Source organism: Erigeron canadensis, chromosome 5 (assembly GCF_010389155.1).
Source record: "Erigeron canadensis isolate Cc75 chromosome 5, C_canadensis_v1, whole genome shotgun sequence".
Taxonomy (NCBI): Eukaryota; Viridiplantae; Streptophyta; class Magnoliopsida; order Asterales; family Asteraceae; genus Erigeron; species Erigeron canadensis.
Genome location: NC_057765.1, coordinates 43521121 through 43642645, shown reverse-complemented (window position 1 = coordinate 43642645; position 121525 = coordinate 43521121). Strand labels below are relative to the sequence as shown.

Here is a 121525-nt window from a genome sequence, read left to right as displayed (position 1 = left end):
GATCTAAATAATAGTACCATTACCCAATTTAATATTAAATAAACACAACATTAGTCCATCTACTTTGGATAATTTACACTTTTTTGTTTTTCATCACTAATTTACAGTTTTCATCATTAATATTTAATCACTAATATTAAGAAAACACAATATTAGTCCTTTTATTTAAAATAATTAAATTTTGTATATTTAATAAAGTATGTATATACTTAGGAAGCCATAGATCGATCGATCAATGTAATTTATAAACATAATGAACTAATATATATACTCATGCATGTATGAGTTTATATTGTAACCGTATTATTAAGTTATCAAATCGTTTTCAATTATATATATACATTAAAGGTCTTTTAGATTATCCGACTATTATTTAACTAATATAGATAACTATTAATTTATTAATAAAAGAAAAAGCATGTCATTCACTATATATACTAGATACTAGATTAAACTCGTATGTTGTGCGGGATAATTGAAAACATAAATATAAAAACAATAATTGATGGTTACATTATTATTCATAGTTATGGTAATTGTCACACCCCACCTTAGGCGGAATCGTAGGATATGACTAAAAGATATAGCAATAGCACATGGACTTTATAATAGAGTCATACTAAATGAAATTCAAATAAATGTAAATTCCATAAACGGAAAGTCTAGGCAACACGCCTCAAATAGCAAAGAAGTAATAATTGCAAATAGCGTTCAATGTTTCACATGCAATCTAGGAGTCCATGAAGGATCTCTTTATTGGTCTTCCTAAAGTCCATAAGCTCAATCTTCTTAAACATTGTTATTACCTGAAAATGAATGCTCGAAAATGTCAACATAATGTTGGTGAGTTCGTAGGTTTAAAGGAATACAAATGAGTTTGCTGTGCATGATATATCAAGTTTGGACAATAGTGTAAATATAAACATGTGGTAGCGTACTAAATACTGATCAATGCCATCATAGTTATCCAACAACACAATCCCCATCACTCCTGCCAACAACTCAATCATGCTTTAAATACCAACAACTACCAGCTGGAGTATAAAGTTGGTCGATAGTTTTCCAATAGTCTTCAATAGATATCAAAAGACATCTATTGCATCAAAGAAATCAATACAAGCAAGCTAGCATACACAATTTCATAATTACACGTATTTGTCCATGAAAACAAACAAGTTTTGGCACAACTAGTAAAGAAATGAAAAGTGTTTTGAGCATCATTTTCCCCCAAAGAAATAAAATAAAAAGGGGCCACGAAACTCACCTCGACAAGCAAGTAGTTATGCAAATCCAACAAGGTCGCTAGAATCTACACAACATATAAATATGAACAAGTTACAATTATGGACATGGTCAAGAACCGTCCATTGTAACTCGTATTTGATGAAATACACATATGGCTACTTTCAAAATATTCACAATTGATTTGTCATATATTATTAAGTTACAAGTCACATAACTTAATATATAATATTTGTTTTACTGATTTAAGATTAAATTCTACAAGTTCATATTAACTGAAATTTTTTGGTAACTTTATCTATTTTTTATTAGGATGAAACGAATGATTCAAGATTCCGAATCTTAACTACTGTTACCTTAGAGTGTTATATACTTACATGAATTTTTACATAATTTATTTGGCACGTTAACTATTTTTAAAAATTCAATGATTACAGACTAGTCAGAAAAATCACTGTTCGCGCACAGAAAAGTTTTATAAAAGTTAAGGGCCTTCGAAGATTCAAAAAAATCCAATTTTTTTACTGTACAATCTTAACATCTCAAAAACGTTTCTGGAGAAAAATAATTGTCCAGTTCATAAAATCGACCAAGATATGACTATTTGAAGTCGATCAAAATCTGTTCGGAAAACTCAGCTTTGCGCAGTTTTGTTATAAAATTCGTTTGACAACCTTAAACTTCATATTTTGATACGAAACCACTTCCACCAGAAAGTAGACTTCCTGAAATTAATTTTTGACACCGAAAACGTGACTTAACCATCTTCCATGACCAAGATACGACCTCTTAAAGTTAACAAACTGAATCTGTCCAGATTCTGAAATAACTCAACCTTGTTGTTTTAAAGACTACTACAATTACATACTTGTATAAAAACTTTCAAATCCTTCCAACACTTATGTAAGTCAGTAAATAACACATCTTCATAGCTATATTAATCTTTCAGATTTGTCTTTAAGATTTTGTCAATATTTAAATTTATAACAACACATAGCTTTGTAACATTATGAATTCTACCATGCTCCACCGATTCAAATTTTATTTAGTTATTAACCATACTTTTAATTTTTTTTTTTTTAAAAAAAAAAACTTATATTATCTTTCGAAATTGGCCATACGTATACACCTCATCAAATAGATTACAAAGATTATACATAAATATATACATATAATTTAATAAAAGATGGAGATTAAGAATTTTACCACCAAAGTTGATGATCACTCCTTAAGGTACCTTTACAAAATAATAAAGAAAATATAATCTATAAGAATCTAAACTATAAACTTATATAGGAGATCTTTATAATAATAATGCAAATAATTTAAACTCACCAAAATTCTTTGACAAAGTGATCAAGATTCTTTTGTGTTTTGTGATAGAGCTTTGTTGGTGTTGTTCGACGGCAGGAGAAATCAAAGAGTTTGTATATATATATTTTTTTTATTTTTATTTTTATTTTTAGGGTATAGTTATTATATATATATATGGAGATAAGTGTTTTAGTTAGTTTATGATTAGACTTAATGCATCATAAGAATTCTAATGGAATTAAAATTCTTTGTTCACCATAAATTGTTGTAATATATATATGACTAAAATTTTTTACTAAACATATGATATTTTACTATTACTATTACCATCTTACTATTTATACTAATTATATATTATTTTTATAATTATTGATTTCGTTCACTACTAAATAGCGTATACTAATTTATCAATGTCTAGAAATAAATATGACTAACAACTACAAGTCTAGAAATTACGGGGATAGTTATAGTCATCTACATTTAGGAAGATCAAATATCTCAATCCTAAACTATTGAAATTCAAGTAATAGAAATCCCATATTGGAAATGATCACCACATTTCTATGCTTGTTATACTATATAAGCATATTGACTAGTCAAGAAATTTGGAATGTAAGTTAGAGACTATAATAAATTACCAGTTTTGGTGACAGATGTCACAGTAATATAAAGAACTATCAGATTATGACTGATAAAAAAAATAAAATATAGTTTATGAATATATTATACACGCTAAGTATAAAAGCAAGACTAATGAAACATAAATATTTAAATCATAAAAATCTTTTTCATGATATATAATTATTAAATATAATATAATAAATACTTTTCAAAAAATAAACATAATATAATAAACAATCTTATTTGATAAAAGATAATTATCATTGAATTAATTTTTTTTAAAAAAAGTAGTATAATGTATATAATCTTTGTACTTATATATAAAATGAAAAATTAAATATTAATGATTAGGATTATGATTAATGATTATGATCAAAATTGATGATAAAGATTGTACATGGCAACATAGATATAACAATTTAAATGGAAAATATGGCACCTCATTAAAAATTTAATGTGACAAAAAAACTAAAAATGTCACCTATGAAACTATCATCTCTTAGTTACATAGAGAGATTAAATACATGATATATAATTAAAAAAACATAATGAGTTTGAATTTTTCATTACAAGCCTTAAATTTTTTATTAACTTAGTTGAATTTCATACGCATATTTAAATTTCAATGCAAGAACAATTACCTTTTATATTTTGACAAAATATTAAAAGAAAGAAAATTAAAAAAAGAGTTATAAAATACGAAAAAATACTAGAACAAAACACAAAAATATGGAAGTTAGATTGTCTGATTTATTATTGGAAGTTAGATTATTCGAACAAAACACATAAAATAAATATGTTATTTTATTAATAGATACATAATGTAGTTTAAGATTTATAATCGAGTATTTGATTTTATATAAATAAGAAGATAGTATGTTTTTTGAAATTTCATTTAAATCATAGGGTAGATTGAAGGGAATCCTTTGATCCCGTGTACCGAATTGGTACCTACGAAACCTCAATGTTGAGTTTTTTTGCATCGATGATTAGCTATCATTATCAGTCTTATCCACGACAAGAATTGAACATGCGTCCCTCACGACAACAGACTCTCAATGATGTCATGGTGGCCAACCCACCTAAATGAGTTGGTTTGAAATTTAATTATAGTAGATAAAGTGTTTTGTTTATATTTCTTTTATATCGTCATTATACAAATATAAAACAACCATATTATAGAAAACAGCTACACTAAAGAGCAATTTTGAATATTACTGTATTCACCAGTATTAGATGTATTAACATTACATTGTCATTATACAAAAATCTATATATCTTACTAGCCATTTTTGATACAAATAAAACTTTAAATAACAATATAATTGTATTTTAACATGTTTTTATCTATAATTAATAATTATGTTATTCTTAAAACTTATTGTGTTTATTTCGCGTATTTATATTGTCTCCCGTAATATACAGAAAATATAATTTTACTTTTATATATACAAAAATACGATATTCTTAAATAATTATTAACCAATTGAAATGTCTTATTTCATTTAATTAACATTTGCTTATGTTGTTGATCCTATCAAATTGAAAAACTTATTACTTGACACTTTTTAATAAGTTATTCATTATATGGTTTCCTTAATAAATCTAGAAGTTGAAATTTAGGGTCTCTTATAAGATTATATTATGAACTTTCAAATCTTAATTATTGTATTATAATTTGCTTTTACATAAGTTGTGTTAATTAAAGTAAATATTAAAAGTTTAAGATTTTAATTTCTTAAATATTTTAGTTTTTAAATTTGTTACATAAACCCAATATTTGTTTCAAATATTATTAATATTAATAATAAAATTCAACCATGATTTTAAAAAAATATTTTGAAAATTTCTAAAAATTTAACTATAATTACATAATCCGAAAACTCAATATATTGATGTGAAATTAATTTTAAAATTTCAAAAGCTTAACTATAAACATAAAAAGTAAACTTTCAAAAGGAAAGGTGAGCTACCGACAAGGTCTTAAACTTCAAGGAAATTCATCAGAGTATAAATCACACTTCCGAAGTTTGTATGAGTGGATAATTAAGAAAGTTTTCAATAATACTGGGTTTCATCTCAGACATGCGTGGTTCAAATGCTAACTACTTTTCTTTTGTTAAATTTTCTTTATATGTATATTTATATAAACATTAAACTACGTGAAAATTATAAAAAATGACTAACATAGTTACACTAATTAAAGATAAGTCAAATCCATATAGAGCTCTTATTTATATTCCGCTAAACAAATCTGTTTATATTGAATTTCAAACTATCACTTGACACAATAATTTGAAGTGTTACTAATTGTTTATACAAACATAAAATCATGAAATTTTATGTTTTTTTTTCTATATAAAGACATACATTAACAACAAGATATTAATTAATTTACAACTTTGGCACCATGATACTAATTAATCTATTTTCAACATCTTTTATATATGGTTGTCAATGTATGATATTGTGAAACGATAACTTGTCACTAATTAAATATGTTATCTCGCGTATTACGCGAGACAATAATCTAGTTTTGTATTATAATAACATTTATGGTTTGTTTGTAAATATAAATTTTTCTAAATATGTTAATGAATAAATATCTCCTTTTCTGTCTCTTGTCAGTTATCAGCCAACTTAATCGTCTATGTCATTGCACCCACCACCTACTACTCATGCAACCAACAATAAACGCCTCCATCAAGTATCACTAAAAGTGGGCGGAAATCGGGAAAAAAAAAAATGATATCGTCGAAACAAAATTTTTTTTTCTCATCGGCTAAATCATCATGTCAAAGTCTCCAAAACTATGTACAATATTGGATCTTAGATCCATATTTAAGTACTAACGGAGTTCATATTATATAAAAATCAAAAAATCATCTTCTGGATTATAGAAAATCCATTGCAATTATGTCTTTTGGGGACGCTAAGCACCACCCAACCCCTCTTGTTTCCACCTCTGGTTTTAATATTATTAGATTTACTATCAAAATTTAAGAAAGCTTTGGGATAATGAGGGAAACTAACACCATTTTCAAAAGACAAAGCTAACAACTTCTTTTCGGTTAAGTGTTAGATGGGGCGCGAAAACATCGTTGGAAAGTTAACGGGTCACAATCAATAAAAAGGAACGCGGATGACGAGATAGAAAGGATGAAATGTCAAGATTTAACCAAATATACTAGTGTAAGTCAAGTGTGACTCGAATGTCAACAAATCGGTGGTGAATTGAAAACTTCTATCAGTTTAAATTTTGAAAGTTAACTCCGCTGATTAATAGAAAGGATTTTTATGATTTGATAAATAAACTTTAAAAAAAAAATATAAGTATCTTGAAATATAACAAACTTTGAATGAATGTCTATAGTAGAAAATAACTAAAGTTGTGTGTATTGTATGTAAACAACTCAAAAATAATGTTTATTGTATGTAAGAAAATGTATTTTAACCAATTAAAATCAGACAAGTGGCACCTCTATATGGTTGTCACGTATGTTTTCTTTAATAAACATTTTTTAAAGTTGTTTAAATACAATACACACAACTTTAGTTATTTCTTATTATAGACATTCATCCAAAGTTTGTTAAATTTCAGGATACTTATCCAAAAAAACGTGGAGAATGAAATGGCGAATAAACAAATAATAAATAAAACTATCAAATATATGTAAGTCGGACTCCCCAACGCGAAGGGCTTCGCCTTACCTTACGCACGGACCATGCAACGGTGTTTAGTCAAAGTTCGACATGAAATATACCTTTCACCTTGGTATCACATTGACCACCGAAAGATGGTCTAATGAGTAGTTGGTAATATACTACTTATTTTTTTAAAAAAATTATGTTCATGGAGAGTGAGATTTTCACCAAAAATAAAATGTATAATAATTTAGGTGAGTTTCATATACTTATTATTTAAAGTAAAGTGATATTTGAATACATTTCCATCATTCTTAAAAATTGAAAGCATGTATGGATGCCACTTTTCAAGTTACATTGTATACTCCGTAATAAAACGAAGAACGATACAATAGCTCAACAAGTTGACATCTAAATATTTATTAATGTAGATCATATATATGCATACACTTCAAAAGCCTACAACTTTTTTTTTAATATAACTTATATAGATAGATGACGGCATAATCATCATTCGAGCATATGGTATGACTACTTTGATGGAAAAGATCATTTTCTTGAAACTTCATGTTGTTGCTTGGTTAGATTATTGTTTGGTGGCATGGGAGAAGACTTCACAATAGATGAGGAAGTTTTTGCAACATTTGATCTTTGAGACGACCAAACTATGATCGAATCATCATCCAAAAAGATCGAATGTTTTTCGGATAGAATTACTTGAATTTGATCAAATTCAGATGTGAAGTCTTCATCCTTAATGTATATGAATTTGCCACTCATCTCTATAGGTATGAGAAAGATTTGTGAAAATTATATAAAAGTGCAATTTATAGAAAAAACACAAGCATAATTATTGTGTAGGAAGAGTAAATGTTATAAATATTTGGCGGTGAGTCTTTTTTTATATATGGAACCTTATGAGATATTAATATTAGTTGTTTCTTTTAATAGTATATATTTCATGGTTAGTCAAGTAGTAATATCAAAGAACATCTTATCATCTGAGAGTAAAACCTTGTCAATTGCACCGCTTTCCATAAAGTTAAGAGAAAGGCAAACATTTCAGAGAAAAAACTCCAGAGATTTATCACATCAATGAGTCGAACTTAAGACTTATAAATAAACCAATGGAAAAATGTCAACACTTATTACTCACTAACACAATTCAAAGAGAGAAAAACATTAAAGATGGGTGACTAATTAAAATTTAACTAACATGACTAAATCCCCTTATCTTAATCATTGTTCTACAAAAAGAAAAAACTAAACTGATAATATTAAATAACAACTTAAAATAAGTATAAAAAAAAAATAAAGAATACTATCAAATACTAGCATGTACTCACGTAATGCATTAGGTCAAACATTTTATGTTTAGCAAGAAATGGTGGTTGTTAATCATCTTACTTCACATCATCACTGGTTTTATTTATAGAATTGAAATTATGAATATGTGATAAAAATAAAATAATATAATAGAATTTTAATATTAATAATTAATAATCAGGTATAAATGGTTGTGATTAAATGTGACGGGATATTAAGATTAATTATGTGGTTGAAATTAATTTAAGTATTTAACAAAATTTACATAATGTTATGTAAATAATGTTATGTAAGGGATGCATAAATTTATTAAACATAATAAAACCATGTCAGGCAATACATCAACCTTTTAAAACTCAAAGGAATAACTATACAAACTAAGTTAAACCAAAAATAAATACTTTTTAATTAATTACTAGCGGGGTATTCACGTAATGTTGCGTTAAAGGTGATGATGGCGAATAATATTGATAATTAATATAAAAAATGGTAGTGTATGTATCTTAAGAGTTTAGAGATAAATGAAATAAATAGATAAGAAAGATATATTGGTCATTTAATATATATTAAAATTGTAACTTTTCAAAATGAGGTTTAAATTCTTTTATTCTACTATAGAAATATAGGTGTATAGATAAAAAAAAAATAATCAAATTTCACATTACATTAAAAAAAAATATCATTTCTAGAAGATAACAACTAAACTTGTAACTTTACAAATTCATCTTTTTTAAAAGTTTTAATAATGCATTTATTTTAAAGTACTTTATGGTGACTTTACTCAAAATTTGATGACATAAATACAATGCGTAATAAAATTACGTTTACACCGACTATAATTTACGGTTAAAGTGTCAAAGATGATACCTGCACAATGCAATGACGATGTAGTGTTGTCCAGGGACGGAGCCAGAACTTTTTTTGTGAGGGGGCAAATTTAAAAGTCTCTTGTTATATTTATTAGAGTCATCTTTGAAGGAAAAATTTTTTTTAAACAAAAATTAACTCTAACCGGAGAATCAGAAAAAATGAACTTTTAAAATAATTTCGTCTGGATGTCAGTTATGAGAACATCTATCTTTAACTTACTATTGATCTTTGCAATTTTAGAGCATGTGATAACAGAGGAGTTACGTTATATTAAACAACATAAATAAGTACATCGAAATCAATGATTTACAATTTAGCCTCTACATAAATTTTGACCCGACTATTATGATTACTATTATATAATAACTTGAAAATAAATTACGAGTAACATTTTCACATACAACTATACTATTTATCAATGTATGATATAATTACCCAAACAAATAAAACACTTTCTTCAACTTCTCTTTTTCAACTTCGTATCAAAATATCTGGAGATTTTTACTTTACCAATAGAAGATTTTATCTCAAAACTAATGCTTCCAACATAAGTAATATACTTTCAAAGAAGAGGCTTATGACAACGATGGTGACATTTGTATGTATAATGTATTTTCTGTTTATTATTATTATTTAGGAACAAAACTACAAATATACCTCTAAAAAATTACATTGTACCAAAATTGGAATGGGGGCAGTTGCCCACACTACCCCCATTGTAGAGCCGTCCCTGGTGTTGTCGACGACTAGTGATGGTGGTGGCAATTGTTGCTAGTGGTGTCAGCGTGAGTGATGTATGTAATCGATGTAAAAAGGTCTTTGAAGATATTTTAAAAGATTTAGGGACTCATGATGTAATTTAATTATTAATAGTAGTTTAGTTAATTCATATGTCCTTAAAGTGTACGTAATACTCAACAAGGGGCATGTAATCTAAATATAGTATTATAGATAAGTTATAAGGTTAGACAAAGATTCCAACCAAGCTAGTCGAGTCATGTTTGCCTGACACATTCCGGTGAAGATTTTTCATGGAAATTCTTTATACAGTAACGCAAAGTAAAAAATATTTAGTTCACCCATGTGATAAGTTAAAGGTGATTAAATACACATTCTTTTAAAAATATATGGCTATGAGATTATGGATAATGTTTTTCTTCATAATTAAGTAATTTACTTATAATCAACTCAAATTATTGATTAATAACATTACATTATTTTATATTATATAAAATATATGAAAAAATAATTATTATAAATTCAATTCATTTTTTCCCCGTTCCATGTTCATGATTATGCCATCATTTGTCTTTCACATACATTCATCTATGAGATTTTAATTATAACAAATGAGAAGAAATTATCTTCATATTTCGACAAATAATGAAAATCTGCATCGACGCATTCAATTTGATAAATTTAAATAGCAAAAAACATTAATTTTAAATTTTTCCTATTGTTTTTATTTTCAGAATATTGTTGTTGAAAAATCATCTTAAAAATAAATATATTTATGAGGTAATAATATCAAATTATTTAAAGTTGAAAATGGTGAGTGTTGTTGTTCCTCATATTTATTTGTTGGTAGACTTTAATTACGTTTGAACGTTTTGATTCGTTCAACTTCATCAACTTTAAGTATTTTGATTGTATGAAATCTCAATTCATTATTCAACCATGCCGCTATTATTGCAAAATCGTATTTGATGACGTATATTAACTATGAAGTGTAATTTCTGTACGGCATAAGCCGTCAACTATTAATTATTTTGAAGATTTTCCGACAATTTTAAATGTGTCACCGGCTTAACACACATGATAAACGTGAGCAATGCTATGAATTGGGTTGAGCGACCATAGACCATTTTCAGCACTCGGGTACATGTGCTATTAATCTATACCCCATTATAAAGGAAACTGAACCCACATCCCTTAAATTTAAGAACATGATATGTTTAATATACCTTCCATTTTAATACATTCTTATTTTCATTTTATAGACTATGACTAAAATGCCCTTAAAATAATTTAACCTCCGTCTCTCCCTCACGCAGAAACACATAGCAAAAAACCCTATTTCACAATTCCTCCCCTTCTCCCCCTTTCATATACCAGCGCAAAAATTCATCACATCGCCGTCCGCAATAAAATTACTTTTACGTTAATAACCACACCGCCACCATCTCACGACACCAATCTAGTTTTCCAAATTGACAATACTTCGAGACAACTTTAAATTATTATACGATACTTGTGATAATATCAAACATGGAATAATCTTTGATGCTAGATTGCTAGATGTACAGATCTTGTGTACTTATAATGTACAATCATAGAATCTAGCTATAGTCGTAGTATTTTAATGTTCATAAATTTATAGTATTATTTTAGCTTGAAAAATGAAAACACGTAAGATCCATGCTACAAGGAAGCACCACTTCTCTGCTCGAAGGATGCATCACTTTGTTTAATTTGAAAAACAAGAGAGTTTCAGGTAAGCCGTTATATACACCATACGATGATACGAAGAACAAAGTTTAATATTACAATATCAAAATTCGACAAATTAAAGACACTTTCGTGTGCTGAACCTAAAAAAGTTACAGGCATTCTAAATGGATCATGTAGACATGTATTTATATTCCTAGTATTGGGCCCAGATAAAAATATTTTACTTAGGTTTCGGGCTCAACCCAACATTGGCTTATTTGGGTCCATACTTTTTTCTAAACAATTTAAGCTTGGGATTGGTGGAGCCAAAGCCCGGTCTTACCTGGCTCTGACAGATGGCTATCAACATGAAAACAAATCATTATGATACAGAGGCTACATGTATCAAATGAATTATTACATCGTAGATTAAGAGAAGAGCTCGTAGTCTTGTACCTATCTGTAAATAGTATTGTGATTTAACCATTGATAGCTTCTCATAAAACACTCTCTGAAAATAAATCAGCTTTGGTGACTTAAATTAAATTCTATACACTTACAAGATGGCAGGGCACAAAAGTGTGTATTTTCCAGGCTTAAAGTTTTACAACTTGGTAGGACGTAGTGCGAGTAGGGTCAAGTTCACTCGGTGTAACGCTCGGCAAGGAGCTGCTGATGTACCAAGGCCAAGACTCTCCGACTCTTCAGTTATGGGAATTGATCATAGCCTGACTGAGGATGACATAAACACTTTACATCAACCAAGGTTTAGAAAGATGATCATGTCTGCTTTCTTCTTTCATAGATTGTGGGTCTTCAACGCCCGCACTCTAAAGTCTAAAGTACCCGTTTATATAATGGACCCAATATGATAAAATAAAAGTTTCTTTTAGAGAAGCATGAACTGCAATTATTGAATAAACATGTGCAGCATCCATACTCTAAGAAGGGGTGAACCTATAACAAAAAACAATAATACTTGCTTAACTTTGTGGCTTTCTGAGACAAGTTTATCCAAGATTGAAATAAAATGCTAAGAAATCTCATCCCTTTACTTTGAAGCTTCAAAATTGCAAAATAAATTTGGAATATGTAAGACGGAAAACACCACCCAAAAGAACATAAAAGAAAACTCACAAAAGCTTAGAAATATAAACTTATTGAAATTGAAGCTTTATGAATATAATCTTACACATTTTAAAAATATTTATCAATGAGTTAAGTAACTGAAAAACTATTGATTTTATACTCACAAATGGGCTTTAAGAAAGTCTGCTCATGGCTCTAAGCACCCAAATTGTATATGTTCCATTTACGCACCAAAGTATATTCAATATAAGTCCAAGAAAAAAACGCAGAAGTTATTTATCACCGTATTCCGAGGGTTGCTAGTATTTTGATACGCATTTTGCCACACGAGTACACGACTTCAACATATCAGCTTTTTTTTAACAACACTCCCTTCTTGAATATGGATGACTAAATTTAGGCAAAGTTTTATTTATTTTTCCCTAAAACCAACCACCTAAAAGAAAACAAACTTACTGATAGCAACAGAAGAACCATACGATCCCATTGGAAACAGAAAGAGACCTGTATACATATCCGAAATTCAATTAGCTGTGTGATGAATACAAAACAACAGTTAAAGTATATTTAAAATAACGAATAACATACAACAATAAATTCCATACATATTAGGTCCCCATTGTCCCAACTAGAAAGTTCCTAAGGGGGGTACACCTAGGAGTGTATATTATAGAGTGATTATTGAGTTTGAAGTGAGCACCTATCCAGGTGCCTGAATATAATAACGCACTTTTCTCCCAAAGTAAGCTAAAAAGGAGAAGCAGAATTTTGTGTTCAAACATTTCGTAGAACATAGTGGTTTTCAATAACACATCAAGCCATGAACACTTTCAAATATGCAATTCAAAAGTCCGATACACCTCCTGCACCTTATTCTGATTTACATGGTCATCAATCAAATCAAAAGTAGACATGTTTCAGCCAAAAAACAAAGATGACTTCAATTCGGCATCTCCATGGGTATGTTGATAACTACCTAATAAAACTTCATATCAAGTACCAAGTATGTAATATGATATTTTAGCTATCAAAGCTTTTATCACATATTTCATGTCAAACTAATAGGTATAAATCAAAGTGATCATTTGGAACAAAGGAAAAATCCTTTGAGATATCTTATCAAACATTGGTTGATCAAAGAAAAGTTTGAGTCTTACATTTAGTTATATAATGCAAATCCAAAACGAAACTTGAAACACAAGAACAAGAAGTCTTAAGACCATTTCTAAACTCTGAAGTGCGAATTAGAAAACCAGGCAAGGAGGTCGGGGTTAGTGCAGGACAATAAGGGGATATATTCTTGAATAATTAATAATCAACAAATATATGGAATATCGACAAACGTATCACTGTTTGTTATGTTAGGAGTTGCAGTACTAAATCCTTTGGAAGCATGGACAGGGGCTAGTCTTAGCTACATAACAAGTCTGCTGGGAAACCCGTTAACTCAAGCAGTATATCATACGCAATTACGCATACAGCAGCAATTGGTCAAGTAAAACAACCTGAATCGTATCACTAACTGACAAGTCTAAACAGGTCCATGAGGATATTGAGGTTGCATCTGCTCAAGGGGAAACCAATAAATTTATGAACGAAGGTTAAAGTTTCAGATGCCGTTTTGTCTGGAGTGTGTTGGTAATCTCAGTTATAATCTGCTCGGCGTTAATTTGCATAGCTAAAATTTTGTCAAACATGATATCTTTGACTCAAAGAACTTGGACTATATCTCGATCGAGCGGGTTGGGTAAAATGGTGAAATGTGATAACAAAACGACATTTTCGTATAATTAGTCAATCCTTTGGGTGAGTTTTGACCCGGCGTTGCTTGTTCAACAATATGAAGAGGAAGAAGAAAACAGCCTCCTAAAACAATGACAGTCGAATATGGAGTTTTGTCCAAGGCCATTAACATGTTATTTACAAAAAGCTTCTCACCATACAGATTAAAAAAAATACTGTAACAATTTTCAACATATACTTTTAGAAGATGAACAACTTATACATAAAAGCAACTTCATTAAATCTACAATTCCAAGGTCCAAAACATAAAACCCTAATTAATTAATCAATGATAAACTAAATCTCCTAATGAGATTAAAACCCTAATTAAGTAATGATTGATAAACTGAGTATATAATTGGCACTATACCTTAACAAAATACACGATGAACTGCAGAAAAAATTAGGGTAAACAAATTAGATGATTAATTGCAAAAAAATTCGTAGGGAAAAAAAAATTTGGACCATTTCTCGATTTGTGCGTGTCATCCTTGCGCAGGGGCCATGCTAATCTTCTCTGTATCGTTCCAATTTTATCAGATGTCCCCGAAGGGACGATATATGCTCCCAGAGCGCCCTTTATAAACAAACCCATAGTTTCTTTTCTGGTCGATGTGGGACGAGCTACAGTTCTCTAACCAAACTATTACAGCTACAGTTCTTATAAACAAGTAGTTAACTTTAAAACAATATTTTCTTTTCAACTCTAACTAAGGTCTACTTATTTCATGTCAAAACGAGATGTCATCCGGGCGTTGCCCCGGGAGACATCACATTTTTTAACGATTTAGAAAAAATATTATTTAAGAGATAATGTGCCATAAATTTTTTGAAGAAAACATGTATTATTCAAATTATTAAAAACTGACATTTGTCAGTTAAAAAATGAACTGTAAAAGTTTTGTGTGAAAGTGAAATTCGTTCGCGTAAAAGTTTAGTGTTAAAAGTGTAAGAGACTTAAATGTTGTGGTGAAAATAAAAGAAAATCAAAAATTTTAAAAATTTAGTGTTAAAAGTATAAGAGGTTAAATCGTTGTGGTGAAAAGTGTAAAGATTGAAAGTTTTGTGGTGAAAATAAATAGAACAAAAAGTTTACTAAAAAGTATTATAGTTTAGTGCTAAAAATGTAAAGACTGAAACTTATTTACTAAAAAAATATTATAACTTAGTGCTAAAAGTGTAAAGATTGAAAGTTTTGTATTGAAAATAAAAAAAAATAAAAAGTTTACTAAAAAGTATTATAGTTTAGTGCTAAAAGTGTAAAGATTGAAACTTCTGTGGTGAAAGTAAAAAGAATAAAAAGTATACTATTACTAAAAAATATTTAGTTTAGTGTAAAAGTGTAAAGATTGAAAGTTTTGTGATGAAAATAAATATAACAAAAAGTTTACTAAAAATTATTATAGTTTAGTGCTAAAAATGTAAAGATTGAAACTTATGTGGTGAAAATAAAAAAAAAATGTTATTCTTTACACGCTTTTCGAGACTTGTAAAAAGAATAAAAAGTATACTATTACTAAAAAATATTTAGTTTAGTGCTAAAAGTGTAAAGATTGAAAGTTTTGTGGTGAAAATAAATAGAACAAAAAGTTTACTTAAAAGTATTATAGTTTAGTGCTAAAAATATAAAGATTGAAACTTATTTACTAAAAAAATATTATAGTTTAGTGCTAAAAGTGTAAAGATTGAAAGTTTTGTGTTGAAAATAAAAAAAAATTAAAAAGTTTACTAAAAAGTATTATAGTTTAGTGCTAAAAGTGTAAAGATTAAAACTTCTGTGGTGAAAGTAAAAAGAATAAAAAGTATTTAGTTTAGTGCTAAAAGTGTAAAGATTGAAAGTTTTGTGGTGAAAATAAATAGAACAAAAAGTTTACTAAAAAGTATTATAGTTTAGTGCTAAAAATGTAAAAATTGAAACTTATGTGGTGAAAATATAAAAAATAAAAAATATAACAATAAGTTGAGTTCCAATATACTTTCATAAAACAAAATTTGAATGTCAACAATAAGTTGTTTTTCAAGTATGGTCAATATCGAAAACATAACTTTCCAGTCCATTGATCAATAACCGCCCCTTGCTAATCTATTCTTAAAACAGAATAATGTATAATTTCTACTAGAACAGTTAAGTTTGCCAATTGCACATTCAACTAGAATCATAAACTTTACAGAAATCTTAGATACAAATCATACAATACATAACTTTGGGATTGTGCACTAAGTACCAAATGCATACAAGTGGCAGATTACGAACTTAGACATGTATAGTAACAAAGGTAATGTACGATTTATCTATGACTATGAGATATTAATGTAAATAATTGTTGATATAATATCATCTCCAATTCTAGGCTTGATGCTTTCGTTGTTAAAAGTTGATATCCATTCGTGATCAGAGAACATGTTAATTTCCTTGACTAATTGTGAAAATATCAGGTTGTTCATTGAAGTATTCAATTTGAACATATTTTTTCACTTTACTTTTTAACTTGATCGGTTCATTTTTTCTTAAACTTACCTCTTTCGTAAAGTGCCATTTATATATATGGTTCGTAGCTTATATAAAAGGGAACTTTAGATGTAGTTTAGGTCATTATAGATAGAGATCGAGAGATCTTGGTATCCCTCTTCGACTTCGGCTTCATCTTGCCGTCAGGAATTACTTTTACAAGGGTAAAGCAATAGGGCAAAAGTTATTTTGTTGCAGCCTCTTTACTTTTGAGACTTTTAGTATGAGTAAGGTTGTCTATATCATATCACATTATCCCATTTTTATCCGCGGATTCGTTTTTAGTTTAGGTCATAAAAATAGTATTCAGTATCAAAATATATGAGGGCTTATACTTTTAGTGCATCTTGGCTAAGTTTCATAGAAAAACTCAACTTACATTATTATAATTAGTATTTTTACTAACGGTAAAATATATGTATGACTATATAGTAGTAGATAATCACGCGATTCAGCAGCATGATGACGTTAACTTCAACAAACACTTCAGAAAATTATAGCATAGTGACAACACAAAGCATGAAAGATAATGCAACAATGAATTAAAAAAAATTATTATTATTTTTTTAATTAAAAATTAATAATATAAATAATTATAAATTAAATTGATAGTTAAATAAAAAACTGTATAATATATATATATATATATATATATATATATATATATATATATATATATATATATATATAAAGGGAAAAGGAAATATAAGGTTGTCCGACACTTAAGCTTAGGTGTGGAACCCCTCACATACTAATATTTTATTATTTCTTAATGAATAAATGCATGAGCCCCCATGATTTTTATGGTTTAAAAAATTAATATGTGAGTGTTCCACACCTAAGCTTAGATACCCGACAGCCTTATATTCCCATCCCTCATATATTAAATAGTTTATAATGTTGTCATTTTAAGGTTGTGAACTTAGGGGCAAGGGTGTACTCGGCTTGTTTATTGACAAAAAACATCGGCTAATCGGCTACACTATAGCATCTCCATCGGCTTGTATCGGCAAGTTTAATCGGCAAAAATTGGCAAGAACCATCGGCTAGTTTTGGCTAATGAAAGTGAACGTTGGGCAAGGCCACCTGGCCACTTTGGCATGTGAGAACGTGTACTTTTGTTTATTTTTGTTTTTTTTTTTTAAATTTAAGAGGACTGAATGTTTTATGGAGGTATCAAAATATCAACGACCAAATTAAGTAAGCAAAACAGATAAGTGAAATTTTAACTAGGATGTTTGTATTAGGGAGCCAAACTATAACTGAAATTTTAACTTCACAAAAATGACCCCAGGTTTCTTTTTATGTAAATGACAAAATAATCATAGAACGGGTATCAACTTTTCAATTTTCATACATAGAACGTACGTACACAATGTGGATAAAACTTGACCTTTTAATGCATTCATATCTCTGGCCATTATATCAGGAACCCACATATTTCAAAATTCGAAGGATCACTTTATACATTGCACAGTACTCCAAACGGAAAGTGGCCTACTAATTTCAACTTCAGTTTGTACCTTTCAATATCTTGAGGCATTCGACACACACATTCTAATTTCTTGGACCACTTTATCTTTCTTTAGACCATGGAAAACGATCCGGTCAACTCAAATCAGACCCAAATCGGATATGGAATTTGTGTAGCTGTCCATTGATTGAAAATTAAACGATCTATTTATATATGTATAAAAGTAAATATAGATCTGAAAACAATCATACTACTTCTGTCCCAAATAAGTGTTTTATTGAAAAAAGGATTTTCCTCCTAACTAATCAACCTAAAAATCATCATAATTATAAAATCATGACATGTGACATGATCAAAAGATGAGATAAAATAAGAAAATGAGTGGAACACACATATCAAGACTCAAGTTTTCAAGGTTTTAGGGGGGTTTTTAAAAAGATCTTTGAGATGATTAATCATTTTCCGATTTTTATTTTTATCTACACATTTCGCAACATTCATAAAAAGAGCTACATCCATTCTTCTCCTCTATATCCTATTTATGTTACGAGTACTACATACATGTAGTTATTCTGCTAGTAATGTGCCCGGCCATGCAGAGGAAGAGTTATGGGGTACATAGAACTAAGGGTGTTGAAAATAACCAAATTCAAATAACCCGATCCAACTCAAATGGGTTTGGGTGAAATGGGTTGGGTTATTCAGTTTACGGGTCGTCATTTGGATTAACCCGAATAACCCAAAGCTTAATCGGTTTGGGTTACGGGTAAAAATTCAATAATTTGGGTCAACCCAAATAACCCGAATAAGATGTTTGTTTCTTTTATATATACTAATATATAACACATCAAATTTGTTTAAAGTATATATTCTTGAATATTAATGATAAAACAAATATCTTTTCATTCAAGAATTCAAAAAACGCAAAATTATATGTGTTTCAACCGTTTTAGATATAAAAGTTTGTTAATCTAAATAAATATCAATATTATTTAAGTTTTTGAAATTGAATTTACATTGTTGCAATGTTGCATAACTAACAAATCTTTTTAAGTTGCACATAAATTCATTAATCACGTTTATATGGGTCACCCAAACCCGACCCAAAAAACCCAAACCCATATAACCCAAAGCTTATTTGGTTTGGGTTACGAGTTGATTTATAATTTTTCAAAACCCGAATAACCCAACCCAAATAACCCGACCCATCAACACCCCTACTGATAGAACTAAGGTCTCTCCCAACCCAATACACCTTCCTCTCTCTCTCTCTTTCCTAAATCACCTATTTCTCATTCACTAATAACCTTACCTCTTTTTTATCTCTTCCTCAACTTTTATTTATTCTTATTTTATATTTAGCAAAATTATATAATTACCAAATAAACCTTAAACTTTTATTATTATATTTGGTTTGCGGGGTCCGTTTTACTGATGATCGTTGCTCAATTAAAAAAAAAGTTAATTCAAATTGTTGAAAATAACGGCTAGGAGGCATTTTTGTTTTGTTTTTTTTAATACCCATTTTTATACTCAACTTAACATAGTCATTTCAACTCACAACAAAAGATGATGACGAGTACTCGTATCATTATTATGTATTTCGTGTTTTAATCATGTAATGTCTTTTTTAATTATGTATTGTCTTTTTTATTATAATGTGTTTGATTGTTATAAAAAAAATACAAATAATTTTTTTCACATACAGAAATATATACTATACATATATATACACTATAAAAAATAAAAATAAAAAGTCAAACCCCACACACAAGCCACCACACCCGTCCACAGGCTTCGATCCATCGATGGAGGGGTAGGACTTGCCCGTCGACGAGCTTCCTGCCAACGGTGTCCCCATCAACGAGCCTCACGAAGGAGGTGTCGACGGGCCGTTGTTACCGGCCTAAGAGTTTAAGAGATATGTTTAATGGGACCGGCATCCAACATGTTACAAATTAAATACGTATATAATAAATCACCAACACAATGTTACTTTGTTTTCATTTTTCATTCGTTATTATATTTCTTGTCTTAACCAAACAAAACTTGTGAGTTGTGATCATATTCTTATATATATAATGTTTCATGAATCATGATAAACCATAGATACTAAAGCATTGTGAAAAGTAAAAACTTCAAAATATTTGGATTTGTAAAGCAATACAATTGCAATTTGGAATGGACTTGCAACAACTCTAGCTGGGCAGCTGGCTACAAATTCAATGCCCAATGCGCGCAAGGTCCATTGGACCACTTCTCTTGACATACATTCCATCAAATTCATTCTTTAAAATTGGCCACACGTTATCAAATTCCTAGCTAGAACAAAACCACTTCGATTTAATTTAGTGACTTATATATCATGACATCTTGAAAATTCCCCACATCATAATGTTAACATAAATTCACAACTACTTTCTATCGATTTGTATACAATTAAGTGTTCAAAATTAGAGTAAACATCAATCCATCAATTAGTATTTATGATATATCGAACGAATGAGGCAACGTTACATATGGACCACATAATCTGGATTCCGATCGATAACCATAAGATGACAGAAGGGAAGTTATTCATGAATAATACACACGGGTATTGTGCAGTGACTTTCAATTATTGGATGTAAAAATATCAACATCTAGTAATTAATTAGTTGCCTGCAAATGAATTGAAAACCTACAATATTTTATCCATCGGTAGATCTAAATTTGATGTGGAAAACAGTCTATAAACAAAAGTCATTTAGGATAGCTAGTTATAATCTATGTGGGTGTTGGTTAAAGAAATAGAAATGATTATAGTAGATAACAGGGTTATAAAGACCTTGATGATCGGTGAACTATTCATGAACCATTAATGAAACACAAAGTTCATTCACGAAATGTAACGAAACTAAATCCTATTGTATGATTATTAAAATTAAATGTATATAATTATCGTACGTCTGTTCATTTATATGCAAGAATGTTCACTCACTTATGTTTGTTGTTAAAATTCTAATCGATTTGTGACAATTAGAGCTATTTTGAATTAATTACTAAAATTTCATGTATTTAACTCTGTCTCAATTAGTTAATTTCTCATGACCTCACCTGTAAATGGCTTCTTTAATGGCTTGATTGGCAATATAATCTAGAGTAGTTTAAACATATATATTTGGCAGTAGCGGCCCTGAAAATTCAAGTGTACGAGCCGTTAAAAAAAAAAGCCCCCAAACTTTTAGGATTCCAATTATATAAGCAATGTTTTTTTTTAATAATTGAGGCGTTATGATAATAACATAATGATAGTATGAGAAATACATACCACAGTAGTTAATTAATGATTCGAAAAGCTCGCCTAGCCTTTTGCATATCAAATTGGTGGATTAGCTATTCATAGTCTATATTCTATAAGGTTTATATTCTCAATGGTTATAATCGTCAATCCACTAAGTTTTTTGTGGGACATTATTGCAACGTCTAATACACATAGAAATTTTATTTCTTATATATTTATTGTTCTAATCTAATTAAACTTTATATATAAAAAAAAATTATAATCAAATGAAATTTCTAAATAATATCAAACAAAGTTCTAAATACAATAACCAAGATATGATCACAAAATAAAAAATAATAACATCTAATCAAGAAAAAATCAGTAACAAAATCATAATCATACTTTTAAGAACTAAGAGTAAAACTAAAATCTTTTTTGATGTTACTCTTTATGTTCTAAATTGCATTTGAACCTTTTGTGTGGATGAAAAGGTATTAAGAAGATTTACTTTTTTATCTTCTAAATTTCATTTAGATGGTTAATTATTAATTAAAGTAAATTGACATAAATGTCTTTTAAGCTGTTGTAGTACTTCTAGTGAAGTCTTTCATTCTATTGTTGTTATTTCGTTCCTTTGGATCTCGAGTCGTTGTAAGAAGGGCGAATTCTTGTGGCACTCTTGGTTTAATAGCCCAAACTACATGATGTAATTTTTCGGCATCTTGCCAATGTGTAAATATAATTTTGCTGTTCAAAAATTTTTTTTAGCATAAATTTATAATTTATTACTGAGAACATAACTTTGTATGTGTGTATATATATATGGATTGAGTATTGTAAAACAAGTATTAAAGTAAAACAAATAAGACAAAAATCTTGGCATTTAGATCATGGTAAAATTGATGCACGAAGATTCATGAAACAATAATGCACGATGATTTTAATGATGCACGTTGATTTTCAGTGAATAAAAACCTATTGTTTTATTTAACCTAAAACCTATATATATATATATAATTGAGTATGTGGCTATTAGATACTCAAGTTTGGATGTATAACCCCTCACATACTAATATTTTAATATATATATATAAATGCTTGGGCCCCATGCTTTTCATGGATTAAAAAAACAAGATGTGAAGGATTCTACACCCAAGTTGGGTATCTAACAGCCACATATTTCATACCTTTATATATATATATATATATATATATATATATATATATATATTACCTAAAACGATGTATATTTATAATTTAATCATTAACTTGCTATTAGAATCAAATATATCTATATAATATGAGATGTTAGACTTATATATATATATATATATATAATTTTTAAATTTTTTATGCCCCTCAGATATGTGCCCCGGTAGGAGGTCTTGCTCCCCCCCCCCCCCCCCCCCCGGGCCTCCCCTGATACTTGGCATGAAACGTAAAACAAATATACATTGATGTACGATAATTTTTATGATGCACAGTGATTTTCAATGAAATGAAATTTATTATTTTATTTGTTAGACTATAATACTTATTTTATTTTATCAAAAATCTATGTTAGAGTAATACTCGTAATTAGTGTTGACCTACGTGCAAAAGATTGAAAATAAACATGTCTCACATTTTGGGAAATCATTAAAGTATTTTGAAAGTATGTGAAGTTGTCTTGATATTCCAATTTAGAGACCACATAGAGTTTTTTATTCCCAAAGAACAACTATGTATAAACTATAAAAGTGAGTTTTAAACGAATTTAGTTACTGTAATAATTTAATATAATAACAGTAGTTTTTCTAAATGTTTAACAATGATAATTGGCACATGCTGGTGAATGATTAGTTCATATCATATAAATATAATTTCCTTTAGACTTATATTTTTTTAATTACTTTGATATATATCATCCAATAATCCAATAATAAAGCAAATAATTTTTCGAAGTGCCACATTATTTTTTGACCAACTTCGCTTCCGTTTAGGTAAGTTTTCAATTACTTCCCTACAAAAATAGTAAGTTTTTTAAATTAATTAGATCAAAAAAACAAAGTAGCTAAGCTGAATAATCATATTTTTATTAACACCCTGTATGTAGGCCCGTACTTTGATTTACTTTTCGTTACTCATATATTAATCATATTTAATTTAACTATAAAGAAATAATATATGCTTTTAAAGAACTACTCGGAGTAATTATCTTCATAATAATAGGATCATAACATTTGTATAAATCAATGGATATGATTAGAAAAGAGTATATATGAGTGGATTTTACATATTATATTTTAAGGTTATTAGTAAGATTATTAAACTATTTATTAGAAGAATGTATCATATTTCTTAGTTATAATATTCTATATTATTAGTATTCTTTGATTGGCACAAATGCTAAACCTCAAGTCTGTCTCCACTTACGTCATGCATGACTCAATTTGTTAATATGGATGAAAGTTGGTTTGGTTCTCGACTTCTTTTATTTTTTCTTTATTATTAGTGATTAGGTTGGATCCCTAATAGTAAGGAACCAATAGACTATTATATTCGATTAAATCATATCTTTTAAGACATTCACAATATTTAAGATATTCTTAGTTTTTGCAGAGGATTAATTATCAAACCAACTAATTTTACGAAAACTACCATGTAAGGTTTGTAATCTCGATCTAGCTGAATAAGAATAGCATAATATCATTGAAAATTTTCGCTGGTATGGTTTTTCAAGGGATTGGTGCAATGCAAAGCACGTTTGAACAACAATATAGGGAGGCTATTTGTTTATAATTCTAATTATGATTATTATTTGTACATATAAATTTGTTAACCATTACTAATTAAAGTGGCTTAGTGGTTAAATGCACGCAAGTATTGATATCTTCAAAACATACTTTAAGTTTGACATCTGATAGTATACATTTTGAGGATGGTCAAGGAATGTGTTTAAAAATTAATAGTCCCCAAGATATATCTATTGCTTAGTGGTTAAATGTACGTATGGAAATATTATGTTATCCTACCATTTCATTCTTAAATAAATGGAGTATGAAGAAACGTAACGCGTATGATAGGTAGGAGTTTTGGTTAATTCGGTAAGGTGTGGTAATTAATTAAATATGACAACAGCGACATTCCATGGGGGCTAGGTGCACTGGCCGGGCATTCCCCACAATGGCTTTCAATGTCGCCCTCTCTTCCAACATTTAGAATCCTATTCTAGCGGTGTGAAGATTCCTCTTTCTTTACTCCTTTTTTTTAAAATTTTTTTTTAAATGTAAGGGGATATATCCTCATCTCCACATCTTCTTCAAATTACCTAATCAAAATTTTTCATATCATTTTAATCCTTCAACTTTTTTTCTAACTATTTTTTAGAATAACCATCAATTCCAACATTTTTTTCATCTCTCTCAACTCTCCCCTCAACTTTTTCAACTTTTTCTTCCAATCTATCTTCATCTACAAGAATAATACTCCCCACCCAACCTTCTCTTCCATCTTCCTTGAGTGGCGGTCAAATCATTCCCCATCTCTCTCCCATCTCCCCCTCATCTCCCTCATTGACCCCTCACCCTAAAAAAGTTACAATATACTTAAAATGTTTGAGACCATTCAACACACTTACTATCGAATTACTAAAAATATCATTATATAATTAGTTTACAAGATATATCCTTCAATTCATAAAATAAATAAATTACCTTATTTTACATTAACGTTTTTTACATTAATAACCTAAACTACCCGTCATCGCTGCTACCACCATGAGTTGTCGCCTTCCCCACTAGCCATCGCCTTAACAACCAGAGGTGGTACCATAAAAAAACTCAGAGAGAGCAAAACTATAAAATTCATGAATATTTTTTTAAAAGGGGGCAAAAATTTTAAATACCTATAAAGATAATTTTAAAATCAATAAAAATTTAAAAATACTGACAACCCCCCCCCCTTTAATACCCCGTTACACTATTTCATCGTGCAGACATTAAATTAGTAGATATACATACACCAAAAATATTTTGGTGTTAATGTTTTGTTTATACATTCATAAGTGCGAAAAATATGTATGATTTTTTGAATTTATTCACATTTTAATGAGTGAATGATTTCTTATGATATTTTAAATGTAATTAATAATTTTTTTTTTATACTTTCTAAAAGTGCAATGAAATAATAAACTAATAACATTTTTATTGTGGGGACTAGAAATGTGACCGCGTGATGTGACGGTGGCGAAGGGCGGCGACGATGACAATAGCGGTGACGGCGAAGATGGATGGTGGCGGCGACGATGACGATGGCGGCAAAGTCGAAAACGGGTGGTTGTGGCGGTATGATTATTAATGTAAAAGCAATTGATGTAAGAGACTAATGTATTTATTTTAATAGTTGAAAAATGAATGTTGTAAAAAATTTTCTTTATGTTATTATAAGTATATTAGGTATAAATATTTAATTTACTGAATAAATGAGAGAGGTAATTTGGGTTTATTAACAAAAATTTTGAGAAATTTAAGTTGGAAAGAGTAAATGGTTTATATAATAGTACGGAAGATAGTGATGTTGATTGTTTGAATATTCCTTTGCTAGTGTTAATTAGTGAGTGGTAAAACAGTTTTACACGGAATAATATAAAGTTGTATTTATTAATGAATTGAAGGGTTTTATGTGATGCGATGGTGTAATGACGACGACGGTGGTAACGGTGACTGGTGGTGGTTGCATGCGGCGGTAACAGCAGTGGCGATGGCGGTGACAATGTAATGGCGACGACGGAAGAGGCAGTACTAGAATAAAATCCAAAGGGGATAAAATTAAAAAATCCATGAAAAGTAAATATAAAAGGGGTAAAAATGTTTAAAGCCTAATAGAAACTTTTAAAATCGATGACAAATTTAAAAGCAATGATAAAATCTAAATTTGGAGGGGCATTTGTCCCTTTGCTTCCCATGTGGTACCGCCATTGGACGATGGTATTAGTGGTGATAACGGGTGGTGGTGATGGTGGTGTGCGGCGGTAGCGGTAGCGTAATGTAGTTTGATATAACGTAGTTTTGATAAATTGTTGAATATTAAACTTTAAAATTTAACAAAAAAAAAATGCAATTTGTATCATATTATACTCTTAATATAGTATAGAAGTATAGATATGAATATGATAAAAAAAAAACTAAGCTATATATCTTTTGACAACCAATATCAATATACAAAAGCTACATATACTAATAGATATATAACCAAAAGTAGTAAGTATGGAGTATCTACGAAGAAAACATGTAGCGGTATTGAGTGCTGTGGTTGTCGGATCTTCGAGGAAAACAAAGGGGGATAGGGTTGGGCATGGAAGTTGACCATGCAACACAAATAGGGTTAGGGATGTTTCTTTCTCCAAGGGGATGTGACTTGCCTCTAAGCAACAACCATACCCTAAAACTCTTAATGTTTGTCCATGTTGAATCACACCAATTTATTGTTACACGTTCGTGTGTCTAGCTAGCTAGCTTTGCTTGCTTAATAGGCCATGCCCAAAGCTAATTTGCACTTGCCAACGTTTTCGTGAGTGATAATTACAATATGCTCATCCAATTGGTTCCAGTTAATATGATCGTGACAACAATTTGTGATCGATGACAAATCGTAACAAATGTGTGTTTGATTTTGTGAGATATAAATGTAAAACGTTAATTGAAATGCAGGGGTTTTGGTTAGTTAAGCGCGGTTCTATAGTTGAGTTACTAATTAACCAAACGGATATGATGGCATAAGATATGTGCTGTTTAGTGTAGATTTATACGAGCATCTTTTTTTTTTTATTTTTTCAAGTTCTCACAACTCACAAGTTGGTTAGTTGGACAACGAAAACTTATCTTTCTACAAGTTACACATTAAATAAATTACGTTAAGTTATATTTTGGTATACGTCCTTTATCTTTCGACTGTAATTTTGTTTCAATGTATTGGAAGACTTTTATCAACTTTTTGGTGAGTGTAGATTTGAGGGAGTGATAATCCACAACAATTTATATTAAATATAAATATAAATTTAATATAAATTGTTAAAGGTGTTTACAAGATCTTTAGGTGACACGTGTTTTTTACTCGGATGTCTGAAATGATGAATTAATTTTATGAAAGAGTCTATAACGTGTATCCTATTAAAACAACTTATAATATATATATCTTTCGTCATTCACAAGTATTTTTTTTTTTATCGAACACTCAATATTTTATTATTAACATAAACTAGCAAGATGTTAATGAATACAAGAAAAGAGAAATAGAAAAAATTACAACTAAAAATTGGTTAAAAATTAAAGCTACTCCATTTGGACAATTCAATTCGGTTTGATGTCATTCTTTTTGATAACCAAAGGAAGCCTAGAGGCTTAATCTCTCAGCAGGTAGCCTTGTGGATCGACAAGGTTTTGTTATTGAACAACATGTAATTCCGGATTTTTTAAATCGTTTCGTAAAATTTTTCTTTCTTAACTAATACTTTAAGAAAACTAAACTAGTGGTAAACATTAGGATTATGTCGACACTCGACATACTGGATCTGTAGTGTCCATTATGTGATGGTCAAACAGAATAACCGATTATTAAAGGTTCAAATGAAGCACAAACTAGCTAGAAAAAATACATAGACATAGATTTTTTTAGAATAATCATCTCACAGTTTATAATAAATATCATCCAATAAAAGAATAACACATTAGATTTCAGTAACCCACCACCAATTAGCTCAACCGCCACCTGTCAGTCTGACACTTCAACTAGATCTGTCCTTGAGCTTTAGCTCAATAGTTGAAATGTCATCTCCCCCTTACATGAGGTCTTGTGTATGTTTAAGCCTTGGAAATGATATAGGAATTAAGTCTCTTTATGAAGGCTTGACTTGGGTACCTAGGTTTCTGTCTGAGGGGGCAGGGTTTACCCCTATTAATCGTCGTGCTTTCGCGCAGATTACCAAGGGGTTTTCCCCATCGGATATTTGATATAGACATTTCTACTTCGAGAGAACTCTCTAGCGAAGACCTGGTTAAGACAACGTATGGTAGATTTCTCACTGTCGAATCGTGACACGAAATTTCAGCAAAATTCACCTTTCAAAAAAAAAAAAAATTTTAAAAGTTTCTATACGTATATTTAATACAAGAATTCTCTAAAGTTCTAATATTTACTTTATAGGTAATTAAAGTTAAAAACCTCTTTTAACTTTTGAATTGAAATCAAATATCAAAATTTAAAAATTAAATTTGAATATTGACTTTTAATATAATGGTTAAAATCTCTTTAACTTTACTTATCAAATTATTATATATTTAAAGGATCCTTATACATATTTATGAGAAAATTATATTTTTGGTCCCTAAAATTCGCAAGATTCACAGTATTTGTCTTTAAATAAATTAATTATAAAAAACCTCTAAAGTTGGTCAATTGTTTCATTTTACACTCTGCGGCCTAACGGAGTCCAATTTTGGTCGTTAAACCTTACACGTGCCAAACACGTGAGGACATTTTTGTCATTTTCACATTTAAGACAAAAAGTGAAAAACTATACAACTTCAGAGACCAAAACATAAAAAATCTTGATCTGGAAAAATAAACTTTTATATTATCCATGTTTTTTTCAACTCTCATCTTCTTCTTCCTTCATCATCTTCATTCATCCCCAAATCCAAAATTTACATCCCAGTACCCAAAATTTACAACTCCCATCTTCTTCAACCTTCATTATTCTCATTCATCCCAAAACCCAAAATTTATATCTGATCTTAATAAAACTTATTCACAACAACTATAATTTTTCAAATTCTAACCAATACCAACTATATAAATATGTATCTATTAGTATTATATATTTATAGGTTAATAAAAGTACAAAAACTCAAACATACACTACAACCACCCCCAAACTCCGGCCACCATGAGCACAACCGTCATCGTTCTATTCATTCCTCATTGCCACCGTATCCACCTATTACCACCCCCCTGTAAACAAAGACAAATGATAATTAACAGTGATTCATTTTGGGTTAGAATTTATAGGATTAAATGTGATTCATTTTGGGTTAAATATAATATAATACTAATAGATACGTGTTTATATAATTGATTTTTGTTAGAATATATGTAGAATTGTAGCTGTTATGAACGAGTTTTATTAAGATTGAATATAAATTTTGAGTTTTGTGATGAATGAGGATGATGAAAAAAGAAGATGATGAGAGTTGGAAAGGATATGAGTAACATAAAAGTTCATTTTTTCAGATCAGGATTTTTTACGTTTTTGGTCCATAAAGTTGTATATTTTTTCGCTTTTTGTTTTAAAGGTGAAAATGACAGAAATGTTGTCACGTTTAAGGGTTAACGGTCAAAATGGAACTCCGTTAGGTCGTAGAGTGTAAAATGAAAAAAAAAACAACAACAACAACTTTAGGGTTTTTTTTGTAATTAATTCACTTAAAGGCAAAAGTTGTTAATCTTGCCAAATTGAAGGACAAAAATGTAATTTTCTCTACAGTTATGATGAATGTTATTACTTCGTATTTGTTTTAATTAGACTACACGTAATTGTGTAAACTGTATTACTTAATGCATCGTGCAACTATTAAATGAGATATATAAATAATAAATATACTACAAATCTACGGTTATCATTATTATTGCATTGGTATCGAAATAGCGAAAATGCTTATAAGCACATCCGTATAAAAATTGATGCATACACAGTGAAATGTTCCCAACCGACCTCGTCTTTGATTACACAGACTGTCAGGGAGCTGAAGAAGTCCCCGTCACATGGCCTGTTACAATTTAAGGGTTCTTGAAGATATTAATTGTATCCGTTTGTTTATATATATCTATGCGAGATATAGACGATTATCTATAATTCTTTTTTTTTTTTTACAAAGTTAATAATAAGATGGGTCGAGTGGTTTCATATAGAGATGGATTTCTTTCTCACATATATCGATCTTTTCAAAAATCAAGTCGTTTAATTACATATTTAGTTCTACTCAAGATTTTGAGTTCGATTTTCAAGGATGACAAACCTTTGTCTTTTTCCTTAGAGTACTGTAACGACCCATAATCAACATTTCGTTGTGCATGATACATGCATGAGTCCACCATTATATAATGAAATTTCCACGATTTAATTGATAATACAGTAAAATTATATAGCTACCAAAAACCAATTTCATCTAAAACATGCCATATATGACATATGATGACCAAATAATAATACTACTATTTTTGACTTCCCAAGGAGACTCACCAACGCATGAGGTGACACTAGCGTAATCCGTCTTTCACGTTCGGGGTTCGGTGCGAATGATTTGGGCTTTGGCGAGAAAAGCCGGCGCGAAGTTGCATAGAGTAGGTTCACCAATAAGCGTCCAAAGCAAATCTTTTATTTTTATTTTCTTGCTTGGTTGACAACTGGAATAATAATGTATTTAAGAAGTTAATCAATTTTTCACCATTTTACATGTCTTCTAGTATTTTGATCCGTTCCCTTTTACGAAAACTACAACAAAATTTATTATTAATTTAATTTGAGAATATACCTAAAACTTTATAATAAATTTACATAGTATTTAATATATGCCAATGATATAGCCAACCCAGTTGGCTAGAGCAGTTCTGATTTAATACTTGTAATGACTCATGGTCAACGTTTTCTTATATAGGGTACATGCAAGCTTCACCAATATAATGTGGGGTTTTCCTGATGTTATATATCAACTGAATGTTGTTTGAAAAAATCGCACTTGATGTATGTTTAATATATAGGAAGTTTTAAAATTGACAAATTTCCAAATTTATTTAACATGTTGTTTTAAAAACTTTTATACACCTATTTTTAGTTATATTGATATTACCAATTCATTGAAAAACTAAAGATTATAATCCAAGAAGCCTTTTCGAATAAAGAAGTATGTTGTATGTATATATTATATATATTTTTATTACATGCCTATTGACATGTGGGAGTATTTTATCCAACACTGCATAAGAACATGAATTAAGCCCACACTTATCGAGTTTAGTACGTATCAAATACATAAATTAGCTAGAAGCTTGCTTGAGCAGTCCGTATGTGTCAGGCAGCTGAATGCCTGAATGTGGTTCTCTTTTTGTGTCCCCTAGCACATGCATGTTTCAATTCATTCCTGTTTTTTCTTCTCAAAATTAAAGAGACATAAGTAAAAGTTGAATATATAATACAATTATACAAATATGTAACTAAATCTATTTTTAATAGTGGGAAGTAATTAATATAACTTGAACTACGGAGAAGATGAAACAATTAATTATATTCTGAATTACGTTCATAATATAAGTCTAGCTAGCTTGTTCATATATAGTGTTGAAAAAGGAACATGGGAAGCCATTATTTAAGGTATCAAGAAATTAATGTGTTTCCTCAAGAAAGTCAATATATATTTTTTTTAAGAATGGGGATATGATGGTGGTCAGAAATTTCAAGGGGGAAGAACTTGATTCTTAGATCTATCAATCATTTTACTCGTATTTAAGTTTTTTTTTCCCCCTTTGTTCAACTTGTATGCAGCCGATCCTTTATATATACTTGGTAGATGTAAGTGCGGTTCGATGCCAACCACATGGAGCATTTACAACAGGCCCATCAAATTGGCTAAAGCTTTCAAACATATATCATCGTACATTCGTACCATAAAATTGTCTAATTTGGTTACCAAAGTTTCAATTTGGTCATATATATATATTTGCCTTGTATCTATCTATTCTAAAAAAGAAAAAGACAAATTTCAAACAATGTATATGTAGTTTTTAATTAGTTTATTAATTATTTGTTTATAATTATTCAAAGTGAGCTTTTTGTTGTTCCGTTAAAATCATCGGGTAAGAAAGTCAAGTTGATGACATTTAAAGCACGTTATTATATATGTAAACAAATTATGGATTAAATGTGTGTATGAGGTATGACTATCACGTACATGCATCTTGTTTTTCCGATATCTCGTCTTTGATTGCATTGGGTATTATTGTTGCTGGCATGGGTGTAATTACCCTTGTATATAATTAAATTTGTGGGTTATTTCATATATATCACCAGAATATATACCATATATATATATGGTTTTAAAGTAGAGTCCGAGCTTGTATTGTGTTTGATGAGTCGACTAAAAATACAGTAGTTCTAAAAAATGATATCAAAGGCATGCTTGAAGCCCGTTATTAACGTGGGCTGAAATCTTGGTAACTCTTACTCTCAACACTCAACTCTGATCAATGATCTCGAGATTATCTGATAAAAATTGATCAAATCGTCTTAAGATTTAAGATATTTATCAACATTGGTAAAAGACCAAGTATGAATGTATGATGACGATTTCTAAACCAGAAAAGAATTTTCTATCACATTTTGGTTTAAAACTTAAGAGTATATACTTTGTTTCGAATATTATTTGATAATTCATATTAATTGAAATTTCTAATATCTAACAATTTTCCGAATTTCTTTTTTTTTTTTAACCCAAACTTATAGTTAAAGGTACCCTATCTAAACTTACCAAAGTGGAATTAACCTATTTAATTGATCTGAGACTCAATTTTTGACATAGCAGTTGTACGTCCCTATATATATATATATATATATATATCCATCTATTTTATTACTCCGTATTATTATTCTCCTACCACATGGCTAGAGTTGATGATGGTGGCAACTAAGGTTGGCGTATATGTACAACCAATTCGTCTAAGTTAACTGTAATAACGGTCGTACTACTATATACTTCAATATATATTATTCTTTCTTTTGATTTACACACACATAGAGTTGATGATGGTGGCGGTTGGCATACAGCCCATTCTGTTTTCTTCATAACCTTTTATGTAAACTTAATTGATCAAAAATATTAAAAACACATACACACATATATTACATGTTGCATATATATATATGCACCATTCTACATTAATTAAAAAGGAGATAAAGTTGTATAGATAATTGGTAGCTAGCTAGCATCTAATTATTTTAATTAATCTATCATATAGGATCGGAGGCCTAAAAACTTCAAGGACCACAAGTGCCGGCCGCTTAGCTAGCTACTTGCCCTAATCATGCCTTCTTCCATAATTTTTTCCTAAAAGAGGCACTACACTTTCTTTAATAATTTTGTACTTTCGGTATTCCTAGTTTAGTAGCCTGTTTTCGATTAAAACTAATTGTCTGCTATTTCATATCTTTTTCATAAAATATGTAAAGAGGTACTTCATTCACCTCTTAAAGTAAGTTTACAAATAACAAATCATGAAGTATACTTCAACCATTGAAGTGTGTCTAACAACATTTATACCATCTTTTTATAATTAAAATCCATATTACACATTATGTATAAATAAATCGATAAAAAGGAAAACAACATATTACTACACATATGGTAACGATGGCAGGGTCAGATATGCGTGCGACTGGCGCGCAACAACACTAGACACACCACAATGGCAACGCCAAACCCAACAATGACCGATATCTCATGCTTTTAATTAAGAAGACCTCAGATGAAGGCGTTATTACAAGATGAAATTTGACAAAAGTTAATAATTATATATAGGGCTTATTGATCACTACTACTCTCAAACAATAAAATCTCAACTAGAATGATTTTGCGACTTGATCAAGCTAGCCAAGCTTGAGTGCTAGCTAGATAAAGTTTCAAGCCAACAAAGGATAAACAAAACCCGTACACTTTAGTATATATAGACAAGAAAAAGGAAAGCAATATTAATTAGCCAATTAATATAAAGACATTTTAACTAATCAACCAATCAATGGGCATTTTATTGGCCTACTAATCCATGGGGTGCATTCCTTGTGTAAGTTTGATCATTATTGGTAACATTTATCTAGCTATATATCCACGGGCCGTAGTCTAGATTTACATCCTGTATGTTATTATTCTAATAGTAGTAAAACTTTAATCATTCGAACAATTATTAGAATAATGAGACCTAAATATTGATTAGCTAGAAGAAAGAAAAATAATACGAGTAATAATGATGAGGAACTTGTGACACTAGTATTATTTAATCTAATGGGAGCAATATATAAAAATGGTATCCCTTGATCCTAGAAGATTTAGACACCAAATACCACCCACGTGTTTGCATATGATCCGTCAGTTCATTATATATGTAAATGATGATGATGATGATACAACTCGAGCTTTTCTTTATTTTATATATATGGCACATGAACCTCCCTAGCTCTTTTCTACTTCTCTCTAATTTCTTTATATCTCTCACCATATATTCTCTCACAAGAAAATAATTGAATTGAATTGAATTGAAGCTAGTGCAAAAAAAAGGAGCTATTTTGAGTGTTGGCAAATAAGAAAAAACTACTTCGTAACATATATGATGCACCTCAAGGAAACTGAGCTATGCCTTGGCTTGCCTGGCGGAGGAGGCAGTAGTTGTGAGAAGGTAACCGGGAAACGTGGCTACTCTGAGACTGTTGATCTTATGCTTAATCTTCTTCAACCAAATAATGATCATCATCATCAGTCCTCTTCTTCAACAACCGATTTATTGAATGATAAGATGAAGCTACAAATTAACTCATCATCATCATCAGCTAACAACAAAGATTTGATCATGAGCAAACCTCCTGCAGCCAAGTACGTATGCTTTGTTATTTATTAGAGTATATGTAGCTTATTATTTCTCATCATAAGTATATATGTTACCATGTACGTGTGCCATGTATCATGTACACTTTACACTTTCCAACTTTTACCTCTTAATTGGTGGCCGGAGTTCAATTCCTTATGTAAATAGTCTCTCTACCTTTGGGTAGAGGTAAGACTGTCTACAGCTCACATCCTCATACCCCACGATGGGATTGGGTACTATTGTTGTTGTGTCATGTATCATGTATATATGCATCAAAATTACATATATATGGAGAATATATACCCTTAATTTTAATTTGTTCTTTTTAAATCAAACAACTTCTCTTATTTTGGTAGCATGCATATAGTTTTCACTATATATATGTATATAGGAATCTATATATAGTTTTACTATATATCAAGATATATGTACGTTATTGGGTACGTTGATACACTAATTAACATGGAACTAATTAAAGTTTATCTAATTTTACAAACAATTATTTGGATTGATAGGGCACAGGTGGTAGGATGGCCACCAGTGAGAAACTATCGCAAGAACGTAATGGCTCATCAGAAGAGCACCAACGAGGAATCGTCTGAGAAGGTTGTGGCTGCAGCAGCCACTGGTACTGGGGCATCAGCGGCGTTTGTGAAGGTTTCAATGGATGGAGCACCATATCTTCGGAAAGTGGACCTCAAGTTGTATGAGAGCTATCAACAACTATCTGATGCCTTGGCCAAGATGTTTAGTTCCTTCACCATGGGTACCTAGCTATGCATGTCTAATTCGATCATTCTCCGGCCTTATTTATTTACCTAGTTATTATTAGCTAGCTAGATTTGCATGTTTGAGTAGTAGTTGAAATTCGCTTACTTTTAAGTTGCCTCATACTTAACTCATTAATTACTCCTAGTGAGCTACTATATCTATATTATTATGTTTCACTAAATATATAGAGTATATAATCTGAATTTTATATCAGAATTGAATTCAAGTAAGACATTTATTAATTATCAGTGAATGCATGTTTTAGAATGAACTCATCAACACCTATATAAGTTTGTATACCAATTCATTAATTTATGTGTGGTCACCTTCAATTCCGAGTGTAAACATTTAAGTAACTTTTTGAGACTATATATATATATAAATACTTTTACTTATTTTAAAGTTTCACAATTATTGACATAATATTTTAAGAGGAAGGATAATAATATTTGAGAGTACTACTTATAAATATATATAATTGCAGGAAACTATGGAACCCAAGGAATGATAGATTTCATGAATGAGAGCAAGTTGATGGATCTTCTCAACAGCTCTGAGTATGTTCCAAGCTATGAGGATAAAGATGGTGACTGGATGCTCGTTGGGGACGTCCCATGGCAGTAAGCGTTCATTCATATCTTAGATCATATATATATCTATATAGTATGATAAATATATATATAGAAAAGTGAATATGTAGCTATTATGTATAATGGCGTTTATATATATATATATAAGTCCAAGGCCGTACCCAACAACATTTTTCTTCTTAACTCTAGTACAGTTAGCTAGTGTACGTTATTTGAACCCTTGAGTATGTTAACCTTCATTAACTTCATCATAAACTCATTCATGGTCAAGTATATAGATCAAATCAAGAATTAACTCAATTGATCAATGCTCACCAATATATATATATATACTTAATTTGCGCAGAATGTTTGTTGATTCTTGCAAGCGACTTCGTATCATGAAAGGGTCAGATGCTATTGGACTTGGTAAGCAACTAGATACGAATTGATCGAATTGAAACCAAATTATTTATTTATAACATTTTCAGCTATATATATGAAAGTTTGGTCGCATGTAAATAACCGGAATATATAATCTCGTTTAATTTGCAGCACCAAGGGCAATGGAGAAATGCAAGAACCGGTGCTAAAACTCTAATCTTGATTCAAGCTCATTTGTAACAACTTCAAAATTCATTACCAAAGAAAATGGATGGATCAAGCTGTACGTTAATGTTCAAATGTACGTGTTTGGATTTGTTTTTGGTTTTTTTGTTTATTTTAAGAAAGTAAAAAAAAAACTTAAAGTTTGATAATAGTATATAGAATTTGTTAAAAGTTGCTTTGCTTTGCTTTGGGACATTTGTAATGGACAAAACACAATGAATCTCCTACCTGGCTTGCCTCACAAAACGAACGTATTTGGAGTGTTTAATTAATTATATTAATTAATGTTTTTGGTTTTTAATTAATTTATCCTCATTTACTTTGTTGTCATGATCAATTGTTGATCATCAATATTGTCATCAATTGTTTCATTGTCACATTAAAGCATAGCATATATCAGTGTATATATTATATATATATATATCTTTGTTTTTTATTCATGGTATTGTAATTACATATATTATTCAACATTTAATTGATACAGTACATGTTTGAACAAAATGAATATATTTTAATTGAATATATATATATATATATATATATTAGACCATACTATATATACATATCACAAGCATTTTTTTCAGTGTTTATTGCCCAACACGTCAAATCTCAGCGTGATGCAGTAACGGCCTCCGCTGCATTGGCCGGGGTGGTGGGCCGGCTTGTTGGTGAGTAAAGCGTGTTTGTGTTCATTTTATCTTTTGCTTTTTTCTTTATTAATGTAGTATATATATATATATATATATATATATATATATATATATTGAAAATGTTAGGTAAAACATGCAGTACATATCTTAGGTAAAACAGGGGGGATTATGTAAAATTCAGGTGGTCTGTATGTTTATCAAATTCAAAGATTTAATTTGTAACTTTTTTTAAAGTGGCAACACTTAAGCTTAGGTAAAGTCTACAATACGGATCATTTTCCCATATATATATGGTATAGGGTTGGGTATTATAAAACAGGTATTAAAATAAAACAAATAAGACAAGATTTTGACCCTTAGATCATAGTTAAACTGATGCACGAAGATTCACAGAGCAATTGATGCACGATTATTTTCATGATGCACGGTGATTTTAAGTGGAAAAAAAACTATTATTTTATTTGTTTTACTTTAATACTTGTTTTATTTTACATAAAATATATACATATATATATATATATATTGTAATTTTTATGTGTATATATATGGGATAGAGTTCGTGTGATAATCGTTCGTGTGAGTTATTTTAGGACCAATTAGGACATGTGTTTTTTGTAACTTATACACCACCATCATCATCTACTATGATATACAAGAACTTTTTATAAAAACACTAAAGACTTTCCGGCGACGGGCCCACCGAAAAATCATGTGTAAGTTAATTACACATGGTTTTCCGGCGACGCAGTGGCCGGAAAATCATGGTGGTGGTCGGAGATGATCATGGTGGTGTGTAAGTTACAAAAAACACGTTTTAAAGTTGGTCCTAAAATAATTTGCACCTATATATATATATATATATATATAAGATAACTTGTTGCAGTCAAATCTTTTTTTTAAAAAAAAATTTAAGTCAATTTTTCGTTTATATTACTGAATATTATGTTGTTTACGAAATAGTTATATTAGTTCTGCAAACCAATTTTTTTAACATAACTTTTTTTATGTGAAACATATTTGTATTAAGTCTATTGATGAAATGTGTGTATCTTTTTGTTTAATATAAATTTTATTTTAATTCAAAGTTAAAAAACTAAAATTGTGTTATACTGTGAAGGAGAATAATTTAGACATGAATAAACTAATATTATTAATGAAACATGGCTTTGTAATTAAAAATAAGTAAATAACAATGGCCCTAGTGGTGGGAGGGGAACAAAGGCATGTGCATGTTTATGGGGGTACTCATTCATCGCCATTTATTTTCTATTTCCATATCTATCATTTGTTTTTCACAATAATGTGTTATATGATATATTTTGCTGTTCATACAAATCACAAGTGTTATTGGTAATCTACAGTGACATGTGTATGTAGACGAATCTCGCAAAAAAATAAATAAATAAATTTTGTAATTTTTTTTATTTTTTTTAAGGTAGTTTCGATTCAAACATAATTTTAACCAGTAAAATTTTAAAAAAAAATAAAAAAACTCAAAACTTGCATCGTAGCTACCTTCATATTTAAAGAAAGTACATGTACATAACAACAATAATATTCAACTTTTTCAAATTTATGATATGTAAATAAAAGATGAAATGTAAACAATTACATACAACAATAATATATATGTTCGAGGTTAAAGATACTATCTTTAAGAAAACATCCAACAAAAGTAAAAGTATGTATATGTATGCACATATATGAAGAAACCAACAAAAAAGCAGAATTTTGTATGGCAAAGCAAGTACATGTTTGTTGAGATTTTTTCTGCCAAAATGGAAACACATGTTTACTTCAACAAAAATGCATTCACCAATTAACCAAAGTGTATACATACATGTCATGATCATTAGAAGTCATTATACCGGAAAAAAAAAACTAGAAAACAAACTTGGATAAAATCCTTCATTACAAATATATACAAACTCTAGATAATATATTATACACACACATACTAGCACATTATCCAGACAATACAACAACGGTGGTGGCGACGGCGGTCTGGCTGTGGCGGCAACTGGTGGTGATAGCGGTGACGGCGAATGGTGTAGGTTGGTGTAAATGTAAATGATGTAACGATGGTAATATAGATATTTTAAAGATGGGATTTAGGGTGTAAATTAGTTTGATAAAGATTGAGAGTATTGTAATTTAATTCATTAAAAAAAAACTGAGTAATTTTTTACTAACTTTTTTGACAATTGATCCAAACTAATTTTTATACTATAATAACTATTTCTAAAGTTAAGGGGCGGATACTTTTTAGGGTTTTGTTAAACGAAGCCCTAAGGGCTTTCGTTAAGGTACATTAATTAGTTGTATATTATCATAAAATTCAGGGGGGGGAGGATTTTTAATATGGAAAGGTACAACTTTTTTATGCACGTTAAATGCAGCCCTTAAGGCTACGTTTAGCATTTTCCTACTTTTTATATACCAGTAATAGTAAAAATAGTACATATATAATGAAAACACCCTCAAAATTAAATAATGTTAGAACACTTTTAATTAGACCTTACTAGGCCTGTTTTATGTTGATGTCGCCGGGTTACTATGCCTGTTTAAGAGTATTGTTTTTAAGAACGAATCCAACATCACAAGAATACATGTACACCGTCTATTTTTATTCTACAACTTAATTCAATAATGACCTTAATTTCTTTTCTAGTTCGCGTAAAGCTCGAAAAGGGAAAGTGTACGGTAAAATAAAAAAATTAAAAAAGTTTTAGTTTAGAAATGATAATCTTGATACAGAAATCAGAAGCCTTGACTTTAGGAGAGGGGGATAGAAATTGATTAATGGCATATATATGTGATGGTGGTTAGAAGCACATGCATGTTCCAATAATAATATAATAATAATTATAAGTATATTTATGGGATCACTAACAACTAATCACTTTTGCTTCAAAAGATTCACATGCTAATGCTAATAGAAACAATCAAACACTCAAAATCATGTTGATTCTTTCATCATTCAATATGGATTTCAATCAATATTTATTATAGTAGTTCATAAATATTGTAGATAATAAAATCAAAGATATCCCATTAGTATTAAAAGACTCGTTAACTAACATACTATCAGACTATGATCCACGGTTGAAGGGGTACGTAAGTCACTAAGGTTTTATATATTGAAGGGGAGAGAGTTGTGACGGATTAATCAAAAAATTATGTGGTCAATGGCGCGCCTAAATGGAAGTACATGAGAACTCGATTGCCTAGCGCACTAGTTAAACTTAAATTGTATCAATAAAATAAGTTTTCCAATAACAAAGTAGAATTGAGAGGGGGGTGGTGACCACGCACCCTAATCAACTATTGCTACTCATCAACGGCTCGCGTATTAAAAAAAAAAAAAAAAAATTAAGGCTAAAGAATGTTGTACGTGTTGGATTAGGGGGTAAATATGAACCATACACTTTCCATGGATGGGAAAGTTGCGAAAAGATCGAGCAGCATGTCTTTCTTGGCCGGTCTTGTATATATCGAGTAAGCTATTTGTCCCTATATTCATCACACATGTCATATGTTAATGTTAATACTGTCATGAGTCGGATGAACATACATACACATACAAAATAGCTTATATATGGTGGTAATTTTAACACAAGTATTAAACCCCGGCCCATCGATACAAAGGTGTACAGAATAATTATTAGTTAATGTATTATATACTTCGTTTTAGAAAACTTCGAAACATGCAAGATCACCTCGAATATGTTTACATATATGGGTTTATGTGGATTTCAAGATTTTTTGAGAAATTAATAAAGATTTCTTTTTCGAACTTAATTATTTTGGTTCCACTTGCAACAACCTTTTAAAATTTAAAGTACTTCGATTGTATATATGGATGATGCTTTCATTTTAATGATATGAAGATAGAGAAACCTCATTTTACATGCCAGACTATATGGGCAAGATTCATAACCGATGAATTGCTTCAAAACTTACACGAGATGTCCAAATTTTGGTCTCATCCAGGTGAAAGTATGGGATGGTTTTGGTACTATTCTCGTTTGGCTTCCTTAGTAGGTTTCCTTATGGGAGGAACCTATTTTATTTACAATTAAATTTTCATTTTTCTAAAAGTGTTTCTATTATTAGAAAAACAACACAAAATACACACATACTTGCTAATATCAAAGAGTAAAATATTAAGTTGTCTAGCTCACATACATTTGAAACAACGATTTATGTTTCCCAACACAGAATGCAATCATCTTCTATAAAAATAGAAATGCAAATGTATTCCGCAATTTATGTCTAAAAAAGTCAATTGCCCTCAGAAAATGTCTTTAAAAACTGCAAAGTCAGAAAAAGGTTGAATTTTGCTAAACATAGTCTTAGATCAGACTCATGGGTTGGCCCATACCTCAACAGTCAACACAAATTTTTAAGCAATCAAAAGTCAAACCAATTGTAAACTTGTAGACTTGTAGTAGTGAGCTTCTTGACTTCTTTTTTCAGTCAACTTTTAAAGTTTCACCCATTTAATATATACACGTATTTATTTCCAGGAAAACAAGTATTGAGTAAAGAGAATTAAACTTGAAAATTTCTCGAAACAGTGTAAACTAATTCAGATTTGGGAAGATAAAAAAATTCTGAAATCTTATAATCTTGCTAACCGAAGGCGGCAACAACAAAACAGGTTAAACCTATTAAAAACTTATAAATACTGTTGAGTTTCTGGTAGAAACATGAAGTCGGTTGTAGAAATTTCGTCTTCTCTTTACAGTCCAGATTGGGACCAAACTAAGTCTAAACCGCAATCAAACTAGTTAAATTCAGTATGGACCCAGGTTCCATTATTATAACTTTACAGTTTTAATTAGGTTTTAGATTCCATCCCATCATCCTAAGCGATATACCATTCGACTATTGATACGTCAACTTAAAGAACTTGCATCCACTTATTATAGACTGCGCAAAGAAGTCACTCATTCCTTGCACCAACTCTTTTCATTTTTATTTAGAGACCACGGGGTGGTAACTGGTAAGGGAACAGGTAAAGATAGAGTTTGGAGTCGAATCATGGAGGTTCTGTTCAAAGGTTTTATGTACTACACAATACACATGATGCATAAGCCATATTATTAAAATAAAGAAATAAAGTTCTCTTTCAATAAAATGATTTAAGATCTCTTAAGCTTTTCAACTCGTTAAGCAGCTCAATGCTCAACCAAGCGATCAAAAGTAACAAGATACAGGGTTTTGCTAATTGAATGCAAAAGGTCTATTAGGTCACAGAAATGCTAAACCATATAATCAACGGTAGCTTATGTTATACATAATCGATCAACAGGAATACACGGGTCACAATCCAGTTAACTCGATCAAGAAAGACCACCCCCGGCTTCAATATTAACATTACAAAGAAGGAAAGCCTTCAGGATTCCAATTCTACTCTCTTTAGATCGAGCTTGGTCATTTAAGCACTACACTAAGCAAATCTAGTTCAAACACCAGTTAAGGAGAGGACTAGTGATTATAGTATCAACAAGACTCTATGATGGTATAGTATCTGTATTTCAACAAATTTAAAAACAACATTCATCTTGAACCAAAGGGGGCAACCCTAATATTATTATCAAATGTAATGGTATCTGAACTTCACGCTTTTTGATACAAAAAAATCAGAAAATCAACAACTAAGAGCCATTTATGATACATAAACTAATACCATATTATGGCTTGTATATAAAGCTTACACAACAAAGAACAAAAATCTATACCAATGCTTAGGACTTGCAAAATGCATGAAGGGTTTCATCAAGGGCTTTTCTGTCATAATCACCTGTGAAAACACAGCTTCCAAGCGGACCTTTTAAAAGTATGAGTCTAAGTAATCCATCGGCCACCTTTTTATCAACCTATACAGAAAAGCAACTAAATGTAACGACCTTTTGACTGGAGGTGGCAATTTGACCCGTATACATTAAAATGGTTATGTTATATCTCTAATGGCTCAAATGGGTAAAATTATATAACGTGGCTACAAAAAATTAGGTGAGAATGGGTTATGTTTGACTTACCGCCATGACAGACTTAAACATGTCTACAGTCATCATCTCGGGAGGAGTAATAGGCAGCTTAGCTTGTTTTAAAATGTTACTTGTTCGTTCCACAATGGATTCGTCAATCCAACCAAGACGATATGACATATCAACAGCCATCACCTGAAATTAATAAAGTACCCTTAGAAGAATGTACATCTATGCATCAACAGCATGCTAGAGATGAAGATGCAATACCGTGCCAGCTGCAACTGCTTCTCCATGAAGCCAATGCCCATAGCCGTAGCTGGTTTCTATAGCCTGTAACCAACAGCCCAACATTGAGAACAACCACCGTTGAGAAAAAACATAACTTAATTATTTCAAGTGTGAACATAAGATAATTACATAATAAGCAAAAACCAACTCACATGACCAAATGTATGACCCAGGTTTAGTGTAGCCCTTAGTCCACTTTCCTTCTCATCTTGAGATACGACTTCAGCCTTGTTTTCACATGAACGCTTAATAGCGTATGCAAAAGCATCTGGGTCCCTGCAAAGCAAATGAGAACACCCAAAATTATTCACCAAAAATTGCATCCCAAAGTTTAACATCCGTCCTTTTTTAAAAAAATTTAATGATGCAGCAAAAATATTTTACCTGGACATTAATGCATGCATGTTCTTTTCTTGCCACTCAAAGAATGGAGCATCTCTAATAAGTCCATACTTAATGACCTCTGCAAGCCCGGATGCTAATTCTCTATCAGGCAAAGTGTTTAACGTGTCAGTGTCTATGAGCACACACTGAGGCTGATAGAATGCACCAATCAAGTTTTTCCCCAAACGGTGGTTAATCCCAGTTTTGCCCCCAACAGAAGAATCCACCTGGAAGACCAAACAGAAGTACATAACAATAAGAAGAGATGCCATAAAAAAGAACCTTTAATTATTGAAGAGTGGCATTACCTGTGCCATAACAGTTGTGGGAATTTGAATGAAATTGACTCCACGGAGGAAAGAAGCTGCTGCATATCCACACATGTCACCAATGACACCACCACCAAGAGCAACAAACGTACAGCGTCTGTCCAATCTAGACTCGATGGCTTTGTCAAAAACTTTCATCAGAGTGTCCTGTCATAAGGCAGAGCGTTCATTGCTGACATTTAAACACCATGGATGGAAATTGGAATTATGCAGTTTAAAAATGTAAATGAAGCCTCCAGATACCTACCATGTCCTTGTACTTCTCGCCATCAGGTAGAATTACACTTTCTACTTTGATATTAGGGTTCCCATCTGTCAAAGCACTTACTACTTTATCCAAGTATAGAGGCGCAACTGTGGTGTTGGTGACCACAAGAACTCTCTTCCCATGAATATGCCTATACGATAGAAAAACAAGTCACCATTTTGGGCCCGCAATGCATTTCATAAATTGGAAGAGTCAAAATGGATAGTTGAAGGTGGCTAGGAGTGCATATAAATATTTTACACATGTTGCAAGTAAACATTACACAAAATGCATATTTTTATGTCCTCGTTCATTTTCACTTTTGATTGTGGTATCTCACATATAAAAAATAACAAAATATAATATAGCGCTAACTGATACATCATCGAACAATCACGCAGTATTGGACAACTTAACTTCACCCAAAAGTAAGATGTATCGGCACATCAAACAAAGGCTTTAAAATGAATGCAGTGACACTTTTTTTGAAAAGAGAACTGATTGCAACCATATTTGCCAAACACGGAAGCATAAAATTCATGAAAAATATATTTGTAAATAAAAGCAATAAAAAGAACTGGTTCTGAAATCTGGTGTTTATTCATCATAGATTGCTTGAAATGATAAATGCAGGTTGTCTTCTGCCTCTTCTCAGGTTACTACTGGTCATGAAGCAAATGGCACTAGATACTCAATCAGTCAATTGTATATAACATCCGGTATAAAATCAGTTTTATAAATTGCCTTCAATGGTCCGGGTCTTAAACTATATTGTGTAGATGACTTTTTTTTGCTTCAGGAGTATCCTGTCATGTAATGTAGTTCTGTTCTTAAGCCTACTATGCGCTTGTTCAAGTAAAATTGTATACAAAGGCCAGATTGACTAATATTACAAGAGGACAAGTCGGCAACTAACCAATGGTATTGACTCCGATTGACTAAAAGCCTACATCTTCACTGTTAATAAAGTATGTGTCTTTACTTGAAATTGCTCTAATTCAATATTTAACATGAACTAAATGGGACTTGATTCATTCCAAGTTACTAAAACCCAATAAGTCAATAACTATCAAGATGATAATGGAAATGTATCACACATATTTCTTCAGAAACATATGACAGGATACGAGTGACTCAACAGATGTCCGGTAGCAAAATTAAGCATACTGATCGTAAACAACACAAAGAAATAATCTCACAGCAAGTAAAGGTAACAAATTCAGAATGTTCACACCGTTATAATGCTAAAACTAGTGATATCATGTTTCCATATCTTGATCACAAGTCAAAATACCATCCTCATTCCCAGATGATTCAAGACCCTCAATTCAGCAGAAAACGGTTATAGTTGTAACAAAGTATTCCTATAATCACAATACACAACTTCCATTCAACTTGAGCAACTGATCATCTATCTTATCACATTTGACTACTGCCTAATAAGATATATATATATATACACTATAATACTATAATAGAGAACAAAGTATGACTCATAACTTAGAAATTGATCAACTAATGGAAGCCTATCTTGAGAAATTTCATAAATTATATATCTTTCTTCAATTATTTGTGTTTGTGTGTGTGTATATATATATATATATAACTGATAAAAAAAATAATAATAAACCAGTAAATTAATAATGATTTTATGTGAAAAATACCTTTGAAGAAGATCAGGTTGATTAAGTAAACCGGATCCGATATAAATAGGATAACTCCGATCACCTAAATTAACATCAACTATTGTCGGAGAAGAAGCTGCATCGTCGGAACTTGACTTGCTACCTTCGATTACCGGAGTGGCAGCGGAAGTAGCGGAGACTTTCATCGGAAGTTTCGACGGACGGGAAGAAGAAACCGAAAGAGGACGAATTCGGATAGGGTTTTCAGGTAGAACAACGTTGTTCTTGTTGAGATGGTTTATGGATAGAGATAGGTTGTGTTTGGGAGATAGAGTTGAATACGACGCCGTTGCCGTTGTGGTCGCCGTCGCAGCAGCCGCCATGGAAAGATTGGAGAGGCGGAGGTGGTGGTTGGTGAGAGGAAATGGAGAAAGAAAAAAGCCATTTTAGCAGAATGCGAAAACAAAAGTATTTGAATGGAAATGGGGTAGGTGAGATAAGAAGGTGTCTTCTCAATCACATGCTTTTGTTTGTTTTGTTTTCTTGTAACCTTGCTTTTGCTACCTAACGAAGTCTATACAATGCGAGTTTAGTTTACTAGAAATTCTTTTAACCAACTAACCAAATAATGATTCTAACTATGAGATAATAACGTATAAAAAAAAATATGTATACTTATTCATTTGTGATATATAATTGTAGTGAGAGATAGCATGGAGTGAGAGATTATATTAACAACAAATATGTAGTGAGCAATAAGAGCAATAAATGAAAAAAGAACACTGAGATGACATAAAGTGTTGAATTGAAAGTGAAAGATGAAATTTACGTGAAAATTCCATTGTCAATAGTCTGAATAGAACATATGTGTTATTATCGGACTTTTAAACATGTTTTAAGCTAATCAAATTAGTCACATATCTCATTAATCATTACATAAAATGAATTTGTAACTGAATAATTCAACTTTCAAAAGAAAGTTAACTAAACACATAATTGATTCTTCAAATTTCAACTGCATGTCTTTTAAATTAGACCGTTTAAATAAATGACAAATTCTTCACAAAACCTCATTATTTTTTTGTTTACAATAACTCAAAAACTTTCTCAATTAACATTGCTTGTGTTTGATCCCAGATTGACTATAACGTCTATAGTTATATTATACATGATAAATAATCATTCTCTGGTCGTATAAAAGTTATAATGGAATGATATAAAAATAGAAATTTGATAATTAATATGATAGAAAAGAACGCTAACTTTTTTTGAGAAATTTTTTTTGAATTTGAGGATCTGAAATTTGGAAAGAAAATAATTCGTAAAATTGTGGTATCATAGTTTAAGTTATTAAAAAGTTTAAGTATTATGGAAATAAAAAAGTGAGAATGGCATGATATTATAAATAGTTTTTTTTTAATAAAAAATGAATAAAACAGTTTTCATAGTGTAGCACTCGTATTATTTCAAACTATTTTCAAGGAGAGACGCAGAGATAGAGATAAATAATTTGTATTTTTTTAACATTGAAATTGAAATTTGTATTAACATGCTAGAGTGTTCAGATAGAGATTTTAATCAATGTTTTAAAAATCGGTATTTTAATCAGACCGGTGTGAAAAAAATTTCCGGCATTACCGGCATTATCGGAATTATCGAAAATACTGGTCGGTACGACTATTTTTGTTTATTTTATTATTATTCTCTAACATTTGTTACAGTTTAAGGAAAATAGTCAAAAAAAAAAACAATTATAATTCACTCTAAAATAATACTCCATCCGTTCCAATTTAAATGTCCAATTTTGACTTTCTGAGTATTTTTTTTCTAACTTTGACCGTAAATATTTTTGTTTTTACACCATAATACCTAATGAAAGTTATATCAATGAAAAGTATATCTAAAGCTCAATCTATCCATATATTTTTCATCAAGTATTGTATAACACAAACAAAAAGATATATGATCAAAGTTGCGAAATAAAGACTTCAAAAGTCAAAGTTAGACATTTAAATTGAGACGAAGGGAGTATCAAATAGGTATTTTATAACAAAATATAAGGTTTAAAGTTCACAAGTAACAAAAACTAACATTAAAGTATCATAAAAAAGTATTTAAAAAAAATTTTTAAAAAAATGAAAATGCCGAAAATACCAGAATGGTAATACCGAAAAATACCGGGAATGTCGGCCATTATTGAATAGTAAAAATACCGGAAAAATACTGGGCTTAAAATATCGGAGTATCCTCAAATACCGGCAAGTATATACCGATATTTAAAACATTGATTTTAATTAACCTTAGAAACTAAAATCATGATTAAATAATTAATTTAAGAAGGACTAGTCAAACAAGAATATTTGTTACTCTATAGTTATTTGAGTCGTTGTCACATAAGGAGTCTAACTTTGTTCACCACCCATTGGCCGACCTCATTCCTCTACACACGACGGAGCAACCCATGATCTCGACGGAGAATACATAAACTCACCCCCTTTTCATCTTCAATCCAAAAAACCCTAAATTAAAAAAAAAAAAAATTCGAAATTAAAAATTAAAACCCCCCTTTACTCCCCACCCACAGAGAGAAACTATGTCATCACCACAATCCACCACCGGAGCCACCAACACCTACACAACCTCCGCCGAAATCCGCCACTCAATCCGCCCATGGCTGTCCGACTTCCTAACCAATTTCACTCTCCCTCTTTCCATCTCTTCCCTCTCTAACCGTTTCACCAGTAACATCTACACTTACCGCGGTAATTACGCCATAATCACCATCATAATCTTCATCCTAACCCTAATTTTCCGTCCATTCACCGCCGTCATGTTCCTCTTCATCATCTCCAGCTGGGTCTACCTCCTGATCGCCCGCGATGAGCCGTTGGTTTTATTTGACTTTGAGATTGGTGATCGGTTGGTTCTGATTGGTTTGAGCGTTGTCACGATTGTCGCGGTCGCCGTTTCGGGCGTTTGGTGGAAGTTGTTCGTTTCGGGTTTGATTTCGGGGCTGGTGGTTAGTTTGCATGCCATATTGAAGACTACAGATGATGATGGTGATTCGCCCTATGGTGCTTTGCTTTCGAGTGTCGATGAAGATGGACCTGGTTCGTACGTGCCGGTTTGATTTTGTTATTTGTTGTTGGTGAATGAAAACGTATGTTTTTATATTAGTTATGATGATGATTAATGCTAGTGTTAATGTATACATATACAGATTTGATTGATATTCGATGAATTGTTATCAAGGTCTTGGTTCCATTTGTGTTTCTGTTATCATCTGGCTGGCATTGCCTTAGGAATTAAATCAACGTTGGTGTCATTTTTGTATCCTGCTTCTTATTAGTTTATATAGGTAGTCCGTAGTCGCATTGGTTTATAGGGTATATGGGCTGCTGCTATGTGCGCAAAACTGAAACTAGGCGTTTATCTCAAACGGCTTTAGCACGTCCACTCTGAATAGGAATTAGGACTAAGTTTGGCAGATTAAATGATAGGTTGAATGTTAAACCCAGTATCAGAAAGACAGCAACCCCCAAACCATGTATCAACATGACTCTTATAGACAGAACAACCTAACTACTTACATGATTGTGTGCGGAGAGATCCAGTTGAGATTCCACAAACATTTATACTTGATTTGTTATTGAGCTTCTTAGTTCTTACACACTTCCTTTAAGTACTATGGTTTGTCATTATAGCACACTGTCCTCATCCTTACCTTTGGCATGCTCTGCTCACACATCTGTTTAGGTCTCATCTGCCTTCAGCTTCATACCCCCGCTTCTTTTTCTATCAGGCGGCAACATCCTCCCCATCCCCAGTAGCTACATAGTTGCTTATGAAACCTTCTTAATAGATGTCATAAGTCGTACCCAACTTAGATGGTATACCTCTACAACTTAGATGGTATACCTCTACTTTTTACAAAAACTACTGAGCTGAGCTGCCCTATATTATGCTTCATGTTATTGCTCAACGCATTACAAAACATTATTTTTTTGAAGTAGAGTACAGACTATCATCAACCCACACCTATGCATTAATCATCCAAGACACCGTCCCAAGTAGGCCCATCAGAGATAACAAGTATGCACAGTTGATACTTCACTTCCATATCGTCTCACTTTAGATATCCTTTACGCAACTTCCATAATAAACTTGATATTGTTCACTAGCTATAAAACATAAGCAAAGTCGCTTTCCGCTACTATTCTCTCAAAATTTAGATCTTTCCTTCTTGCCACTTCACACATAGCTCAACAAATCGCTTCTATACCCCTAGTACCAATGTTTACCCTAATGCTTTTAAGAATACACCTCTTACCAAAATGTTATCACCTCTTAAACAGCCTCCCGTGGCATCCTCATTGCTGATTCTACCTTGCCGTCATCACTGCTAAATAATGAGTACCCTTTGAATCCTCTTGCGGCTTAAACCCCCTGGTAAGTACCTTGATAATCCAACTGATCGAACATCTTACCGATGATAGATGAATCTAGTTTAGGTAACAGTGTAACACTAAATTGACTTGGTTCAAGGAAGATAGATCAAAACCAAGGTAGTCACTTCTAATTGCTAATGAACTTATAGGTTTATGCAAAACTTAGAGCAAAACTAACTAGAATAGGCCATGCTACCTTTGTTTTTGGTTCCAAGTGTTTTTTTCTTGTCAATATTCAGGTATCAATCTGCTCTTGTAATGTTCAAAGCTGAAACCACTGCTTTTTTTACTTTCTCCAACTTGAAAAGAAAGTTAGTAAAATTTTGATGAGTTCGGTTTTTGTTATCATATCTTTCCAGTACCTGATGTAAAGGGCATCATATCTTTTCAATCAATTTGATGATCTTGACCTGTAAAGCCAATTGTAATTGAATATTGAAAAGACTTGATCGCTTTTATTTGCCATGTGTCTCTATTAAAAGTAAACAATTATCATGATTGCATATAATTTAGGTATTTTTCTTGTTCTTGATTTACTTTTATGTTTCGGTTAGCTTTAAAGTTTGTTAGTTTTATTCCAACAAAATGGATCACCATTACTAAGTTCGTCACATTTACACAGGAATGAGAATTGATATTGTTCGTTTTTTAGGTGTCGGATCATCGTGAACTTTGAGTTGTTGGCTAAAGGTTAGGACAACGATTTTTGACAAGTACATCCGAACTTAATCTTTGCTACTTTTATACCACTAGACTTATCAAACCGGTGCAGCAGAGTCACCAAAGTTGTCTAGATGTAGTAATGGAGATACGTCCGTCTTATTTTTTTCATTCTCAAAAGTTTTTTGTATTCAGAAAAAACTTATATTTTACTTTGACTTTGTTCTTATGGAGGCTACATAGTAAGCATTAGGAACTCATTCCTTAATTGTTTAATATGAAACTAAAATGTAAATATGAAGAAATATTATACATAATCTGAGCAATACACTGTATTTAGAATCCTTCTCAATCCTATGCCTCGCCTTTGGATTCAGAAATCGCACCATCGACATGCTCATCCTGATTATCAATAATCTTTTGGTTCAAAAAGATTATCAATGGGCACACACCTCAAGATATATGTTTATCAGTTACAAAGTTGGCCTTCGATGAACACAGTGAACAGTTATTTTCATCATGAGACTTAATAAACCATTTTAACAGTGCATTATAAGTGGACTGTAGACGGAGAGTTGAAGCAACAAGCTGAAACTGTGAAACCTTTTTTGGAGCGAGAGAATTGACAGCCCAACTTTAAAGCAACACTTGAAGTACTTGTTATGTTATAACATCGAATTGACCATACATGAGTAATTATAAAAACTACAGACACGAGATGGAGGTCTAATGATGATACTAAATTGCCTTAGGAAGCTTTCATTTTGATTGTCCATGAGAGACGGAGTGTGAAGCTTTATGCGGATCATGCATTGTTTAATTGTCACATTTTGGTATTTGGATAGTAACAATATTCATTTGGATAGTAACAATATTGTTATCATTGTATATAACATCCAGAATTCCAGATACATATCCAAGTTGGACAAATAGCAAAAAATGCTTAAATAAGTAGGTTTTTAAATAAAACCGTACCAAGACTTGAACAAAATCATATTCGGCAGGTTCAGTCAAATCATATTCGGCAGGTTCAGTCGGCCCTGCTTGACTTTAACTAGCTCTGTCCCTGATTCTAATTACCGAGACTTGAGATATGTTGCACCACATGATTCCGATATTCTTATTAGCTTAAAAGACAACATTTGATTAGGATTTAACATATTCCAGGTTCTAGTGTCTAATCTCCTATTAAAGGGTCAGATTACGGAATATCCTGATTTTGGTTACTTTACATGACAGCAAAGTTATTCACATAACTGTAAAAGAGTTGAAGAAAAGAAACACTGCATCAAAACGGCATAATCAAAGACATTCCTACTGACAATTAGCATATCCGACGGTTCAACACATTGTAGAATTACAAATTATTAAAAAGTCAGATGCATTCTAAGTTGACAATCTTCTGTAGAAAATCAATTTACCTTGACCACTAAATTGGCCCCAAATGATCTCCCTCCAACCCTACCACAGCCTGAAACTCCTTCTGAGCCTCCATGTATTTAACACCAATAATAACACACCTCAAAGTCGCATCCTTCTCGATCCTCGATCCCGTCTTTATATTCAGAAAGCATGCACTATCAGCATGCTGATAATGATAATCAGTCATCTTCTGGTTCGACAAGTAAAGATTCTCAATGGGGCCACACCTCAAAAACACACCATGTTTAAGGATCTTATGGACAACCCCTTCTACAACTTCTCCTCTAAACACCTTGAAGCTCAAGCAAGTGAAGTGGACTGGGAACAACACATCGCCCGAGTGTTCTCTTACTTTACCTTCACCAATTTTGTCCAAAGTGGTGACAGCTAAAAGGTATCCATAATCTCTCGTTGCTCTCTTGGCTGCGAAATCATCCAACAGACGAATCAATATTGCTTTCTGTAACATCAATCCCTTGATGTCAAGATTCTCAGCCGGTATTACCACATTCCAGTTCAATTTCACCTTGAGAAACATTCTGCAGTCCTACTGCACCAGAAATTATGTAGAGAAAAGTCAATATCAAAATCTACACAGATTTTGATGGCGCAATGAAATAAAAAGTATTCTCAAACAACTGTTACCTAAACAGTATTCCTAATGCATACATACTACAACCTCATGAATCATTTTGTTAGCCATAAATAACAAACATAGTAAAAATATAGTTTTCAGAGTTAAATTTAAAATGTTCACTATCTTTAAAAAAAAAAAGAAATGTAGATAAGTGTTTGGAAAAAACCAGATCTGTATAAAGAATCATATTTTGACCTGTTACCCAACCCACCCATTTTTGCCATAAACTTGATGTAAAGCAGGGGGCATATTGTCACATTGAGCATAACAGGCAAAATGTAACAGATAAAAATACTACAAGAGACCATCGGAAGTATTGCTTTACCAGCTGCAGAACCTCTAATTCTATAATTTTCCTCTCAAATATGTTCTCATGAACAAAAATGTATCTGTGAAGTTCCCTATTCTTTACAGCCTCAAAATTGTATCATCAGACTACTTTTTATAGCTTTTAGGCTATATTCCTTAGGTAATACTTTCAAGCTAATGTAATATCAGTATGTGATTAGACAAATGCCTTGAACCTAATAGTTATGGTGCATTTAGGGGGAAGTTGACGAAACTACTAACTGTAATTGTTCAAAACATGGTTTATAACGATTAGTTAAGCGTATACATCCATAAGATAATTAAGTTGCAAGTAACAAATTTGGTTGAAAAGACAGCAGCTAACTTTGACTAGACAGTGTCACATCTACCTACCAACGTTGCGAGTCTGGCAAAGAAGCATCAAAAGGTGCATGTACAGAGTACACTTACTGGCACTAAATGTAAAAGGAGGGCCTCAAGCCTCTTTTATGTGACACATACTTATGATAAAAGAAATACAATAAAGACCATTAACAATTAACAGATGAAATAAACAAAGAAGAGGGATATTTATTGTGTTTGCTTTTACTTCAAGAAGTGGTGAACTGGTGATGGTAGGGGGCTACTTTTTGCAGTTGAAATGATCAAAGGTTTCTGATAAAAATCAAGTGGTCCTCCTAAACTTTCTGACTTACCCTGTTCGACACTTTCCTTCATTTTGAAGCGAGTCTCGTAAAGCATATTTATGATTCTACTTTACGTAATTATAAGAAATGACAGAAGCACTTCACTTAACTTCGCACAAATGCGTCTCTCTCTCTCTCTCTTTCTGTTTGTAACAAAAACTTAAGAGTCTTTAATAAATATAGAACTCCAGCACATGACTATTACTAAAGCTGAAGCCTTTTCAGCTTATGTTTCATGAAAAGTCCAATGTAACAGGGGCTTAAACTAGCTTATTTTTCTGCCAAAAAGTCAATTAGCACTTCCAAACTAGCTTACCCAAACCGACGGTTTAGGCGACCAAATACCTGCGCCTGTCTGGTTCTGACCAAAGATTGGTACGATATTTCCCAAATATAATTTTCATATGGGTTTATTTTCCGAATATACCAATGTAGGTGTTCACCTGTCCTTTCCAGACCATCAAACTATTTTTTGTTCTAATTATGTCATTAGAAGATAATTTTGTTAAAGTTAATTTTTACACAAAATTGAATTTAAAAAGTTTTTAACGATTCAATAAGATACACAATTTTCTCTTAATGACTGAAAATATATGTGAGAAAAAATAATCTGCATGTGTTATCAACAACAGTATTTAAATTGTTAGAACAATAAACCCCCATTTCTACTATAACCCTAACTTTATTCCTTTAATAAAAAAAAATATTATATCAAACAGAAATTTTTAGGTTTATTTACATAAATTACAGAATATACACATTTATGTTTGATGCATCATTATAAACCCACAAATGTACTTAAAGGGAAAATCAATTAGATTATCAGCAAATAATAATAAATAAATAAACAAACAAACAAATAAATAATGATAGATAAAGATGGATGCTTACAGAAATAGGAGAGTTTGGTGCGTTGGGGGGAGGAGTAGGTGTGGATTGTAGGCGGCAGTGTGTGTGTGTGTGTGTCACGGGGAAGAGTGGGTGTTCTTATTTTAGTGGTAGTAGTGAGCACTTATTTTACTGAGAGCTCTTTCTTTCTTTCTTTTTACTATATGTCGTCAGCAATGGGATGAATCACATAGATGAACGCTGCTGTCTTTTCTAGCTGTCATTCAATCTCCGTGTGTGTGTGCAGTTAAAATAATTTGATATTTTTTACCCCTCGGAAATGTTAGGTACCTAAAAACAGTGAAAATTTAGGGGTTACGTATGTTTATCAAATTTAAAAGTTTAATTTGTAATTTTTTTTTTAAAATGTCAGTACCTAAACTTAGGTTAAGTCTGCAGTACGGATTATTTTCCTATTATTTATTTCTACATTATTTTATGGGGAAATCGAATATGCAGTTTACTGCAAAGATCTTAGATGCAGTCACACACATATCACATAGATGATTGATACATTACAAAAATGTCGTAACTTTTAAGGATGCAGTTGCTGCATTCAAGCTAAGCCCTTATTTTATTACCGTACAAAGTTTTAATGATAAATTAATTAAAATTTGAAATTTTTTATTAGGTAATTTCCAATAGAAACGAACCATTCGTCGTCAAATGGTACCGTCTTAGCTCGACAACAAATAGCCAGTTTTCTATAAAAACCGAATAACAATATAAAAGGAAAAACCTCACTAAACTCTCGTAACAACAAAGTTTATAAAGTATGGATTTACCGTTGACATTAACCAACCGCCTCATGAGTCACAACACTCATGGCTGTATAGTGTCTTTGGGTTTGGCTTTTGCTTAAAATTCCTAAATTCATTCATAAGACCTCAAACTTTAATTTAGTTTTGTATCTTTTTAACATATGTTTCTACTTTAACATAGTTTCGGACTTGGCTGTTGTATGTAATCGTCACTTCTATAAGTTGCTACTTTACTTTGATTTTTGGTTTTTAAATGAAGTTGTAAATATTATTTTTTTTGTTTCGTAGGTTCCTCATGTCACCCATGTCGACTACCAGTTGAGTGATATCTTGACAAAATTATATACGAGTAGTTTTTTTAGTTTAATGCATGAGTACATTATCTTTGATTTATATGGGTTTTTCTAGTGTAATGTTTTTGTTATGCGTGAATCTAATTATCATGTTTACCAATAAATTAACTATCAAAATTAAGAACAAATCACACCTATTGTTTTAACATCTAAGATGAATGCATAAAACAAAAATTCTGATTTTTTCAGTTTTAACTAATTAATGTAGTGTTAAAACACTTAAATAATGATAATTAATGATCATACATTATATTAATTTTATGGACATATAATATACCACCACCACCACCACCATCGCTGTATTATGTAGGTAACCTCTAATCCACTATACTAGTTTAAAAAACAAACAATGCCTTTTTAAACGGTGGCAATTTGCGAATTTTGGTCCCTATTGCAAATTTTGTTACTCAATGCCAAACCACTATAATGATAGGTAAACCCAAACTAGGTTGAAGATATGGCTTTGCCCGGGAATCTAAATTAAACCCATAAATAAAAAATTAACCTATCATAAAAATAGTTTATTCATCTGACTTTTTTTTATATACATAATGATACATTCAATTGTGTGACTTTTTTATTTTTCCTAGCTTTGAGGTTTGTAAGTTGCCAAAAATTTGATGGTAATTATATTTTTGCCACCGTAAACAGGGTTCAATACGACAATTATTGTAACAAAACGACATGGCAGTTTTTCCATATATGAGCTGTATTGGAATAGGAATGTATCAGTGGTGGTCCTGAGAATTCAAGTGCCCAGTCTGAGACGGAAACAAAAATGTCCCCAACTCTTAAGAATCAAATTATACGAGCATGGTACCCGCACAATGCGGCGGCGAATTAGCGATGACGGTGGCGGCGACATCTATTGGTGTAGGTAAAAGTATTTGATTTAAAGAGGTTAGTAAAGATATTTTCTAATATAATGGACTAATGGTGCAATTTAATATTAAAGAGTTAGATGTTTAATATTAAGAGTTGTATGCTAATTTAATTCATTAAGGGTATTTTGGTCAATTTACATGTCTCATTTATGTAAACTTTCAACATATAGGTTATAATTTTTATATAGTAGTATAGAAATATAGAAGTATAGATAAGCAATTTTTTTTATATAAATGAGACATTATAACAATAACAAAATGATAGTATTAGAAATACATACCAAATAAGTTAAACCAATGACTCGGGAAGCTCGCATAACATTTTTCATAGTAAATTGGTTGTTTATTTTACCTAAAACCTTTACATATAAAATATATATATAAAAAATTTTAAAATTTTTGTGCCCCTCAAAATTTTGTCCCGGCCGGATGTCTTGTTTGCCCCCCTCCGGGCCTCCCATGGAATGTATGTTGACATGTAATTTATGGTTTGTTTTTGTTATAATATGATGCTTTAAGATTCAAGGGCCGAGTAATATTATGTTAGAATTTAGAATAGATAATTTTGTTGTTTTTGGTTATGAAGATACGGGTTGTCTTGTTTGTATGTTTTATGTCAAATTCAAGTGTTTTCCCAATTTCAGACTCAGAATGTTTGGATTTTGTGACTTCAAGTCTCAACGTTCAAGAGTAGTTCTAAAGTTGATGCAAATAATCTTCAAGAGTGTCTTTGCTTTTGAGAAGGAAAAAGAACAGCTCTTATGGGTTCACATTACAATTTGAGTTTTGGCATCATTACTAATTTGATTAAAGCTGTACATAAATGCTTTAGGTTGTTACTAATGGTTGCTAGGGTACCAAAAACGCAGTTACATATTCCTCTCCATGTTCTTCAAAATTCAAATGGGACAATCAATAACCTAAAGTCTATTTTTCTTGTTTGATTCCATATGATGTTGATACAAAAATACAACCGTTATTTTGTTTCCATATATAGCCAATGTGTCATTCTCGTTGGCTTCCCACTTGACAAACGCTTGTGTTCCTAACTTCCTATAAAAGTTAAATTTGTCTTCGCTTGAATTTAAACTTAGGACCACTTCGTATTATTTGGATTGTTTGCACAACATTTGAAAGTATATATTATACTAGATATTTTCTAGAAGAAGGAACGACACTTATATGTAGAATATCTTATGAATTTTGAAAGCTAAAAATATTACTCCGTATCGGTATACCACTTATGTATTAATTACTTATGTATACCACTTATGTATTAATTACTTGGGATTAATCACGGGAAGACTAACGTACTTTCCCATTTGTACACGGTTGCCCATTATACTTTTTTATTGATGAGGTTTACCCACATACTTTTTTTTTGTACACGGTTGACCAATATTACCGACTATCACAGGTAAACCGGTCAACTTTGGGTCAACCGTGTACAAAAAAAAGTATGTGCGTAAACCTTATCAGTAAAAAAGTATAATGGGCAACCGTGTACAAATGAGAAAGTACGTCGGTCTTCTCGTGATTAATCCAATTTTAATCAACGTTCGTAAACATGTACTTTTTAATCAACACAATTATATATTATATTGTCATTGTTTCTTTACATTCTATCTTCATAATTATGTCCATATTATAACTATACTCTTACACACAACTCAACATCGTTCTAATATAGATCATTTTTAAACCACACGTTAAAAATGAAAATAATTTAATTCATCTCGGACGTACAACGCACGGGTCTTAAGACCTCGTTACAAAGAAAAAACAAGTTTTGAGGTCGGGCACCAACATTCATTATTATTGGGTTGCAATGATATGCAACATCCACAACGTCAAAATGTTCAAAATTTTTGTATTTTGGGTTTCTTATGAAATATTTGGTTGTTATTCCTTTTTTAGTAAGAAAGATTCGCATGTATTAAGTATGCGGGATCATCCATAAGATATTTTTTTTAGCCATACATCACTATTTTTTTTTTTTGATTAATCACGAAAAGACCAACGTATTTTTCCATTTGTACACGGTTGCCCATCATACTTTTTATTGATGAGGTTTACCCACATACTTTTTTTTTGTACACGGTTGACCAAAAGTTGACCGGTTTACCTGTGATAGTCGGTAATATTGGTCAACCGTATGCAAAAAAGAAAAGTATATGGGTAAACCTTATCAATAAAAAAATATAATGGGCAACCGTGTACAAATGAAAAAGTACGTTGGTCTTTCCGTGATTAATCCCTAATTACTTATACAAACACAAACAATGCAAACATAAATACTATTTGAAATTACAAAATAAGTGTATAAGAATTGGGTTAATAATCTTGAGATATTCCAACAACCAACCGACACATCATTTTTCTCTTTGCATAATATCAACACCAAATCCTCTTGTTGTAATACTCAGAATAATCATTGCCAAGTGCCAACAAAGCAAAATTTTACAAGTATTTTTTGTGAATTGATAGTGTTAACTTTTGATTCCTAAGCTACCATGCTAGATGACTGAACATGGCGGTGTGGATGCAAATCAGCAAATGTGACCTCATGTCGAACTGTGTTATGCCCGCTTTGGCTCACACCATTCTTTCTTTTAATTTGATATTCAAATAAGACTAAAAATTAAAGGTCCCCTAAATTTTAAACCTTACCCCTCTTTGGCCAAAAATATTCATCAGCAAAAATTAATTCCAGACGAGTTGTGAAACGAGCTCTTAAATTAAAATTAGTCTAGCTACTTACAAAATGAGTTACTCAAATAAGAAAAAAAAGAATAACATGATCTATATTATATTAGTGTTCAAAGATGAAATATACGAGTATAAATGATGTATTTAACGTGAATGAAAATATTATATTTTTTAAATGAGAATATAAAAAGATACTCATTTTTGAATTTTATGGTAAATATATAATTATTTAGTGCACGCATGAATGCATGATAACTTTGTTTAGCAAAACATTGAGTATATAAACTAGAATGATACTCGCGCAGTGCGGCGGCGGTGACGGCGACGACAGTTTAGTGGTTTCGGTGACGGGTGGTGATGAAATCTACAATTGGTGTCGAGTGGTGTAACCATGTAAATTGATGTAACGGTGATTTTTTAAATATTTTAAAAGATTATAACTTCTAATGTAAATTAGCAAGATAAGGTTTTAAATGTAATTAATTTATTATGGGCAAATTTTGTAATATCTAATAACCCTTTTCATAGAGGATGTTAATCGAGAGTAATTTAGTACTTTTATATCTAACCACTTTCTAAAAATAAGGGTCGATAATTATTATAAAGTAGTATAAATATTTTATATTTTTATGGTAATATGTAATAAGTAGATAAATGTAGAAATAGATTCAAATTGTGGCTCTGGAAATTTTCCAAAAATTACATTACATTACAAAAAACAAACGCTCTCTTTTGGCATCATCTTTATATCATTCACCCTTTTCCACTCTGACAAATTAAGTCATACACATCCATCCACCCTCCATCTCTTCTCAACCCAAAAAACATGAACTCTTATTACACCATTTTCCAAAAACTCATTACACTCTCACTCACATTATTGATCATCTCAATCTCTCCATCATCTCAACAACAGATCTCAACCGTTGATCTCAATGCACTTCAACAACTCACATACACACTAACCGACTTAAAAAAATCCAACGGTTTTTTCTCCTCATGGGACTTCACCTCACCGGAAAACATCTGCACCTCATTCGCCGGCGTCACCTGCTCCGTCGTCAACGGGGAGACACGTGTCACTTCCCTCTTCCTCGGCACTGGACTTTCCGACTCACCAGGTCTCGCCGGCACCATATCCGACACAGCTATTTACCAGCTCACCGAGTTAACTCAGTTCATCCTCTATCCAGGAATCGTCACCGGATTCATTCCGGAGAGTATCGGTTTCCGGTTGCCAAACCTCCGTGTGTTATCTCTAACTAACAACCGTCTCACCGGAAGTATCCCGGAGTCAATAACCGAGCTCAAAAAGCTTCATACACTGGATCTAAGTCATAACAGACTCACCGGTGTGATTCCGGCGATCCTGACGTCATCGTTACTGGAGCTGAGAGTGCTAGTGTTGTCATTCAATAACCTCGCCGGAGAAATACCGGAATTCTCGGATGAATCACGGCTCATTCATTTGGATTTAAGAAGTAATTTGTTATCGGGAACATTACCTGAAACGACGCCGTTTACGCTCCGTTATTTGTCGTTATCGAGTAACGGTCTGTGGGGCCCAATAGAAAATTTAATAAAATCATCATCATATTTAGTGTATCTTGATTTAAGCATGAACAAATTTAGTGGGCCCATTCCTGACTCTTTATTCCGTTGTTCATTTCTTTCATCAATGTATCTTCAACGGAATAATTTCTCCGGCGAGCTCCGTTTATCATCACCTTTGCCGGCGGTTTTTCTCGGTCCAGGATCGACGGTCGATCTCAGTCATAATTTTCTCTCTGGCGAGATCCCGGAGTTTTTATCAGGTGTTGAGACATTGTTTCTGAATAATAACCGGTTTGCCGGGAAAGTGCCGGAGAGTTACGTCGGAAATGTGATTGCCGGAAAGATGAGGACATTGTATCTGCAGCATAATTATCTAGCGGGGTTTCCGATGAAGGAAAGTGTGGTGCCGGATGGAGTGGCGTTGTGCTTAAGTTATAATTGTATGGTCCCACCGGCGGTGGGGCTAACGGCGTGCCCGGCGAGTGCAGGTGGTCCGGTTTCTAGACCGGTTAGACAGTGCTCTGTGTTTAGTAATGGGTAGTATAATCATGATCATCTTCATGTACTATATCTATTTTACTATATCTATAACTATACATTAATTATACAATTGCAAATATATATTTCTTTTGATGAATATATATTATGTTTAAGAAATGTACGGAGTATTTTGTAACTTAACTTTTTGAGATCAATAGCATTTTGTAAATTAAAAGGCTATTATAAATTTTTGTATAGGTGTTTTGAGGTAATCAACTAGCTTAGCCTGCGTTATTTCATATATTTGATTAATTATTTTCATCCTTACTATTTACGCCACCATCATATTATTTAACGAATTTTTTCATGACGTATATAAAACTGCCACTGACATATATCTACTTAAAACTAATATTTGCAAACACAAACTGGACATATGCATGTACGATGTGGCGGTATGGTGGTGGCGGGACGAGTGGTGATGACGGCGATGGTGGTGTGATAGTAGATGTAAAAGGGATAGTGTAACCATTTTAAAGGTTGATGAATATATATTGTAAATAATTTCATTAAAAATATTACATGTATATTATATGATATATATATATATATAGATATAGATAATTTTCAAGAGGATATAAATAAATAATTAAAAGTTTAACCATATGTTAGGAATGGCAAGTTTAAAACTTTGGTATTAAATTTCGACCCTTGTTTCGGTAGCAAAAGTTGGTATGGAATTTCAATTGGGATCGGAAACGGTATTTATTTTTGAAAGTTTCCAGAATAAGTATCAAAAGATATTGAAATTACTAGTCTCGTACAAGTATTGGTTCATACAGGAGGTCCAAAGTCAATATTATGCATGGGTTTGTTTGGCAACAAGCTTTTATGAGCTTCAAGCTTTAAATTTTTAACTAAAAGTTTTCATCTAGTAAAAGTTTTGTTTGGTTAAAAGAGCTTAAAACTTTTAAATTAGAGGAAAAAGCTTAACACTGTATTATCGAGTTTTTAAAGAAAAGAAAAAGAGAAGATTGAATAGAGAAAAAATGATAGATAATTACATAAAAAAGAGGCATTCTCGAGTTGAAAGAAAAGAAAAGAAAGTTGACAGTTAAATGTATTCTTGAGGAAAAGAAAGGATAAAAAGATATAATTTTACATTTATAGCCTTGTAGTAATTAAAATCTTTATATAAGTTTGAGGGATATAATAATAATTTCACCACTTTTCCTTCTAAATCTTGCCAAAAGTGGCAAGAAAGTTTTGGGATCAAATATCATATTTTTCCTTTTCTTTCTCTTCCCTTTCTTTTAAAACAAAAACTCAATAATACAAAAATTAATAGTTTTTACTTTTTCTTTTTTTATTTCTTCAAAATAAAACTTAAGAATGCAGTCTAAAGCTTGAATGCTACCGCACTAGCGTTGGAAACGAGTTTGAAGTTATTGGTATCTAACATTACTTGAATACCCTTTTTTTATTAATTGCTGCTATATATATATATATATATATATATATATATATATATTAATATTAATAATATTATACATGTAAAATGTGTCTTATGTAGTAGTATGTATATATGCCGTACAGAACATACACTAATTGGTAGGTGACTACAATTTGTAATCTCAACACGTTGCTTTATTTATTTTTTACTTTTTCGGTATGAAGTGGGGTTTTAATTTTTAAAAGCTTTTGTGGATTTTTTAATATAAATGAGTAATTTATATGTAGAGAAATCAATTTAGTTTCCTTTCTATGTATTTAGTTGACTAGTAACTTATGTATTATGTTTAGTATTATGCAAGGACGGAGTTAAGATGGAGGCAGCAGGGTCAACTGTCCCTACTACAATTTTTATACAATGTAATTTTTTAAAGTTATAAATTCTATATTTGTAATTTTATTCTAAATATATATAAAAAATAAAATATACATACAAATGTTATCTTCATCATCATAAGTTTATTTTTTGCAATTCATTGGTCATCTAAACATTTGATTTTTAGATAGATCTCTCCTTTGGGAAAATAAAAAACTTGAGTGTTTTTTTATTATTAGTAGAAAAAATGAAAAAAAAAAGAAACATTTTTTGTTTGGGTAATGTGTAATACATTAATAATGTAACTGTTTGTGAAAAAAATATGTTATTTTAAATTATTATGTATATTTATTACAAATAACTAATTATAATAATTGTTATAGTTATTTATGAAAGATATACATTCAGGCTAATTATTTTATAAAAAAATATATTTTTTGGGTTTCTCGCATTATTATTGAATACACTTTCATTTAATTAGACCTTGTATGACACATGTGTTCTTTATCTATTAAAAAACTAGTATTTTTAAAAATATGAGTGTTACATTGGGTGTGGAGAACGAAATTCTTTTAGGGTTCATTTTCTTTTCTCTAGATAGGGTCTAATTTTTTTTACATTTGCGGATACGACTCTTATAAGTATAACAAATAACTTTTAAAATTGCCCCCTTGTAACAAATTTTCTGGCTCCATCTATGGTATTATGTGTATTTTATGTATGTTTATTATTGTCATTTTGCATATTTTATAAAATGTTCCAGCTATTTTGCCAAACACTTAAATATATTTAAAAAATTTTGGTTATCAACTTCTAGCTATAGCTAACAGTCACCAACTATCAGTTACCAGCTAGTTTTGTCAAACATACTATATGTTTTAGCACTTATCGAATCTGTCATCACCAAAACCGATGGGTACAAAACGATATCGATCAGCGTTATACACATCTCTAGTTTAGCGTAATTCTATTTCCTATATGGTTATAGACTTTCATTTGAATGTGGGAATTGAATTGAAATTGTGAACTTGTAACATTTATAATCATGTGACTTGACAAAATGTATTTTAGTAGGCACACAGGTGCGTTGGAAGGCACATAGGAGCGTCAAATTGTATGGGTATATTCGATGATATCGAACAATTTTCATGATATTAACAGAAATAAAAATAAACTATAATAACATGAGGTTATTAATTATATTTAAAACTAAATAAATATAAAAACAATATTAGAAATATAAAGTTTTATAAAACAGTGTTATGTTGTCATGATCTACATAACTTTGACACTAAATTTACAACGACGATGTCATTAATTTCAAATCTATGTAAAGGAGCAAGTTGAGTAAGTAGAATAATTCTGGATAAAAAATAAAAGAAAATAATAAAAATCTCACAGTTGAAAAAAAAATCTATAATATTCAAGTCTCATAAATTAGATCATTATAAGTTAATAAATCAACATACCGATAAATAAAAATATTTAATCTAATAACATTGTTTTATTATAGGGTTAATATCACAAATGGCCCATGTGGTTGTCAAAATTAGCATTTTGCACCCTGTGGTCGATTAATGCTTCTAGATGCCCCTATAGTTGCATTTTTGATCACCAGAAGCCCCTGACTCAAACGTCCGTCTAATTTCCTCCGTTAATGCCCTCATGTGCATCCCACGTGAGGGTATATTCGTCTTTTAAAGCTAAAACACTCTCTGCCCCCCTTCACATTCTTTATCAGATCTATAGTAAAACCCTTAACCAATCATACTATGAAACCTTTTTTCTCTCTCTAAAACCTTCTTATATGTATCTATATATATAATATCTATGTATATGAAATCAGAAAACACCATCGATCTATGAAATCATCACCGTTGCCAACTTCTGCTTCTTCTCTAAAACGGTCAGTGTGTGGTGGTGATAGTTCTCGTTGGATGGATTTAAAACGGTCGTCAAATCTCATCATTTAGGTAGTTGAATCTGTGGTGATGGTGCCGGTGGTGGTGGATCTAAAAAGGTGACCGGATCTTGTGGTGGTGGTCGGATTCAAAAAGGTGACCGGATTTAAAGGTTCTACCCTTTTATTGCTACATATATACATAATCTGATTTCTATATATATATATATACATAATCTGATAATATAGTTATAGATCTGCTGCACCAAACCGTCTTTTGTGGTGGTGATAGTTCTCGCCGGAAAGAAATAAGACGGTGGAACTAATCTATATATATACATATTAATTATATATAATACTAGTTTGTGATCCAATCCAGATCAGACAAACATCAAAAAAGCTAGCATGTGGGGAAGTGGGTTTTGGAGAATCTTGGAATCAAAACTATAAATCTGGGTATGTAAAGTAGTAGTTGCAAACTTGCAATAGGTTAGTCAACTTAATACTTTAAAAAGAAATTGTTGTTGTTTAGTATATGAAAGCAATAATAGCACTAGGATATATTTTTGGTTGGAAAAAGATTTTGGTTCCACTTTGATATATGTTTTCGGTGGCAGAGGTTGTATACTAATTTTGATATATGGTATATGCTTTTATTATGTGAATGTTTGTATGGGATAGATATATTGAAAAACACTCATGTAGATCTGAAAAGAAGATGAAAAAAGAGTAGATGATGTTTTAGATGTAAAATAACAAAAATACCCTCACGCTGGTAGCACGTGAGGGCATTAACGGCTCCTCATGGACGGACGTTTGAGTCAGGGGCTTCTGGTGATAAAAAAAATGCAACTATAGAGGCATCTAGAAGCATTAATCGACCACAGGGTGCAAAATACTAATTTCGACAACCACAGGGGCCATTTGTGATATTAACCCTTTATTATAATTTCCTCTTTAACATATCTATCACGGATACATGAGCTCCAAGCGGCGTCACCCCTAAATTTTACCCGTTTGTCCTTGCTACACAACTCAAAACACATTCTATTTTCTTACATTACACGTATACATTAGACATATACGCTTTTAATATATACGTTATATTATATAAAGAACGTTTATGTGTATCACTCATTTGAGCACATGTAGTTATCATTCTTCATGATCAAATAACATCTCATATCCTCTTCTCATGGGTTGGCTTCTATAAATGACTTTGCTGACGCAAGGGATTTAACGTAACATCCAAAGTGACAAAAAGAAGAACGTGAGAATATGACATTCGACCAAATAATTAAAATTATTTAACGCAACGCTCTATTTATCCCATGAGCAAACGGCAAACCCATACATATGGCCCCTCTCCCCCTTTTCTATTGTCCGGTTGGTTTTCTTATTATATATCACAAGTTATTTATTTTGTATTTCAAAACAAAATATCAATCATAAGGTATATTATTATACATCACAGACAGAGGTTATACTTAAAGCAGTATTGTATCTGCAGACAAAGACTTTTATACATTGCAAACTTGTATACATTTTACCTTTCCCATACTCTGTTCATGACAAGATTTGATATTCTTACATACTCCGTATATTACTTTATTAGTAATGCTATGTATAACTGATTGCAAAACAAGCTGTGTATTATATTTTGGTATGTATGTGGATGTGTCTAGTGGCGGAGCCAGGATTTGGGGTCAGGGTGTGCCAAATAATATCAAACACATACAAGTGCAAAAATACTTGATATTATACCAAAATATGAAGCTTGTAAAATAAAACCGTTCATTTCAGTTATACATGAGGCTCTCTCAAACCATTAAAATCGTCTAATATTGTGTCTAAACTAATAGTGTTAACAATATCACCATCGGTGTAGAGAACTATGGTTCACTCAGTGAGTGGAACACTTAAACATATTATGGAAGCCAAATTTTAAACACAAATTACAATTTATAATTATAAATAGTAAAATTATGATAATAGTCTAGTAAAGATGCCACCATAAATCTAAACAATAATTAGTTAATTACTAGTTCAATAACAGCGGTAATAATATATAAACAATAAAATAGTTAAGGGATAGTTAATTACTAGAAAATAAAAAGAACAAGTTAGTTAATTATTGGTAATAAACTAAAGAAAAATGATAATGACAGCCCTAAGGGCTGTTACTAACAACATATTACATGCTTAAAAACTTGTACATTATATATTAAAAACCGTCCCCTGATTTTTTTAACAGCAAGGTACAAATTTTAATGCACTCAATTAGTTTTTACTGACAACCCTAAGGGCTGTCACTAACAAAACCCTAAACTAAAAACATAAATGAGTGTTGAATGTTGATTAGCATGAAAAAATTTAAACAAAAATTTCATCCCGGGTGGATGGAAATTTCATCCTAAAAAATGAAAGACTCTAAATTAAAAACCTCCAAATTTAATTTATAAATAATTTAAAACCTACGAACTTGTGTTGATATCTGTACAAGGGAATTATAGAGAAATGACATTGGGCTTTAAAACTGAACCAAAATAAAACTATATTTAGGTTGACCAAACTAGTAAATACCAAGATGCAAGCCTAAAATACATATCAGTTAGCTTTTGGGGGTGGGCCATGGCCAACCTCCCCCTATTTGCCTCCGCCCCTGGGTGTATCAGGGTCTAGATCAATGTTTTAAATACCGGTTTTTAAAACATTGGTATATTTAAAACATTGGTCTAGATATTATATTTGTAGTTTAAACATTCCAGTGAATAATACGAGCAGAGCAACAAGTTGCTTTAGAGCTAAGGATAAAAGTTACAATTATAGAATTGACATGTTCAATGCTGCATGCCATTTAAAGTAAAACGATTTATGTTCTATAGATAATGCTGAGCACTACTTCTGCGAAGGCACACACAAAAAGTTCATATGTTATGACAGGTGATTAGTACATGATTACTCTTAATCATATATAAGTATCGGGTGTAAACCCAAGTCTGACATTTACAAAATGAAAAAGCTCTACGTATATGTTAATTATAGCCAGGGTAACATCTGCAGAATATACCTAAACTGAGACACTTGGTTCCAAAAACTAGTTGATAGATTTTGACTTTGGATTTCGATGTAAGCTTTACGAGTATACAAAATTACAGCTATAACTTTCGATCTTTTTACTTGCCTACATTCCACCTGAAGAGGGACACTTTATACAGCAATGACCAAATTGACTTTACAATTAGTAAGAAACTACAAATCAAATCCATCCAATCCAGCTGTAGCAACTGGGCCAAGTGAATCACCGTCAATACTAGCCAGAACATTATGGTCACGGGTCCTCTGGCTCCATCTAGTAGCAAGAACCACGAATCGTACCACCACACCCTTCTCAATCCTTGACATATCATTGCACAGAAACATCGGTTTTCCCTCGTCAACATAGGAGTAATTTGGCATCTTTCGGATTGATAAATAAACAATCTTCATTGGACCTGATTTCAAGAAAACCCCATATCTGCTTATCGAGTGCACAATGCCAATCATAACTTCACCCTTCATAGGCAAGAGGGTGCGGCAGTTAAAGGCTACTAAAAACATGTATTTTGTGGAACCAATCTTTCTTGCATTGCCAATGGCTTTCAATTTGGTTACTCCAAGAACATAACCAAATTCCTCATAGGCTTTCAAATTTGTTAACTGCTTTAGAAGGTTGGTCACTACTGAGCTTGTGGGACAAACTCCTTTAGTGTTCAGATCTTTTGAGTGAATTACTACGTGGGACAGACATTCCACTTCACGAAACATTGTTTCTTTCTGCATGAAGATAACTAGACATATAAGATCAGTGACAAGTTTTAAAGAAGCATAGCATAGAACCTTAGCATTAAAAGAAACCAGTTTGGTGCACTACTGGTTAGGATCACTTGTTTCATCAAAACTTTTTCATTTTATTCAAGTTGATATGGAATAATATTGATAAACAGGGGAAACCAGCAAAACATATATACGGACATATGGCTGAATGGTTTTTATAACTGTTAGCCTAGAGGTGGATGGCTTTAGATAACTTTTACCAATTAGAAATGAAGAAAACAGTGTGTTGTTTATCATACACCAGATAAAACTGATTACTAATATATCAATTTCCTCCATTTTCTTTTTTGCATGTCTCACCTTTACCAGTAATAGCATGAAAGTTGGACCCACAGCCACATCTTCATTCTCATAAACCAGCACATTTCCATAATATTTGGTATGTTATTAAGGTCATTGCAACAACATTAAAGTAAACTAGAAAGCTCCGTGGAGAAAAAATATACGTTTTGCATCACATCTATCATCTATGAAGGGGAAAATATCACTTGTTGGTCTGTACAAATTGGAAGTGCAACTATTATTGGGAAATCCAAAGTGTGTAGATCACAACCTAAAACCGTGAGACCACATCTCTGAGCTATGCACATATCTTCTATCACATAGTAAAAGTCTAATTGTTGAAAAAGAATATGAGAATACTACGGAAACTAATGGGCAATCACTAAAAAATCCTTGATGTTCATATTTAGTCTTCACAGTTCAGACTTTCTGAAGCAATAGCTAAGATGAGGCACTGAGCTTGCGCTCCAGTGGTTAAACGTTTTATGTTTGCTCATGAATCATAGCAGCCTAAAAGTCATCAGTCCAAAGTTCACTTTCAAGTTGCTTCTGTTTTGTCAACATATGCCTACAAAGTTTGCAACTAAAACATGGTACTCAGAAGCTTAGCGGGAAGATGTGTATCTCACAACTAAATTGCATAACCTTCATAATTTGAAAGCTTTTCATACTTTCTAGCCAATCTCATGATATCAAAGTAAAAAACCTATGTTGTTCACGAAGTTATCTTCTTGCATTTATTTCTAATCTTAAGACATTGTTGGCTTTTAATGACCAGAGTAACCTTCATCACTTCATGTATCATTCTAAATCGAAAACAGTAAAATACCAAATGGTGATTGTCTTCAAAATATATTGTAACAAGGAAAAAGGAAATGAAATGTTTCAGAAGAAAAATTTAGTAATACATAAGAGATCAGAACTATGGGTCCATTCACTTGACGAAAAAAGAGGGCACACCAAATTAAAAAAACATAAAAATCAACAAGATAATAAAATGCAATAACAGTTTCCTCGCAAATGATGACATGAGTTCAGATGACCATGGTACAGTTTATAATCTAGATTTGTCACTCACATGCTATTTTCTTCATGAAACTGATCATATAAATTTCTACTATCTAGTGCTTTATCCCTTTCATAGATTGTTTTTCCAAACCTCGGAATTGAATGATAGAATTTCAAATTCTACATCTGATATTTGGCTTATAGACTAACGGCAGACCATATATACATCATGTATATCTTAACCTAACAACTTCAGGAATTAGGGGTAATCCGTAATCTTTGTTTTAAAGTCTAAATATGTTAGTTCCAATCACATAACCACAGAAAGTTCTAAGTACAAGCCAGTTTTCTGGTAGTTTCAGCAATGCGTGTTCAATTCGTCTCTTTACTTATTCCACACATGTCTTCTGTTCTAGTGACCTTTCTTAAAGATTGATAACTGAACACTGCATAAACCAATCAACTAATACTATAATAACCCTCATCTAGATACATACGTGATACGTTATTGGCAAATGTAATGTAACATCAGACTTATGATTCACTCTTACAGAAATAGCATGCAAATTCCTATATATATTCTCCATATTAACTAAAACTTCTTAATAGAACAAAAAGTATGGGAAGTTTGATAGTAATATTGGTGGTTTTCATAGATTTATCTATATAACATTAGGAGGAATAAGGTATAGCATTTGAAATTCTAACTACAATAAAGTCAAGTGCCCGATGCATCTCATCCAATGACACTGCATTTTGTGCGAAAAATGAACCGTCAAAATCAAGTTCACCAATGTATAGATAACTTCATCAAATATTTTCTTCGTAGTAACTTGCACACTAAAGTTGAAAGGGATGGCTGTCCATGGAGTAAAACTCGTCCCAACGGTTTGTTTGGATATCAGCGCATGATGTGACTAGTAGAACCAAAATTAAAGATATCTTGAAATGCACTTAATACTCATTAATTCGAACTGGAAATTATTTTATCTATAATCCCTTATAAAGAGAATTAGGATTAAGAAGTTAAGCATAATTTTTCTTCCCAAAATACCTCTACTTAAATATAAAAACCCTTATATACCTTTCTCTTCCCCATTCTCTCTAATCATAACACACTCTTATCGACCTTTTATCACCCTCCGCCGCCGGCCTCCTTCTCCACTGCCTCCGTCGATCTCCACCACCGCCCTTTTATATTGTTCTCACCTTCTAGCCGCCGCAACGCACGAACACTATGCTCGTTACTAATATGTGAATAATGAACAAGATTTTCTTATTTTTTAAAATTGTTGAGTTCATTAAATGATAATTAGCATGTGACCTAAAGTCACAAATTAGCGAAAGAGAAATACTAAATGCAGTCCTTAGACTTCACTTAACAAGTTAACATGCATAAAAAGTGGTACATTCCGTATTAAAAGCCTAACCCTAAGTGCACAACTATTTAATGCAACTTAACTACGGCCCTTGAGGCTTTATTTAGCAAGACTCATTGGCGAAAAGAACAATTTTATCATGATCATCAATGAAAATGGTATCCTCAATCATTTCCTTAATTAGGAAAATGCTAACTCATGCACTCGCAAGACACATGTTATACTGCATTAAATGAAGCCTAGCCTTCTCAAAATACAAAGTTGCTTCATACCCTTATACAAAGTTATCCATCAAGAAACTATGGCATGTGTTTTTTACTTTTTTTTTTTTTTTTTCCATACTATATACGATAATGGGTCCGTTATTCATTTTAAAGTTTAATAATTTACATAAAAGGAAAAATAGAAAACACACACTTGGAAAAGGAAAAGGGATCTGTAGAAAGAAAATAAACCTGGTTGACGGAAGAAGAGAAGGAGCCACCGTGGTTTTGGTGGATTTAAGCTGAAGAATTGAAATCAAGCCTTTGTTAGAGAGAGATTTTGTGTGTGAGAGAGAGAGATTCAAATTTCAAAATTTAGACAGAAAAAGATGAGGGAAATGGTGCCCAAATTGCTATTTATATCATTCCTTCTCCTTTTTGTCTTCCATAAAAACTATCATCAGCTTTCCTTTTTTTTTTTTTTTTAATGCCGATTTAAATCGTTGTTTTATTTAGTTACGTAAAGTTTGGGATTCGCTTTTTTATTGTCCGCTAAAATGTTTTTTGCATAAACATGTCTTCTTTTTGTGTATTTAGGTTAAGTCCTTTATAAAATCAGAACTTTACGTTTTATTTGGGTGTGTGAACCAATATTTTTTTTAACCATCTTTAAGAGTATACGTAATTGATTTATTCTTGATATAAGAAAAGTTATATGAGTCAATTCTAAAATGATATATTATTACTTTTTAAACATTTTAAATAACATACAAAATATAAAATGTCTCGATCTAAAATCTAATGTAATTGATCTCAATCTTATGTTTAAAAACAGTAATGAGAAATCAATGGGATTAGTCACTCGTTGATACTTTAAAAAATAAAAATACAAATCGAGATTACTTTTTCTTTTTTGGAATGAAACAAACTGAGATTATTATTATTTTTTAAAGGTATGAATCATTTGTTTATAGATCTAGTTTACATTGTTTTAATCAGGTCTGCATTAAATAGTCTTCTCACTTTCAATACCTTGTTGGAGAAAAATTCTCTAACTAAACTATCTAAAGGCGCAACATTTATTTGAAAAATAATGTTGTCCTTTCAACAAAACTCAAACTTAGATCTTGCATCACTGAAAAACTTATGTGAAATATCTTATACTCATTTAGCTATTTGCTTGTTTTAGTTAGTAAATTGAGCCATCAAAATCTACATGATTTATCAATCAATAAATAAAAAATAAAAACTCATTATTATGCTCACCACACTATCTATAGAACTGGTGACTATAAAATAAAAGTTTTCGACTCGTCAAGTTGTCAAGGTGAAGCCATTAGAAAGGGGGAAAAACTAGTCTAAAAATGAATGGGGATACAATAAAAATATAAAATCCATATAATGAATAAGGGTGTAAACGAGCCGAGCCGATACAGTGCCAAGTTTGAGCTCGACTTGACTACAATACTCGAAGCTTGAAACTCGACCGAGTTTTAATTTTTAAGCTCGAACTCGAGCTCAACTTACGTATTGACACTTTCGAGCTCGACTCGATTAAGTATTAAACTAAATTTTAAGTCAAATTAGTCCTATAAGCTCGACAATTTCAAGATCGACTCGATTATGCTCGGCTCGGTATGATAGTAATTATGTAAAAAAATATAATATTCAAGGTAAATTTGTAAATAAGCACAAGCTCGATTAAGCTCGCGAGCTTTTCGAGTAGGTTAGTTTGAAGCTCGAGCTCGACTCGAAAATCTACTCGAGTAGCTCGAGCTCGACTCAGACCGAGTTGATTTCGAATAATTTACGAGTTGATTTCGGATAGCTCGCGAACTGTCTCGTCTCGTTTACACCTCTAAGGCCCTAATAATGAATTCCCAAACTCGCAAAAAGGACTAAACTTATACAAAACAGATAGCTCAGGGCAAAAAGAAATAATTTTCTCTTGATTTTTTATTTCTTTCAATTTAGGTTCTTTTATCTTTTACAAAATTTTCTTCAAAGAAAGAAAAAACCATGGCTTTGGTTCCCACTCGTTTAGACTCATTTCACAGCTCAGTTTACAAGCTCCATATTTTCAGGTATTGTTCTTATAATCCTTTCAAGAAACACAAAGTTATTGCAAATTATGAAAATAATTCCAACCGTAACAAATCCAAACTTGTTCTTAAAAACAATAAAAATGAAATCTTGGAATCAAAAAGTAATAAACATAATAATGGTTGGTTAGACAAATGGGATGATACCCAGAAGCAACAATGGCCTAAAAAGGCTGAAAAATCATTACTTTATGAAAATAGTTATGATAATGATATTGTAGATGATAGTCGTGGTAGTAGTACAATGGATAAGATTGTGAAGAAATTAAAGAAATTTGGGTATGTTGATAATGATGATGATAATGTTAAAGATGATAAGAAGAGGGATATTGAAAAGGGGTCAATTGAGGATATATTTTATGTTGAAGAAGGGGTTTTACCGAATTCAAGAGGCGGGTTTTCTCCCGAGTCGCCTCTTGGTGTTGAAAATGTGTTTAGGGGTAGTAATGGGGAAGTGAGATTTCCATGGGAGAAACCTTCACCTGACGATGATGAAAAGAGGAATTCGGTGAAGCTGAAAAGTAAAACTTGTGTGGCTGAATTGACACTTCCTGAATCTGAGTTGAGGAGGTTGAGGAATTTAGCGTTTCGGTTGAAGAATAAGATGAGGATTACGGGTGCTGGTGTTACTCGAGAAATGGTGGCTTTGATTAAGGATAAATGGAAATCAGCAGAAGTTGTGAAGCTGAAAGTCGAAGGATCTGGTGCACTTAATATGAGACGGACACACGAGATATTAGAGGTGAGTTTCTTGCAACGCTTGTTAGTTAAGGCTTTTTACTCGTTTTCAAAAAGTTATGCTACTTTTAGTGTAAGAACATAGGACCATGTTTAAAGTATACAGGCACATTATATGTGGATATTGAGATTTTACCATGAACATTTTTAGAAATTTAAGGATTAGGAACTGTTTCCCCTTGTATTAGTTTTATGTATATGATGATAATGTTTCAATGCTTCTACTTATATAATTTTTGTGCTATTTAGATGAGAACCGGGGGGTTGGTGATTTGGAGGTCTGGAAGTACTATTGCTCTCTATAGGGGCGTTGGATACCAAGATCCATCTTTAAAACAAAGACAACATGAATATAACAAGCAAATATCCAAAAATTCATCTGTTTCTGATGCTGATACTACAACTGGCTCAATTAATGATTTACAAGTGCACGAGCTCGAAGCTGGAAGTACTGGAACAAAAGAAGAACTGAATTATGAAAAAGAAGTGGACAAGCTCCTAGAAGGGTTGGGACCGAGGTACACAGATTGGCCTGGATGTGACCCATTGCCCGTGGATGCAGATTTACTCCCAGGAACAATCCAAGGCTACCAGCCACCATTCAGAATACTTCCATATGGAATAAAGGCTACACTTGCGGGAAAGGAGGCTACTAATTTAAGAAGGCTAGCAAGATTCCTTCCTCCACATTTCGCTTTGGGTGTGCCATTTATCTATATATAGTTTAGTGCAAATCACAATAAATAGCAACACGTTTTCCCTCCATTTCTAACTTGTTAGCTGACTTTCATATCCGTTTAAAAAACTTTCAGATTTCGAAACCATTTAACTTTTGTAAACTGCTCACCGCGTAGCTTCTTAGTATATATTGGTTTCCAACAAAATCACGCTAACTTAATCAGTTTCGAAAAGGACAGTAGTTGTAGTTCAAATTTTAAAACCTGGTTACCAGGTTAGAAATCTGGTGAAAATATGTGACTATCTATGATTCTATGTATCACAATATGACCTACAAGCTCTAAGTTTATAGAAGTGGAAGTTTCAACTCATTTACTTCTAAGTTGGATCTATCTGGAATTCTGGATAGTGTGTTACCTTTAAATGGGCCATATAGAAAGAAAATGGCTGAAAGGGCAATTTGTTACCTGGCTGAAGATGCCAAAAGTCTTTTTCCAGTGCATACAACCACTAAACTTGCTTTAGCTAAAGATTTAGATTGTTAGTTTTGTCAAATTTTTACATTAGTTATGTCTAAAAATGAAGGTTGTATATGACCTTTTTCACCCCAAACTCATATAGACATGTGACTCAAACCTCCCTTCTTGGCTTCTTGCCTCCTCTAATCTTCATATTTTAAGTGATAATTTGTTTTTACCATTTGAGGGTCCTGTTTATATGATTCAAAGAAATGAAATGGGATCCACAAATGGTAAAACCAATTTGAAGAACATTGTATGGATGAATAGGACCCAAGATATTTCACTAAGACATATTTTGTTATTGGTATGAATAGGTAGAAGTAGACAGCATCAAGGTTTGGCAGAAGCAATTATTAAATTGTGGGAAAAGAGTTCGATTGCAAAGGTTGCATTAAAACGTGGTGTCCAACTAACGACTAGCGAGAGAATGGCTGAAGATATCAAGGTATCTAAAGAATACCATAAGAATTGATAGAAATATATGGTGTGAACTTATGTCACTATTGTAAAGACTATGAACACAACAAGTACTTTATATCTCAAACAATTATTGTAGACCAATTTTCAAATTTAAAATTGCATCCATGACCAAATCAAATATGATGTTATTCACAATCCTGATTAAGAGTTACTTTTTATCGAAGAATATATTTCTACAAACATTTTTGTTTGCTTATTGTATGCAGAAATTGACTGGGGGCATACTTCTCTCTAGAAACAAAGACTATTTGGTGTTCTACAGAGGAAAAAATTTCTTGTCAACGGATGTTTCAGAAGTGTTACTAGAAAAAGAAAGACTGGCAAAATCTTTACAAGATGATGAAGAGCAAGCTCGTTTGAGAGCATCAACTTTTATCACACCGAGAGTTGAAACAGAAGGGCATTCGGGATCCGCTGGTACACTTGGAGAAACTCTTGATGCAAATGCCAGGTGGGCGAAAAGAATGGATGATGTTCACGAGCAGAAAGTGCTTCAAGAAGTAGAAACACATAGACAGGCAGACCTTATTAGAAAGCTCGAAAGAAAGCTTCGTATTGTGAGTTTTTCGGAACTTGCTTGCTTAAAACTTGTGTATTCTCTTTCAAGTTATTTACTTTTTGATTACATGTTCCGCGTTTAAAATTAACCATTACAGGTGGCAAAATGGGCGGGTTGTTGGGCTGAGTAACGGGTCAACTAGAGTCTGATTGATGATGGTGTGTTTTTGCTACTGATTGGAAACACTTTTCTGTTCATTTTCTATACCTAGTTAATACATTAAGTCCTATAATAAACCGCTACTATAACAATCTATCTTTTTAAATAAAACGATTTGGAGGTTGTGATGATTAAAATGACACTTTGGGTGACATCAACCTTACCTTCCCTATATCTAAACAATATTCACTAACATGTTAGGGGTAAACTACAACCCAACAAAATGGCCACCTTTTATTGTTCTGTTAAGGGGTCAAGGAAAGGCTCTTCAGTTCGGTAAAAAATAACAATCTTGAACAAACAATGTAAATGTAAATGACTAAATACAAAAAGGAAGCTACCATGTTTGAGCATTTTGTCCAAAATCGGCCATTCTTGCAAAGTTGGAACCATCAAATAGGGGGATTTATTTTTATACTTCCTTTTCCTGGATGAGTTTACTATAAAGTATATAAGCTTCTGAATCTGAAACGCGCCAAACAGGCCGTAAGTTATTCACTCTATATTCGCATACTTACAACTTCTTGGTTAGCTTTACTAATAATATCAAATTATTATTGTAATAGTATTGTTCTAGTGTACATATTAATAATATCAAATCATTCTGACCCGAAAGCCAGATCCCCTGCTAAGTACTACCTATCTCACCTGACCTATCCTTTCTGTCGTTTCCTTGCAAAGTGTTCTTTTGCAGTTTCAAAAGTTGATTATTTTGTGATAATAAAACCATGTACAATAATTTGATAGTCACCTTTTTATATCTTTTTATTTTAAAGCTCATCTTATATCCAGAACTTTTATGTTACAGGCTGATAGAAAACTAATGAAAGCTGAACGTGCCTTGTCTAAAGTGGAAGCATTTCTGGATCCAGCAGATCGTCCAGCAGATCCAGACAGTATCACTGACGAGGAAAGATTTATGTTTCGGAAGCTAGGTTTAAGGATGAAAGCTTTCTTGCTCCTTGGTAATATGCTTCCTTCTTGCTAGACATTAGAGGCGTCAGTTTCAATCAATTTACCTACGAATGGGTATGCGTTATATACTTATATCAACGGGTCAAATAAAAGATCTAACAAAAAAATGAGTCGGTGAAGTTGTTAAAAGTGGCTAAAAGTTTACTTTTCATGCATAAAACCTCCCAACCTTTTTCAAAATTTATATTTTTTATTATTGTACTAATAACATAGTTTTTGTAACCATTTTTAATGTATCAGTTATAGCTTTTTAAAACTTGACAAAGTGTGGGTAACCCCAACTTGAAAACAATTTACTCCTTTATTTAATCTGCCCAATCATGCAGTTTGCTACTTCTACTTAAGAATGTTCCTCCTTTCTTGCAACAAGCTAAAATATTGTTTTTTCCAGGTCGTCGTGGGGTGTTTGATGGTACAGTGGAGAATATGCATCTTCATTGGAAGTATCGGGAGCTGGTTAAGATCATTATAAAGACGGCAAACTTTCAGGAGGTTAAAGATATAGCACTATCGCTTGAATCTGAAAGTGGTGGTGTATTAGTGTCGGTTGATAAAGTTTCAAAGGGATATGCAATTATTGTTTATCGTGGAAAGGATTACAAACGACCTCCTGCTTTAAGACCGAAGAATTTATTGACAAAGAGGAAGGCTTTGGCGCGTTCTATTGAGCTTCAACGCAGTGAGGTATATTTTTAACCTTTCCAACTCAGATTTATGTTTGTATAATGTATCATCTCGTTTGTTGGAGTTCATCAAATGTGGGTTTGACTGTGATTATCCTATTGCGACTTCAAGTTGTAATTATTAGTGGTTAGTATTTTAGTGATAATGAAAAATTACTTATTTAATTTGTATCAACTATTTACATTAACAATAAGAATTTTCTATATAATAACACTAACACCATAAGTCATCTTCAAGTTGCAAAATCACATCCGATCACCTTCTAGTTTCTACTATGTGATCTCACAGTTGCTGTTTTTTTATTTTTCAATATCATAGTCGCTTTGAAAATGCTCATCCAAACACCTCTTCATTTTTCATTTTTTTGGCGTTGACAGTTGCAAAACTTTTGCAAGTTTCTTACCTACAGGCTACATGGTTACACCATTTATCTTTACCGTGAGGAGGGTCATTTTGTCATATCATTTGTGGTGGACTTTGATACATATATATTGATTACTCATTTGGTTATCTGTTGAACAGGCTCTTCAGAAACATATTTCGACCCTGCATACCAGAATGAACAAATTGAGATCTGAAATTGTACGATCATCTATTTATTAGTAGTATATTTGTTGTTCATTCACTGATTGTCTAGCCTTACTAACATCAAAATAAAATTTTTTTTTTCTTTAATGCATGATCTTAGGAGCAAATTTCAACTAACAAAGAGGTAGTTGATGAGGAGCTATATGACAGGTTAAATGCAACATATTCCACCGAAGACGAGGATAGTGAGGTAAATGTTATGTTTTATGACTATCTGCTCAATAGATACTCTATAGTAATCTGGCCAAGTTTAGTTTTGTTATCAAATAATCTTGAAAGCTTGACATATGATTTACAATTTGAAATCTTAAGTTAATGTCTTAACCTTAAAAGGTTGAACTGTCTCATTCTTTAAATAATAAAAGCCTCTTTCATAATAGTTACTGGAATTACATATCAACAATGAATGTTCCTTGAAATAATTCACTGTATCTATGTTCAGGAGGAAGGGGAAGACATCTACCTGGATACGTACGACAGTGGAAGTGATGAAGAAAATGAAAATGATTATACTTCTCATTTGGAAGATTCAGGAACAGATATTGTGGATCACGAGATCATCAATTAGTCGTTTTTGGTGCATCATATGAAAGAGTCTAAGGAAACAAAAGATTGATTTGGTCTGCTTACTGACAGTCTTATTAATCTTCCATTAACCTTTTTGATGATATCATTGTAAGTTGTTAGGTTAGTTAAAAGAATGTGGCTGTGTACAGTTACTTGATGTATTACAAATTACGGTATAATTTAACCTTTAATTTTATATAGTATTAAGTACAATAATTAGTTCGTAAATATTACATGCGATGCATGGCTTCTGGTTTGCTTTCACTATTCAATTGGTATTTGGTTAAACAAACTATTCTCCTGGATTTAGGAGAGTAAATGTTAGCTTTTAAAAACAGCGACAAAAGTTTTGTTTTAAGAGAATGCAAATTGTCTCCAAAGTTTTTGAAACTCACTATTATCCTGTTTCAACAACATGAGAACTTTTTTTTTACGGTAATGATTTTATTATATCATGGACCAAAACTTGCAAGTTGCTAGCGGCCAATATACAAATTACAATCTAGAGCCCCACAAAGACTATACACTAGATGATACCTGGATCTTTAACTGCTAAGGATGTAAAAAGGTTGGAAAAAAAGTCATGCCAATTACATTGACCCGAGACATGAGAAAAAAAACCCCATCAAGGAAGGCCGAGCCACCGATTTTCACTTCGTTATGTTTTTTATGCTCCCCAAACAAGACCCAAGGATGGGAAGTAGAACGTAAAAATAAATAACAAGATACTCCAAAATTTCCCCATTGAGACCAAGACCGAATTAAAGCTCATGAATCGGATTTGCTCTCCAGCCAAGCAATCAAAAGACTGCAAGTTTACATGAAAACCAAACTCGAAACATAGTAATGATATCAATAAAGAGCATATACTTTCTTAATGATAAAACATAAACACAAGATCAATGAACGGTAACCAAGAGAGGGTGTCTGTCCACCACCAACTTATAGTTTTACACCAGTAGTATCTTATATACTGCATGGTCCATTATAGAGATTGGCTGAGTATGAACTCTGTTATAAAATCTTCACTCATATTAACAATATTGTAAAAAAGGGTGGCAACAATTCGACTTGTGAACGCTTTGCTAACAAGGCTACACCAGCAAAACAAAACTTCAACAGCACAACCCAGCCACCAACTTCCAGATTGTAGAATTGATGCATTATTAACATGATTCACAAATAGAAATAATCTCACCACATTTACCAGACAAAATGTAAAACAAGTGATACCAAAAACTAATTGACCAGCAGTGACAAAATAATCCATGGAAATTTTAGGACGCGTTTAGTTAGGAGAAAATGTTTTTAAGTTTTCCATTTTTAGTTTTCTAGAAAATGAAAAGGTTTTTCATTTCTAAAAAACCCTAGAAAATTTTGAAAACGCGTTCAAAATAAAAGATAGAGTTTTCATTTTTTCATTTTAGAAAACTAGAAAACATGTTCAAATTCACTTGTTTTCTAATTTTAGGTTTAGAAAATAGAAAAGTGAAAACAAAAACTAAAAAAAACAGTTTTCTAATTTTAGTGCAAAAGTTGGAAAAGAGAATTTTCATTTTTTAAGAAAACTTTTTTAAAAAATTACAATTTAAACACGTTTCCTGTTTTCCATGTTTTTTTAGAAAATAAAAATGAAAAACAAGGGGGTTTTCTTGAATTAAACGCACCCTTAAAAACCAACTGAGCTTCAGAACATGAAGGATAAAATGTAGTTACTAAATAACAAAGAGTAGCACAAAAGCCTTTAGAAAACAAGATCCTTAATACATGTAATGTCTCATCTTACTGAAATGACAAACTACCAGATTCAGAAAACAAAATTCAACCTTCCATTCCAAACATACTTTAAGCTCATCAAAGCGACGGTCTCATTTCAATGGGATAAACCTTGAAGAGTGAGTAGCACCAATACCAGGTCTACCATGCTTGACTGGCTTGTATGAAAGTGAGAATTCGGCAAGGTAGTGACCAATCATCTCAGGCTTGATTTCGACCTGGTTGAAAATCTTTCCGCTGTAGATACCGACAACGCTACCAATCATCTCTGGGACGATGATCATGTTCCTCAAATGGGTTTTCACAACCTCTGGTTTCTCACCAGCTGGTGCCTCACGTTTCTGTCAACAAGTAATATTCATAAATCAATAAGAGCAATGATATAAAGTAACCAACAAAACAAAAAGAAAAACCCAAAACACGAGTTTGGCCTTCAAAGCTAATCAGATAGAAAATAAACAGAATCAGATCCAACAAAACAAAATGCAAAAGGTAGAATTAAGCAAACAACCATTAATTTAGAAATTGTCTTGTCAATGCTAATCCTAAACTGGATTGTATAAATATAATTTGTAGCAGACTAGTAATGCCTTCAAACTAAACTATTAACCCACACATTGACGACTACATTTAAAAAAGTTTAACTAACCCAGATTTCAATGTATACGATGGCTACCTGTTTAGACAGTAAATATGCAAATTGCAAAAAGAGACGAAATAACAACAAATCGCCTCCAATGGTAAAGATTCCTTGATTGCCTAGTCAATTAACACATCAGAATATCATATCCTTATAAATCTCTGAAATCCTTTAATTTAACCCCAAACCATACAAACAACCTTAAATATCTTACAATAATGTACTCTACAACTTTGGACATGCTACAAAACATATCTTTGTTTAAGAACAAGTTCCTATAAACACCACAACTTTGGACAAACTACAATGAGAACATACGAACATTCTCTCAAACTAAAATGTAAATATTATCATAACCATCAAAATTACCCTATCAAGGCACTTCAACAGACAAAAACAGCAGCAGTATTTTACAAATCAGTTAAAAACAACTCATAAATACAACATAAAGCTACTCAAAATCACAACTGTTTTTAATAAACGTATATCACAGTTCATATACAATCCAAATTTTCATTGTCAATCATACTTTAAAAGATATAACTCCTAAATTATACATTTTGTTAAATTACAAATATACAATCTCCACACACATATATACATATATATATATATAACAAACTTATTACACTAAAATGGTTTGATAAAAGAAAACATACAGCTTTGCGAAGCTTCTTAATCAAAGCCATTGGCTTTCTCTTCAAACCCCTCTGAAACCTGGAAAAACATATTCATTTTAAAACAATTTAGTGAAAACATATACATATATTATATATACATATAAATATATATATATATACACCTTCTTCTGGCACGGGCAGTGAAGAGCTTGACAAGGTCATCAGTAGACATATCAAGCAAAGCATCCAAATCAACACCTCTGAAACTGAACTTCTTAAACGTCCTCTTCTTTGGTGCTGCTGCGTCATGCACTGCCACATCAACATCTTGAACTTCCGCCTATAGATATACAATTATATAAATACATACAGATTTAATTATATTTTATATCGATTTGAAAATAAGTAGTAATTGGGAAATGAAATATGAACGGATAATCACCATTGTCAAATTGAGGATCTGCTGCGGCAAGTGTGGCTCCGGTAGTATGGGCGGCTAGGGTTAGGATGTGAGAATGATAAATGGAGTGTGGGTAGTGTTTATATAATTTATAGGGTTAGGGTTTGGGCCTTGTTTTTAGTTTTTCAATAGACGGGGCCTAATTAGTCTACAGCTATGGGCTGCGTAACTGTTAACTTTCAATATTCGCTGGATGACTCAACGCTCGAATAATGGGCTATGCTAGAGACGCACACAAAAACCGGGCCGGAAACACCGAAACTGAACCCTTCCGGGGTCTTAAATCCCGGTGATTTGAAACCGCTTTCGGGTTTCAAAATCGGGTGGATATCAGGTTCAAACCAGGTTAGGTTCGGTTTTAAACAAAAAGAGGTAAAAATCGGTATAAAACCTGTTCAATTCTGACCAAAAACACAAGCTTAACCCAGTTATAGTTTTGTCAAACACAGTTTCTAGTTTAATTGACCAAACCCAGTTCGGGCCGAGTGGGGCAAAAAACCCGACTTTTGTGCACGATTGTTATACTAACTAGCTTGTATCTATTTTGACAAATAAATACAGAAAAACATGTTATAATTGAGTTAATATAATAATCAACAAGAATATACATCTTGTTAATCACTATAAACATGGTTGAGATGGTGAAGACAAAGGTTAGGAAACGATTAGGGAATGCCATGTTTACCGCACAAAATAGGTCAAAAAATACTCAAGAAAAATGTTAAGAATTGATCATGAAGATATCCTGGATAAGTCATGTCACAAACATCTTTGTCAAATACTCGTCCTCTTAGCATAACTTAAACATGGGAAACCTCCATGGTTACCACTTTAGCTTGTGACGGCTTATGCGTCATATATACTTCTCCACCTTTAGCGACATGCCTTTAACTTTTATATCACGATAATTTTGACATTTGTTTGATGGTTCTATGTTTCGTCATTTATTCAAGGAATGATAAACATGAGATCGTATCATCCGTCTCATATTAAATGTCTAATTTTTGACTTGTTTATCATAATATATATGGTAGTTTTTTGAACAGAAATATGATAGTGATATAACTTTTTTTCTTGTTGCTAATCATGTGACTACATGATATGATTAGCAATAGTGAAAAAATGTATGAAGTAGAAGTATCACTATCAATGTCATTTTTTATGGATTATTGTTGAATATTTTAATTCATACAAATAATATGATCCTTTGTGAAATTTATGCGAAGCTATCTCATATTGTAGTTAGCATTTTTATTTTAAACTGGTAGCTTAAACTTTATTTAAACAAACATGTGCTAGATGAAAATTTTTGATTTAACATAACATAAAATGAAAAATATTCAACACTCGTAATGGAATATACAACTAATTAATTAAAAGATATTTAATTAGATAATTTCGTTATTAGCAATGGCATCGATCATACATGTCAAAAATGGCTTGAACAGTGGCATATTGTCATATTAAAAGCGTGAAAAACATCAATTACTAAAATATAATGGTGTAAGAATAAAAAAAATTGTTTGAGGTGTATGACCAAAAAATGATATATAGATCACCTCGTTTAATATATATGATACGAGCATAGTGCTCGCGCTTTGCGGCGGTTAGAAAGCGAGGGCAACATAAAAGGGAGACGGTGGAGAAATAGGGCGGCGCGGAGGGTGATAGAAGGTTGATAAGAGCGTGTAATGATTAGAAATAATGGGTAAAAAAAAGTATATAAGAGTTTTATGTATAAGTAAGGGTGTAAGGGTATCATGGGAATACTGAAAAAAATGCTTAATTTCCTAAAATAGATGTTCAATATGTTTTATAAGGGAATATAAAAAAGTAAAGATTTTAAAATGAGAGATGTTCTTAATGACTTCGCGATAAGTACAAGAAATGAGTTGGGTTCTCGTCTCGTGGGTATACAATTTCACGATTAGCACTCAATACTCAATTACACAATTTCAATATTCAAGACATACACAAATCCTCCTCGAAAAATTACAGGTGAATTTAGTCCTTGACGTTACGAGAATGTGTTATGACTTTGAGTTTTCGATTCTCTCAATCGCAAGTTTTAACTCACGTTGACGGTCAATTCGTTCCGGCTTCAAGACAAGTTGTTTCCATACCGAGTCAGAATCTGTTAACATTTTGGTGTCTGCATAAAGCTCATAAATGGAATCCGCTTCATCATTGATTTCACTTAACGCTTCCAAACATTTAATCTGATCTCGATCGACCAATAGATTACTACTGCCATCTTTCCAACCGATCAACTATAGTTTTAAAAAAAAAAAAAAAAAAAAATGTAAAAACTAACAAGTTTATACCAAATACAAATTATGATAAAGGAATATATGAAGGTCTTACAGTGGGAGGGACTCCAATGCCATTGGTACAATAGAGCTTTGCCTTGTCCACAAGGTGGCAATACTTTGGAAATGCAATTGCAAATCTCTTGTGTGATTTCAACTGTGAATTTACCCTCACTGCCCTTTTTACTGCTATTGCCCTCCTGCATCAGTAAAAATAAAACTGTTACTATTCTTGTCTATTGCTATGTGTTTCTGTAAGTCCCTATTATATACTTTGAAAAGTTCAACTTAATTGGAACCTGTCTAGTTAAAATTGCAAAAGGCTTAAGATAATTACCTAATTCCTCTTGTAACAGCAAGAAAAGGATCACAAACAACACCAACCAGCTCAATTTTGTAAGGTTTCTTCACTTTAAATTCTTCTCCTTCGTCTTCAACTTTTTCCCAATAATTTTCAATGATTGTTCCATCTTCGGAGACCTTATAGCCAACACCCATGCGATAACGATGTTTATGGATGTTTCTTGCCATGGTGATTGTTTGTCTTACAAATGGTTCCCATGACAGTGTTCCATCCATGATCACATCTCTTCCATCGTTCAAAGCTGTTACTAATAGAGACGAAGCAGCATCCGTGGATGTTTGATGCACCTATATGAATATGTTCCGTTCATAAAGGGGTTACTATTAAGCAGATACGATACACATCCAAATACTAAAATGGGACTAATTGCTGGAGGGTCAAGTAGTCAAACCATGAAACCATATAGGCAACAGGGGAGAAAGAGAGTTATACCAGTTCAGCAGTTTGAAGCATGTCATTGTGATGACCTTTTGAGCTAAGGGCTTGATATATCACATCTGTCTCCTTGAAAGCGTCCGCCTCCACTACCACTGCGTCTGCTGCTGCGTCCGACCAAAATGCTCTGCAATTTCATCACACTTTATCACAATGTACCACAATGAAGGTGGTATGTCAATGACCAAATCTCAATAGCAGATCTAGACTATTCTCTAGACATTATTTCAAAAACTGATAATACTAGGAAATGTATGCCAGTAAAACCATTTTAAGGATATAAAGTGGGCTAACGTTTTACTCATAAATTATCAAAGTAGGTCTGCCCAAAAAACTTGGATTCCCAAAATGGAACTTTAAGGCTAAATTAGCTATCATAATTGAGAAGAGTGACTAAAGCATACTCTTTAAGGATTTCTTTAAGAACAGTGCTCTTGCCAGCACCCATACCGCCACCCATGAAAAGGAGCACCGGGCTTCTATCGGAATGAGCCACCGCCCCCATAACCTCAGTGAAAGCATCACTGCCGTTGCCATCGCTTCTTTTTGGGGTCCCGATCACTTTCATTTCCTCCACCATTGTTGAGAATGCCCTTGTCACCTTTAAGTCCTTTGTCACTCTATCAAATCTTTGCTTTCTACATTATAACATAACCAATCATATCATACATGTTACTAGAGAAATTTGAATATTTGTTTCATTCCCGTATTTTATAAACGACACATAAGTAACCTTTATATATTAATTTAGCATTTCGCTTAGTATTAACATGTAAATAAAGTTTTCATTCCTAATAAGCAATGAATTAACTACCAATAACCAAAGAATTGATATGTTTGTTTGAGTTTAAAAAATCAACTTCACTGGTATTAAATTTTTTTTGAAAGGCACTTCACTGGTATTAAATAAATGGAATTCCTAATCAACTTCACTGATATGTAAAGTTATCTATACTATTATATAAAAGAAATAACACTCTCTCTCATCAAATGTTGAAATGTAACCATGCGAATGTACGAAAGTGCCCTTTTTTATTTCAATTCAAATGCATTCCTATTTAAACTATTTTCACATTCTCACTTCATTGAATGTCCACTTATATTGTTAATACATGTAGTTTTTTTTGTTAATGTGGACTGATATTGAAGCTACGGTATCATTATGGTAGCTCGCTTAATTAATTATACTGTTTTTGATAATCACGACATCGAATGCATTGTCAATGGTATCCGCTGCAACGCGCGGGTACCATGCTATAATTAATAAACATCACCTAATTAATAAAGTTAAAACTTTTCAACTTTTAGCATGTCTCGAAAGTGTTATACACTTGTAACAAGTGTCTGCCAGAGTGAGAAATATCCTTTTTCTAGATGTAAAAATAACATGACAACGTACATATTAAGATAACACAATTCACAAAATACAATAGTACAAGTAGCTTAGTATACTAGTTTGTAATTAAAAATAATTTATTTTAAAATTCCCGTTTAATGAGAACCGGACCAAATTATTGAATTCCAATGATGGAAATTCCCCCCTCCAGAGCCACCTTAGTATGTCACTTTTGGTATTGTTTTTTAGATAATCAGGATAAATCAGATATTTCAGATATAGTTATTTTGTTGGCAATAATAAAAGATGTAAATTTTCAGTTATTTCTTTTGAAATAATCACTGATGAAATGAAATGTACAATATCAACGTGTGATCCTGTTATTTGTAAATCTAGCATTTCTTATCATATTAGCATGTACTTGAGATTTGTACTTCTTTGACCATCCCAACCTTCAACATGGTTTCGCTCTTGATTTGTTACGTACGTAATTAGTTTCTTTTTGAAAGGTAGTTAAGTTATTTGTCAACCATAGCTAATTACTTTTGATTATAATTACTCGTATTTAAAAATATGTAAGACTCGTCCAAAAACAGGGGCGGAACCACATTGAAGTTAGGGGTAGCCGGGGGTACGGGTCCGCTAAATTCATGTAGTACAAATTTTTCGAAAAATAATGTATTTTTTATTGGTGCTACGGATCAAATTAATATGGGATACCGGTCAATGTGACCAACTTTAAACTTTTGAAACATTTTTCTATCAATAAAATTTATAAAAATGTATCTATATAACTAAATGATAAATAAAAACTACTACAAATGCCAAAAAAATTCTTAAAAATCCATTATAAATAGTCAAAAGTTATTAAAAAACGCTAAAAGACGTAACAATTTAGTCGTTACCATTATTATCTTTACTTAAATGCTGATACAAAACTAGTGGGAAAAAAATTGTGCTACCGATCACTTTTGCACTGTACAAAAACATTCTTTACAAGTAAATATGTTAGAGATTAGATATACCAACCATTTCGTTTTAAGAAAAAGTCATGTGTATTTGGATGATTCATGGCCAACTTGTTGAATTGTATATGCATCATGAAAGGTAGCCTCACTCAACCCGGCCACTACCTTTTTAATATTAATATAAATTTAAAACTATTATCATTAGTTATGTTAGTATGTTATCCTTTTCTCAATGTTAATAATAATAAATAAATAACACTCTTCTAGATAACTACTCGTATATATTTGGGATAAAAGGCATGGGAATGTAATCATCTATGACTAAAAGGTTATGTAATGTACCCATCTACTCGACTTATTATCTAGTATAATCAACTTAGTTTTTAGTTTATGTAATGTAAGTAATCGGCTAATAAACAATTTACAGGTTACCACTTTTCATTCTATTTTTTTTTTATTAAAAAAATTGTCATATTTTAGTGTTTTAGATTCTGATTACAAGTCAAATGATCAATTCCATATTTGGACCTCATCTTCTGCTGGCTGAATTCAAAAAGAAACACTTGATTTCTTCAAGAATAAAAATACTAACACACCCCTGGGTTTTAAATTCCACTTGTTGTCTATTGCATTTATCTTTCAAACAAATTGGATATTATCCCCTGCAGCAAGTGTTGTGCAGCAAGTGTTGTGACAACGATTGATGATTTTTCTAAGCCTTGTATCTTGCACAGGACAAAACTTCCGTGCCTTATGAACCCGTCTACAGCGAATGTGAAGCAAGGTGACGATGTCCAATTTCCCTGATCTCCAATTTTTCAGGCGAATTACCATTTTTTCTGGTGAACTTTATTTTCAACATCTTTTGGCTAGGGTTTGTGCGGGATCAATTTTTGAGTCGATTGGTGGCTGGTACTTTCAAGTCTTAATTCAAAGAAACAACAAAGTTATCGCGATTTTAATTTTTCCGGCGAATCACCATTTTTTCCCGGCAAGTGTTGGATTCAAAAACTTTTGGTCAAAGATTGTGCGGGATCAACTTTTGAGTTGATTGGTGGTAGTTTCAAGTCTTAATTCAAAGAAACAACAAATTTATCGTGATTTTAAGTTTTCCGGCGATTTTAGTGAGGAGGAGGATGATGATGATGATAGTATGATATGATATAGATACAGATACATTACATATAACCGGATGAAAACCTTTTGTAGTCGGTTGCTTACATTACATAACCCAAAAAACAAAATTGGTTACACTAGATAGCAAGTCGAGTAGATGGGTTACATTATATAGCCTTTATACCTATATATTTCAAGTACCATTTAACTATTACGAGAGCCAGGGACATGTGTTCATTCGTCCTTCAATTTTCAATTTTTTATTTCACCTCTAGTGTGTTCTAATTAAACGACCTACATATTTTGATTAATAAAAGACCATAAACAAATTAAATTAATAATGAAAGTCACCTTGTAGCTGTCAAGACCATGTTTTTAAGCCTTCTCTCATCAGATCCAACGCTAAGCACCTTCATAGTAATTATACCAAAATTCAGATCAAACCATATATCTACCTTAATAAAAGACGTACCATAACTTATCTAACGTGACCATATAGACTTTTAAATAGAGCACCATTCAAACTTTTGATATAATAATATCTGTTACATAATATTATTAAATGTCTTAACCTAATTCCATCTTTCATTGGTTGACATTCGAGCCAAAGAGCAATTTATTACTCGAAATATAACAAGCTAGGTTGAAAAGGTTTTAGGCATTAACACGTACAAAAAGAGCATAGTATATTCAATTACATAAAACTTGAATAGAAACGTCAAATGACACGTCATTAAAAAGTACTCGTATGTGTCGAATGTTACCTGGTTGATCATAAGAGAAGCTTGGCTCCAATGAAATGCCAAGTAACCAAGAATGCAGCTTTCGAGCTCGTCGACGAGCTTGGCGCAAAGTGATTGATCAACTTCTTCTTCGTTTGAAAAATACACATACATGGCATCTTCGAACCCTTTTGAATTTCTTACATAATCGGATGCAAGTTTGCTTAATTCTGGACATTCATTTCCATCTTTAAATCCAAGTTGCCTAGCTGATCAAATTGACGACATATACATAATTTCTTAGTTTAATTATACTATACGTTGATACTTGATAAAATACTTATATATAAACCCCTGTCAAATTCTGATTTATCATTTATCTATTACTCTTGACATCATATAAATATTTTTCTTTACATTTTAAAAAGTTTCGATTAATACGCAAAAAAAAAAATTTTTTAAAAGTTAATATATCTATTTTAGTCTACTGTAACAATATATTGGTAAAGCATGTATCCCGGCCAATAATGTAAGAAACCAAACCCAACGTACAAAACTTAATACTGTAATTACACAAGGGGTAAAACTTGTAAAGTGAAGAAGTACTTTTTCTCGATAAGTATACCTTATCTTCGACAAGATACAAATAAAAGAACATACAAGTTTAAATACACAACGTACAAGTTCTGATATACAGTGTATCACTGTATTGATAAGGACACCCCCGGGGATCAGAGACCTAGCATACGATTTAAGTACAGCAAATATGTTATTTTAAGTTATGTATAAAACTTATTTATAAAATATCTTTTATTATTTATGAAACTAGAATACGATTTTTAAAAACATATCTTAAAACTTACGTAAAACTTAACTTTACATAACAGATGAATTTATTTTTTAACATATTTAAAAGATTAATATTCTTAAACAATGTCTAAAAACACCTAACACGTACCATTATGCTTAACAGTTCTCTTTTAATTGATTTAATTTAAGGTAATGTTTGGTCTTCAAAATATTTAAGAATTTGATGGATTGAAATTGAAATTTTTATTTACGAGGGTAAGTATTCGCGCGTTGTGGCGGTGAGATGGTGGGGTGATACCTAGGTAATAAAGTATGATAGGTTATAGGAGTTGATATGTCATAGAGTATGATAGTCAAATGTCTTAGCCGTACGAGCTCCGCCCTCGGATTTAAAAATTTGTCGAAAGTATATCGAATGATATCTCTAATGAAAGAGCATGAAATTTTAAGAATACCGATACAATTTTTATAATTTATCGATGTACGGTTTTTGAGATAAAAGATTTTGAATAAATTTGAGGAATAAATGATTTATGGAGGAGAGAGAAAAAAGATGATTGGTTGAAATTTGAAGAGAGAGAAAAGGTATTATAGTTATTTTAGATAAATATAGAATAGATCAGAGGGGCATTTTAAGAAGTACTTAAAATCAATATTGAAAATTTCAAGTTCAATGTTGAAAATCTAGGAAAAATAATAGATTAATCTAACATGATAAAGATAATTAAACATTATCATTTCATCCAATCAAATTAATTACTATATATATTTTAGAGAATTGATCGAATACGTCGTTAATATATATAAAGTCCATGTACACACTGAAGATGTTAAACATGAAAAGTTACCAAAAATATATATAATCCGTAATTAGTTAAGTAGTAGTAGTAGTATCCGTACCAACATAATGAGAAAACCTTTCAAGTTTTCCAGCATGACCGGATCCGGTGAAATCAAACCGTGGAACAAGGATGTCATCATCCTTTGTTGTTTTTGATGAGTTTTTCCGGCGCCGGTGTGTAGCTGCGGCCCAGACGACCCCCGCCGTTGTTGCGGCAACGATGTGCGCCACCATAAGCTTGTTGTACCCATCTGCACGTACAAATTAAGATTATATGATGTCAGTTAGATATGTATGCATATATATTGATAAAAAGATAGCATTTAGAAAGGACCTCCTTGCATAACTGAGTCTCTGAAAAGGACAGTCGCCGGGAAGTGGTGATCGGAGAATGGTATTATTGACACTTGACAGAGTAATTTAAGAAGTTTATTGTATGAAGTAGAATTGTCTCATCAATATATTAATGAGAATAATATATATATATGTATATGTATATAGTATTTGTTAGTGGGAATTTTTTTATTATGAACGGTAGAGGGGATATTTAACTTGTGTTTTTAGGACACAGGGAGAATCGAATAATAAACGTAATAACATTCTTTTAGAAATATATATATATATGATATAGATAGATATAGATATTAAGGTTTTTCCCCCCTAAATTAAGAAGAATATTGTGAAATAGAAATAATTTTTCAATATAATTTATATGTTAACAGTGAAGAGAGCCTCATCCAATTTTGTGAGGTCATCTTTCAACAGTGATTCACCTAAAGGCTCATGCAGCGCGTCAAGCTATATTTTGGTTTTTTAATTAGTGATTCCAGTTTATTTTATTTTTTAGGCTTGTTTTTAAATAAACCAGATATTTAGTGTAGGCTGAGTAACAATTTTTATTTAATTTTTTGTAATTAAGGTTTGCTTTTAGATAAAGTGAGGGTTCTGTTTTTGGATAAATTGATAATCTTATATATATTTTTTCGTGTTGTCTGTTATAGTCAATTACAAGGTTGTTGGAAATATTTATTTTTACATTTTCTTTCCCTCATTTGATTTGTGACATTTTGTTATTATTATGATATTGTACTACAATTAACTATAAAGGTTGTAAATGTTATTTAATTTTCCGTTTAGTTATATTTAACAAACATATATAGAAAATCAAAAATATAATGTTTTATTCGCACGGTTAGATATTTTATATTGCACCACAAATGCGGTTTTAAAAACCTTAAAAAAATATGTATGTATAATTTTGTGTCTATACATACAAATCTACTCTTTAATATCAAAGTTGAAAGGTAAATTAACATAATTATTACCTATACTGAATAAAGTTTTATATTTCGGGTTATCTTAAAATGACATTTAACATGTTAATTTTTTTTATTGGAACATATCTCCGAAAAGTAACATATCTTTGCAAGAATAAGTTTTCCGCTCATGGAAGGAGGACTTCCGGAGAAAGATTGACAGCATGTTGAGTTGGTCACAACCCACTACCGTCAAGGGGTTGAGAGGCTTTTCTGGGCAGGCTATTACCGAAAGATTTGAAAAGGGTATGAGGTTATCAGCAAGTCACTGACCAATTTACTGAATAAAGATAGATTTACCTGGAATGAAGAAGCAGCAAGAGCTTTCAGTGAGCCAACATGACTTATTTAGTTATTTATTAGATCAAAGGCCCCTTCTCGGCTCTTGGTTCTGTCCCATGGCTTATTGACCCTCGGCTTCTCAGCATTTAGCCTCTTATTATCTTGGTGTTTGGGTCTCAACTTCTCCAAGAACTCTAAGCCGGTTGTTGGGTGGCGAGTAGCTAAGGCATGGATGTCAATACAACACAATAAAATATTATATTTTAATGTATTTTTATGAACCTGTCCTCTCAATAATTATTTTATGACTTCGACTACTTATAATAACTTGATTTTGAATGATTCAACAAAGAAAATAAATGTCATTTATTTCTTATCTGTATATACATTATCGTTAGCTTATTCAAATACTCGTGTTAAACAATGAGATATTCATGATCTCGTTTTTAATTCAATTACCGAGTATTAACGAATAATCACATATTCTTATGCAATATCTCAAAAATGTTTATAAATTTAGTAATGGTTAGTCCGTGGGTCGGTGGGTGAGCTATCGAATAGTCAAAGGGAGTCCCTAGCTAGGCCTAACGACTATGAATGTTCGTCAACTTCTTCATCTCTCCCTTCACATGGAAGGGGTTAAAAGTTTAACTTAAATGAACAAGAATTGTGAGCACAATAAATGCGATTATTTTGTGTTGTCTGACAGAAGAAAGCGATAATTGAGTGAAAATGAAAAAAAGCTCGTATTCGGGAAATACGAAGGTCTTTCTAAATGTATTCATGTATACTAGCTAGGGAGTATAAGATTAAGGTTCCAACTTAACTCTATATCATGTTGGACTAGTTTTGATTATTTACCCGGAATAAGATTAATACAATGGTGCATATAAATGAAGCACAAAAACGAATTACAAAACATCACATGTAAAACCCCGTGTAATTAAGTTTTGCAAGAAACAATTCATGGAATCGGTTCATAAGATCGGTGCATATAAATGCATGAATCACAAAACACTGTTCTTCTTAATGTACTTTTAAATGTTATCAAAGTGTCCAGATACTTCAGGAATCACAGAACAAACTATTCTTTCAAGTTTTACTTTTGTATCATCATAAATATATATTCAAAGGAAAGTTTTATGCTTTCATCTTCATATATGGATCCAATTAATGGGTTCTTCATTAGTTCATATAATGTTTCCGAAGATACCAGCGGTGGACCCAATGGTCTCCTTTAGCCACATTATCCAAAAATTTTAAAATGAACCAGGACCTATGGTTTGTGAACCTGATAGCCCTCGATCATGGATCCTCCCAGGTCATTTTCGGGCAGTTAGCCTATTTGTCGGGCTAACTCAAGGTGGTTTTCGATAAGTCCGGTCCATCAAAAGAACAATAAATGGCACAAACCCCCCTGGTTTAAAGCTGTGAAGTGTCAACTACAGCGATTTACGAATCCTCCACTATTCCATTAGTTGGGGACATTGGCTAAAAGAACAATGATGTGAAGATTTCCATAATCATGTCTCTCTATAGCATGTTATGTTACATCAGTAGCCGAAACACCAAGTCACTAACGTACCATAACCCATCTAACATTCCCATTCCCATTCCCATTTCATTAATATCAATTTACAAGCTAAAAAAAAATTCAATTTACAAGCTAATGAATAATAATTTTTTCCGTCTTCTCTAAATTCAAGCTTCTATAGTTAAATTTTTATAATCTTTATTATCCACCTATAATACTATATAAAGCTTAAATAACGTAGACTTACCTATGTCTTTGCAAGTTTCTTCAATACGCTTAAATCATGACGGACCCCACAAACACAGAACAAAAATATGCAGTTATGCACAATGGATGTGAATTCGAGTATTAAGCATGCCATCTGCCATCTGACTTCCCTGCGTAGATGAAACACAATAGCAAACAGAATGTACAAGTGCAACCCGATAGAAGAAAAATAAATCAAATCCGACTTTCTTTCCTTTTTTTAACAGGTAAATCTCACTTTCTAATTATCTAAAGTCAATCACTCTTTACAAAGTGTATAAGATACTTGCATTTTCATGTACTCGTCCAGATTTGCAAAAATGGTCGAGAAATCAATCGCTCTGTTAAGGAGGACAATCTATATTGTTACAAAGACAGAAACCGGTATCAAGTACAAATGAAAACAAAACACGGTGTCTGCATAAAACTTTTAAATGAAAGCAAAACACATTTTATATACGCTCGATGTCTACGCCAAATAAAAACAACGCTTAAACACATATTACAAAAACACATACCAAGGTAGATAACAAGGCATACTAAGGTCATATTCCAACTCTAAATAGTGTGCTAATTATATAGGGTTGAAAGTTATTAGTACACCGGAATGAAACAAACTATGACCAAAAAGTTATAGTGTGCACGAACTAACGTTTTTTCTTATTGTATGCATAAACTTAGTAAAAATGTTCAAATCATGCAATGTGTATACGTGGCAGCCTGTATGAGCCGCCACGTGAAGAAGAAAAAAATTTGAACAGGCCACGTGTATGGTTTTGATTGGTTGGTCACAAAAAGTTACATGATTTAAACTTTTTTATTAAGTTTATGCATACAATAAAAAAAAACGTTAGTTCGTGCACACTATAACTTTTTGGGCATAGTCAGTTGCATTTCGGCGCACTAAACCCTTATAAATTTTACATACTTGAAAGTCTTACTTCCTTTTCCGACCACGAGGCTTGTTTTCAAATGTATCCTTTGAAGTGCTCGTAACATTCGTCGCAGAGTCTTCCTCTGTGTCTTCATCTTCGGTATCACCATCGAAAGTCTCAGTTTTGTCAGTCGACTCTTCCTCGTCTTCTTGTGGTTTTGCAGTTGTTTCCTGATTTGACAGTTGGTCTCGGAGCTCTCTCAATTTTGCTTTCTTTGTGTTTAACACACCAAGAAACTGCAAGAATGAATATATCTTCACATAAAAGACGAGGATCATAATGTTCAATGAAAAACTTATCCTGTAGTACATCAAAACACAAACTTATGGAACTCTTAGCGTAAAAGCCTTAGGTTCTTTGAATTGTTTCAGCTGGTATTCAACTTTATACTAATTCTGAATTTTAATGGAATACCCATGGAAACTCTAACTTCCTTGTTATACATCTTCCTATGATGACTAATTTTAGTTAACCTAATGAGTGTCTTTGAAAGGGCTTTTCAATATATTTCACATATAATGAATTTTCAATAGCTACAAATGACATATTAGTAATTACTCCCTGAATGTGTTAGTACCTTTGAATAAATTGAGGTTTCAAACTCTGCCTTCTCATTCTGGAACTTCTCACTCTGCGCTAAACACTTCTGAGCTTCGGCTTTCAGTTTTTCATTTGACTTTGTTTTCATGACAACTTCCTCCTATGTTATTAAAAAGGAAATTATCAGCTTTCAAAGCAATAAAGCATCCAGAACTTAAGAATAAAAAGAAGGAAAGAACATTATCTTTTGTATGTATGTAGATCCCACTGGTGTCATGTTCTATGGCTTGGATGTTAAGTGTAATTTGTATTTTTTGGTTCTAGCATCCCGCTAGACACGCTAATATTATATATATATATATATATATAGTGAAGGGATCAAGTGAGAACCAACATATATGGTGAGAACCGTGAGAACCATTGAAAAATCATCTCTAAGGGCTTTGCCCTTAGCATTAAGGGATACGCCCGTACCGTAACAACCGTCACCATCTCTTGGATCGCCGCCCATCAAATCCATACCATTCCCATATGCGTTCGGTGACAACCCCTTTAGAACGGATGTAGGGCAACGCCCGTACCGTATCCATTCGTTTTCTTAACACGTAACACATGTTTTTTTTGTTTTTTTTTTTAAATTATTTTTTTTTGTAATGGGTTTTTGTTAAAAGAAAATAAAAAACAAAAAAAAGTTTCAAAAAATGAAAAATTAAAATTAAAAAAATAAAAAACCACACAAAAAAGGAGAAAAGATGAGGAAAACCAATGGTTCTCACGGTTCTCACCATATATGTTGGTTCTCACGGTTCTCACCATATATGTTGGTTCTCACGGTTCTCACCATATATGTTGGTTCTGACGTTAACCCTACCCTATATATATATATATATATATATATAACTCTGTTGGCCGTTCAAAATAAAAAAATAAAAAAAGAAGTAAAGAACATTAGTAATAACAAGTTGCTAACAAGTCACAACAACAATATCATGTAACAAATACGATAAGAAGTTACTAGATTAGAGACTTCTTTCTGAAAGGCGAAGACATGCATGCTATGATCACCTATAATCGAATTGTCTCAAGTGAGACCAGAACCCACAACCTTTTGGCTGTGATGGGTCACCCTACTACCGTTTGACCAAAAGCCCTTTGAGCTTTGACTGGTAAAATGGAGATTTGAACACAATTCATACACAAAAAAGTAACACACGAATAGTAAACAACTTCTTTTGGGTAGAAGAGGGTGATACTTTTGGTACTTTTTTAATAGATCACGAAATTTAGAGTTTTGTAAGAACTTTAAATTTTTTGTGGTGATTCACTGCAGGAAAAAAAAATCTCCAAAACCTGAAATATCTTACACTTAAGCGTATGTTAGCATCCATTAAGAAGTCCAAGATTCCTGAAGTTATCTTCTTACTATTTTCAGCTGGTTTAAACTTCCATCGCCACTCTAGCTTCATACCTTCTTTCTCGAATGTCCATGATAGCTGCAAAGATTTAGGCACTGTAAAAACTTCAAACAAGAGCTACGGAAATCGACTTGGCTCAACCCTTTTGCATACAAAATAATCAAACGGGCAAACCAATAGCGTTAAGTCTACGATTATCCAAAGGGGGCAACTTTCAAAAAAAGAAAAAAACAATCAACATAACAATTCGAATTTCCTAACCAGGGAACGCAAAATAGAGTTGAACAAAAGAGTGAGAATTTCCTTTTCGAGGCATTAGATGTTGGCTCATTGAATTGGTAAATTTCGGTTAATAAGTTAGCTTTGTGCTCCATTTTTCAAACTAAAATTGAACTTATAATCCTTTGTTTGTTGACAGGCTTATACATTCTTGTTATTATCAATTGTCAAGATTTTATAACGAATTGAGAGAAAATATTCTAAACTTTAACTCAAAAAAGAAAGAAAGCCTACTCTTTTAAAATCAGCACCAGCATCAGTAAAGGCGTAAAGGGAACCGGGCTGTTGAAACCCTAAATAGCGTTCAGACATATCAATGTATTCGGATACGGATTGGTCCCAATTAGAGGCTCTTTCCTTAACCTCATCTTCTGATGCTGCATTAATCAATCAATCAATATTTGTAAATGGTTTTAGAAATAACTTTAATTTATATACATATATAGAGTTATAGATATAGATGAGAATGAGAGTGTGATGATACGGACGGTTGCAAGTCCAGGCGTGTTGGGCATCGGTGATGGAGAGGCAAAAGCGGGATGGAAACCAGGTGCCTTTTATGAAGATTGGTTGGTCCTCCGGGTTATCGGAGATTTTGAGTTTTAAGCATGTGTGTTTTGGTGCCGCCTCCGCCATCGCCATCGCCGGTGATTTCAAAGTTTGTTTAAGTTGTGTGCTTTGGAAGGAGAATTAAACAAACATGCTTAATTTTATTTTTTTTTAAAGTTAAATTTCGCTGGAACATTCGTGTCGCGATTCGATAGCAGAAGGTCTAACATACGTTGTCGAAACTTCGTGTCGCTATTCGATAACAGAAGGTCTAGTATACGTTGTCTTAACCGGGTCCGCGCTAGAGAGCTCACTCACAGTAGAAATGCCTATTTCAAATACCCGATGGGGGAAAAACCCTCTACTAATCCGCCTGAAGGCACGACGATCAATAGGGGTAAACCCTGCCCCTCATACTTGAACATAGAAATACCCAAATCAAGCTCTCATAAAAGGATTTACTTATGTCCTCCCCAACGCTTTCAATATCTCATTGATAAGGAGATGATTAAACACATTGACTATGTTATAAATATTGTTTATTAACTATTATCAATAATCGATATTTGTGATATGAAAAATGTTAAACGCCTTAAAGAATATATATATATATATTTAATATATATCAAAATAAAAATTTATACAAGTACCTTCTATATCAAAAGTTAATTTTTTGGTAAGTAAACTATTTAATAAAAAAAACTCTAAACTTTTTTTTTTTTTTTTTGAATAGCAAATTTGGGCTTAGCGGCATGCCTCTTCATATACCTGACTCCAATTTGAAAAAACTCTAACACTGTATTCTCGAGTTTTTATTAAAAGAAAATAAAGGAAAAGATTGGATAAGGGAAGAAATGATAGAAAATAACATAAAAAATAGGCATTCTCGAGTGGAAAGAAAAGAAAAAAAAGTTGATAGTTGAATGTATTATTGAGTTAGAAGGGAAGGAAAAGAAAAGGTAAAAAGATACAATTTTACATTTATAGTCTTGTTAAAACCTTTATATAAGTTTGAGGGGTATAATAATAATTTAACCACTTTTCCTTCCAAATCTTGCCAAAAGTGGCAAGAAAGTTTTGGGATCAAAACACTCTATTTTTCCCTTTCTTTCCCTCCTCTTTCTTTTAAAACAAAAACTAATAATTTCTTACCTTTTCTTTTCTTATCTCCTCAAAATAAAACTCAAGAATGGAGCCTTAACTTAACATCAGCTTTTTCTCTCCTTTTTTTTTAGTTTACCACAAACAGCTTTCTAAATCCTACAAAGGACGGGTTATTAACATACTAGTTTTCTTATGTGCAATTATGGTAAAACTAAATTCAATTTCAATTCAGGATAAATAAAATATTGTACAAATGTAAGATTTATCCAAGTAATCACTTCATTATATTTATATGCAATTAAGAAAGGAGAAGTTATGAAATTAGTATGTATTACAACATCATTTGACAATGCTAGCATGAAAATCTTGCATCTACGGACTCTTTCCGTGCCTGATTTTCAACTTTCTATTCGGCTCCTTCTACAGATTTCTCAACCTTAATTTCTGAGAATACGTAATTAAAACAAGTAAGAAACATGTTACTTACTGGTACAATTAGTTTAGTCAAAATAGATATCCTTATAAACCTTAACTTAAACCAAAAACTAAAACTAACCTCTGCCTTGTATGCATTTGCATTTTTGACACTACTCTTGCCATCAACAGTCTCATCGTGTGATGATAAAGAAAATGAATCAAAACCAACAACTTTATCTACAACCTTCACATTATCCTCCGTATCAACAGTTTGATTCTGTTTAGTAAAAAAAAAAAAAAAAAGAGTAACGGCCAACAAAACCACGAAATTATGATTTATCAAATTCGACATCTTTAATCAGAACCAACCTACGATTGACCATTAGCAGTAGAATCATGGGATGTTTCTTTGGTCTCCTTTTTTGCCTTCCCTGGCTTAACTTTTGGTTGAGCAATATTCTTCTTGGTCTCTGATATAATCTCATTAGCATTTTGTTGATAAAACTGCTCTCTGGATGCCATTATAATTTCAATATGAAAACAATAGCAATAAGGTAAGATAATGGATGTCCAAAACAGTATTCGTTTAGAGCAAGTGATCAATGAAACAAACAAACCTTAGCTTTCTGAATGAATTTCCCAGTAAGTTCATCCTTCTTTTTAACCGTTGATGTCGAGATCACTGTTTCATTTCCAGATGAGATGAAAAACAAAATATTTGATAACGGAGTAAACAAAAGAATCTGTTCAAATGGGATTCCTTACATTTCTGAGTGGCCATTCCACTTTCCTTAGGATTTTTAGAAATCACAATAGCACTTGGTATGGCTGCAAGTAATCACATAAACAAAAGTCATGTAATACATTAATATGCATATTGCTCTTGATGATTATGAAAGATAAGAAGACACCAAATGTATTGTATACTAGTAAGTCTAACCCATTCCCAAGGCATGAAGCTCGACTTTGTTGTAACAAGTTATGTATTTCTGCCAACACTTACATTTTAAAAGAATGTCACTGGACAAATCTCAAGAGATATAATTAACTAGAAAGAACTTCAAGTGTAAGATTACATTCAAAAACATAAGTGCACGCGCAAGTTAATCAGTTTCTTCACACAATAAGGGCATGGCATAAACGAAAATACGTTAAATGTGAATCAATTTCTTTACAAGGGCATAAAATAAAACCCATTAAAATCATAGAGAAAACGTACACACGTTAATCAACTGCAATTCATGGCAACATCTAAAACCAATCAAGGAAAAAACTAAATCACCCATTACCAAAATAAGTTATCAATGACGTCAAGTATCTAAGCCACACACGGGTATTGGTGGCCCATCGGTAAGGTGTTTGACCTTGGGAGGATTCACCTGGGTTCGAGTCTTACTTCTCACATTTGTGAGGGAGGATTAATAAGGTTTTTTCGACAGTCATGATTTTCAGGCATACGTGTAATATAAGAGTAGAAATAGAATGCTGTTAAAAAAAAGTATTTAAGCCACACAAAAATCACACATTTCAACAGAACTATTAACATTTTCAGCATTATATAGACTGATATTGTGATACATAATATAGAAATTAAAACCAATTAGCAACATAAGAAAATTATCTGTAAGAAATCAGATCAAAAACAAATTAACAAGAATCCCTGCATATGTATGATCAGAAATCAGAAACACTCGGAAAATTTAACGTCAAACTATATTTTACAAAAAATTTCTTATAGAACAAGATAGACCCGGAAAATCGCACCTTAACCAGATTAATGTAAAAGTTTAGTGGCTTCTTGGTTCAAGAAACTTGAATTCTATAATTCTTCGTTGAAAATTTTGCATTACTAATACTACTACTTGCCTCATCCATGTCTATATTAAATTATTAACGGACCTTTTTTTATACTGTAACAACAAAAAGAGAAATGACTTTAGTTTGATGTGAGACTATGGGTATGTTTGGCAAAACTAACTAGAGCTAGGGGTTGGGGCTGAACTTAAAGGCTGGGGTTGAAATTAGGGGTTGGAGCTGGAGACTGGGTTGTAAAAATGAAGCCTCTAATTGTATAAAACTATTTGGCAAACAAGCTTCGAGATGTAGCTAAAAAATGTATAATTACATTAATAAACATATAATTTATTTTTATAGAAAAACATAAAAAAATTTATAAAACTTATACGTGATTGATGGAATTATGCTCAGTAAAAGAATATTACCGAATTTCACATATGTCATGGGCGTGGCATAATTGTGAATTCAATTAATTAAAAATCATTATCTATACTCCTTTATAATAATTATCTACCTCTCTATTTTTAGAAAGTACTAGAAAATGGTTAGATGGAAAAGTACTAAATTACCCTTAATAAATAATCATTATGGAAAAAATTTTATAAACTACCAAATTTGTCCTTAATGAATTAACTTACACTTTAAACCCTTATTTAAATAATAAATACTTTAAGCTCTTATATTCTAAAATATTCCACTATCACCTTTACATCAACCTACACCACCACTTGACACTGCCGCCATCAATATACAGTCACCTCTAGACCGTTGTCAATATACCCGTTCTAATCATAATTACTCTTTAATGAATTAACTTACACTTTAAACCCCTATTTAAATAATAAATACTCTAAGTTCTTATATTCTAAAATATTCTACTATCACATTTACATCAACCTACACCACCACTTGACACCGCCGCCATCAATATACCGTCACCGACACCACTAGACCGTCATTTCCACCATTGCCGCCGCATTGCGCGGGTATCATGCTAGTAGTAGTTAAGAGACATGGTAGTAAAGAGTTAAATCGATAACGATTGTGCTCATGAATAAAGAAAACCATTTCAATTCTATAAGGAAAATATTTGAAGTGGAGGAAGTTGCCTATTTTTACAAATTTTCTTGAAACCCAAAGATGAAATTGTACCCAATAAAGTAAAAGAGCATATTCTGGAACAGGGATCGAACATCATAGTGCAAGTTATTTGAGGGTAGTTGAGTAATTTTGATAAACAAGGGTTGGGGCTTTTTTTTAAAAGCTTATTCAATGAGTTTTTTTATAAACTTTTTGGTGCTATTTTTTTTTAATTTAAAAGTTCAAGTCTTAACTTCCAAACAAAGTTATAGGAGATATTTTTTTACAATATCATCTTATAGCCCCTAGAAAGCACTTGCCAAACAGTCCCTATATATTAATTTGTGGAAACTGCCGGTATATATGCAGATGTATTTTGTATAAATTGGGTTACCCCATGAAAAGGTGTCACGTGGATGACCATGATTGGTTGATTTTTATGGCTGTTAACTAAATGGTTTTTTATGTTAGGCAGTTTGAGAGATACTTCGATAATTTCCCAAATCCCAACTTCCCGCCAAAAAAAAAAAAAAAAATTAAAAAAAAAAAAAACCCGTTGTTTTCAATTCTAGTAGACTGGTATCACTTTGGGCCCATTATCACTTGAAACTTTTGCCAAGATTAGGCCTTTTCCTTGGTAAACCCAGTTCAGCCCAAACCCAATAAAATCAATTGTGGTTAACCCAATTGATTTGGGATAACGTCCAAGGTTATATACTTATATCTAAGGTGAATAATTTTGAAAACATTCAGAGGAATTTAAATATAGAGTAGATATATTGTCAACATATAAGATAAACGACTCATTATTGGTTTTTGCAGTGATCAACCACCTTGTCTAATAGACACATGGCCTCATGACGAACCACTTTGTCAATCGACAGTTTCAATGAATTGATACAATCAGTTATTACAAATTCACATAGATTTCTATGAGTAATTTTAGTAAAAAAGAGTGGATAAAAAATTAAATTTAAACAAGAGAGGGGTATTTTGAGATAAAAAAATAATGCTTAAGTTTTTAAAAATGGATAGTTTTTTAATAAGTAGTAATATATATAAGTTGTTGATTTTGTATGTTGTTTAATTTTGTTCATGAGTTAACTTGTAAATTTTTTATACAAGAGTCAAATTCAAGTGTTGTAAAAATTTTATTTGTTGTTTTTATTGACTAGATATTAAATTGTCCATAATATTATTTTTAAATTTTCACATAACTTTTTTAAGTTGAACATCTATGTGATTATATTATAATTTCAATCAAATGATGATAAACCGTTACACCTTTTTGTTGTAAAAACAGGAAGAAAAGAAAATAATTATAAGATCGATCGGTTGAGACAGAGATACCCAAATGGGTGTCTTTTCCAAAGTAGGTGATATGCACCTCGGTAATATGCATTTTGTAAGTTGTCTCAGATTTTTATGATATATATCCTCTTTGAAAATAAATGAACATCCCAATTATTGCCGGAGCAAGCAAGCAAGTAATTTGTTCTTCTTACTGCCGCTTGCAACATGACCGGTTCAAAAAAGGATTTTAAACTGTTAAAGAAAAAGAAATGCTTGGAACATGACAATTCTTGATGTTTACATTGAATGATAGTACATCAATCACTAAAAGGTTTTGTTTCAAAACATGAAGCAGAAAAATGTCAAAATCAATTAAATTTTAGAATCATATGCTCCTTGATAAATTATATATGCCTTGTTTTTTTTTAAATTTTTTTTAAACTAAAAGTAATAATTTTTTTGACTTTCACTTAACTACTATCTACATTTTTAACCTCATTAATGTATAAAAAAATTGTCAAAATCAATATTGTTTACGAAAATATAATATTTACTTAAAAAAACCATCACCAACTAATATGGTTTATTAATTAAGTCACCACTCTAGACCACAATTAAATAAAATGACTCTAAAAGAATGTTGAGTGTTACAACTTACTCTTAAATCTAATATTTATAGCTATCTTATGATTTGAATTCATGACATCAAACATCAAAAGTAGGCCTAACACCACCCAAGAGATATCGGTGTCACAGCTTATTGTAACCGTGCTTAAAAAGTGATTATCTCAAACTGCTACCCAACTAAAGCTAGTATTGATAATTCAATATATTTCAAATAACAAAAGGAAATTGTTTTGATGCAAAATATCAGGTAAAAAAAATGATGAAAAAGCTTAATTAATCAAAGAAAAGTGTAAGGGGTATTATCAACAATGGTTTAAGAGGAGTAATCAAGGTGAGAGGGGCCACTAATTTAGTGGATTAAACTCATTTGTAAGCATTTGTTGGAATATACACATCCCATAGACATCCTACCTTTGTCTTAGCTGTGTTTTGTGGTAATTACTTAATTTGGCTGTAACCACATTATCTTTGTGGGATAACGTAGAAATGGATCAAGGTATCTTTCACCATCCAAAATTACTAATTTTATAATTAGCGATGAAAATAGCTTGAATAAGTAATAAAAACATATAGGAAGCTTGAATAAGTAATCGCCGAAACTACAAATAATGGGACTATCGATGCGTCGTGAAATGCTCATCTTTAATGTCATCATCAATTGGTTGAAGAAGAGATAGGCGGAGAACCTTGGTTGAGACTGAACATTAATCCTCTATACTTTTATACTTCTATACTTACTACTATATAAAAATTATACCCCTATGTTGAAAAGTTTACAATTTTAGGACATGCAAAATTATCATTTTACCCTTAATTAATTAACTTACACAATCTATCAATAATTATTTAAAAGATATATTCACTATCCATAATTTCAAATATCTTTGTATCAATTTCCTACACCACGTGACGCTGACGCCATCACCATCCGTCAACGCCATCACATCGCATCTAATATTATCAGCGCCCCATTACGCGAGTACCATGCTCGTAAATTCTAAAACACCTTTAACAATAAATCCCCAAAATGGTAATGTGATACTTTGAAGTTTAAATGGTCAACATGTGACACGCGACGAATGATCAAAAGAACAGAAGTCAAGAGCGTAGATGATTGCCTTTTAATGACTACACTATAAATGGTCAGCTTGGATTAGTGGTAAACACCCTTGCCTCTGGAGACAGAGGTCATGGGTTCAATCCTCATCCCATGCAAAGGTTGGAGGGCATTTTCTACCATTTAGGTAGAAACTAGAAACAGCCTCTCTACTTAGGTAGAGGTAAGGTCTGCCTACATTTTAACCTCTCCCATACATCGTCGAGGTATTGGGGTTCAAAACCCGCAGGAGGCGACACTAAGCAGTTACTTATTTACTTACTTACTATAGATGGACATTCATCATTAGTTTGAATATATTGATCTATTGGTCGTGACATGTAAACAGTAAACCTTTCTTTGGCACAAATTGTGAAATGAAAAACATTCAAGTATCATGAAAATAGGCTAAAAATGAATTCTTACTAGGAAAGAACCAAAGTTCTCAATATTCCTTTGATATTGCTTCCATGAAGGTTTGCTCGAACCTTTGGTTTGAGATGAGCAATTATTTTGATATTGAATCTTTGTGTGATTGGAAAACACTAGCACAGATTGTTACACCACATGAGACATTGTTTCCAATAATATAGCAGATGTAATGGTTGAGTAATATATGAATGATCGTACGTGACTAAACGAGAAAATTGAATGATTGCTCTCACTTGATCTCTTTCACCATATAAGTATATAACCTATTATACAAGGCTACAATTTGGCTAGGGCTACATACGAGTTAAATTGAACCCGACTTGACCAATAAGCTAAACACGATCTCAACGGGCCTTCAGACTATCCATATCAGTAAACCAATCCAACTCAATCTTCAATTAAAAATTAATTTATCTCTCTTCCAGGTATACAACCCAATCTAATTCAAATTTCCACTCTCATCCACAACCCAACCTAAACCAATTTTTTATTATATTAAAATGATTTTTTATATAGCTCCGTTTTTAATAAAATTTATGTCAAAATGTTTGCAACGGAAAAATAAATAATACTATGTTTTTATATTTTTTAATAAAAGTTATAAAATATAAAATATTAAAGAAAAACTAATAAGACTTATAAATAATTATATAGAATAAGGTAATGTAAAAACTCTACCATTGAAAAGTTGTCATGTGGTGATGATGATGTAACAAATTATGAAACATATAAATTGTTTTGGAGACTGGATTGTTATAGATCGTAAAACTCTTTCAATATTTTATAATTTAATAATCAACAATCTATACTAAAGTTCACCAATAAAAGTGGTCTCATGATGTCCACTCAAGATTTGGCTCTACTTGACTTGAACTCAAATATTTTCGTACCCTTCTTTATATAGCCAAAATGATTTTAGTTCATGTGTAAATTCTAAAGCTTTTTATATATATATATATATATATATATATATTTATTTATTTTGTGTTTATAAGTGATTGTAACCGTAACAATGATCTCAAAGACCAACATCCCTTGTCCATACCCACTACTATCCCCCATCATATGACAAACAAGGCTTCTAACAAGTTTGGAACAAGATTTTATTGGATGGCTAACTCGAGTATTTAAATAAAAATATTTCTTATAAATAAAAAGTTCTTTTAGTTTATTATGTGTACCAAAAAAAAAAATTTAGGATAACTAATAAGCATATTGGTTATTCCCAAAAAGAAAATATATTTGAAACTTCCAAATTGCATATTCTTTTTCCTTCCATAATAAGTGTATACTTATTATTTATTGCTATGGAATGGAAAAAACACAAATTGGTAGCACATTGATAAGGGCTTTGATCTTGAAGAAACCTACAAAGATTCGAATCTCATTTTCTATATTTGTATGAGTGGATTACGAGGGAGTTTTCGAGAGTCATGGGTTTTATCCCAGACATGCGTGGTCGGAGCTTCACATACTGTCCAGTTGGATGTCACTGTAATGTCTCGAATGTTAACTTCTAATTACTAACTCCCTGTTGAAAAAACTATCTAAAATCTAAGGCACGGGTTAGATTCTTATAAGCTTAAGTTGGATTCATTATGTATCTAAGGTGCGGGTTAAATTCTTATAAGCTTAAGTGTTAAAAGGGAAAAAAGTAGACTCATGTAATGTTCTATATAATATAGTATTATCTTAAGCATAAATTAAGATAAATGCTATTTTTGTATTGAAATTATAGATCTGTAAACATATGGTGTAAATTTTGGATAAAATATCTCTTATTTGAAGTATAACAAAAAAAAGTCTTTATGCTTTCTCCTTTTTTATTTTTCTTAATACCAAAAACGGGAATCTCACCCATTTCAAAAATCAGACCCCAATAAATTTTTTTTAAAAATAAGTAGGTGGTGACCATTACATATTAAAAAACACAAAATCAAAGGATAACTTTGTCACTTTCTACTTTTAGCACAGCGCGTTAAAAATTCAAAAAATAACCCAAACGGCGTTCCTTTAACGCCGTTAATATCTATACTATTTATACACACCTCCATATCACACCCAAAAAAATAATTTAGAGAGAGAAACCAAGCTCTCTTCGACTCGAGTAACTGTTTCGCAGATCAAATATTTATTAATCATCTGTAAGAATCCCTTTATTACTACATTTCTTTTTTATTATATATAAATAAATAAGTTGTTAATAATTGTGTGTTACAATGAAATGCTGTAGAAATAATAATAACTTGATTATAATTAGATCTACATTTCAGTTAATTTACATTTTCTGGATCGGCATTTTGGTTTTTGATTTTTAATTAGGGTTTAATCATGGAAGGTCAATGTTTCTAATGATGTAGGTTGGAGAAAGACATTATTATTATTATTATTATTATTGAGTGTGAAAAACTGAAAATAATATGAGTACTAGTGTTTTTAGACTTACAACTTTTATAAGCAAGTCATTTAAGTTAAATTTAGATGAATTTTTAGGTCTAAAAATGAAATATCCGAGAGACGATGTTAGCTAGCTAATATATAAGCTTTAACGATAACGAAGTTGAAATAAGTGAAAACAGACAGTTAAGAAAATGCTGAATTAAATGAAGGATTTCGAGAGTAGCAGCAGGACTTCGCCGAAGGTGTTTGATGTAATGTTTAGCTTGTCGAGGCCTATTAATGAGCTTGAATGAGTTAGCGTGATACGCGTCAGCTAAAAAATGAAGAAACACATAGTTCACAAGGCTTATATTTATCGAAATTTTTTTAAAAATCGAGGAATGAGTAATTATAGTATTCGATAATGCGTGTTATGATGCTTATTCCTTACCCTGACTTGTGACAAGTTGAGTATATGGGGAAACCGACTATTTCAATCTTAGAGGAGCAAATACTTCTTTATTTACTGTACTTGTTACATCCTTTGTCAACGCCTTTTTGTGTCTTCATATATTTAAAGTTAAACATTTAGAAGATGGTGTTTTCTGCTGATCGTCATCGAAGGCATGCATTTTCATTAAAAATTCTTCTACTCTCATTCAATGGTGAAATTGTAGCCTAGATATTGAAAGCTGGGTGTGTACGTAGGAGTCGAAAGTGTATCGTTGGATCATAGTCACTTCTAGAAAAGATACCATTAAAAACATTCTTTTTTTACTGCTGTAGTTACTTTTAAATGTATTATTATTTCAAAACCTGTTTTTTATATAGTTTGAGAACAATTGAATTAATGTATTTGTAAATTTACTGTCTTCTGTGCAGACCAATGGGAATGGAGGTGGCTAATATATGCATGGACAAGGAAGTAGATTCTGTCATTATTGTTTCAAATGATCTTTCTGCCGATTCAAGTAATGATACGACCAGTAACAATGGTTCCATGGAATCTGATGTTTCTGTCAATGGAAACTCAAAGCCTGATATTCAGACAATAGATGGGGATGGGGATGTGGAGAAAGAGAAGGAGTTTGAAGTGGAGAAACATGTTATCGAAGATTTGGAACATACGAATGAAGTTTGTCAAGATCATAAACCCAAGGAAGATGTCAGAATGGACGGTGAAACTTGCTTGGTTAAGGAGAAGACATCTGACACACAGCAAACAGAAGGCAAAAGCAAGAAGTCAAATACATCAGTCAAACCTTCAATCAAATCTGGAGTTGGAAATGCTAAAGCAAAACACACTGTTCCAAAGCCATTTGCTCTTGCAACTGAAAAGCGTGCTTTGTCCGGAACTCATCCAGTTGGTAATCTTTTAGCCAGGTCATCCAATTCAAGCAGTTCTCCTGCCCCAGTTTCAAAGAAGAAAAATGAGGTAACTGCTCAAGTAAAAAACTCCGTCATTTCATTAGAGTTCGTTTCAAAATGCTTATGGTAGAATTCCCTGTTGCATCAATGTAATTCTTAGATTTTGTGTTTCCTTACAGCCAGTCCAGTCTTCAGTAACGAGAAAGCCTCTTCAACCGGATAACAAGAAGCATCCAGATGAAGATGATTCTTGTTCTGTAGCATCTTCGTATCCTTATCTTCCTTTTAATTTTCCTTTTGTTCTATCTGCTTAGATAGAGGTGGCAAGATTGGCAGGCGCGGTTTAGGTGTAAATCAGGTCGAGCTGAAATGAGTCATTTTTAAGCAGTGCTCAAAGAAGCCAGGGCAGTTAATCAACATACATTTTTTTCTCTGCTTTTTTAGTTTATTATTACAAAAACAATATAATCACAATAACAATATAAATCTTTAAATAACAGTTGGGTGGTTGTATAAATTTTTGGGTTAACTTAGGTATTCGACCCGCTTTGCGAGTCAACTAATCCCAGGGGGACCACCTGCTTTTCGGGTAGACCGGAGTCGTCGTGAGTGAACCTCCGTGGCCACAAAGTTTCGAACTCGGGGCCTATAGGTGTTTTCACCCTTAGAGACCAAGCTTTTATCACTCAGCCACCACCCTTGTGGTTTGTATCACTGCATATTTGTATGCATCAAATTCGTTCTGCCTTTAAATAATTATTTCTGTCTCATTTGAGTCATTTGGATAAAACACAACCCAGGTTGACCCACTAATAATGAAGTAGGTCAAATTGCCTTCTCTGTATTTGTGTTTATTCTTTACTGCATTTGTTCTAGTTCTTAACAATATAAAGTACCACTGCATCAGCAAGAACTACATTGTCAAAGCCAGTTTCTGCATCAGCTCCGGTTTTCAGGTGTAGCACACGTGCAGAAAGACGAAAAGAGGTGCAAATTTTGTTAACTCTTGCCTGTTAACATCTCATGATGATACTATCAGGATTCTAACTTCCCTTGTATTCTTCACTTTGTGTTTCTTTGCGTCAGTTTTATTCCAAATTAGAGGAAAAACAGCAAGCACTGGAGGCTGAGAAAGTTCAAAGCGAGGAAAGGACAAAGGTGCTTCATCTATGATCTTTATTGATTATAACATATATCTGCAGTTCTCTACTCTTTCTTTTTGCTATGTCAAGTTGTCAACTCGAAGTTCATACCTTTTTTTTTTGGTATTTTAAAGGAAGAAAAAGAAGCAGCCCTCAAGCAACTGAGAAAGAGCTTGTTATTTAAGGCAAGCCCGATGCCTAGCTTCTACCATGAGGGCCCACCACCAAAGGTTGAGCTTAAGAAGGTATTTCCTAAGTTTTTTACTTTCTCATGTATTGCTAGATTGAGATGAGAACATAGATAAATAGATTATCAATTCCGAGTAGTTATGTTAGGTTTTACATGAAACATGTCAAATATAGGAATCTATCATAAAAATGAAATGGGCCAAATTTCTTGATGTGAATTTTAATTGCTCACTGTCCTAATTTATAGTATCTTAAAGAGTAATCGTTACAAAATACAAAAGATGGAATTGTGGCCTGCCTGACCCCCCTGTTTTGACCTACACTTAAGAGTGACCCTTTTCTTACACAAACCCACATTGAGTTGTTTACCAGCCCTGCCTGGTTTGCTACCTCTAGTAGCCTGCTTAAAGAACAATTCATATCTGATCAGTCCACGCAACATGTCAAACATAGAAATTTATCGAAAAATGAAATGGGCCAAATCTCTTGATGTGTATTTTAATTGTTCACTGTCCTAATTTTTTTTGTGTTTAAATAAATAACTATTTCAAAATACAAAAGATGGATAAAAATGTTGCCCGCCTGACCCCCCTCCCCCTGTTTTGACCTACACTTGAAAGTGACCTATATTTACTTGAAATATCACATTGAGCTGTTTACCAGCCCTGTCTGGTATATAGTAGCCTGTTTAAAGTACAAGTCATATCATTTTTCTTGCCAAATGTAGCCACCACCAACTCGTGCAAAATCACCAAAGTTGGGCAGAAGAAAGAGTTGCAGCGATACAGTAGGTTTAGAGAAGAGAAAAGGAGCACAAGCTAGAGTTCGTCATAGTCTTGGCATCTACCAAGACACAACAAGTAGAAAGCTTCAGAATCATGATGCCACCATTAATGAGATGGAGCCAAATGATTCTATTTTACCCAATATCACTGAAGACTTCAATAAGAAGATTACTATGCAGTCATAAATTACGATTTCCTGGTGAGTTTTTTTAATTTATACAATCTTGATTGTATCTTTCTTTAACTTTATCTCTTATTTAGATCTCGACCAGGGATCTTCTAAGCTATTTTCTTAACCTGCTTGTTTTGGTGCTTTGATATTTATCATGTAAGAATTGTATATTATACTGCAAGTTGTGGATTTATTTATGTAAGAAATGTTGTACTGTTATATGTAGTAAATGACTGTTCAACGAACTACAGTATGCATATTGCTATATCATCAATTTGTCCCATGAGGAACTGAGGAAGTTCCCATTTGTTATATTGAATTGTTTATCTATTTTGGTAGAACTGGGTTTGGTAAGATTTTAAATCTTTTTAATTATTTTCATTGAAATAAATGTAATCTTAAAAGGGTAATGGGGGGGAACGAAATAAATGTAATCTTATGTATCACACTATTTGTAACATGTCAAAATAATGCCAAGTCTGATATGATTTACACAAAAATTACTCACCGCAACACTTTTTGTGGTATGTGTATTCTGGATTCTTATATATGGTGACATGGTGTTAATAAAGGTTGCATAATCCAACTACTGTAGTAATCAATGTATATCAAGTGATAAGGTCTGTTCTCTTGTTTATGTAATACTGGTCATGTTGTGTAATGTGGAGGCATAAGTGAAGAGGTGGTGGGTGTTTAAAAGTTTTGGTCGTGTAACAGTGGATCAGCGATGGTGTGAGAATGGTGGGCGTGGGTTTGTATTTTTGATGTAGATGTAGATAGTGGATTAGTGCAGGTTAGTGTTTGTTATAAGGTGGGTTCGTTTTGATAAGTTTTTTTTTTTTTCTTGAAAATGGTCAGCGTATGTTACCTTAGGGGGTGTTTGGTTCAATGGAATTCTTATGAATTCAATGGAATTGAAATTTGAATTTCATTCATATATCTGTTTGGTTTGAAAAATTGATGGAATTGGAATTTAAAACTTTCTATCAAATTCCATAAAACAAAGAATTCATGATTCCTTTACTAATCCAATGGAAAGTTTTAAATTCCAATGGAATTCTACATTTTGACAAAAAAGCCCCACAAAACATGTAAACCTGTTTCCTTTTGTTCTGCCATAGTTAAACACCGTCGGTCTGCCACTAACCATCTCCAGTGACCACCGGACCCACTACTTCCCTGCCGCCCTAGTTTCCACCCCCGGCGATTAGAGAACCGCCAACAACGCCGCCATGGTTTTATACTGCAATCAACCTTACCGGTACATACATTGTTGTTAACGACGACCGGAAAAAATGGGGGAAAGGAATTAGGTCTTGTTATGTGGCTGAAATACACCAATCTATTGTGATTGAAAGTGATTGATATTAGTATCGATTTGTATTGTATTTGTTCGGTACAGGAAAAATAAAGATGATATGAATCGATTCAGTTGGTGTGTGCGATGTGAAAGAGGTGATATGGAATTATGGATGGAACTTGGTGTGTGTGTGTGTTGTGCCACTGTGGTATAGGTGTATTATCATTATTATACAGTACTTGTTATGTTTACAACTTAACATATACTCCTATAATGATTTGTTATGAAAATAAAAAAAGTAATTAATCTTATTAAAACATGTAACAAAGGCTAATATTGTCATTTGATATAGTTTATGTTTTAAATTCTTTAACTGAATTTTATTGAATTCTGTCAACCAAACAGCTGACACATTTTACAACTTTCAGATTTTAATTCTTTCGAATTCTTTCAAATTCCAATTCCAATGAAAAATTTCAATTCTATTAAAAACATTCTATGAACGAAACTGCTCCTTAGTAAACCTTTCCCCAACCTTTCTAGGCACCAAACATAGCATGAAAATGGGCATGAATGCTTTAACACATTGCAATGAAATTCGAATGCAGGATTTTAAAATTTTAAGAACAACATTGACTTAACACATATTACTATTTCTGGGACGAGATGTGTGGGAAAAAAATGTAATGAACTCATATCTTCTTTTTTTATTTTTTTAATTGGCAAGACTTACTTTTCATACAAAATAAAATAATTAAGTAACCATTTAATAATACAAACATGAAAATTCCCCCGACATAACCATCAAACTTGATATAATTTGGAGAAATAATGAATAAAGTGATATAGTTTATGGAAAAATGATCCGTACTGTATGACTTTATTTATCTTATGTACTGACATGTTAAAAAAAGTTACAAATTAAATCTTTGAATTTGATAAGCATACATAACCCTTAAATTTTACATAATCTCCTCCTGAAATACACATATTTTTACCTAATATAGATATCCACATTTAAATTTGATAAACATACATAACCACCTGAATTTTACGTAATCCCCCTAAAATACACATGCTTTACCTAAAATAGGTATTGCATGTTTTACTTAAGTTTTCCCATAATTTATATCCAGTATTACATAATCTCTTATATTAATAAAAGAAGATTGTGATGATGTCATTTTCTTTTAAAAGAGTCTTCCATAACATGTTAATATATTATCTTAATATTTTTATGACATCATCCAAAAAGTATGGACAAAACAAAACAATTTGAAATTTATTTCAAGATATAATATAGAAAATTTTTATTTCACCTAATTATTTAGGAGGAATAGAAACTAAAATCAAAACCCGTATAATTAATTAATTTTTTCATAATATCTTTTTTAAATTATATAAGTAATTTATTTTTCTTTCAATGTCAAGGTAACTTAAGTAAATGTTAAGTGTTATAAAAAAGATCGATATTAAAATAGAAAACAAATTTGTAGATTAAAGTTTATTATTGTAATATTATTTCGGAGTTAGAAGTATAGAATTAAATAATCAATTTATCATTAGATTTTTAATATAACAAATGTGATTTATATATTACGACTTTTAAGTAAATTGTAATTTTAACACCGAATTCTATTCAGCTACCCACATATTATGCGGGTTGATTAACAAGTCATATGAAAAATTACATTTCAATTTGCTTTGAAAATGCTCCTTGACACAACAGATTTACTTCATTTTAATACGAGCAATTACTAAATTCGATTTACTTTATTACGTGAGCATGTTGTTGGTGGCAAGACTTTGAGATAACTTTACGTTACGGTGCAAAAACAATTATATTCATTTTAACTTTACGCTGTATTTATCTTATAAGGTTAGTTTTTCAATTCTTTTCTTTTAATACTTTTTACTTCTGATGTTATGGTATCCTATTTTTGACTTAAGACTATTCTTCATTGTCTTTAAGATGTTATATATATAAATCTTATATTATATTATATATATATATATATATATATATATATATATATATATGGCTACCACTACAAAGAGAAAAAAATAAACAATGTTTTAATCTACGCCATTGAAAATAAACCAATAAGTTAATCTCTACCATTAAAACTAAAAGTCAACTTTGATGGTTAATTATGACAATAATGCATTAATCCATAATTAAAAAACCAATTATTAGTTATAAATAAATAAATATAATATAGATAATAAAGGTGCATCAAGTTGGCGTTCAAAAAAAATTGCATCTCCATGATAGATTTATGTTATCCAAAAAAAAAAAAAGAGTTTGTATAAGATCCAATTAAAAGATATTGAAAATTTGATTCTAATTAAAACCTAATATATAAAAAAAGGAGAAAGTGATATACCTTTTTGATTAAGATATATAATAAATCTTGAATGGGTTTATATTGATTTGGATTTAATATTCAAGTAACCCTCTGTCATAAATCGTGCTTTGTTCTGTGATCGTCTTATGTTCAGTGATTCCTATTGTGTTTAGGATAAAGATGTTGTATATCGTCATCTGCTATTATGTTTGTGATATGTATTTAGAGTTCAAATTGTGTTTATATTAAATATTAAACTAAATATGAATATTTATTATTTATAAAAATCTAATTTAATATTTGTTACTAAGTCATTAGGTTTTGAAATAACTTTTTATAGACAATATTTAATATGTTTAATTTTTTTTAACTAATTAAATGATTATAAATTTAAAAAAAAAAAATCTCAAGTTGATGGATAAAAATTAATATAAATCAAGTATTTAGGGTTAAAAATGTAAATTATTGATGAAAAACAAAAAAATGTACATTATGAGACTTTTTCTACAAAATAATATAAATATTAATATAATAATATACTAGTTAATCAACCCGGGTTTAACCTGGACATTTTAAATAATATTTTAAATAAAAATAAAATGTAAAGAAAAATATATGTAATTTTTGTTATTTAATACATTATAACTTGGTTTGAAGATATTAAACTGACTAATATAATATTTATATATAAATACTTATTGCATTAATAAAACATAATAGAACATTTCCAATCAAAATTAGAAATTTAAAATAAGTGTTTAATGGGTTATTTATAAGATTTTATTCAAAAACTAGAATAGTATCCGTGCAATGCGTAAAATGATAAATAACGAAAAAATTTAAATTTAGATTTAAAAATGATGCTTATAAGTTTTTACTTGGGAAAACGGATGAGGGTGATGATGGTTTACTTTATCAACCGTCAATTTAAAATTTTAATGCACGAGTAAATAACTTTATATAAAATAGTAACTAAGACAAGTATAAGTATAATTATAAAATAATTAATTGGGATTGACGAGTTCGGTTGACGAATTGATAAAATCCAACACGAACCCGACCTCATATCAATACCGAGTTTAAAATCTCAATTTAAATCTGTCAATCCATAAACCCAAACCCAACCCAACCGCCAACCTAAAAAAATTGGGTTCATAGGTTAAATGAATAGGTTAATTTATTTCAAGTCATATGAGTTGATGAATTGGTAGATTAGCGGGTTGGCTTCAGGTCATATGGGTTAGTGCGTTGACCCGGTCAACGACCGGGTATTGATTTAGTTTATAAGATGTTTAAAAAGAAAATCACCTGAATTACGTCTATTGATAATAGATAAAAGTGCAAACCTTTTCTCTTTAATTCTCCAAATATGGTTTGGAAACTTACAAACACCCAAATGTGTGTGAAAACTGAAAAACATGTGAAGTGAGTTGCAACTAACATGTCATTGTAGTGGCCCAAAAGAGATTCTTGCTTTTCATTACTTATATAAGGGGGCGTACAAATGAGAGATAGAACACTACATCCTCTCCAGTCTCCTCCTCTTGAAAAAAAAAATGTGTTATCAAGAAGATGAAAAATGGAACACTGCTTGCTCTCTCATGAAAGGTTGAGGGGAATGCTGCCTGGTTCGAAACCACATTCGTTATATATGAATGAATTGATTTCGGACCAGGCTTCATTCCCTTCAACATTTGAGAATTTGACACGTACGGAAGCGTGTTGTTGTGCTGCTTCGAAAGGTATTTCCAAATAAGTTAAAGCTTTCATAAGTACACCATACATATACATGTTCTTTTATATATGATGTAAAGCGATATATAACCTGCATATATAACATGTGTTTATCCATATTTATTTAACTATCATATATTTACACGTCTCAAATAATTATATATAAAAGGATGTGATATTGCCACATACTTTACAATTATAATTAGCTGCTTATATAATTAACTAGAATTTTTGAAGTAGAGAATGCACGTTGGTTGCTTTAGCTCATTCATATATGGGACTACACTGCTACGTACATACCTTGCATCTATTATAATAATTGAACTTTTTATTGGGCTTTAGTTCTTCATAGCCATCATTTTACTCTTATTTTACCGCTTGCTAATGTTATATATTTGTCTTTTTTAAAACCATTAAAAGGTTTAACCGTTTAACTAATAATAAAACACTGGGCTTCGTACGTAATATATGTAAACCAATAAAGTATTTGTACCACACTTACATAGAAAATATAGAATGTACTTGCATGCCATATGATTCTATGAAGATATGCAAGTATAACAAAGGGTAAAAATTTAATGTAATTATGATTTTATATATATATTTTTTTAAAAAAAGTCGGCTTATAGGTTTATGTAGATTTTTATCTATGATGTTTCGAATTTTCATATTCCACAAATCACAAGGCATGTAAATATGTAACAGCATGTTAATGATTCATGTCTTATTTACGTTGTAAAGAACTAATCACATATATGGAATTATATCTAGTTTTGGTGATTGCACATTGTGTTAATTTGACATGTATGCATATATGTTCAAAGAAAACAAGCCCGATATGGAGCAAACATACATTGGCTTTCCTAGCTTAGAGTTAAAATAGGACTAATTAAAAATTTAGAATCATATAAGTATGTAGTGTGTGTGCGTGTCTCTACATAATCGAAAACCCTTCCATCAATGGATAAATAGATTACCCAAAACCTAAAAGGTCAACCACAACTATTTAAAAAGAAAAAGGTTTAGTTACAAATAATCCAACTAAAAAAATAACCAATATTTTGAGTTACCCGATGGTAACATATACAATGTACAATTCAAGTCAGATATTTAAATCGGCCAGTCTAATATCATATACAGTGTTTATAAACACTTATACTATAACAATTTGATGATGTACAAATAGAAAATACGGTGTACGAATTACTCGATATTAAAGCTTAAGAATATGGGAATATGGTATCGATTTTGGACTTTGAATATATGATGTTAATTATTTACTACCTTGCCCGTATGGCAAGTATGGCTTGACTCTTATTGCTAACAAATCCTTTAAAAGTGCAAGTGTGGAAATATGACTACCAAACAATCAAATTGCTTTACCTTTTCAGCCTTTTTAGAAGTCTGAAATAATCATTTCTAGTGAACTTTGCTTGTAGGCAGTTACAAAGAATATGAAGCAAAAACCTTCCCTTTTACTGTATATATCATTTATACAGTATAAATGTTGTTTAATTAGTGTACTTTTAGTGTACCTTTTATCTTTCATTCTAAATGGTAAAACTGGTAAAATAAAAAATAAAATAAAATATATGTTTACTACTCTGTATGACTTAATACGGAGTATCTTATTATAATCATGTGATTTCGAAAAGTTATACAAAAACCATATATAAACCAAATCAGGACATGAGATTTTTATCACTTTTGACTTGACTGTCATCATATCAAACCCCCTCTTGTTTTGA

At 31.7% G+C, this 121525-nt stretch overlaps 11 protein-coding genes and 1 non-coding gene across 14 annotated transcripts; 5 read left to right on the top strand and 7 right to left on the bottom strand.

Moving 5' to 3' along the window:
• Window positions 1–14772: 14772 nt before the first annotated feature.
• On the bottom strand, window positions 14773–14875 carry LOC122602442. The gene has a single exon (XR_006324261.1). It is a non-coding gene; the product is annotated as a U6 spliceosomal RNA (small nuclear RNA).
• A 19915-nt stretch (window positions 14876–34790) lies between these two features.
• LOC122599192 (auxin-responsive protein IAA14-like) lies at window positions 34791–37486 on the top strand. Its single transcript, XM_043771654.1, has 5 exons — window positions 34791–35237; window positions 35748–35998; window positions 36488–36623; window positions 36940–37001; window positions 37128–37486. The coding sequence occupies exons 1-5, from the start codon at window positions 34975–34977 to the stop codon at window positions 37163–37165; spliced, it is 750 nt and encodes a 249-aa protein (XP_043627589.1). The 5' UTR covers window positions 34791–34974; the 3' UTR covers window positions 37166–37486.
• A 5915-nt stretch (window positions 37487–43401) lies between these two features.
• Window positions 43402–47147, bottom strand: LOC122600095 (3-dehydroquinate synthase, chloroplastic). Its single transcript, XM_043772750.1, has 8 exons — window positions 46743–47147; window positions 45079–45229; window positions 44811–44978; window positions 44503–44729; window positions 44271–44394; window positions 44098–44160; window positions 43879–44022; window positions 43402–43716 (listed from the first exon to the last, which is right to left on the bottom strand). Exons 1-8 carry the CDS (start codon window positions 47084–47086, stop codon window positions 43585–43587), a joined length of 1353 nt encoding a protein of 450 aa, XP_043628685.1. The 5' UTR covers window positions 47087–47147; the 3' UTR covers window positions 43402–43584.
• Window positions 47148–49102: 1955 nt separating this feature from the next.
• Window positions 49103–49954, top strand: LOC122600361 (PRA1 family protein D-like). The gene has a single exon (XM_043773069.1). The coding sequence runs from the start codon at window positions 49297–49299 to the stop codon at window positions 49831–49833; it is 537 nt and encodes a 178-aa protein (XP_043629004.1). The 5' UTR covers window positions 49103–49296; the 3' UTR covers window positions 49834–49954.
• Window positions 49955–53110: 3156 nt separating this feature from the next.
• Window positions 53111–55898, bottom strand: LOC122600373 (DNA-directed RNA polymerase V subunit 7). 2 transcript variants are annotated; one of them, XM_043773081.1, is made up of 2 exons: window positions 55757–55898; window positions 53111–53780 (listed from the first exon to the last, which is right to left on the bottom strand). In XM_043773081.1, exon 2 carries the CDS (start codon window positions 53769–53771, stop codon window positions 53241–53243), a length of 531 nt encoding a protein of 176 aa, XP_043629016.1. In that variant the 5' UTR covers window positions 53772–53780; window positions 55757–55898; the 3' UTR covers window positions 53111–53240. The 2 variants fall into 2 exon arrangements, with proteins under 2 accessions (XP_043629016.1, XP_043629014.1); XM_043773079.1 differs by having other exon boundaries at window positions 53111–53783; window positions 55757–55897.
• Window positions 55899–61219: 5321 nt separating this feature from the next.
• Window positions 61220–62624, top strand: LOC122600551 (receptor protein-tyrosine kinase CEPR1-like). The gene has a single exon (XM_043773283.1). It carries the CDS (start codon window positions 61287–61289, stop codon window positions 62553–62555), a length of 1269 nt encoding a protein of 422 aa, XP_043629218.1. The 5' UTR covers window positions 61220–61286; the 3' UTR covers window positions 62556–62624.
• A 6686-nt stretch (window positions 62625–69310) lies between these two features.
• On the bottom strand, window positions 69311–73415 carry LOC122601176 (DNA-directed RNA polymerase IV subunit 7-like). 2 transcript variants are annotated; one of them, XM_043773941.1, is made up of 2 exons: window positions 73223–73415; window positions 69311–70052 (listed from the first exon to the last, which is right to left on the bottom strand). In XM_043773941.1, the coding sequence occupies exon 2, from the start codon at window positions 70042–70044 to the stop codon at window positions 69475–69477; it is 570 nt and encodes a 189-aa protein (XP_043629876.1). In that variant the 5' UTR covers window positions 70045–70052; window positions 73223–73415; the 3' UTR covers window positions 69311–69474. The 2 variants fall into 2 exon arrangements, with proteins under 2 accessions (XP_043629876.1, XP_043629877.1); XM_043773942.1 differs by having other exon boundaries at window positions 69311–70038; window positions 73223–73414.
• Window positions 73416–74979: 1564 nt separating this feature from the next.
• LOC122600827 (CRM-domain containing factor CFM3A, chloroplastic/mitochondrial-like) lies at window positions 74980–81251 on the top strand. The gene is made up of 9 exons (XM_043773598.1): window positions 74980–75814; window positions 76060–76510; window positions 77324–77454; window positions 77696–78046; window positions 79016–79172; window positions 79574–79866; window positions 80389–80448; window positions 80555–80644; window positions 80897–81251. Exons 1-9 carry the CDS (start codon window positions 74990–74992, stop codon window positions 81020–81022), a joined length of 2484 nt encoding a protein of 827 aa, XP_043629533.1. The 5' UTR covers window positions 74980–74989; the 3' UTR covers window positions 81023–81251.
• A 1490-nt stretch (window positions 81252–82741) lies between these two features.
• Window positions 82742–84604, bottom strand: LOC122599619 (40S ribosomal protein S15-4-like). Its single transcript, XM_043772154.1, has 4 exons — window positions 84500–84604; window positions 84240–84397; window positions 84097–84154; window positions 82742–83138 (listed from the first exon to the last, which is right to left on the bottom strand). Exons 1-4 carry the CDS (start codon window positions 84500–84502, stop codon window positions 82890–82892), a joined length of 468 nt encoding a protein of 155 aa, XP_043628089.1. The 5' UTR covers window positions 84503–84604; the 3' UTR covers window positions 82742–82889.
• A 1753-nt stretch (window positions 84605–86357) lies between these two features.
• LOC122599418 (calmodulin calcium-dependent NAD kinase-like) lies at window positions 86358–93990 on the bottom strand. The gene is made up of 9 exons (XM_043771926.1): window positions 93753–93990; window positions 93478–93669; window positions 91810–92036; window positions 91397–91455; window positions 88030–88263; window positions 87623–87752; window positions 87164–87477; window positions 86882–87026; window positions 86358–86787 (listed from the first exon to the last, which is right to left on the bottom strand). Exons 1-9 carry the CDS (start codon window positions 93760–93762, stop codon window positions 86548–86550), a joined length of 1551 nt encoding a protein of 516 aa, XP_043627861.1. The 5' UTR covers window positions 93763–93990; the 3' UTR covers window positions 86358–86547.
• A 3234-nt stretch (window positions 93991–97224) lies between these two features.
• Window positions 97225–100638, bottom strand: LOC122599419 (DNA repair protein XRCC4). Its single transcript, XM_043771927.1, has 5 exons — window positions 100454–100638; window positions 100200–100342; window positions 99636–99764; window positions 98309–98431; window positions 97225–97967 (listed from the first exon to the last, which is right to left on the bottom strand). Exons 1-5 carry the CDS (start codon window positions 100605–100607, stop codon window positions 97734–97736), a joined length of 783 nt encoding a protein of 260 aa, XP_043627862.1. The 5' UTR covers window positions 100608–100638; the 3' UTR covers window positions 97225–97733.
• Window positions 100639–110419: 9781 nt separating this feature from the next.
• On the top strand, window positions 110420–114669 carry LOC122599745 (protein WVD2-like 3). The gene is made up of 7 exons (XM_043772306.1): window positions 110420–110504; window positions 111622–112174; window positions 112287–112375; window positions 113001–113094; window positions 113194–113265; window positions 113384–113494; window positions 114166–114669. Exons 2-7 carry the CDS (start codon window positions 111626–111628, stop codon window positions 114406–114408), a joined length of 1158 nt encoding a protein of 385 aa, XP_043628241.1. The 5' UTR covers window positions 110420–110504; window positions 111622–111625; the 3' UTR covers window positions 114409–114669.
• Window positions 114670–121525: the final 6856 nt, after the last annotated feature.

What these genes read in the sequence shown, in the direction of transcription:
- LOC122600361 (XM_043773069.1), top strand. Translation starts at nt 49,297, where the DNA reads ATGTCATCACCACAATCCACCACCGGAGCCACCAACACCTACACAACC.
- LOC122599419 (XM_043771927.1), bottom strand. Translation starts at nt 100,607, where the DNA reads ATGGCGATGGCGGAGGCGGCACCAAAACACACATGCTTAAAACTCAAA. An exon ending in CTGGTGCTGATTTTAAAAGA is followed by an intron (nt 99,765 to 100,199) that starts GTAGGCTTTCTT and finishes AAATCTTTGCAG; the next exon opens with CTATCATGGACATTCGAGAA. An exon ending in AAACCTCAATTTATTCAAAG is followed by an intron (nt 97,968 to 98,308) that starts GTACTAACACAT and finishes TCATTCTTGCAG; the next exon opens with TTTCTTGGTGTGTTAAACAC.
- LOC122600827 (XM_043773598.1), top strand. Translation starts at nt 74,990, where the DNA reads ATGGCTTTGGTTCCCACTCGTTTAGACTCATTTCACAGCTCAGTTTAC. An exon ending in TCCTCCACATTTCGCTTTGG is followed by an intron (nt 76,511 to 77,323) that starts GTGTGCCATTTA and finishes TGGTATGAATAG; the next exon opens with GTAGAAGTAGACAGCATCAA. An exon ending in CCGAAGACGAGGATAGTGAG is followed by an intron (nt 80,645 to 80,896) that starts GTAAATGTTATG and finishes ATCTATGTTCAG; the next exon opens with GAGGAAGGGGAAGACATCTA.
- LOC122600095 (XM_043772750.1), bottom strand. Translation starts at nt 47,086, where the DNA reads ATGGCGGCTGCTGCGACGGCGACCACAACGGCAACGGCGTCGTATTCA. An exon ending in CAACCTGATCTTCTTCAAAG is followed by an intron (nt 45,230 to 46,742) that starts GTATTTTTCACA and finishes TCTATCGTATAG; the next exon opens with GCATATTCATGGGAAGAGAG. An exon ending in GCGAGAAGTACAAGGACATG is followed by an intron (nt 44,979 to 45,078) that starts GTAGGTATCTGG and finishes GCCTTATGACAG; the next exon opens with GACACTCTGATGAAAGTTTT.
- LOC122599192 (XM_043771654.1), top strand. Translation starts at nt 34,975, where the DNA reads ATGATGCACCTCAAGGAAACTGAGCTATGCCTTGGCTTGCCTGGCGGA. An exon ending in GTTTAGTTCCTTCACCATGG is followed by an intron (nt 35,999 to 36,487) that starts GTACCTAGCTAT and finishes ATATAATTGCAG; the next exon opens with GAAACTATGGAACCCAAGGA. An exon ending in GTCAGATGCTATTGGACTTG is followed by an intron (nt 37,002 to 37,127) that starts GTAAGCAACTAG and finishes TTTAATTTGCAG; the next exon opens with CACCAAGGGCAATGGAGAAA.
- LOC122599418 (XM_043771926.1), bottom strand. An exon ending in CTTAAAGAAATCCTTAAAGA is followed by an intron (nt 87,753 to 88,029) that starts GTATGCTTTAGT and finishes ATGAAATTGCAG; the next exon opens with AGCATTTTGGTCGGACGCAG. An exon ending in GCTGTTACAAGAGGAATTAG is followed by an intron (nt 87,027 to 87,163) that starts GTAATTATCTTA and finishes TTACTGATGCAG; the next exon opens with GAGGGCAATAGCAGTAAAAA.
- LOC122600373 (XM_043773081.1), bottom strand. Translation starts at nt 53,771, where the DNA reads ATGTTTCTCAAGGTGAAATTGAACTGGAATGTGGTAATACCGGCTGAG.
- LOC122599619 (XM_043772154.1), bottom strand. An exon ending in ACTGCCCGTGCCAGAAGAAG is followed by an intron (nt 84,155 to 84,239) that starts GTGTATATATAT and finishes ATGTTTTTCCAG; the next exon opens with GTTTCAGAGGGGTTTGAAGA. An exon ending in TTAAGAAGCTTCGCAAAGCT is followed by an intron (nt 83,139 to 84,096) that starts GTATGTTTTCTT and finishes ACTTGTTGACAG; the next exon opens with AAACGTGAGGCACCAGCTGG.
- LOC122599745 (XM_043772306.1), top strand. Translation starts at nt 111,626, where the DNA reads ATGGGAATGGAGGTGGCTAATATATGCATGGACAAGGAAGTAGATTCT. An exon ending in GTGCAGAAAGACGAAAAGAG is followed by an intron (nt 113,095 to 113,193) that starts GTGCAAATTTTG and finishes TCTTTGCGTCAG; the next exon opens with TTTTATTCCAAATTAGAGGA. An exon ending in CAAAGGTTGAGCTTAAGAAG is followed by an intron (nt 113,495 to 114,165) that starts GTATTTCCTAAG and finishes TGCCAAATGTAG; the next exon opens with CCACCACCAACTCGTGCAAA.
- LOC122600551 (XM_043773283.1), top strand. Translation starts at nt 61,287, where the DNA reads ATGAACTCTTATTACACCATTTTCCAAAAACTCATTACACTCTCACTC.
- LOC122601176 (XM_043773941.1), bottom strand. Translation starts at nt 70,044, where the DNA reads ATGCAGAAAGAAACAATGTTTCGTGAAGTGGAATGTCTGTCCCACGTA.